This window comes from Salmo trutta, chromosome 15 (assembly GCF_901001165.1).
Source record: "Salmo trutta chromosome 15, fSalTru1.1, whole genome shotgun sequence".
Classification (NCBI taxonomy): Eukaryota; Metazoa; Chordata; class Actinopteri; order Salmoniformes; family Salmonidae; genus Salmo; species Salmo trutta.
In genome coordinates this window covers 37,326,604-37,450,125 of record NC_042971.1, presented here as the reverse complement: position 1 = coordinate 37,450,125, position 123,522 = coordinate 37,326,604, and the positions used below count along the sequence as shown (strand labels likewise).

The 123,522-nt window shown below is 42.2% G+C and overlaps 4 protein-coding genes and 1 pseudogene across 8 annotated transcripts; 4 read left to right on the top strand and 1 right to left on the bottom strand.

The window, feature by feature from the left end:
- Positions 1–4,526: 4,526 nt before the first annotated feature.
- Positions 4,527–21,799, top strand: LOC115148929 (glucose-6-phosphate exchanger SLC37A4). Its single transcript, XM_029691254.1, has 10 exons — positions 4,527–4,593; positions 5,589–6,321; positions 8,249–8,481; positions 15,424–15,661; positions 15,848–16,003; positions 18,132–18,217; positions 18,298–18,411; positions 18,563–18,628; positions 19,585–19,723; positions 19,847–21,799. The coding sequence occupies exons 2-10, from the start codon at positions 6,174–6,176 to the stop codon at positions 20,011–20,013; spliced, it is 1,347 nt and encodes a 448-aa protein (XP_029547114.1). The 5' UTR covers positions 4,527–4,593; positions 5,589–6,173; the 3' UTR covers positions 20,014–21,799.
- A 4,458-nt stretch (positions 21,800–26,257) lies between these two features.
- On the top strand, positions 26,258–28,906 carry LOC115148284 (40S ribosomal protein S25-like; annotated as a pseudogene).
- A 12,559-nt stretch (positions 28,907–41,465) lies between these two features.
- On the top strand, positions 41,466–57,715 carry LOC115148283 (gamma-sarcoglycan). Its single transcript, XM_029690226.1, has 8 exons — positions 41,466–41,507; positions 43,304–43,489; positions 43,913–44,014; positions 51,425–51,515; positions 55,610–55,729; positions 55,926–55,998; positions 57,028–57,151; positions 57,391–57,715. Exons 1-8 carry the CDS (start codon positions 41,466–41,468, stop codon positions 57,562–57,564), a joined length of 912 nt encoding a protein of 303 aa, XP_029546086.1. The 3' UTR covers positions 57,565–57,715.
- A 349-nt stretch (positions 57,716–58,064) lies between these two features.
- On the top strand, positions 58,065–68,772 carry LOC115148928 (tumor necrosis factor receptor superfamily member 19). The gene is made up of 7 exons (XM_029691253.1): positions 58,065–58,530; positions 58,616–58,726; positions 59,209–59,387; positions 59,474–59,559; positions 67,393–67,554; positions 67,733–67,849; positions 68,013–68,772. The coding sequence occupies exons 1-7, from the start codon at positions 58,468–58,470 to the stop codon at positions 68,285–68,287; spliced, it is 993 nt and encodes a 330-aa protein (XP_029547113.1). The 5' UTR covers positions 58,065–58,467; the 3' UTR covers positions 68,288–68,772.
- Positions 68,773–69,208: 436 nt separating this feature from the next.
- On the bottom strand, positions 69,209–83,896 carry mipepb (mitochondrial intermediate peptidase b). 5 transcript variants are annotated; one of them, XM_029691248.1, is made up of 19 exons: positions 83,213–83,896; positions 82,789–82,962; positions 82,589–82,677; positions 82,408–82,494; positions 82,095–82,158; positions 81,728–81,910; positions 81,424–81,580; positions 81,234–81,282; positions 81,045–81,105; positions 80,878–80,930; positions 80,475–80,628; positions 80,217–80,294; positions 79,920–80,124; positions 79,508–79,617; positions 78,948–79,022; positions 78,753–78,869; positions 77,159–77,280; positions 75,105–75,178; positions 69,209–69,564 (listed from the first exon to the last, which is right to left on the bottom strand). In XM_029691248.1, the coding sequence occupies exons 1-19, from the start codon at positions 83,348–83,350 to the stop codon at positions 69,467–69,469; spliced, it is 2,088 nt and encodes a 695-aa protein (XP_029547108.1). In that variant the 5' UTR covers positions 83,351–83,896; the 3' UTR covers positions 69,209–69,466. The 5 variants fall into 5 exon arrangements, with proteins under 5 accessions (XP_029547108.1, XP_029547111.1, XP_029547109.1 ...); XM_029691249.1 differs by lacking the exon at positions 69,209–69,564 and adding an exon at positions 74,806–74,931; XM_029691251.1 differs by lacking the exon at positions 75,105–75,178.
- Between the last annotated feature and the right edge of the window lie 39,626 nt (positions 83,897–123,522).

Here is a 123,522-nt window from a genome sequence, read left to right as displayed (position 1 = left end):
GTATGTGGACACCTGCCCGTCAAACATTTCATTCCAAAATCATGGGCATTAATATGGAGATTGTCCCCCCTTTGCTGCTATAACAGCCTCCACTCTTCTGGGAAGGCATTCCACTAGATGTTGGAACATTGCTGCAGGGACTAGCTTGCATTCAGCCACAAGAGCATTAGTGAGGTCAGACACTGATGTTGGGCGATTAGGCTTGCAGTCAGCATTCCAATTCATCCCAAAGGAGTTCGATGTGGTTTAGGTCAGGGCTCTGTGCATGCCAGTCAAGTTTTTCCACACCGATCTCAATAAACCATTTATGTATGGACCTCGCTTTGTGCACAGGTGCATTGTCATGCTGAAACAGGAAAGGGCCTTCCCCAAACTGTTGCCACAAAGTCGGGAGCACAGAATTGTCTAGTATGTCATTGTATGGTGTAGTGTTAAGATTTCCCATCACTGGAACTAAGGGGCCTAGCCCGAACCATTAAAAACAACCCCAGCCCATTATTCCTTCTCCACCAAACTTTACAGTTGGCACTATGCATTCGGGCAGGTAGTGTTCTCCTGGCATCCGCCAAACTAAGATTCGTCCGTTGGACTGCCAGATGCTGAAGCGTGATTCATCACTCCAGAGAACGTGTTTCGACTGCTCCAGAGTCTAATGGCGACAAGCTTTACACCACTCCAGCCGACGCTTGGCATTGTGCATGGTGATCTCTTAGGCTTATGTGTGGTTGCTCGGCCATGGAAACCCATTTCATGAAGCTCCCGACAAACAGTTCTTGTGCTGACGTTGCTTCCAGAGGCAGTTTGGAACTCGGTAGTGAGTGTCGCAAACGAGGACAGAAGATTGTTACTTGCTTCGAGCACTTGGCACTCCCATTCTGTGAGCTTGTGTGGCCTACCACTTCACGGCTGAGCCGTTGTTGCTCCTAGATGTTTCCACTTCACAATAACAACACTTACAGTTGACCGGGCAGGTCTAGCAGGGCAGAAATGTGACAAACTGACTTGTTGGAAAGGTGGCATCCTATGACGGTGCCACTATGAAAGTCACTGAGCTCTTCAGTAAGGCCCTTCTACTGCCAGTGTTTGTCTATGGAGATTTCATGGCTGTGTGCTCGATTTTATACACCTGGCAATAACTGGTGTGGCTGAAATAGCCAAATCCACTAATTTGAAAGGGAGTCCACATACTTTTGTATATATAGTGCATATATATTTATAGTCCGGACTCCGACATTGCTCGTCCTAATATTTCTATATTTCTTAATTCCATTCTTTTTCTTTTAGATTTCTGTGTATTGTTCTGTATTGTTAGATATTACTGCACTGTTGGAGGTAGGATCACAAGCATTTTGCTACCCCCGTATGCAACCAATAAAATTTGATTTGAAAATAGTTATTGGTTAAGTATCTAACTATCTATTTAGCAGTCTTGTGGTTTGGAGGTAAAAGCTGTTCAGGGTCCTGTTGGTTCCAGACTTGCTGGATTGGTACTGCTTGCCGTGCAGTAACAGAGAGAACCGTCTATAACTTGGATGGCTGGAGTCTTAAGCATCCGACCGCAAGGCGCTACAGCGGATAGTGCCTGCGGACCAGCACATCACTGGGGACGAGCTCCCTGCCATCCAGGACCTCTATACCAGGTGGTGTAAGAGGAAGGCTCTAAACATTTTCTAGCTACAGCTACACAAGTCATAGACTGTTCTCTCTGCTACCGCACACTGCACGGCAAGCGATACCAACAGGACCCTGAACAGCTTCTACCCCCAAGCCATAAGACTGCTAAATAGTTAGTTAAATAGTTAACCAAATAACTACCTGGACTATCTGCCTTGACCCTTTTTGCACTAACTTTGTTTTAACTCATTACTTACGCTGTTGCTACTGTTTATTATCTATCCTGTTGCCTAGTCACTGTATTCCTAGTTATATGTACATATCTAACTCAATTACCTCGTACCCCTGCACATCGACTCTGTACTGGTACCCTGTGTATGTAGCCACGTTATCGTTAGTTATTATAGTTTATTTATTACTACTTTTATTATTACGCGTTATTACTTTTCTATTATTACTCTATTTTCTTTATCTCTGCATTGTTATTTTCTTTCTGTCTGCATTGTTGGGAAGGGCTCGTAAGTAAGCATTTCACTGTTAGTCTACACCTATTGTTTACGAAGCATGTGACAAATCAAATGTTATTTTATCTGATAATGGCTGACCCTGGCCATAACCCCACTCAGAGGGTGTCACCAGTTACAACAGCCACAAAGTCAAAATGGCTATATTGTAAAAATTCATAAAAACTAAAATGAGCTTTTTGGTCTTAAATTGAAGGTTAGGGTTAGGCATACGTTTATCAGTGTGGTTAAGGTTAGGATTAAGATATAGCCATAATTATTACTTTGCGGATGTGGTAACTAGTGACGACCGTGGGATATGCAAAAAACACATTTCCAAATAGGACAAATATAAGCACCCACCAAATTATTAATACTAGATTTATTGTCATGATAGCCATCTGCAGTCGTCAGCAGTGTCTTTAGAAGCAGAGGTAGAGCAGGGCAGCCGTGGGACCAGCCAAAAGACCAACCAGGACAGATACTTTTTTAAGGGGACTTTCTGACCAGCAGCATGCCTTTACAGCCTGACTAGTGATCAAGACAAAGGAGATGATTGTGGACTACAGGAAAAAGAGGGCCGAGAATGCCCCCATTCTCATCGACGGGGCTGCAGTGGAGTAGGTTGAGAGCTTCAAGTTCTTTGGTGTCCACATCACCAACAATCTAACATGGTCCAAGCACAGCAAGACAGGCGTGAAGAGGGCACAACAAAACCTATTCCCCCTTAGGAGACTGAAAAGATTTGGCATGGGTCCTCAGATCCTCAAAATGTTTTACAGCTGCACCATCGAGAGCATCCTGAATGGTTGCATCACTGCCTGGTATGGCAACTGCTCGGCCTCCGACCGCAAGGCACTACAGAGGGTAGTGCGAACGGCCCAGTACGTCACTGGGGCCAAGATTCCTGCCATCCAGGACCTCTATACCAGGCGGTGTCAGAGAAAGGCCCTAAAAATTGTCAAAGACTCCAGCCACCCTAGTCATAGACTGTTCTCTCTGCTACCGCACGGCAAGCGGTACCGGAGCACCAAGTCTAGGTCCAAGAGGCTTCTAAACAGCTTCTACCCCCAAGCCATAAGACTCCTGAACATCTAGTCAAATGGCTGCATTGTTGGTTAGGGGCTCGTATGTAAGCATTTCACTGTAAGGTCTACACCTGTTGTATTTGGCGCATGTGACTAATGCAATTTGATTTGATTTAATTTCTAAAACTGATCCTTAATTATTTTACTCCTAAATTTAACCAAACCCTTAACCCGGGCCTAACCCTTCCCTAACCTAATTTTAACCAGTTTGGAAATTAAATATTGTTTTGCAGTTTGCACGCCAGACACGGTCCCCTTAGTTTTTCCCGATCAGGACAGAGCAGCTATAGGCCTGAGGATAGTGTGAGGAGAGCAGGGCCAGTTAAAGAATAATTGTGTTTTGAAGTGTTTTGATAGAGACACGGTAGAGAGGCCCCTTGGCTCTCTTGCCTTCTGGGTTTCTGATGGGCAAATGAAGAGTTTTGAGATGATCTATAAGAAATGAATAATTTAATGTATGACTTTTTGTTTTCTGATACAATTGAAACTTTCTAAATCAATTCTGGCCTCTTGTCAAATAGTCCTACTACAGTCTCCTTTTAACTTCATTTATCACCTGATTTACAAAAGGCACATCTCAATAGGTGGTCCAGTTATCCTCATGATGACATGGCGTCTCTATTGCTTCTCTATTGTCCCCACAAGCGAGTGTGGAGGCCGATGACATCAGCGGGCACCATCATACCACCTCCTTGAATGGCCTACTCCTTGAACTTTGCAGTTATGTCTAAAAATACACTATTTTGCTCAAAACATGTATTTTTAACCTTAAGTGTGTGTAGGCCTACATTACTGTATTTATTATACATGGGATATTGTTTTTCAACAGGATAAATTCAACATTAGCTGGAGCGCGTCTTTCAAGGTGTTGTCCTTTGACCACTAGATGTCCTCAGTCGTATTTAGATCATGATTCAAACGTATATTGATTGGCTGACATGTACCAACCTTTGTGGGAGTAAAGCATAATGTTAAAAATATGGTTGTTTCATTTTATTATTGAAAGAAAATAGAATACGATAAAATATAATGGAATACTATAGAATATGAATCTTCCAGAATGCCATCATGACATGTTTAATAAACTGTGAAAAAATTGTTTAATAAAATGTGAGCATGCGATTTTTGGTAGTAGCTCTTTTGGATATAATGTAAACCTTTTCTCAGCCCATGCGTGCTGTCAGACAGTGCAGATTCAAAGGATTACATTTTGCAGTCGGTTCGTTCCTTCAACCTTGAACCTACGTATAGCAGAAAACGATGCGGTAGGAACGCCTCCTACCATGAATGTCAGCTCAATTGCCCAATGAGAGCACAGAGCAAGACAGCAGTTCCTGTTTCAGTGGGTATGTTAGCCTCAGCAGCGAGAGGGATCCTGTCGAAACAAGGTACCAAACATGTCCTTAATTGTTATGTAGATAGAATGTAACTATCAAGATGTTGTCCACGGGGGTCATGCAACAGTGTTTCAATGAAGTATAACGTCAGAACTAATGTAGGCCTACATTGAAGTTGGCGTTTGCTAGAGAGAGTGGATGCGTTAATTTCTGTGCTCTCCAGTCACTTTTCCAAGGCTATGATTGAGGATGTGTTGTTTTGGTATTGAGTTATTTTCTATGCTTATTTCCTAACTACTACAATATATCAAACTTGACCCTGGTGTATTAATAACAGAAAAGATAGTTTGCTTCAGTATTTTAGAATCAACTATTCTTTGCACGCAAACTATGCAGAGTAATTATCTTTTCAAATGTTATTTTTCTTTTGACCGCAGGAAGTTGGTGGCACCTTAATTGGGGCCGACAGGCTCATGGTAATGGCTGGAGCAGGTAGTGGAATGGTATCAAATGCATCAAACACATGGTTTCCATGTGTTTGATGCCATTCCATTTGCTCCATTCCAGCCATTATTATGAGCTGTCCTTGCAGCAGCCTCCACTGCCTTTGATAATTTTATGAGTTTTAAAGCATTAAATAGTCTATCATTGGGTCTCAACAGTCTACATGTTGCTCAAAATCTAAGTTAGATTGTAGTGCTGGAGTGATTCAATGAAATGTTTTGGCAATGTGTGGTGGTGGTGGTGGTGGTCAATGTCAAAGTTCAAGAGTTTGTCCGATATGAGATTAAAGCGGCACCCCAGACTTTAAATCACCCAACATTATACAGTAGCCCACTGGGGATTAGCTGACCAGAGAGGATCTTAAAAATGTGCTTTATTTCTGCCATTGTTCCTTTTGTCATAATTGCATTATGAATCATGCATTGGCTGGCCTGATTTTGTATTGTGGAAACAAAAATGTTAATTGTTCATTGATGTATCATAGATTAATCAATTGTTGATTATTGATCTGTGTATTCTGAAGTATTGGTTTGTGTTTCTAGGCATTGTGTGTGAGGGTCCCGTCTTCTGATACTACCTGGACCTCCACAGAGACTGGGCCTGCTGTGGAATTTCCACCCCTCAGAAAGAACGACAGCTGGGACAGAGAACAGACAGCAACATCCACATACAGGAGAAATAATAGCCTGGAAGTTCCTAGAGGCAGACTGGAAGAGAAGGGACAGTCCTAAATGTGTAGTACAGTAGAAGCACCAGCTATGTCAGAGAGTAACAGGGAGATGGCTGCTTTTCTGTAAAGTCCATCCACATCCACCTGGGCAAGATTGAATCAGTGTTATCAACCTAGTGCCACATCTCAATTGTTGCTCTGTGAACATGCGCATGGTATCTCTACCCAAAGGAAAGTTGGCCAGTAACCCCATACACTGGTAACGGCATCACGCAATGTGATTGGTTTTGTTACAAACGCTAAAGAATTTCAGAGCCAGCATTCCCTAAAACAGTGATTTGCATCATTTGGAGAGAGCAAATCTGAAGTATTATTCTTATTTTTTTACCTGGGAAATTAACAATTTACAACCTTTAGATTTTTGCTCCAAGAGATTGGTCTGATTACCTCTGGAATCATGGGGGCCACTGGTTATGGATACTATCGTATCGTTATCTTCTTCTCCATGTTTACTGGCTACTCCCTGTACTACTTCAACAGGAAGACCTTCTCTTTTGTCATGCCCTCTGTGATGGAGGAGATTAAACTGGACAAGGAAGACTTGGGTAAGAGCAGTCTTATGCTATATACAGTTGAAGTTGGAAGTTTACATACACCTTAGTCAAATACATTTAAACTCAGTTTTTCACAATTCCTGACATTTAATCCTAGTAAAATTCCCTGTCTTAGGTGAGTTAGGATCACCACTTTATTTTAAGAATGTGAAATGTCAGAATAATACTAGAGTGATTTATTTCAGCTTTTATTTCTTTCATCACATTCCCAGTGGGTCAGAAGTTTACATACACTCAATTAGTATTTGGTAGCATTGCCTTTAGATTGTTTAACTTGAGTCAAATGTTTCGTGTAGCCTTCCACAAGCTTCCCACAATAAGTTGGGTGAATTATGGCCCATTCCTCCTGACAGAGCTGGTGTAACTGAATCAGGCTTGTAGGCCTCCTTGCTCGCACACGCTTTTTCAGTTCAGCCCACACATTTTCTATAGGATTGAGGTCAGGGCTTTGTGATGGCCACTCCAATACCTTGACTTTGTTGTCCTTAAGCCATTTTGCCACAACTTTGGAAGTATGCTTGGGGTCATTGTCCATTTGGAAGACCCATTTGCGACCAAGCTTTAACTTCCTGACTGATGTCTTGAGATGTTGCTTCAATATATCCACATCATTTTCCTACCTCATGATGCCATCTATTTTGTGAAGTGCACCTGTTCCTCCTGCAGCAATGCACCCCCACTACATGATGCTGCCACCCCCGTGCTTCACGGTTGGGATGGTGTTTTTCGGCTTGCAAGCATCCCCCTTTTTCCTCCAAACATATCGATGGTCATTATGGCCAAACAGTTCTATTTTTGTTCCATCAGACCAGAGAACATTTCTCCAAAAAGTACGATCTTTGTCCCCATGTGCAGTTGCAAACCGTAGTCTGGCTTTCTTATGGTGGTTTTGGAGCAGTGATTTCTTCCTTGCTGAGCGGCCTTTCAGGTTATGTCAATATAGGACTCGTTTTACTGTGAATATAGATACTTTTGTACCTGTTTCCTCCAGCATCTTCACAAGGTCCTTTGCTGCTGTTCTGGGATTGATTTGCACTTTTCGCACCAAAGTACGTTCATCTCTAGGAGACAGAATGTGTCTCCTTCCTGAGTGGTATGACGGCTGCGTGGTCCCATGGTGTTTATACTTGCGTACTATTGTTTGTACAGATGAACGTGGTACCTTCAGGCGTTTGGAAATTGCTCCCAAGGATGAACCAGACTTGTGGAGGTCAACAATTATTTTTCTGAGGTCTTGGCTGATTTATTTAGTTTTTCCCATGATGTCAAGCAAAGAAGCACTGAGTTTGAAGGTAGGCCCTGAAATACATCCACAGGTACAGCTCCAATTGACTCAAATGATGTCAATTAGCCTATCGGAAGCTTCTAAAGCCATTACATAATTTTCTGGAATGTATCAAGCTGTTTAAAGGCACAGTCAACTTAGTGTATGTAAACTTCTGACCCACTGGAATTGTGATACAGTGAATTTAAGTGAAATAATCTGTCTGTAAACAATTGTTGGAAAAATGACTTGTGTCATGCACAAAGTAGATGTCCTAACCGACTTGCCAAAACTATAGTTTGTTAACAAGTAATTTGTGGAGAGGTTGAAAAACGCGTTTTAATGACTCCAACCTAAGTGTATTTAACTTCCGACTTCAACTGTAATTCATCTTTGTTGAGACATGCATCCTATGAAATGCTGTGTGAATTCATTCAATATTATGTGAGAGAATGTGAAGCAGTCACTGTAAGCAACTTTTATTAAGCACACCTCTGTATAGAGATGACATTGTATTTATCTTTAGTCAATTCACTGACCCACATAAGAAAATCATTTTGGGCCTTCTATCTAAGGTTTAGAACCATGTTCAGATCTATATCTCTTGTGATTGATGTCCTGTTAAGAATGTGTTTTCCTCTCCTGTCCTCTTAGGCCTAATCACCAGTAGTCAGACCATGGCCTATGCCATCAGTAAGTTCATCAGTGGTGTATTGTCTGACCAGATCAGCGCTCGCTGGCTCTTCTCCATTGGCCTCTTGGTGGTGGGGGGCATCAACGTGATCTTCTCATGGTCCTCCACTGTGACTGTGTTTTCTGCTCTGTGGTTTGTCAACGGTCTGGGCCAGGGCTTAGGCTGGCCACCATGTGGGAAGGTGCTCCGCAAGGTAAGACTGTTGCTCTTATAGGGAGAGGCTCCTGTAACATAGACTGAGGTGAATTCACAATCATTACATAATGAAAATCATTCAGGAAATCCCTGAAGTAAGGAAACTCTCACACCCAAAGGCTTGCACCATCAGCCGTCTGTGTTTTAACACTTGGCTTTGCAATATGCACACAATTATTTTGGGAAGGTATTTACACCCCACCCAAAAAACAGATCCCTTCGAAAAGAATAGTGACGAGAATGTGCTTCACCCTTTGCCTATAGAGTGTACCTGTCACTCACCTCCCCCAAGTGTGGTCAGGAATTCAAACCCTTGCCATGACATAGCAGTGACCTTATGGGCTAGAGATGGTGATTTCTGTCATGAAATCACAACAGCTTATGTCAACTGTAATCTTGGAACACTGAGTGCTCATGGTGCCATGTCCATGAGTTAGGGGCCACAAGGAAAGGACTATTACATGGAGATAGAGCAATACTGTTCTCAATCAGCATGTACTGCATACTGCAGCCTTCCTATTACATTTCACACTTGTTTTCTGTCATATGCATTTGAATGAACTACAGTGTAAATTATACTGTGGTGTCTATTTGTACAATATCTAAAGTAGATTTTAGTGCTATATGAATTCAACATGTGAGAGAAATAAAAATGATTTACCGCTTATATAAATTGGTGTTTTCCCCCATTCCTTACCCTCAACCATTCATGTCAATCCTTTATTTCCTGATACAATTAAATGCACAATGAGTTAAGACAACAGGAGTCGTAAGAAGCTGCCGTCAATGATCGGGGAATAAATACGCTTTGGCATATGTAAGTGGGATTAAGTTGCAGGGAATAGTATTTATACAGACTCCTGGCCATGGCCTTCACAAACACATTACATACACAGGTATGTCCTAGTGAAAAATAGCTCAAATAAACTGGTAAGGGATGGGTGGGAGGTAACAATGGTTGTGTCTATAAGAACACAAGGAGAGTGTAGCTTTTTTACAAAAACAGGTTTGTTGGTCTTTTGTAGGCTTCAAGTAAGGTGATACAAATGATGATATAGGTGGTTACACTAGGATGATTCAGAAAGAAGATATTGTTAATACAATATGCCATTAACATGGACAATAAACGGCAAACAACATACTTACATCAAACTGAAAGAACTTAAAGCTATACATTAGCATCTATATACAATATTAGCACTCTGGGAAATAAACACAGGCTCAATCAAATTAGCACCCAATGAGGCAGGTAAATATAATCCAGTGAGTTCCTAAAGTATTGGGACAGTGACACTTTTTTTTAGTTTTGGCTCTGTACTCCAGCAATTTGGATTTTAAATGACACAATGACAGAGGTTAAAGTGCAGACCATCAGCTTTAATTTGAGGGTATTTCCATCCAAATCGGGTGAACTGTTTAGAAATTACAGCACTTTTTGTACGTAGTCCACCCATTTTAGAGGGATCCAAAAGTATTGGGACAAATTTACTTATGTGTATTAAAGTAGTCAAAAGTTTAGTATTGGGTCCCATATTCCTAGCACGCAATGATTGATTATATATTGTGACTCTACACACTTTTTGGATGCGTTTGCTGGTTTGGTTGTTTCAGATTATTTTGTGCCCTATAGAAAGTAATGGTAAATAATGTATTGTGTCATTTTAGAATATGGGACCAAACATTTGATGACATTAATTCACCTTTGGGTCCCAAAAAAACGGAGGCAGGACTATGTACAAAAAGTGCTGTATTTTCTAAACGGTTCACCCGAAATGGAGGAAAATACCCTCAAATTAAAGCTGACAGTCTGCACAAAACAGTAAGAGCACGGTCCTAATATTGAGTTGCACCCTCCTTTTGCCCTCAGAACAGCCTCAATTTGTTTGGGCATCAAATCAAAGTTTATTTGTCACGTGCGCCGAATACAACCTTACAGTGAAATGCTTACTTACAGGCTCTCCAATAGTGCAGGGGGAAAAAAAGTGTGTGTGTAGGTAAGTAAAGAAATAAAACAACAGTAAAAAGACATTTGAAAATAAGAGTAGCAAGGCTATATACAGACACCGGTTAGTCAGGCTTATTGAGGTAGTATGTACATGTGGGTATGGTTAAAGTGACTATGCACAGACTCTACAAAGTGTCTTAACTTGGGTCCGAAGTAGGGTGGTCCCATAGTTGGCATGGAGGAATAGATGCCCCCTGAATGCATTTAAAACGTTTTTGAGTGTTTTGTTCCCATTCAATCACCAGGCCGACAAAAGTATGTGGACACTGACAGACTATGTTTTTTTCATACCTCCATAAATCACGCATGCCGGCCCCCATTGACTTGAGTCCATAGTAGGGTGCTCCCATAGCAAGCATGGAGGTCTGTATTCCCACCGAATGCATTTAAAACCTTTTTGAGTGGGTCCGTAGTATGGTGTTCCCATAGTGGGCATGGAGGTCTAGATAACCCCTGAATGCATTTAAAACCTTTTTTGAGTGTTTTGTTCCCATTAAGCGTTCCACAGGGATGCTGGCCCATGTTGACTCCAATGCTTCCCACAGTTGTAACTTGGCTGGATGTCCTTTGGGTGGTGGACCATTTTTGATAGACACAGGAAACTGCTGAATGTGAAAAACCCAGCAGTGTTGCAGTTCTTGACATGCTCAAACTGGTGCGCCTTGCACCTACTACCAAACCCTGTTCAAAGGCACTTACATATTTTATTTATATACAGTACCAGTCAACTGTTTAGACACGCCTACTCATTCAAGGGTTTTTCTCTATTTTTACTGTTTTTTTTTTTTTTTTTACATTGTAGAATAATAGTGAAGACATCAAAACTATGAAATAACACATGGAATCATGTAGTAACCAAAAAATAGTTATTTTATAGTTGAGATTCTTCATAGTAGCCATGATTTGCCTTGATGACAGGTTGCACACTCTTGGCATTCTCTCAACCAGCTTCATGATGTAGTCACCTGGAATGCATTTAAATTAACAGGTGTGCCTTGTTAAAAGTTAATTTTTGGAATTTCTTTCCTTATTAATGCGTTTGAGCCAATCAGTTGTGTTGTGACAAGGTAGGGGTGGTATACAGAAGATAGGCATATTTGGTAAAGACTGGCTCTCATGAGGACCGCCACAGGAAAGGAAGACCCACAGTCACCTCTGCTGCAGAGGATAAGTTCATTAGAGTTACCAGCCTCAGAAATTGCAGCCCAAATAAATGTTTCAGAGTTCAAGTAACATACACATCTCAACATCAACTGTTCAGATGAGACTGCTGCAAAGAAACCACTACTAAAGGACGCCAAGAAATGCGGATCATTAGACTGTTGAAAATCTGTCCTTTAGTCTGATGAGTCCAAATGTTATGTTTTTGGTTCCAACCGGCGTGTCTTTTCCAACAGTCTTGAAGGAGTTCCCACATATGCTGAACACTTGTTGGCTGCTTTTCCTTCACACTACTGTCCAACTCATCCCAAACCATCTCAATTGGGTTTAGGTCGGGTGATTGTGGAGGCCAGGTCATCTGATGCAGCACCATCACTCTCCTTCTTGGTCAAATAGCCCATACACAGCCTGGAGGTGTGTTGGGTCATTGTCCTGTTGAAAAACAAATGATAGTCCCACTAAGTGCAAACCAGATGGGATGGTATATCGCTGCAGAATGCTGTGGTAGCCATGCTGGTTAAGTGTGCCTTGAATTTTAAATAAATCACAGACCGTGTCACCAGCAAAGCACCACTCCACCATAACACCTCCTCCTCCATGCTTTACTGTAGGAAATACACATGCAGAGATCATCCGTTCACCCACACCGCGTCTCACAAAGACACGGCGGTTAGAACCAAAAATCTCAAATTTGGACTCATCAGACCAAAGGACAGATTTCCACCGGTCTAATGTCCATTGCTCTTGTTTCTTGGCTCAAGCAAGTCTCTTCTTCTTATTGGTGTCCTTTAGTTGTGGTTTCTTTGTAGCAATTTGACCATTCACGCAGTCTCGTCTGAACAGTTGATTTTGAGATGTCTGTAACTTGAGCTCTGTAAAGCATTTATTTGGGCTTCAATTTCTGAGGCTCGTACCTCTAATGAACTTATCCTCTGCAGTGGAGGTAACTCTGGGTCTTCCTTTCCTGTGGCGGTCCTCATGAGAGCCAGTTTCATCTTAGTGCTTGATGGTTTTTGCGACTGCACTTGAGGAAACTTTAAAAGTTCTTGAAATGTTCTGCATTGACTGACTTTCATGTCTTAAAGTAATGATGGACTGTCATTTCTCTTTGCTTATTTTAGCTCTCCTTGCCATAATATGGACTTGGTCTTTTACCAAATAGGGCTATCTTCTGTATACCACCCCTACCTTGTCACAGCACAACTGATTGGCTCAAATACATTAAGAAGGAAATAAATTCCACATATTAACTTTTAACAAGGCACACCTGTTAATTTAAATACATTCCAGGTGACTACCTCATGAAGCTGGTTGAGAGAATGCCAAGAGTGTGCAAAGCTGTCATCAAGGCAAAGGGTGGCTATTTGAAGAATCTCAAATATAAAATATATTTTTATTTGTTTAACTTTTTTGGGTTCCTACATGATTACATATGTGTTATTTCATAGTATTGATGTCTTCGCTATTATTGTAAAAATAAAGGAAAACCCTTGAATGACTGGGTGTTCTAAAACTTTTGACTGGTAGTGTGTGTGTAAAAAATATGGTGTGTATGAATAGAAATGTTGTTTACAGTAGTAGTTATATAGAATGAGCCATGACCAGAATACAGTATATACATATAAAGTCGGTAAAACAGTATGTAAACATTATTAATAAGGTGATCAATGACTATGTACATAGGGCAGGAGTGTCTAAGGTGCATGGTAGAGTACCAGGTGGTAGCCGGCTAGTAACAGTGACTAAGGTTCAGGGCAGGGTACTGGGCGGAGACCGGCTAGTGGTGACTGTTTAACATTCTGATGCCCTGGAGATTGAAGCTGTTTTATCATTCTCTCGGTCCCAGCTTTGAGGCACCTTTACTGTCCCCGCCTCCTAAATGATAGCAGGGTGAACAGGCCGTGGCTTGGTTGGCTGAGGTCGTTGATGATCTTCTTGGCCTTCCTGTGACACCAGGTGCTGTAGAGGTCCTGGAGGGCAGGCAGTGTACCCCCGGTGATGAGTTGGGCTGACCGCACCACCTTCTGGAGAGTCCTTCGGTTGCGGACGACGCAATTGCCGTACCAGGCAGTGCTACAGCCCAACAGGATACTCTCAATGGTGTATCTGTAAAAGTTAATGAGGGTCTTAGGGGACAAGCCAAATTTCTTCAGCCTCCTTCACAACACTGTCTGTGTGAAGGGACCATGTCAGGTTGTCAGTGATGTGCAAGCTGAGGAACTTGATGCTTTTGAATATACCCTCTCCACTGCAGCCCCATCGATGTGGATAGGGGCGTGTTCTCTCTGCTGTCGCCTGTAATCCACACTCGGCTCCTTCGTTTTGTTGATATTGAGGGAGAGGTTATTTTTCTGGCACCACTCCACCAGGGCTCTCCCCTCCTCCCTGTAGGCTGCCTCGTCATTGTTGGTAATCAGGCCTACCACTGTTTTCTCAGCAAACGTGATGATTGAGTTGGAGACCATGGGTGAACAGGGAGTACAGCAGAGGACTGCGCACCTACCCCTGTAGGGTCCCGTATTGAGAATCAGCATGGCGGAGTTGTTGTTGCCTACTTGGGGTAGGCCCACTTCAGGAAGTCCAGTACCCAGTTGCACAGGGAGGGTCTCAGACCCAGGGCTCTAAGCTTAGTGATGAGCTTGGAGGCCACTATGGTGTTGAAAGCTGAGCTGTAGTAGATCAAATCAAACTTTATTTGTCGCATGCGCCGAATACAACAAGTGTAGACCTTACAGCGAAACGCTTACTTACAAGCCCTTAACAGGAACAGCATTCTCATTTATCTTGTCCAGCTGGGATAGGGCAGTGTGCAGTGCAATGGCGATTGCGTCGTCCATTCATCTGTTGGGGCGGTATGCGAATTGTAGTGGGTCTAGGGTGTTGGATAAGGTGGAGGTGATATGATCTTTAACTTAGCTTTTTAAAGCACTTCATGATGACAGAAGTGAGTGCTACGGGGCAACCATTATTTAGTTGTTACCTTTGCTTTCTTGGGTACAGGAACATCCTGAAGCAAGTGGGTACAACAGACTGGGATATGGAGATATTGAATATGTCCGTAAACATCCAGTTGGTCTGCACATGCACTGAGGATGCGGATTGGGATGCCTTCTGGGCCGGCAGCCTTGCAAGGGTTAACCCGCTTAAATGACTTACTAACGTCGGCCACAGAGAACGAGAGCACACAGTCCTCGTGGTGGGGCATTTAAAGGGCTAGCCCCACCCCTTTTAGGTGGTGGTGATCTGAATGATTACATTGAATGAGGTGTGTGGTGACCAATAGGTGGCAGGCTCCCCTCCAGTGTAGAAGGGACGTGGGGCGAGTTTGTAAAAATGGAATAAGAACAATGCAGATAGCACCTCAGCCGGACTGTTTGAACAGTGCAGGAGGCAGTGGTGGACTGCTGGTTCTGTGCTTAGAACTCTGGATCAATACGGTATTAAAGCAACCTGCAGGCAGGATTAAGTGGTCAGCCGGCAAATGGATTGTTATGTTACTGTTAATTGATGCGGTCGCCATTTCAGTGGCGTTATGGCTTGAGCTACATTACATCACTTTAGGCAACTCAGCACAACTTCAGAGGTTGTTAACTGATGACACTGGTTACAGTTTTGACAGATAAAATAAGTATCCACACTGATTCAGTGGTCTAAAATTAGTATCAAAGTGAATATGTTTTGACTTGCCTTTCCACGTGTCTAGATGTCAGATCTATTTTACTGTTCTCAGAGTGTTCTCATTCTATAGTTTACATATCTGTTCTCTGTACTCAGTGGTTTGAGCCATCTCAGTTTGGGACATGGTGGGCAGTGCTGTCCTGCAGCATGAACCTGGCCGGTGGATTGGGTCCTCTCCTGGCTATGGTATTGCTTCATTACTACGACTGGAGGACTATCCTGTCCATGTCAGGCATCATCTGTGCATCCTTTTCTGTCATCTGCCTGGTGTTCATAAAGAACGAACCCAAAGACGTGGGCCTGCCCAGCATTGAGGCCGCAGCCAAGAAAGGAGGTGAGGAGAAAAAAAGCCGTTACCGCAGGACAGGGGGACTGTTTTGCATATGTTGATTTTGTGTGTTTTAAGATCCATGTGTACATTTTGATTGGCTATATCCATATGTATTGCTCTGGTTACTCTGTCCAACAGACTTGGAGCATAATCATTAAAAACATGTTTTCTATTTATTTTATCCTGCAGTAGCCAACTGTGACAGTACTCTGAGTGAGTTCCTGCTGTCTCCATACCTGTGGGTGCTGTCCCTAGGCTACCTGGTAGTGTTCGGGGTGAAGACTGCATGCACTGACTGGGGCCAGCTCTATCTCATTCAGGATAAGGGCCAGACTGTCCTCATAGGTAACGCACACACACAATTTACAAGTGTATATCTAGGTATTTGCCTAACATCATGTACCGTACCAGTCAATAGTTTGGACACAACTACTCATTCAAGAATTTTTCTTTATTTTTACTATTTTCTACTTTGTAGAATAATAGTGAAGACCTCAAACTATTAAATAATATATATGGAATCATGTAGTAACCAAAAAAGTGTTAAACAAATCAAATATTTTTGAGACTCTTCAAAATAGCCACCCTTTGCCTTGATGACAGCTTTGCACACTTTTGGCATTCTCTTAACCAGATTCACCTGGAATGCTTTTCCAACAGTCTTGAAGGAGTTCCCACATGTGCTGAGCACTTGTTGGATGCTTTTCCTTCACTCTGCGGACCAACTCATCCCAAACCATCTCATTTGTGTTGAGGTCGGGTGATTGTGGAAGCCAGGTCATCTGATGCAGCACTCCATCACTCTCTTTGGTCAAATAGCCCTTACACAGCCTGGAGGTGTGTTAGGTCATTGTCCTGTTGAAAAACAAATGATAGTCCCACTAAGCACAAACTAGATGGGATGGGGTATCGCTGCGGTGTGCCTTGAATTCAAAATAAATCACTGACCGTTTCACCAGCAAAGCACCCACACACCATCACACCTCCTCCTTCATGCTACTCTGCGTCTCACAAAGACACGGTGGTTGGAACCAAAATCTCAAATTGGACTCATCAGACTAAAGAACAGATTTCCACCAGTCTAATGTCCATTGCTCGTGTTTCTTGGCCCAAGCAAGTCTCTTCTTATTATTGGTGTCCTTTAGTAGTGTTTTCTTTGCAGCAATTCAATGAAGGCCTGATTCACACAGTCTCCTCTGAACAGTTGATGTCCTTGTGAAACATTTATTTTGGCTGCAATTTCTGAGGCTTGTAACTCTAATGAACTTATCCTCTGCAGCAGAGGTAACTCTTCCAGATTGACTGACCTTCATGTCTTAAAGTAGTGATGGACTATTGTTTCTCTTTGTTTATTTGAGCTGTTCTTGCCATAATATGGACTTGGTATTTTACCAAATAGGGCTATCTTCTGTATACAACCCCTACCTTGTCACAACACAACTGATTGGCTCAGACGCATTAAGGAAAGAAATTCCACAAATTAACAAGGCACGCCTGTTAATTGAAATTCATTCCAGGTGACTACCTCATGAATCTGGTTGAGAGAATGCCAAGAGTGTGCAAAGCTGTCATCAAGGCAAAGGGTGGCTACTTTGAAGAATCTCAGATTTGTTAAACAGTTTTTTGGGGTACTACATGATTCAAATCAAAATCAAATCAAATTTATTTATATAGCCCTTCGTACATCAGCTGATATCTCAAAGTGCTGTACAGAAACCCAGCCTAAAACCCCAAACAGCAAGCAATGCATGTGAAAGAAGCACGGTGGCTAGGAAAAACTCCCTAGGAAAAACTCCCTAGAAAGGCCAAAAACCTAGGAAGAAACCTAGAGAGGAACCAGGCTATGAGGGGTGGCCAGTCCTCTTCTGGCTGTGCCGGGTGGATATTATAACAGAACATGGTCAAGATGTTAAAATGTTCATAAATGACCAGCATGGTCAAATAATAATAATCATAGTAGTTGTCGAGGGTGCAACAACCACGTCCGGTGAACAGGTCAGGGTTCCATAGCCGCAGGCAGAACAGTTGAAACTGGAGCAGCAGCACGGCCAGGTGGACTGGGGACAGCAAGGAGTCATCATGCCAGGTAGTCCTGAGGCATGGTCCTAGGGCTCAGGTCCTCCGAGAGAAAGAAAGAAAGAGAGAATTAGAGAGAGCATATTTAAATTCACACAGGACACCGGATAAGACAAGAGAAATACTCCAGATGTAACAGACTGACCCTAGCCCCCCGACACATAAACTACTGCAGCATAAATACTGGAGGCTGAGACAGGAGGGATCAGAAGACACTGTGGCCCCATCCGATGATACCCCCGGACAGGGCCAAACAGGCAGGATTCCATATGTGTTATTTCATAGTTTTGATGTCTTCACTATTATTCTACAATGTAGAAAATAGTAAAAATAAAGAAAAACCCTTGAATGAGTAGGTGTGTCCAAACTTTTGATTGGTACTGTATGTCATCCAAAGGCAGTTCCTACATGAGTGCCTTGGAGGTTGGAGGTCTGGTGGGCAGCCTCGCAGCTGGCTTCCTGTCTGACAGGGCTGTTGCTAGGGTGAGTGACAACACCAATCACACATACAAATAAGTGTTTACATCACTCTGCATTGTTTTTATTGTCTTATTGTCCCACAGCAAGGTTTGGGTACCAATGGTAACCCTCGCCATGTCCTCCTCCTCTCCATGATGGCTGGCATGTTTTTGTCCCTATACCTGTTCCGTGTCACTATCACAGCTGAGGCCCTAAAGGTACATTAAATTCAACATTCCCATTAAAATCTGTCATTTCATGGTGGTGTTTTTGTAAGTTTTCAGTTGTTACATTATTCTTTAAATGAGGAGTATGTAACACTATAATCTGTGCCATTTATCTTTAATCGTCACATCACTGTTCGCACAGGAAGCTCCCGTCTGGGTAGTGGCCCTTCATCCTCTCTCTGTCCTTATCGGCCTGTCAGAGAAAGAGGTAGCCATTATAATTAATTTACTCAAATGTGTTTGTTGCTTACTTTGTTTCTACACTTTATCACATAACGTCCTGAGTCATCGGCAACACTATCTGTTGAAAAATGTACATTGGTTGCGAGAACAGGAATATTTATACTGAACAAAAATATAAACGAAAAATGTAAAGTGTTGGTCCCATTTTTCATGAGCTGAAATAAAAGATCCCTGAAATGTTCCATATGCACAAAATGCTTATTTCTCTTAAATGTTGTGCACAAATTTGTTTACATCCCTGTTAGTGAGCATTTATCCTTTGCCAAGATAATCCATCCACCTGACAGGTGTGGCATATCAAGAAGCTGTTAACATAACTGAACAATCATGCTTTGTCACACAACACAATGCCACAGTTTTGAGGGAGTGTGCAATTGGCATGCTGACAGTTCCACCAGAACTGTTGCCAGAGAATTGAATGTTCATTTCTCTACCATAAGCCACCTCCAACGTTGTTTTAGAAACTTTGGCAGTACATCCAACCGGCCTCACAACTTCAGACCACGTGTAACCACACCAGCCCAGGACCTCCACATCCAGCTTCTTTACCTGCGGGATCGTCTTAAACCAGCCACCCGGACAGCTGATGAAACTGAGGAGTATTTCTGTCTGTAGTAAAGCCCTTATGTGGGGAAAAAACTGATTGGCTGGCCCTGGCTCCCCAGTGGGTGGGCCTGGCTCCCATGGCTGTGCCCCAGCCCAGTCATGTGAAATCCATAGATTAGGGCCTAATGAATTGATTTCAATTGACTGACTTCCTTATATGAACTGTAACTCAGTAAAATCTTTGAAATTGTTGCATGTTGCGTTTTTGTATTTTTGTTCAGTATATATTTATCTGAGTTGTAGACCAATTTGAAATGATGTATATGAAAAAACATTCATTACGTTTTATATTCTGTTTCATATTCACTCATCTAGATCTGGATACTTTCCCTGGGTGCTATGTTCGGATTCTCCTCTTATGGACCAATCGCATTGTTCGGTGTGATAGCCAATGAAAGTGCTCCATCAAACTATTGTGGGTCCTCCCATGCCATCGTAGCTCTCATGGCCAATGGTAAGTCTCCAATATTGGTTCCTTTTGATCTGTATTCTCAAAAAGACACTGCATGCTTCTGGGTATCTGCAATTCTCTGAGACATTCATATCAGTAAGCTAGCTGTGTTTTTATTGGTTGCAGTTGGGGCTTTCTTTGCGGGACTCCCCTTCAGCACCATCGCTAAATACTACAGCTGGGACATGGCCTTCTGGGTAGCTGAAGTGACCATTGCCGTGACGACAGTCATCTTCTTTCTGTTCCGTAACATTCGCACCAAAATGGGCCACATCCCCCAGAAAATTGATTGATTGATCTCTGCATCTCCTGCGCTATGCACAGGTTCCTGCTGTGTGACTAGGTGAATATTCTACAGCAAGGGTTGTTGGACTGGCTGCACATTACATAGCCCCTAAAGTACACTTCCAATCCCTGGAAACACAACACTGTGTCAAAGTGATCTCACCTCGAGACGTTTTAGATGTTAGCAACCATGTTTTCTAAAAGGATACTTTGCTACACTTTAGTTTGCCATTTAATGCACCATCAGAATCAAACTCCTCACAAGCCGTACAGTTCTAAGCACCTATGGAATCTACACCTACGGCATCCACTCACAGTAATGACTTCAAAAGTATAGTGTATATAGTAAGTCCTACATTTCAAATAATCTATTCTCTTACCACTGTTATTTAGTCGGTATAATAACTCATATTATTTGAAGCATGTTGTTGATACACAGTGAATTTGCTGTCCATTGCATAGATTGCCTTCAGTGGATGCCAAATGTCTTGAAGTTACCGAATGCTTCATTGATGAGCCAGCATTAAAACTATGTATGTATAGAAATTTGCACAAAACGGTAATGTTTGACGACCACAGTAGTATTTCCCTTTCACTAATTCTTCTTCATTTATAAAATAATGTTCAGTCAGGAAAATAGATCCTTTACGACAAACACGGCATCTATTGTTGATAACACACTAGCTTTACTAAATGGACTTTAAAGTTTAGAGATCTTAGCTAGTTGTCTATGAAAATATTTAAATGCATCAACCTAAAAGGAATAGTTCAGATGAACATTTTAATGTATCTACGTGCCGTTTGAAGGAAATTGCTAACTTAAGATGATGTAGCTGTGTGAAAAAATGTATAATCTATGGGGGTGAAATATATTTAGGCTAACTATAATTGTTTTCGCTATTGTTGTTTCAAATACTGTTATTATTACACAGAAATTGATTTCCCCTACACATTTTTCTACATATAGTAATTTCAGAATCACCCAAGCTTTGTAGCCTATGCTGTTGCGGATGCAACACTTTCTAGCTGTGGGCATGGTTGTTCATGCAATGTAGATATCACTTAGCCACTTTAGGAGGGAAGAGGCTAGGTATCACATACAACATTCTCATAAAAGGTCTGCGGTGAAGCTGTGGGAGCAAACGAGTTTGGTTCAGAGATCATGTTTGTTTGGAAATGCAAATCTGATTGTACCAGAGCGTTTGATTTATTGAAATATCAGCTGCAATTTAACTTCGGAGTAGCTTTTTCCTTTCTGAGGGCTAACCTGGGACATTTCCGGATTGCCAAAATCTCGATTCCCGAACTATCCCTTTTAATAATGTGAAGTCTTGAAAGGATTAAAGTATGCACACAGTCCAAGTGTTTGTCACAGGATACTATTTTGTCACTACAGGTTTTGTTATTAGACAATGTGGTCACAGAGGCTGGGTTTACACAGGCATACCAATTCTGATCTTTTCCCCAATTATTGGTAGAAGAGCTGATCTGATTTGTGAAAAAATATTAGAATTAGAATTAGATTTCTGAGCCTGGTCCCATACTGTATGAGCTGTGGCCAATTCTTCTATGTTTGCATTTACACAGGCAGCTCAATTCTGATATTTATTTCTTCACTAATTGGTCTCTGAAATAGATCAGATATTTTTTTATACCTGATCTGATTGGTCAAAAGACCAATTAGTGAGGGGGGGGGAATATCCGAAATGGGCTGCTTGTATAAATGCAGCATAATTATTTTTTTTACCAATCGGATCAGCTTTGAAAAAGATCTGTGAATGGTCAAAAAAAACATTAGTGGAAAAAATATCAGAATTGGGCTGCCTGTTTAAATGTAGCCAAAGAGGCCAATCAGACTGGAACACCAGGCTCGCATCATCCTGATATTCTCACAAAAGTATGTAATGCTGCGTTTATACACAGGTAGCCTAATTCTGATCTTTTGCCCAATTATTGGCAAAATAGCTGATCTGATTGGTCAAAATACCAATTAGTGAAATAAAAAATTAGAATTGGGCTGTCTGTGTAAACGCATCCACTGGTTGCGTTCCCCTGCTCAGACGTTGCATGCATCAAGCAATGGTTTCGTGCCACGTCATCGACTGTCATTGACTGACAGATTGCTATAACATATGATGTGGTTAGTTGATACTTAAAATACCTATCCAGGCTCTGTAAGATCTGGCATGCATCAGCAACGCCTGGGCTGAGCAATGCGCCCAATGGTTGCGTTTACACAGGCAGCCTTATTCTGATCTTTTGCCAATAATTGGTCTTTCGGCCAATCAGCTCAGATCTTTATCCAATAATTATAGTAATACTGTGAAATTGTGAAAATGATGATAATGCCATTTTTTTGTGTAAGAGCTGTTTGAAATTTCAGCCTGTTTTGGTGGAATGGAGTTTTGGCCTGCCTGGTGTTATCAGACCAATAAGAAAGAGTTAAAGACATGTTGGCTAATAACCGCTAAATTTTCAGTTTTCCGCTCCCCACTCAGACCACTCCCAGACAGTCTTAGCTAAATTCTTACTTTAGAAATTGCTCTTTGCTAAGAAGCTATTTTTGTTTGTTTTAAATGAAAATGGTAAACAAATAATCACAGAAAGGTACATAATTGATACCCAGAAATTATTTGATATTGGGATAAAAATGGCTGCATTGGAACTTTTCACAAACAGTTTTTAACTGAAAAATATTTATCTCACTATTCTGTGCCATTCAGGCATATTTGTCTAACTGGAATTATTGAAATGTTAAGGAAAACTAATAAAGAGCAATGAATGTATTGTCACACTGTTCTTATTTCACCCTAAAGCCTGTTATGGACAGACCATTAATCATAAAACGTACTGGTATTCTAATCCAATGTGCCTTGTAGGTTACATTTACACAGAAATAGAAGTAACCATATTGGGCACATTTTGCACATATGTTGGTTCTGCACTATGGGACAAAATTAATAAATACAGTGGGGGAAAAAAGTATTTGATCCCCTGCAGATTTTGTATGTTTGCCCACTGACAAAGAAATGATCAGTCTATAATTTTAATGTTAGGTTTATTTGAACAGTGAGAAACAGAATAACAACAAAAATATTGAGAAAAACGCATGTCAAAAATGTTATAAATTGATTTGCATTTTAATGAGGGAAATAAGTATTTGACCCCCTCTCAATCAGAAAGATTTCTGGCTCCCAGGTGTCTTTTATACAGGTAACGAGCTGAGATTAGGAGCACACTCTTAAAGGGAGTGCTCCTAATCTCAGCTTGTTACCTGTATAAAAGACACCTGTCCCCAGAAGCAATCAATCAATCAGATTCCAAACTCTCCACCATGGCCAAGACCAAAGAGCTCTCCAAGGATGTCAGGGACAAGATTGTAGACCTACACAAGGCTGGAATGGGCTACAAGACCATTGCCAAGCAGCTTGGTGAGAAGGTGACAACATTTGGTGCGATTATTCTCAAATGGAAGAAACACAAAAGAACTGTCAATATCCCTCGGCCTGGGGCTCCATGCAAGATCTCACCTCGTGGAGTTGCAATGATCATGAGAACGGTGAGGAATCAGCCCAGAACTACACGGGAGGATCTTGTCAATGATCTCAAGGCAGCTGGGACCATAGTCACCAAGAAAACAATTGGTAACACACTACACCGTGAAGGACTGAAATCCTGCAGCGCCCGCAAGGTCCCCCTGCTCAAGAATACATATACATGCCTGTCTGAAGTTTGCCAATGAACATCTGAAGGATTCAGAGGACAACTGAAAGTGTTGTGGTCAGATGAGACCAAAATGGAGCTCTTTGGCATCAACTCAACTCGCCGTGTTTGGAGGAGGATGAATGCTGCCTATGACCCCCAAGAACACCATCTCCACCGTCAAACATGGAGGTGGAAACATTATGCTTTGGGGGGGTTTTTCTGCTAAGGGGACAGGATAACTTCACCGCATCATTTGATGGGGCCATGTACTGTCAAATCTTGGGTGAGAACCTCCTTCCCTCAGCCAGGGCATTGAAAATGGGTCGTGGATGGGTATTCCAGCATGACAATGACCCAAAACACACGGCCAAGGCAACAAAGGAGTGGCTCAAGAAGAAGCACATTAAGGTCCTGGAGAGGCCTAGCCAGTCTCCAGACCTTAATCCCATAGAAAATCAGTGGGGGGAGCTGAATGTTCGTGTTGCCAAACATCAGCCTCGAAACCTTAATGACTTGGAGAAGATCTGCAAAGAGGAGTGGGACAAAATCCCTACTGAGATGTGTGCAAACCTGGTGGCCAACTACAAGAAACGTCTGACCTCTGTGATTGCCAACAAGGGTTTTGCCACCAAGTACTAAGTCATGTTTTGCTGAGGGGTCAAATACTTATTTCCCTCATTAAAATGCAAATCATTTTATAACATTTTTGACATGCGTTTTTCTGGATTTTTTTGTTGTTATTCTGTCTCTCACTGTTCATATAAACCTACCATTAAAATTATAGACTGATTATTTCTTTGTAAGTGGGCAAACGTACAAAATCAGCAGGGGATCAAATACTTTTTTCCCCCACTGTATATGTATGCAACAATTTCATATTTTTTTCTGAGTTACAGTTCATACAAGGAAATCAGTCAATTTAAATAAATTCATTTTTGCCCTAATCTATAGATTTCACATGACTGGGAAGGGGCGCAGCCATGGGAGCCAGGCCCAGCCAATCAGTTTTTTTCCCATCAAAATGGCTTTATTACAGACATACACTACTGTTCAAAAGTTTGGGGTCACTTAGAAATGCCCTTGTTTTTGAAAGAAAAGCAAAAAAAATTTGTCCATTTTTAAAATAACATCAAATTCATCAGAAATACAGTAGACATTGTTAATGTTGTAAATGACTATTGTAGCTGGAAATGGCAGATTTTCTTTTTTTCATGAAATATCTACATAGGCATACAGAGGCCCGTTATCAGCAACCATAGGCATACAGCAACCAACGTCCCACGTTGTGTTAGCTAATCCAAGTTTATCATTTTAAAAGGCCAATTTGAATATTAGAAAACCCTTTTGCAATTGTTAGCACAGCTGAAAACTGTTTTGCTGATTTAAAGAAGCAATACAACTGGCCTTTTTTAGACTAGTTGAGTATCTGGAGCATCAGTATTTGTGGGTTCGATTACAGGCTCAAAATGGCCAGAAACAAATAACTTTCTTCTGAAACTAGTCAGTCTATTCTTGTTCTGAGAAATGAAGGCTATTCCATGCGAGAAATTGCTAAGAAACTGAAGATCTCATACAACGCTGTGTACTACTCCCTGCACAGAACAGCGCAAACTGTCTCTAACCAGAATAGAAAGAGGAGTGGGAGGCCCCGGTGCACAACTGAGCAAGAGGACAAGTACAGTAGAGTGTCTAGTTTGAGAAACAGACGCCTCACAAGTCCTCAACTGGCAGCTTCATTAAATAGTACCCACAAAACACCTGTCTTTACGTCAACAGTGAAGAGGCAACTTCGGGATGCTGGCCTTCTAGGCAGAGTTCCTCTGTCCAGTGTCTGTGTTCTTTTGCCCATCTTCATCTTTTCTTTTTATTGGCCAGTCTGAGAGATGGTTTTTTCTTTGCAACTCTGCCTAGAAGGCAAGCATCCCGGAGTCACATCTTCACTGTTGACATTGAGACTGGTGTTTTGCGGGTACTATTTAATGAGGCTGCCAGTTGAGGACTTGTGAGGTGTCTGTTGCACCTGTGTAATGATCATGCTATTTAATCAGCTTCTTGATATGCCACACCTGTCAGGTGGATCGATTATATTGGCAAAGGAGAAATGCTCAATAACAGGGATGTAAACAAATTTGTGCACCAAATTTGAGAGAAATAAGCTTTTTGTGGGTATGGAACATTTCTGGGATCTTTTATTTCAGCTCATGAAGCATGTGACCAACACTTTACATGTTGCGTTTATATTTTTGTTCAGTGTATATATATTAGTCCCATAGTGCAAAAACCTTCATAGATGTTGGTCAGTGTATACAACAACAAAAAGTCTCAAAAATGTGATATGGGTGGATATGAAGAAAAAAATCTGAGGTACCAACGAGAAACTCAATGTCCCAGGAACGCAAGCTATTTAGGTTACCTCATGTTCGAGAGGATTATATCGTAATGTATTATGAGTCAATTGTGACCGACTCTCTACAAATAATAATGAGAAGTTATTTATGATGCAAGGTTCTTTGTTGATCAGTCAGTCAGCAGTCACCTGCAAGGTCATAACTAGTTACCACAGCCACAAAGTCATAAACCCCAGCTATTTCTACAATTTATCTTCTTAAAATGTGATTTTAACCTAACCTCAAATTATGACCAAGCAAATTTTTGTTTACATACATTTTTTACAAAATAGCCAATTTTGACTTTGTGGCTGTGCTATCTTATGGAAAGCTGCCAGCAATGTCGTACAAGCCCAATGGCTCTGAGTTTTATTCTGAGGTATGAGAAATGAGCAGGAGGGCATGGGACTAAGGAGTGTGTAGTTTCAGTGGAAAAAGTGGAGTGTTTCAATTGTGGGGGTGGCCATGTTGCTGGGGATCAGAAATGTCCTGAGCGATTGTCACCGGTTCAAGTTTCCAGGGTGATAGTAGTGCAGAATGTGTCATATGCTGAGGCAGTGAGGAAAGTAGAGGATGGAGGGCAAATTGTGAGGGAGCCTGAGAGGATCCATGCGAGTAGTAGGTCAGTACAGAGTGACCCGAACCGTTTGTGCTTTACTAAGGTTGACTTCTTGGCGTTTATTGCTATGGTCATTAATTGTACCGGACAGATGAAAAGATAATCCCAGAAAATGTAATTGGTAGTAGCAGCAGCAGAGAGGTTTTTGGGTGTCAGAGATTTTAGTGCAGAAGAACTTTAGAGGGTTTTGAGAAAAGGGGTTCCAGCCTCCCAGGCCAACAGCCCGAAGTAGGATATGTTAGGGCCAAAGTAGTGGGAGTATTAGTATAGGGTTAAATGGTGGTGCAATTTCCTTTTTCCCCCATTTCCCTTTTTTTGAGAACAAATGTGCAATGCATTTTTCCGAATTGTGAAAGGCAGCAATACGCAACAAAGAAGCGTCTGCTGGAACACCACACGAAGAAGGAGGCGGTGGCTCCGGGTTTCCCGGATGTACAACAAATAGAGAGCAATAGTAATGGTGCCTGGGGTAGGTACTAACTCTGCCATGATTCGTTGACAAGGCCTATGGGAAAATTAAAGGAGTTTTATTAGGGTTTTATTTTTACTTTAGTTATTTTTGGAAATATTTTCTTAACTGTATTTTCTTAAAACTACATTGTTGGTTAAGGACTTGTAAGTAAGCATTTCACGGTCAGGTCTACACCTTTTGTATTCGGCACATGTGACAAATACAATTTGATTGGATTTGATGTAACGTTAACATCATTGGAAATGTAGCTATTGGGAAAGTTTGCTATAATAACTCACCGTTTGGCCTAGTATAATAAGTAGTTAATATCTTCTTTCTCTATCCTGAGTAGAAGTGTTCCAAAGGGAAAGTGAGGGACACGCTCAATAACCTGGTCCTCTTCGGCAAAGCCACCTACGACAAACTGATCAAGGAAGTGCCCAACTACAAACTCATCACCCCAACTATTGTATCTGAAAGGCTAAAGGTCAGAGGCTGTCATCGCCAGGGCAGCCCTCCAGGAACTGCTGTCTAAAGGTATACCTCAAACTGGCTTCAGTCCTATTCTCTACCCTTCTTCCTCCTGAACATCAAATATTTAAAGGAATCGACCAATGTAAGGAATATGGTCAAAAAACCATCCTGCACAAATCTTTAAAGTACTTGAGGGGGAGTGAATGATTGCACATTCTGAGGGAAAGGGTAGAGAATTGGAACATAGCAAATTGCCAAGTTAAGAATGAATTTGGTTAATCAGTATGTAGCTTTGTCAGTATATTGGTTGCATACATGTGACCCATCTATTGGACATGTTCTGTTCCATGAATCTGCAGATTGAAGCCCACTGGAAGTAATTTGTTAATAGCCTCTGTGCTCCCATAAATGTGCTGTGTATTCTTATCGAGTGTATTCTTCCTATCTGCTTTCCACAGGTATGATCAAGCTGGTGTCCAAGCACAGAGCACAGGTGATCTACACAAGGGGCACTGAGGAGGGTGAAGGCGCAGAAAAGGAGGAGGAGAAGGAAGGTAAGGAAAGGAAACAAAGGAGAAGAAATTAGGTGATCCTTTCCATAGCACTGCAGAGATGGTGGTTGGCACTCAGTAGGAACAAACGTGTATTCGTATTGGACATTTAGTAGACTACCTCCTTGGTTACAGAACATTTAGCCAGCTTTGTGTCTATTGCATGTGGCCTCTATAACTTAACGTCACATTTATTTTTATATACAGTGGAGTCCCAAATTATTGACACCCTTTATAAAGAGTTTAAAAAACTAATCTAATTCGCTACAGTGCATGCTAACTCAAATGAGCTGCTAATGTAGCTAGCTTGCAATCTAGCCAACATCACCAGAGACCTAACTTCATATTAGCTAGCTATCTTGATGTATTTATCATTGTAAAAAACAAACTCCAAATGCATTTGTAGGTAGCTAGCTAACAGCCATTGAGGAGGGTGAAAGAATAGCAGCCCCAACTGTCAAAGTGAGAGAGTAGGCTATTCTGCATAGGGCAGGTGCTTTTGTGTAGTTCCAGTCCCTAGAAGTGAGGATGGAGATAATAGTAACATAATATTCAGTGCTGTCTAGTTAGAGTATAATGAAGTCTGTTTCTTGTGATCTGTTCTGAGATACAGAGAGCTGTGAAAGCCTGTCTGCAGATGAAGAGGTCCCAATGAAGCGCAGTGGTCCTCAGTCCTGGTCCTCAGTCCTGGTCCTCAGTCCTGGTCCTCAGTCCTGGTCCTCAGTCCTGGTCCTCAGTCCTGGTCCTCAGTCCTGGTCCTTTTGTTTTTGCCTTAGCACTACACAGCTGGGTCAAATGATCAACTCATCATCAAGCTTCAAGTGGTATTTCATTTGTGATGCTATCCTTGATATGATCCTGCTGTTGTCACATGCCACACATCATGATTTGTTATTATACTTCAGTAATCCACAATGACCTGGTGACTTAAAAGTTTAATAATGACATTATCTTCCATATTCCTACAGATACCTTGCAACTGAAGATTCCTTCAAATTGATTGCCTACAGTTACCGTGTAGGGCACTGCAAGGTTGGGTGATGAGGGCCATCTGGGACTGCCTCCTAGGGAAATTCAGGCATGTGAAGGCTACCTGTGTCCTGCATTACTTAATGAAGATATACACGAGGACCAGGAGGGGATCTGTAGATTGCCGCCGTGTGCCAGAGGAGAGGTCTGCTGCTCTGCAGGATGTTTCCCGTGTGTGGGAGATCTTCACCTCCTACTTCTTCAAAGAGGGTGCTGTTCCCTGGTAACATCATAGACTACACTATACACAACCAAAGGCTCTTTCTTGTAAGAGCCATCCACATTGCAATAAGAGTATTTTTCCATTTACTTAGCTATGTCAACCACAGTTATTGAATTCCCAGTTTCTCTCCCTTTGATTTCTACTTCTCAGGTGAGGATGCTGTTTAGGTAAGGGTGATGTCTGTACAAAAACAAAACGGGCTCTTTTAAGATTTTTTTGGGAACAATTAGACACCCTATAACCCACACCTACACACTGGTGTATCAATCTGATTGATGGATTGTGTTGTGCAGGTTCAGGTGTATTACTGTTGCTCCTTCCACCTTCAAAGAATAGGCAAGACAACCAACCATAGAGAATAGTACTTCATTAGTTCTATAACTACGCTATATTGTTTGTACTTGTGTGTCTGTGCATGTTTATCAGTATAAAGTACTCTGCAGCCACTTAATGTGGACACCAGGTGAGGCCACACACACAGATTCCCTTATTTTCTCAATAACAGTCTCTCTCCTTCACTTCATCCTGCTCCCCCTTCTCCCTAAATCCTCTAGGTTATATCAGCTGTGTCGGTGAACCCCTCCTGCATCTGAACTGGCTACATAGAGGGCACAGCATTATCAGAGGTGAGAGGTCACTTAGTTGGGTCAACAGGAAGTATTATTAAAGAGATGCTTTACATTGAAATACAGAGAGATGTAGTTAGTCCCAGAGTTAATGATCCAAGGTCAGTTTTGTATTTCACATCCTGATTATTATGACGACTAACAGTGTTAGAATAAAAAAAACACTACTTAATCATGCTGTCACTCTCTCCATCTGTCTCGTCTGCAGGTATGTTTTGATGTGAGAGAGGATGCCAACCCCCAGTCCCATCATCGCCACCTCACCCGCTCTTAAGATAAACTTTGGGCCAACTGGGGACCCAAGGCTGGTTAGGAGACACCGCTAGAGACACTATTATGTAGTTGTGATGAACTGAGAGAATTTTAAGTTTAGTAGCACTGTAATTTATTAATCATATGCTGTCTTCCCTGCTCCTCTGTTCTTACCTCTTTCCATTTCTGTCTTTTACACTCTCACACCTCTCTCCCCACCTCCTCTTTCTTCCTATATTTTTATAATGGACACCAGATGTGCATTGTAGTACAGATTGAAATTGTATTTATAATATTACAATAATAATATGTATAATGCATGTATTATGTATTTATAACACTTGGATAATGAACTTCTTTCAATAAAGCGTTTCACGTTCTCTGATTGAAATTAAGTCTCATTTAAATACTACACCTATCCTGTGTCCTCAGATCAATGCAGATGAAGGAAATTAGATATTGAGATTGACTGGTTGTAGAGTATTTACATGATGCACTGGAAGTGTAGTGTACTGTTTTTAAATTGTTTCTGTGTATATGAACTACAAATCAGCCTTTAATAGTAATGCCTGCCTCAGACCACTAGTAGATCAGCTAATGCCCAGTGTACACTAGCATGCGGTGCCGCGCGTTGAAACACAGCTTCCCATTAATTTTCAATGGAAGGAAAGCGGAGAGGGCGGGGGACCGTTTTGCGACGCGTAAGTGGCATGGGAGGCAGTGAAAAAGTTCATTTCCCAACGTCATGCAAATCACCAGTGGCGACCACTGGGCGATGACCAATCATATCAAGTGGTTCCCATGATGAATTTGACGCTATGCGATTACAAGGTAGGATACTTTATTCAGCAAAGATGGCTGACAAAAATACTTGGATGGAAGCAAATGGAAGTAAATATAACATAATGAATCGTGCAAAAAAGTTGTTGAGAAGAATATGTTAATGTTGAGAAAATTATTATGCATATTTTTGGTCATAAAGTAAATTTACAAAAATCACTATTTAGCAAGCTAGCTGACGAGCTAACATTAGCCATCTAGCTTTATGGGTGAGTATGAAATTGTAATTCTGGTTGTTTAATGTTTTAGGGACTCCTGAAACAACCAGCAAACCAGGCTGTTGTCTTATGAAACAGTGGATGTAAAGACTTAAACATGCTAACACTGTCAGTCATCATAATCATCAGGAGGTGAAATACAAAACTGACCTTGGATCATTAACTCTGGGACTATGACATCTCTATCTGTATTTCAATGTAAAGCATGTCTTTGATAATACTTCCTGTTGACCTGACCAAGTGACCTCTCACCTCTGGTCCTGCTGTGCCCTCTATGTAGCCAGTTCAGATGCAGGAGGGGTTCACCGACACAGCTGATATAACCTAGAGGATTTAGGGAAAAGGGGGAGGGATGAAGTGAAGTAGAGAGACTGTTATTGAGAAAATAAGGTAGTTAAAGAGGCCGTGTTCAACAGGTATCTGTGTGTGTGGCCTCACCTGGTGTCCACACTGTGGCTTCAGAGTACTTTATACTGAAAAACATGCACAGACACACGAGGACAAACAATATAGCGTAGGCCCTCTTACCTATTCTTTGGTGGAGAAGGAGCCACAGTTATACACCTGAACCTGCTTACTGCACAACACAATCCATCGATCAGATTGATACATGAGTGTGTAAGTGTGGGTTATAGGGCGTGTATTTGTTGTTTTTCAATATGAGTGACTTAAAATAGCCCATTTTGTTTTTGTACAGACATCGCCCCCTTACCTAAACAGCAACCTTACTTGAAGAGGAAAAAAATCAAAAGGAAAGAAATTGGGAATTGAATAACTGCAGTTGACATAGCTAAGTAAATGGAAGAAACCTGTTATTGCAATGTGGATGGCTCTCAAAAGAGCCTTTGGTTGTGCATAGTGTAGTCTATAGTGTTGCCAGGGAACAGCACCCTCTTCGAAGAAGTAGGAGGTGAAGATCTCCTGCTCACAGATTGCCTCTCTTGCTGGATTGTTGGACCCCATCCTTGAAACATCCTGCAGAGCAGCAGACTTCTCATCTGGCATATGGTGGCGAACTGCAGATCCCCTCCTGGTCCCCATGTCCATTCTCATGAAGTTATGCAGGACACAGGTAGCCTTCACACTCCTGAATTCCCCAGGAGACAGTCCCAGATGGCCCTGGTCGCCCAAACTTGTAACTATAGGCAATCGTTTTGAAGAAATCTCCAATTGCAAGGAGTCTGTAGGAATATGGAAGATAATGTCATTATTAGATGTTTACATCACCATGTCATTGTGGATTACTAAAGTATAATATATCTTATAACAAATCATGATAACATTGGGATAGATGCATGTGCACACACATGCATGTGTAGCATGTGACAACAGCAGGATCATTTCAAGTATAGCATCACAAATGAATACATAAATACCACTTGAAGCTTAATTTTTTATTTCACGTTTATTTAACCAGGTAGGCAAGTTGAGAACAAGTTCTCATTTACAATTGCGACCTGGCCAAGATAAAGCAAAGCAGTTTGACACATACAACAACACAGAGTTACACATGGAGTAAAACAAACATACAGTCAATAATACAGTAGAAAAATAAGTCTATATACAATGTGAGCAAATGAGGTGAGATAAGGGAGGTAAAGGCAAAAAAGGCCATGGTGGCAAAGTAAATACAATATAGCAAGTGAAACACCGGAATGGTAGATTTGTAGTGGAAGAAAGTGCAAAATAGAAATAATGGGGTGCAAAGGAGCAAAATAAATAAATACAGTAGGGGAAGAGGTAATTGTATGGGCTAAGTCCCCAGGACTAGGACTGAGAACCACTGTTCTTTATTGGGACATCTTCATCTGCATACAGGCTTCTGAGGACAGAAAACATCAGAAGAATCAGACTTCATTATACTCAAATTATACAGCACTGAGCATTATGTTACTATGAGCATGCTTACTGGGAGAGGAACTACACAAAAGCACCTGCCCTATGCAGAATAGCCTACTCTCTCACTTCGACAGTTGGGCTGCTTTCCTTTCACCCTCTGCCATGGCTGTTAGCTAGCTACATACAAATGCATTTAGAGTTTGTTTTTTACAATGATAAATACACCAAGATAGCTAGCTAATATGAAGTTAGGTAGCTGGTGATATTTAATTCACTTATCTAGCTAGCTATATCGTATGTAAAAGTTGGCCAGCCCTGTAGCTAGTTTGCTAATAATACAACTTTTTTTTTTACTTGTGGACAATTGGAAACAGGGCAGAAAAGTTTGTCACCAGAGCAGTTTAGAGCATATTACTATTTACCTGTGAATAAATCCATTAAATGGAGAATGGATTAAACTAAATCAAATAAAATGTTATTGGTCACATACACATGGTTAGCAGATGTTAATGCGAGTGTAGCGAAATGCTTGTGCTTCTAGTTCCGGCCATGCAGGAATATCTAACAAGTAATCTAAGAATTTCACAACTACCTTATACACACACAAGTGTAAAGGAATGAATAAGAATATGTACATATAAATATATGGTTGAGCGATGGCCGAACGGGATAGGCAAGATGCAGTAGATGGTATAGAGTACAGTGTATATATATATATATATATGAGATGAGTAATGTAAGGTATGTAAACATTATATAAAGTGGCATTGTTTAAAGTGACTAGTGGTACATTTATTACATCCAGTTTTCAATTATTAAAGTGGCTAGAGATTTGAGTCAGTATGTTGGCAGCAGTCACTCAATGTTAGTGATGGCTGTTTAACAGTCTGTTGGCCTTGAAATAGAAGCTGTTTTTCAGTCTCTCAGGTCCCAGCTTTGATGCACATGTACTGACCTCGCCTTCTGGATGATAGCGGAGTGAACAGGCAGTAGCTCGGGTGGTTGTTGTCCTTGATTATCTTTTTTGCCTTCCTGTGACATCGGGTGGTGTAGGTGTCCTGGAGGGCAGGTAGTTTGCCCCCGGTGATGTGTTGTGCAGACCGCACTACCCTCTGGAGAGCCTTACGGTTGTGGGCGGTGCAGTTGCTGTACCAGGCGGTGATACAGCCCGACAGGATACTCTCGATTGTGCATCTGTAAAAGTTTGTGAGTGTTTTTGGTGACAAGCCAAATATCTTCAGCCTCCTGAGGTTGAAGAGGCGCTGCTGCGCTTTCTTCACCACGCTTCCTGTGTGGGTGGACCATTTCAGTTTGTCCGTGATGTGTACACCGTAGAACTAAAAACTTTCCATCTTCTCCACTACTGTCCTGTCGATGTGGATAGGGGTGCTCCCTCTGCTGTTTCCTGAAGTCCACGATCATCTCCTTTGTTTTGTTGACATTGAGTGTGAGGTTATTTTCCTGACACCACACTCCGAGGGCCCTCACCTCCTCCCTGTAGACCGTCTCGTCGTTGTTGGTAATCAAGCTTACCAATGTAGTGTCGTCTGCAAACTTGATGATTGAGTTGGAGGCGTGCATGGCCACACCGTCATGGGTGAACAGGGAGTACAGGAGAGGGCTGAGAACGCACCCTTGTGGGGCCCCAGTGTTGAGGATCAGCGGGGGGAAGATGTTGTTTTCTACCCTCACCACCTGGGGGCGGCCCGTCAGAAAGTTCAGGACCCAGTTGCACAGGGCGGGGTCGAGACCCAGGGTCTCGAGCTTAATGACGAGTTTGGAGGGTACTATGGTGTTTAATGCTGAGCTGTAATCGATGAACAGCATTCTTACATAGGTATTCCTCATCCAGATGGGTTAGGGCAGTGTGCAGTGTGATTGCGATTGCGTCGTCTGTGGACCTATTGGGGCGGTAAGCAAATTGGAGTGGGTCTAGGGTGTCAGGTAGGGTGGAGGTGATATGATCCTTGACTAGTCTCTCAAAGCACTTACCTTAGCTTTCTTGGGAACAGGAACAATGGTGGCCCTCTTGAAGCATGTGGGAACAGCAGACTGGGATAGGGATTGATTGAATATGTCCGCCAACACACCAGCGAGCTGGTCTGCGCATGCTCTGAGGACACGGCTGGGGATGCCGTCTGGGCCGGCAGCCTTGCGAGGGTTAACACGTTGGCTGTGGTGAAGGAGAGCCCGCAGGTTTTGGTAGTGGGCTGTGTCAGTGGCACTGTATTGTCCTCAAAGCGAGCAAAGAAGTTGTTTAGTTTGTCTGGGAGCAAGACGTCAGTGTCCGTGATTGACTGTAGACCCTGCCACATATGTCTCATGTCTGAGCCATTGAATTGCGACTCTACTTTGTCTCTATACTGACACGTAGCTTATTTGATTGCCTTGCGGAGGGAATAGCTACACTGTTTGTATTCGGTCATGTTTCCGGTCACCTTGCCATGATTAAAAGCAGTGGTTTGCGCTTTCAGTTTTGCACGAATGCTGCCGTCAATTCACGGTTTCTGGTTGGGGAAGGTTTTACTAGTCACCGTGGGTATAACATCACCGATGCACTTGCTAATAAACTCGCTCACTGAATGAGCGTATACATCAATGTTGTTGTCTGAGGCTATCCGGAACATATCCCAGTCCACGTGATCGAAGCATTCTTGAAGCGTGGAATCAGATTGGTCGGACCAGCGTTGAACAGACCTGAGCACGGGCGTTTCCCGTTTTAGTTTCTGTCTATAGGCTGGGATCAACAAAATGGAGTCATGGTCAGATTTGCCAAAAGGAGGGCGAGGGAGGGCTTTGTATGCGTCACGGAAGTTAGAGTAGCAATGATCCAGAATTTTTCCAGCCTGGGTCGCGCATTCGATATGCCGATAAAATTTAGGGAGCCTTGTTTTCAGATTAGCCTTGTTAAAATCCACAGCTACAATAAATGCAGCCTCAGGATATGTGGTTTCCAGTTTACATAGAGTCCAATGAAGTTCTTTCAGGGCCATCGAGGTGTCTGCTTGGGGGCGGGGGATATACACGGCTGTGATTATAATCGAAGAGAATTCTCTTGGTAGATAATGCGGTCAGCATTTGATTGTAAGGAATTCTAGGTCAGGTGAACAAAAGGACTTGAGTTCCTGTATGTTGTTATGATCACACCACGACTCGTTAATCATAAGGCATACATACACCCCCTTCCTTCTTCTTACCAGAGAGATGTTTGTTTCTGTCGGCGCAATGCGTGAAGAAACCAGGTGGCTCTACCGACTCTGATAAGGTATCCCGAGTGAGCCATGTTTCCGTGAAACAGAGAATGTTACAATCTCTGATGTCTCTCTGGAAGGCAACCCTTGCTCGAATTTCGTCTGCCTTGTTGTCAAGAGACTGGACATTGGCGAGTAGTATACTCGGGAGCGGTGAGCAATGTGCCCGTCTACGGAGCCTGACCAGAAGACCCCTCCGTCTGCGGTGCCGTTGTTTTGGGTCACCTACTGGGATCCGATCCATTGTCCTGGGTGGTGGTCCAAACAGAGGATCCGCTTCGGGAAAGTCGTATTCCTGGTCATAATGTTGGTAAGTTGACGTTGCTCTTATATCCAATAGTTCTTCCCGGCTGTATGTAATAAGACTTACGATTACCTGGGGTAACAGTGTAAGAAATAATACATAAAAGAACGAAATACTGCATAGTTTCCTAAGAACACGAAGCTGAGCTGTAATCAACTATTTACCCATTTAATAACCAGACCTTCATACAAACTTGCTAATCTGAATTCTTGACGCACAATGTGCTGCTATATGCTGCCAGCAAAGCCACAAGCGAGCCACTTGTGTGTAGATCACCGTTTGTCCTCCCGCGTCACTTTAACACAGAAAATCTCAGCTAAACATAGAATGAAGATGAATACCTGTGTCTCTGTGACCACCGAAAACATAATAGATTAATATAAATAGCCTAAAAAGCTTGCTGTGTTATAAACAAGCGAAGCAAGGATACTTAAAAAAAGGAAAACACAAGCAAATTTCATGTGCAATCGGTAGACCTACCTAGTAGCCTAAGCTTCTTAGGGATAGGCGTCCCGTCAACGGGCAGTTGTAAATCATGCAGCACCGTGTCACAATCACAGATTTTAGAGAAACAACAAATGTCAGTACATACAGTATAAGTGTCTTATATCGCCTGAAAGCTTCAATTATTGTTAATATAACTGCACTGTCCAATTTACAGTAGCTGTTACTTCGAAAAAATGCCATGCTATTGTTTGAGGAGAGCTCCTAACAACAAAACACTTTTTTCACTGCGATAGGTTTGATAAATTCACCTCTGAAGGTGAAATGTGTACTTACATTCTTAAATCTTGCTCTGATTTATCATCCCAAGGATCCCAGCGATAACATGTGTAGTTTTGTTAGATAAAATCATTTTTCATATCCTAAAAAGGTCCATATAGCATGCGCGATCGATTTTGTATTTCCACTCGTTCAATTTGTAAAGAAAGGAATCTTTAAAAATCTAACCCTAAACGTTGTTTCAACCAGTCAAATTACATCCGTATTTATTCCTCAAAGATCCTAGAACGTAACCAGACTTCACTATATCGTTAGGAGTGTAGTAAAATTGCAAGAATATGAAGAGTTAGGAGTGTAGTAAAATTAGGAGTGTAGTAAAATTGCAAGAATATGGAGAGTTGTAAATTATGAAAACTGGGTGTTTTGCAAATGTTGAACTTACAATACGGCTACTAATACTGGAAAAGCTCAATAAAAGTCCAAGTATACAGATTTGACGATATTCTTGCAGAAAAATGTATCCTTCACGATTTGCCCAAATGTACCTGGGTGACTTCACACTAAATGTCATGTAGCTTGCTCATACTTCAAGTTATCAGTCTGAAACTTCGCACATACACTGCTGCTCTCTTGTGGACATCATCGGAATTACAACCAGAGTGATGGCTAGATTTGGGACCTTTCTGTTGCATTTCAAAGATGGTGGTAAAAGAAAATCCAAAGATGGTGGTAGAAAAAAAAAATATTTGTATTTTCTTCTACCAGATCTATTGTGTTATATTCTCCTACATTCAATTCACATTTCCACAAACTTCAAAGTGTTTCCTTTCAAATGGTATCAAGAATATGCATATCCTTGCTTCAGGGCCCGAGCTACAGGCAGTTAGATTTGGGTATGTCATTTTAGGCGACATCTTAGCCGCTTCAATATTCGTATTTATATATTAGGCCTATAGGCTACTTTTATCTAAAAGTTCACGCAGTTCACTGTAGCTTAACCAATAACCTAAAGGTCAACCTTGGGTCTATGGCAACGTCGCTTAAATTGCTAATGTTGAGCAATTATGAAAACCATTTGTCATCATATCCTACAGTATCTTTAGGTCAAATTTATATTAGTTATAGCGAACGAGCGACTTTGACTTCAGCTTTATTAATTATTGCTCACAGTTTACACAAACTGAAAAAAATCTGAATTTAAATAATCAAACATTGCATTCAAAATAGCACGAGAAAACACTTAGAATAGATAACACAAATACAAACACTTGAATACATGATAGGCTACAGAACATTTCTTCTCTTGGTGTGAAAACTGTATTCTGTAAAAAATAGTTATGGGGCAATATATATATAAAGATGACTTTGAATAGCCATCAATCATTTAAGAGCTACAGTGAGCTCCTTAGCCTATATTCTGATATTGTTATCAGCACCAGACAGTACCTGTCACTACACAGTTAAGTTTCATTTTTTAACGAGTGCACTGCGTGGTGTTTTGGGAAACGGATGTGACATCTTTGGCAGTTATTTTTTAGAATGCATCATTAAAACACTCATAAGCTTAAGTTCCATCGCTATCGGGAAACCGGGCACAGAGCGACTAACAGGAGTGTAAAGTGCCTTGCTCAAGGGCAATTGGCAGATTTTTCACCCAGTTGGCTTGGGGATCCAAACCAATGACCTTTCAGTTACTGGCCCAATGCTCTTAAACCATTAGGATACCTGCCGCCCCTCTTATGCATTCTCATTTCCACGCCAAAACCACCACTGGTGTGTGTGGCCAAAGAGCTCTATTTTCATGTCATCTCACCAAAACACCAGTTCCAATCCAAGTGCCAACAATATTTAGCAATACCATCTGATGGATGACATGAAAATAGAGCTCTTTGGCTACCCATAACAGTGGTGGTTTAAGAGTTGAAATGAGAATGAACGAGCAGAAAACAACCCCATACCTACTGTAAAAATGGTGGTGGATCTTTGATGTTATGGGGCAATGTTTCTTCCACTGGTCCTGGGGCCCTTGTTAAGGTTAAACGGCATCATGAACTTTATCCAGTACCAGGGCATTTTAGCTGAAACCTGGTTGGCTATTTGACCAAGAAGGAGAGTGATGGAGAGCTGCATCAGATGACTTGGCCTCCACAATCACCCAACCTCAACCCAATTGAGATGGTTTGGGATGAGTTGGACCACAGAGTGAAGGAAAAGCATCCAACAAGTGCTCAGCATATGTGGGAACTCCTTCAAGACTGTTGGAAAAACATTCCAGGTAAAGCTGGTTGAGAGAATGCCAAGCGTGTGCAAAGCTGTCATCAAGGCAAAGGGTGGCTACTTTGAAGAATCTCAAATATAAAATATATTTTCATATGTTTAACACTTTTCTGGTTACTACAGGATTCCATGTGTCTTTTTTCATAGTGTTGATGTCTTCACTAGTATTCTAGAATGTAGAAAATAGTCAAAACAAATTAGATTGTGTGTCCAAACGTTTGATTGGTACTGCATATTGTTAATCAAAATCTTTATGAAGGGTGTCAATAATTTCGCACCCCACTGTATATACAATATACAATTAGTGTTTAGGCCACATAGCAATGAAATTCCTCCCTTCACATTACTTATTGTAAAAGTATAGACATTTTGGGGTATTTGTTTCATTAGTCCATGTTGATAGTCCCAAAATGTTTTGCGCGTCAGCAATCAAGTTTTCAAGATATAGAACTTTCAAAATGCAGAAAGTGTCACAAAATGCATTGTACTGGGACACTGTATTTTGAAAGTTCTATATCTTGAAAACTTCATTGCTATATGCAAAACATTTTGGGGTATGTATGAACAGTGGACCTATGAAACAAATACCAAAATATTGTTTTTGAGTAGTATTTTCTTTTAAACCTGATTGAGTTTTTCTGTTTGTCTTTCAGGCACCTCTTGTCATTGGAATTAATTAAGATCTATTTGTGTAGTAAAATAAAACCAACAAAAATAAGTCATGTGCAGTGTGTTCATTACTGGTATTTAAACTGAGCTATCATAGTGCTGCTCATTCAGAGAAAAGTTATAATTTGACAAAAATGAATGTGTGGGTCAATTTACTGTATCAAAATTACATTAGTTGTCATAAACGTAATTGGTGCAATTGAGGGTATTGAATGTGAAATTTGTCACCGTAAGATATGAGGCTGGTAGATTTTTAAACATCCTGAACGAAAACAGATTTGGCTGCCAAATTGGGGTTCAGAAATTGTCAATAAAAATCTATTACCATTTGAAAAAGAGCACTTGTTGCTTAAAACAAATTGGATTCCCTGGCCGAGGATGAACGTTGTTCATTATTGTACCAACAACCACCCAACCACCTGGTACCATGGTGATTTTAATGGTGAAACATTGTAACTTTACCTGTAGGGAGATTCGTCGGTGTAGGTTTAGGACTAAATCAAAACGTTGGTAATGCATGTATTGGTCTTCAAGTGGCTCATTAAAATGTGTGTATACTTAACAAACAGCTGTGCAAATTACTTTCCAAAATGTGATTTAAAGTTCTGAATTAATTATGTGTGCGCACTGGGATGTGTAAACTCCAAATCAACAAACCTGTCCTTGCGTGATGGCGCCCAGGCGCACTGGAGTGGCATGTTTGTAGTGATAACGCCCCCACAGGGAATTAGAATAAGCAGCCCATTATTAACACAACATTGCATAAAGGCATCATGTCACTCATTCTGGAGTGGAGTTCCAGTCCAGAGATGTTGAGTTGACAGGGTCGGGGGTCTTTTTTTATATCCAAATATCTAAAGCTGTGGCACCGTCACACCTTTAAGAATTTGCGACAATCTGAATTTCAGGATTGGCGCTATCGCAACAAGGTAATATTGGTGTAGGTATCAGACAATCACAAATTTTAAACGACTTTCTTTGCCATGAATATCTGGTTTTACGCCTGTAAATCCAACACCAACATGCCGGAGACGAGTTTTCTAGTCGTGCTGTCTGTCAAGTCGGTAAGACATTGGGGTATTTTTGTTTACAATGAGGAGGATTTGAATAGAGCGATGCACTGACCGACAGACAGAATCGCATGCGGAAAGGAAACGTGATGACTCGTGTTCATTCGTACAGTTTAGGATATGTTCGTTCACAGCATCTCTACTTTGAGCGAATATTTAGGTACAATCTTTCTCTAGTGTTAAATTATGAATGACTGAATTATAAAATGATGATATTATGAAACCTGTCCTTGGTGCTGATTGTTTGTCAACAGCACGTTTTAATTAATAATATCAACATTCAATATGCACAATGAATCATATGCAATGATTATTAATATTATTACAAAAATCTATAGGTAATTCTGAAATAATAATATCAGCAACCCTTTAGCAGAATGCTGTACTGAAAACACCTTTATTTTCTAATGAGTCTGAAATACTGTATCTCTTATGTCTCTTTTATCTCATATACCTGACTGGGCTTTTTTTCTACTATTCTGCAAAAAAGTTTTGGACAGAGAATAATTACATGGTTTTTCACCTCCAATGGATACCCATAGGTAGCCCATAACTTAGGCTGAACAAAGAGAATGGAGAAGTGAGGCAGGCAGAGAAATGTGGGTACCTAATGTAGACCATATAATGCAGGAGAGCGAGCCAAAGTCCTCATGAGGAGGGATGCTAAGCATCACTCAGTCAGTGCCGATTCGGAGCGTGATTCATGACATCTTGCTGGTAAATGCCAGGTCCATGGGTCTGAGCTCCATACAAAAGCCCCATTGCCTCTGCAAAGGAGGGAAACTTTCTCTCTGAGACTTTGGTAAGAGATGCTTATTGTCATTGATTTGTCTGTCATTGGTTTAGGAACAAGCTAGTAGTCTGAAGATTCTGCCCTATTGTTTATCATGTTGCGTCTTGTATGTCATATGAATTAAATGTATTTTTAAGTAGCATATTTCAAGATTTCAAGATCAGAACTATTTTTGTCGCTATGGTATAAAAATATGTAATACATTCCCTGAACATGAGTCAGATGATGTAAAAACCAGCAATCTCTTAAAGTTATGTTACGGAAGATTCATTTTTAACCATCCCACCACTTATTCCCATACATTGTTCCCCAGTTTCAGTGGGGGAATACTGAACAGCTCATTAGGATGCTTTGAACAGGAACTTAACTGACATGTAATTACTGGGGAGATTTAGCAGAGGAGTTCCTGTTTTTTCTTTTTAAGGGGTTCTTCAAAACAAGATCTCATTAGTGTTCAGTGCTGTTCACCCTTTTGGAGGCAAAGTTATCATATCCATCTCATCTTGATCCTTTCAGTTATTTAAAGCATGTTATGTATAGATTGAGAAATGTACAGTTCACAAATACATTTAGGATTTTGGGTCTCATATCCACTCTAAAAATAATTTCCTCATACTGAAGAGATGCCATAAATTAAAGGCTTCTAAACATCCAAGATTCAAATTGACTGGACTTCTGCTCAAAAGGATAATTTCACTATCACCACTTTTGAAGCATTCAGTTTTCTGACAAGTTTCTAAACAAGGTACTGTATAATAATTGTTTATCTAAATAAAGTAATGCAACAGCAGATTACATGACTTCAATGCAATGTGGTCACACATATAGCAGCACATTATTGCATCTTTACTTCAAATTTGTATGACTTGTACACATAACATGTTGTATGAACATTTTTCATTGTGATGCTCCATATTTATGCTATGTTCCCCAAGGTTGTAGGTAGCCTATTCTGCATCCGTGCTATAACTGTCCTTCTCAGCTGATGGTTTTGCAGCAATACCCCCCGCCAGCAGAGGGTGCTGAAGGCCCGGACACAGAGGAGCAGAATGATGATCACAGGCTGGGGATCTATGGCTGGAGGAAGCGCTGCCTCTATCTGCTGGTGCTTCTCCTGCTCTCCACCCTGCTGGTCAACATTGCCCTGACCATCTGGATCCTCAGGGTCACCTGTCTCAACACAGTGAGTGCATTTCAACAGTATTTCTCTTCTCGCTTGCTATGAGGTTCCCTCTGACAATTATGAGTAGGTGGCCAGGAGAAGGATGCATGAAATGAAAATTAAATACTTTTGAGATTCACACAGAGTACATGCTTAGTCTAGTTTGCTCCGTTCAGTATTTATCAGTGACAGTTGCTTATTACTAGACATCCTGGATGAGATAGCCTATCTTGAAATAGGTTTATCTATAATAAAACAGGGAAGTCATTTGTACACATTTGTCTAGTTAAAGACCATCGAGGCATGTCGGCAGTCTCACAAAACACTTCAGAGGTACGATAAGATAACTTTAACTCTTCTGGAGGAGAATATCAGCATATTACAAGAGCAAGAATGACCAAACAGAGTTTGTATTGAAAGTTGATTTCCTCCTGACTGTTTCAGGAAGGAATGGGGCAGCTGAGAATTACATCAGATCGGGTGAGGCTTGATGGAGTGTCCGAGTTCCTCTTCTCTCTCTACGCCCAAGAGATACACTCCAAACAGGTCAACTAATTCAAGTTCTTTACATTGAACATTTACATATCCTCCTGTTTCCCTCAATGTTCTGATCACAGCCCTATACTATGTATGTGATTTGAGGAGTTAGCAAGGTAACTTTAGTCAACTCTGTGTTCAACTCAGGATTACCGGTACCATGAAAGTGGCTCACTTTTTACATTTACATTTTAGTCATTTAGCAGACACTCTTATCCAGAGTGACTTACAGTAGTGAATGCATACATTTCATACATTTTTTTTTTCTCTTTTGTACTGGCCCCCCGTGGAAATCGAACCCACAACCCTGGCGTTGCAAACACCATGCTCTACCAACTGATCTACAGGTAACGAATCCTTCAGAACCAACCTGCTCCTGGGCAGGCTAACTAACCTGCTCCTGGGCAGGCTAATTCAGTGCTAACTCCACTTATACTGAATGAAGTGTCTGAGCCTTGAGTTGAGGACCAATGAAATCATATTCCCTCCTTCTTGCAAAGATTGCATTATCATCCCTTTCACCATGGATTAAATATTTTATTCATCAAATGTTTTTGTGTAAAAAGATTGAAATACCTATGTTACTATCACATTTAGTAATGACAGGATGCATTTCAAACTTCATCCACAGTAAAAGTTTTGTATGACTTTTTATACAATTATTTTATTGATAGGAGTGGGGGGAGGTGGTTGTGCATTGATAAGCACACCAAAGACAGCATTAACAATAAATTATACAATAAAGACGGCAGTTCAACAAGCCTGTTTCACACCGTAGCCTGCTTGATTGGCAAGATAACTTTTATAATTTTGATTTCGCCACAAATGAAAATGTGGCACTGACTCGCCCATGGATTGACGTTTCAGCATTGTCTCAGTGAAGAGTTTGGCGTTTGACTAGCTAGTAAAAACCAATTCATGCTTGATCTGTAAATGTGGTCGACGGCGCAATTGCGGAGCCTTCAGAGACATGCAGCGCACACATTTTGTAACAATGCAGAAGACTCTGTATAGCTACGCATTGACATGATTGGTTGACGGTAGGTGGGGCTGAAGGTCCGGTATAAATACAAACTCACATTCTTGACAACATCCTTCACAACAGCTCTGCGAAGAGCAACACATGAATGCCCTGCCTTCTGCAGAGGCCGTATCACCGTAAATGAATGAAGCCTGAGCTGGAATGTGAAGCTAACTGAAGCTGGCTAATTTCAGAAAACCCTGAGTAGATGTAGCTTTAATTGTAGTATAGCCCTCTGATCAGAGTGACACTCAGTCTTGCCAAAAAATTTTCAGGGAAAGTTGCTCGAGGTAGGTCAATGCTAAATGACGTTGTTATGGCTCTGCGCGATGACGTCATTACGTAATAACGTAAACCCGCGACATTATGTAGAATACGCAATAATGCAATAATGTTACTCAAATTGACTGGCCATCTCTGCAAAAAATATGATTTGACATTTGCTAGTTTAGATTTATTGTTTATTATCACATATTTTTATTTGTAAAAGTAATACAAACACAACACATTTTATATGATCAGATATTTTTTTTATTGAACAATTACACATTACACAATATTAAACAATTACATTTAATTTATTTTCTTTTTAACTAGTAAACCTACACATTCTGAACAATTATAAACTCAGCAAAAAAAAGAAACGCCCCTTTTTCAGGACCCTGTCTTTCAAAGATAAATCGTAAACATCCAAATAACTTCACAGATCTTCATTGTTAAGGGTTTAAACACTGTTTCCCATGCTTGTTCAATGAACCATAAACAATTCATGAACATGCACCTGTGGAACGGTCATTAAGACACTAACAGCTTACAGACGGTAGGCAATTAAGGTCACAGTTATGAAAACTTAGGACACTAAAGAGGCCTTTCTACTGACTCTGAAAAACACCAAAAGAAAGATGCCCAGGGTCCCTGCTCATCTGCGTGAACGTGCCTTAGGCATGCTGCAAGGAGGCATGAGGACTGCAGATGTGGCCAGGGCAATAAATTGCAATGTCCATACTGTGAGACGCCTAAGACAATGCTACAGGGAGACAGGACAGACAGTTGATTGTCCTCGCAGTGGCAAACCACGTGTAACAACACCGGTACAACCGAACATCACACCTGCGGGACAGGTATAGGATGGCAACAACAGCTGCCCGAGTTACACCAGGAACTCACAATCCCTCCATCAGTGCTCAGACTGTACGCAATAGGCTGAGTGAGGCTGGACTGAGGGCTTGTAGGCCTGTTGTAAGGCAGGTCCTCACCAGACATCACCGGCAACAACGTCGCCTATGGGCTCAAACCCACTGTCGCTGGACCAGACAGGACTGGCAAAAAGTGCTCTTCACTGACGAGTCACGGTTTTGTCTCACCAGGGGTGATGGACGGATTCGCGTTTATCATCGAAGGAATGAGCGTTACACCGAGGCCTGTACTCTGGAGCGGGTTCGATTTGGAGGTGGAGGGTCCGTCATGGTCTGGGCGGTGTGTCACAGCATCATCGGACTGAGCTTGTTGTCATTGCAGGCAATCTCAACGCTGTGCGTTACAGGAAAGACATCCTCCCTCATGTGGTACCCTTCCTGCAGGCTCATCCTGACATGACCCTCTAGCATGACAATGCCACCAGTTATACTGCTCATTCTGTGTGTGATTTCCTGCAAGACAGGAATATTAGTGTTCTGCCATGGCCAGCGAAGAGCCCGGATCTCAATCCTATTAAGCACGTCTGGGACCTGTTGGATCGGAGGGTGAGGGCTAGGGCCATTCCCCCCAGAAATGTCTGGGAACTTGCAGGTGCCTTGGTGGAAGAGTGGGGTAACATCTCACAGCAAGAACTGGCAAATATGGTGCAGTCCATGAGGAGGAGATGCACTGCAGTACTTAATGCAGCTGGTGGCCACACCAGATACCGACTGTGACTTTAGATTTTTACCCCCCCCTTTGTTCAGGGACACATTATTCAATTTCTGTTAGTCACATGTCTGTGGAACTTGTTCAGTTTATGTCTCAGTTGTTGAATCTTGTTATGTTCCTACAAATATTTACATATGTTAAGTTTTCTGAAAATAAATGTAGTTGACAGTGAAAGGACGTTTCTTTTTTTGCTGAGTTTTGTTTTAAGCAGTGTTTGGTAGTTAGTTAACATGCTACCTAACTGATCAACAATTCTCGGTACACGCTAATAGCAAGGTATATATGCTATCTTATAGAACAAGAAACTTAACTCAAATAATGATGTGTGCGCTAGGCATCTCTCTCCAGCTCTCTCCGGGTTGTTGTGCTGCTTGGCTGGCTAGCTGCTCAATGTGTTCCTCCAGATATTGCCACTGTTCTCCCCTACACTGCAGTGCACACTGCCACTATCAGCTGTGTGTCTCCGCCAGTTCCAGAAAGTCCACTCCTTGCATGCGTACTAAATATCATAAATCATAGATTCAAGGAAATTCTCTTCATCTTCACTGTCCAACTGCATTGTCACGGAGCTGGAACCAGCAGAAGAGGATGGAGTGGCATTAAAGCTGTATGCTGCTGTGGTGCCAAACTGCTGCAGAACATCACTTGGTAGTTTATACTGGTAACAGTTTTCACCAGCCAGCTTCAGTCCATACCGCACCAGGAGTATGGAGTTGAGAGTGTGCAGTGACATTCTATTTCTTAACTTTGACTTGACCACACTCATTTGGCTGAACAGCCGTTCAACCTCCGCATTTGAGTGTGGCAAGGAGAGGGCAGTGAGTGCAGCTTTGCACAGTTCTTCAAATGGATTTGACCCGGAAGAGTCCGTGTAGTTATACACTTCACTCCAAAACTCGACTGTATTTCCATTGGGAAACAATTTTATCAACTGTTTGGGGCTGGTACCGCAGTAGCTCAGCTATTTTAATAATTTCAGTGGTGCCTTTATTGTGCTTTAGCATTTCCTTAACACTGAACAAGGCCATGTTTCGCAAGGCTTCTAGGTTGTCTGGGAGCCTTGCTTGCAGCTCCTTGCTTAAAGCAACAATGTAGTTGATGCACTGTCTCCGAATGACCTTTTCGTCCTCTGGTGCAAGACTGAGTTGGTACACCATGCTCTCGAAAAGGTAGCCAAGATACAGTGATGTACTGAGATGTCCATCAATGGCATCCTTCAGGACATCCATTTTTGCCACAGGGTTGACTACTCTTCTGCAAATTTATGTTAAGAGGTGTACCAGAATGTCCAAAAGCTTGACAGGATCTGTTTGCTCTCCCTCAAATGACTTCACTGCAACTTGTGCGTTGGACAGTATTGATTTCAAGAATGTCAGGTAGACGTAGATGGTCTTGTCCATGTACATGGAGTGGAGCACATCCGCCATGTAGCAACGCTCACTGGCGTTGGTCAACTCAGAGTGGAGTTTCAGTTCTTCCCACTGGCTCAATTTACGAGTTACCGCAGGCTCAATCGATAGCCGACGTGGCACACATTTTGGTGATCTGCAGGGGTTTCTGGCCACAATTAATGGTGGCATATACTGTTTGTACGCCTCACACCTTTTTGGGGAAATCGAAAACCAGTTGTAGGTTTCTTTGATTAAGTATTCAACACTCCTAGGGATGGTTTCTTTGGATGCTGCACTGACAGCCAATTGTACAGAATGGTACACAGCAAATGAGTACCAAATTGGGCAATGCACCTTCTTCCTTTAAAATCTTGTGCACCCCGTTGTGCACCCCAGTCATCATGGACACATTATCTGGTTTCCGAGCTGGTCATGGGTGCACCTCAGCCATGCTCAAGGTCCTAAACGATATCATAACCTCCATCGATAAAAGACAATAATGTACAGCCATCTTCATCGACCTGGCCAAGGCTTTTGACTCTGTCAATCACCGCATTCTTATCGGCAGACTCAACAGCCTTGGTTTCTCAAATGACTGCCTCGACTGGTTCACCAACTACTTCTCAGATAGAGTTCAGTGTGTCAAATAGGAGGGCCTGTTGTCCGGACCTCTGGCAGTCTCTATGGGGGTGCCTCTTTTCTCTGTATACATCAATGATGTTGCTCTTGCTGCTGGTGATTCTCTGATTCACCTCTACGCAGACGACACCATTCTGTATACTTCTGGCACTTCTTTGAACACTATGTTAACAAACCTCCAGACGAGCTTCAATGCCATAAACCACTCCTTCCGTGGCCTCCAACTGCTCTTAAATGCAAGTAAAACTAAATGCATGCTCTTCAACCGATCGCTGCCCGCACCCTCCAATCCGTCTAGCATCACTACTCTGGATGGTTCTGACTTAGAATATGTGAACAACTACAAATACCTAGGTGTCTGGCTAGACTGTAAACTCTCCTTCCAGACTCACATTAAGCATCTCCAATCTAAAATTAAATCTAGAATCAACTTCCTATTTCGCAAACAAAGCACCCTTCACTCATGCTGCCAAACATACCCTTGTAAAACTGACTATCCTACCGATTCTTGACGTCGGCGATGTCATTTACAAAATAACCTCCAACACTCTACTCAGCAAGCTGGATGTAGGCTATCACAGTGCCATCCGTTTTGTCACCAAAGCCCCATATAATACACACCACTGCGACCTGTATGCTCTCGTTGGCTGGCCCTCGCTACATATTCGTCGCCAAACCCACTGGCTCCAGGTCATCTATAAGTCTTTTCTAGGTAAAGCCCCGCCTTATCTCAGCTCACTGGTCACCATAGCTGCACCCACCTGTAGCACGCACTCCAGCAGGTATATTTCACTGGTCACCCCCAAAGCCAACTCCTCCTTTGGCCGCCTTTCCTTCTAGTTCTCTGCTGCCAATGACTGGAACCAATTGCAAAAATCACTGAAGCTGGAGTCTTATATCTTCCTCACTAACTTTAAGCATCAGCTGTCAGAGCAGCTTACTGATCACTGCACCTGTACACAGCCTATCTGTAAATAGCCCACCCAACTACCTCATCCCCATGTTGTCATTTTTTCTCTCCTTTGCACCCCAGTATTTCTACTTGCACATTCATCTTCTGCACATCTATCACTCCAGTGTTAATGCTAAATTGTAATTATTTCACCACTATGGCCTATTTATGGTCTTACCTCCCTTATCTTACTACATTTGCACACACTATATATAGATTTTTCTATTGTGTTATTGACTGCACGTTTGTCTACCCCATGTGTAACTCTGTGTTGTTTGTGTTGCACTGCTTTGCTTTATCTCTGCCAGGTCTCAGTTGTAAATGAGAACTTGTTCTCAACTCGCCTACCTGGTTAAATAAAGGTGAAAAAAAAAGATCAGTGCCAATACCCTGAAGATTCTCTTTTTTAAAGTTACACTTCTCAAAAAACTCAATGACCGCCTTTGCTATTGATCTGGCATTGCCCCCCTCCAATTCAATCAGCCTGAGAAATGTGGACACAACGGTTATTTTTTTAGTACTGAAATACCGAAACACCACACCCAGGTATTTGGAAGCAACTGACATCAGTGGACTCATCCAAAAGGAGACTGAACTTCTCATCCCCCACATCTGATGTTACCCTTTGGAGAAAATAAGGAGCCAATACTCCCCTAATAATTTCTGTGCACTTGGTGCGGTGCATTTGCAAGTTTGTTGCTGGCACGGATTCTGAAAAAGCAGCTTTGCAAGCCATACCTAAATGGTCGCATGCTAGCAGCAAACAATGCTCCGCAATGGCCATTGCCATAGTAGCTTCTGCGCTTTTGCCAGTTATCCACTTTCTTAACGTAATGCAGACTGCGTTGCGGAGTTGTCCGGTTTTGATTTATTTATATGCTTTGCTGTAGCACAATGTTTTTTGATGTCATACATTTTTGCAAGCATATCTGATTTGCAGTATGCACAGTATGCCCGAAAATCATCCCCAATTACTGGCTTCAGCCACCCTTTAAATTCAGGTACAGACTCCCACTCTTTTCTGTACTTCTGGCTGTACAATTTTGATTGAGACATGTTGTTTGATGTTGTAAATTCTGTTCAAGATCAAACATTCGTGACCAACTATATTCATTGGGTTTATCTCGTCGAACGCTGCAGTCATCCAATGATGATTTGCAATTTACTGAAATTGCTGCTGACCTGCTGCTGCCTGTGCACGAGCTGAGCGCCTGCTGCTGACATCACTCACAATGCACTTCTGCAGTCAGGCACCTGTGTTGTGACAGAGAAAATAATTATTTTGTCATTTATAGGGAAAATGCGTGCATTTTAGCGTTTGAGTCACTTTTCAAAAGTTGCTAAAAGTTCCAAAGAAATGTTTAAAAGTAGCTACATTTGTTGCTAGGTGCTGTTTGAAAAAAAAAAGTTGCCAGGGTAGTCTGAAAAGTTGCTAAATCTAGCAACAAAATTGCTAAATTGGCATCACTGGTGACACTACACTCAAACACTGTTCTCTTGCTTCACAGGACACCTCCCTTCTTATCCACTCGGAGTCCCAGAATGTCACGCTCCAAGCCTGCAATGGGAAAGGAGGTGTGTTAGGTAGCCTTAACCTGGGTAAGAGTCCATCTTTGCTAGCTTCATCTTTATTAAGAATGTGATATATATATATATATATATATATATATATATATATATATATATATATATATATATGAGAAATACTTTATATCCCTACATTTGATGGCTAATATAAATAGCCTGTGGGTGTTTACCTAAGTAGATGTCCATGCCCCCGCTGAAATATAATAAGCATAATAAAAATATCCCCCCCAAAATCCGTCCGTTTAAGCTAGAGATATGTTTTTTGCATTGGATGCGTTTCAATCCACCGCATTCACCGATGTCGCACTTCTGCATCTGCGGTGAAAGGTGACAGAGCTAGAGCGGTGTTTGTCAGACCATGAGACATCCCAGAAATCGGTCTTCTCACAAAATAGTCTGTAGCGCCCGAACAGTTTGGCCCACAAACTATTATGACCCCTCTATGGAAAGATGCTGTACGACCCCCACAAGTGTCTTAGGCTGTACCGACTTCAGACGAGTCCCATCTGCCAATTTCTGTCTGTAGCATCCAAACAGTTCGGGGTACACGCTAATGACTCTCACAAACACATACATGTCAGTTGTGTTGCTCTAGGACGCCCACAGGCCCCACAAGACTCGTCTGAAGGTCCACTGTTACCATTTGAAAACATTTATGGAAGTACAGTATATGGAGACTGTTTAGTGCCAAAAATAAGGGGTTAAATACAAGTAAAAAATTAAGGTTCCTGATCATTCTTATACACTACATGACCAAAAGTATGTGGACAGCTGCTCGTTAAATATCTCATTCCAAAATCATGGGCATTAATATGGAGTTGGTCCCCCCTTTGCTGCTAGAACTGCTTCCAATCTTCTGGGAAGGCTTTCCACTAGATGTTGGAACATTGCTGCGGGGACTTGCTTCCATTCAGCCACAAGAGCATTAGTGAGGTCGGGCACTGATGTTTGTCGATTAGGCCTGGCTCGCAGTCAGCATTCCAATTCATTCCAAAGGTATTCGATAGGGTTGAGGTCAGGGCTCTGTGCATGCCAGTCAAGTCCTTCAACACCGATCTTTGTATCGCTTTGTGCATGGGACATTGTTATGCTGAAACAGGAAAGGGCCTTCTCCAAACTGTTGCCACAAAGTTGGAAGCAAAGAATCATCTTGATTGTAATGTATGCTGTAGCGTTAAGATTTCTTTTTGCTGGAACTAAGGGGCCTAGCTCAAACCATGAAAAACAGCCTCAGACCATTATTCATCCTCCACCAAACTTTACAGTTGGCACTATGCAGTCGGGCAGGTAGCCAGACATTGAAGCGTGATTCATCACTCCAGAGAACGCGTTTCCACTGCTCCAGAGTCCAATGGTGGAGCGCTTTACATCACTCCAGCTGATGCTTGGCATTGCGCATGGTGATCTTAGGCTTGTGTGCGGCTGCTCGGCCATGGAAAACCATTTAATGAAGCTCCCGACGAACTGTTCTTGTGCTGGTGTTGCTTCCAGAGGCAGTTTGGAACTGGGTTGTGAGTGTTGCAACTGAGGACAGACCATTTTTACGTGCTTCAGCACTCGGCCGTCTCGTTCTTTGGGTTGTGTGGCACAATCTGTTGGTCCATGTGGTAAATCTTGTATTTAATGTTTTTTTAGGCTAATAGCATTAAGGCCAATTTTTCATGAAAGTGTTTTATTTATATATTTTGGGGGAAACTTCAAGCGGTCTTAATTCTAAATCAAATAGCTAATTATCCTTGGTATCACCTTCTTAAAACAATTCTATATAGTTTAGAAGTACTCGCTCCCACGGCTTAGACTGTTCTGGGTTATATTAGGTATGAAGGTAAGACCCAGATGCAGACAATGTCAAATTAACAATGGTTTAATAATCCAACAGGGGTAGGCAAAAGACAGGTCAAGGCAGGCAGGGGTCAGTAAACCAGAGGTGGGGCAACGGTACCGGATGGCAGGCAGGCTCAGGAAGAGTGGTCAGGCAGGCGGGCTCAGAGTCAGGACAAGCAAGGGTCAAAACCAAGAGGGCGAGACAAAGGGAGACTGGTAAAAGCAGGAGCTGAGACAAACACTGGTTGACTTGACAAACAAGACGAACTGGCAACAGACCAACAGAGAACACAGGTATAAATACACAGGGGAAAATGGGCGACACCTGAAGGGGGGTGGAGACATTCACAAAAACAGGTGAAACAGATAAGGGTGTGACAGGTTATAACATAATGAGGGTGAGAGCGGATTTCAACATTAATTATCTCCCAACTTAATGCATTCATGCTCAATGCTCTTTAAAATGGCGGTGTCCTCTCCATGTACTGCAGTTGAAGTCGCAGGTTTACATACACCTTAGCCAAATACATTTAAACTCAGTTTTTCACAATTCCTGACATTTAATTATAGTAGAAATGCCCTTTCTTAGGTCAGTTAGGATCACCACTTTATTTTAAGAATTTGAAATGTCAGAATAATAGTAGAGAGTGATTTATTTCAGCTTTTATTTCTTTCATCACATTCCCAGTGGGTCAGAAGTTTACATACACTCAATTAGTATTTGGTAGCATTGCCTTTAAGTTGTTTAACTTGGGTCAAACGTTTTGGGTAGCCTTCCACAAGCTTCCCACAACAAGTTGGGTGAATTTTGGCCCATTCCTCCTGACAGAGCTGGTGTAACGGAGTCAGGTTTGTAGGCCTCCTTGCTTGTACACGCTTTTTCAGTTCTGCCCACAAATTTTCTATAGGATTGAGGTCAGGGCTTTGTGACGGCTACTCCAATACCTTGAGTTTGTTGTCCTTAAGCCATTTTGCCACAACTTTGGAAGCTTAGGGTCATTGTCCATTTGGAAGACCCATTTGCGTCCAACCTTTATGCTGCCACCCCCGTGCTTCACAGTTGGAATGGTGTTCTTCGGCTTGCAAGCCTCCCCCTTTTTCCTCCAAACATAACAATGGTCATTATGGCCAAACAGTTCTATTTTAGTTTCATCAGACCAGAGGACATTTCTACAAAAAATATGATCTTTGTCCCCATGTGCAGTTGCAAACCGTAGTCTGGCTTTTTTATGGCGGTTTTGGAGCAGTGGCTTCTTCCTTGCTTAGCGGCCTTTCAGGTTATGTCGATATAGGACTCGTTTTACTGTGGATATAGATATTTTTGTACCCGTTTACTCCAGCATCTTCACAAGGTCCTTTGCTGTTGTTCTGGGATTGATTTGCACTTTTCGCACCAAAGTACTTTCATCTCTAGGAGACAGAATGCGTCTCCTTCCTGAGCGGTATGACGGCTGCGTGGTCCCATGGTGTTTATACTTGCATACTATTGTTTGTACAGATGAACGTGGTACCTTCAGGCGTTTGGAAATTGCTCCCAAGGATGAACCAGACTTGTGGAGGTCTACAATTTTTTTTCTGAGGTCTTGGCTGATTTCTTTTGATTTACTCATGATGTCAAGCAAAGAGGCACTGACTTTGAAGGTAGGCCTTGAAATACATCCACAGGTACACCTCCAATTGACTCAAATGATGTCAATTCGCCTATCAGAAGCTTCTAAAGCCATGACATCATTTTCTGAAATTTTCCAAGCTGTTTAAAGGCACAGTCAACTCAGTGTATGTAAACTTCTGACCCACTGGAATTGTAATACAGTGAATTATAAGTGAAATAATCTGTCTGTAAACAATTGTTGGAAAAATGACTTGTGTCATGCACAAAGTAGATGTCCTAACTGACTTGCCGAAACTATAGTTTGGTAACAAGAAATTTGTGGAGTGGTTGAAAAACAAGTTTTAATGACTCGGTAATGTGTTTCGGTAATGACCCTCATTAGGCAACTCAATGGATCACATTTATGAAGCACCTTTCATTTTAGAATCTAAGCGTTTTTCAATATTGGGGTTAACTCGCATCTCCCACTACCTACTGTATGTGTACATGGAGATAGAAAATAGCTGTTCTGCTAAATCAAACACTCTCCACACACAGTTATTGCTGTGTGGGTAGATGTGTTTGTAACATTTGAACTCAACTCACTGTGTGCATCCATTCACTTAAGTGTTAATTAAATGTCTACTGTGTTTTAATCACTTTGGTAATATAATTTATTACTTGTATTTAGGTCCACAATCCATGGAAAGCGTAGGACAACATTTTGAGGTGATGACAAGCACTGGGAAATTGTTATTTTCTGCTGGTACAGAACAGGTAGTTGTTGGAGCGGATAAGCTAACCATTACAGGTATGTGGGCATTTCACACTATTCAGAGAGACAGTCCAACTTTGTTGAATCATGAAACATCCTTTGCTAGTTTTGTCTGATATACTGTAACTGTCAGGGATATGGTAATACATACAATGTCTGCATACTGATTCACATGATGTTACTATAAGAATAGAATCAAACTGGGCAGCGCTCCTACATTTGTGTTCTACAGGGTCTGATGGTGCTCAGTGTGAACATTCCATAGAGACATCCCTGGTCAGGGCAGAGCATTCCATGGACTTGAGGTAACTTTAAAATGTTGACACCTTATGGCAGTTTTTATCTGATCATTGGGGAGAGAGGCCTTTGCTTTTCTTGTATTGTTAAATTAGAGTTTTGATAATTTTGTCTCCATTTCTTGTGACAGAAATAATCCCACCTTGGGTAAACAATATAACGATTAAACATAATTTGTTGTCTTACAGTCAACGTATGTATCATACAGCAGGGCAACATTTCCCAGACATCTTCTCTCGTCAATATAAATGTCCCATCAACAGCAGTGTCCGCAGTGGTGTAGTGCAGGCTGCAGCACAGATGTAACAGGCACAACAGTCCCCCGCTCTGGGGTTCGGAGCAGCGTGTGTTTCCTGTGCCATTGTTATCTCTCCCTCCATCTTGGTTTCCCCAGTGTGTGGCCCTCAGAATGCACAGCGCTCTGCTCACTCTCTCTCCCTCAGCATACAAAGTGTCCTACCTTAACGAATCCTAATCCTAATGCCACACACTCCATGCACTGCCAGTGGGTGGGAGTAGAGACCTCGTCTTTTGTGTACATGAGTGGGCAGACCTATAAGTTGGGACTTATGTATTCAGGGGCTTTACTGTCAATGTAAAGAGATGCTTTTGTGGAAATATGCAAATCCAATTTACATGTTTAATTAAGATAAGAGGTATTAAGCTAATTTCTGATTTGGATGGATCAAGGGGCCTCATAGCAACAGCTTGGAGATGGTGTGCATAAATATTCATGTCATTGGCTCATATTGCTCGGTGAAAACCCCCATTGAATTTGTCCACAGTTCTTTCAGTCTCTGCCGATTTCCAACAAATGAAATTCAAATATGTTCTGAATTCGAATTGATAACATGACTAAATACATTTGAATGTAGACTGAATAAATGTGCTAAACTGGTAATGTATGGATTTTCTGCCACCTATAGGCTTAATTCAAGTCCAATTCGGCATTCTAAGTGTAAAGTATGCACCACTTGTGTCCATTCTCTTATTATCTAATATCCTTTACCGTATACTCTGTCTTTCTGTGTGGTCAGGCTAGAGGCCCCCACCCGTTCCCTCCACCTGGATGCTCCAAAGGGAGTCCATATCAAAGCAGTGTCCGGCAGCGGCCAGGCCGTGTCCAGCATGGACATCTCTCTACTCTCTATGGACGGAATGGTAAGAAGAGGCACCACTAAATCTAGGATAGCACACATGGCAACACTTTTTACTTCAGTGTCCTGATTACAATACTTAATACACTGTTTACAAATTCATTTGCATTGGAATAAGGACACTGTCATGTTTCCAAATGTATTTCTTATTGTTAGCAAAAACGAAATAACTGTCTTCTTATATTTCATGTGCTCAAACAAATAATGAATATAGCATCATATTATTTTCCTCTCTTTCTGCAGTTGATTCTGGATGCTGAGAGGGTGCAGCTGCCCAGGTTACCTCTGAGTGGAGAGGGAGAGAAAGGGAGTCCTGGGGAGCAGTTGTATGAAGTGTGTGTGTGTCCTGATGGAAGACTGTACCTATCCAAAGCTGGTCACACCTCCACCTGCCATGACAACAGTCACAATTGTTAAAAGACCACACTCTATTATCTTGAGATTTGTATTGACCTGGGATCATCTTTATACATACAGGACATCATCATAGATATGCAGTCAGTCATGTCTTGCCTGAAAGTTATGCAAAGTGCATTTTAGAAAAATATTAAAGTTCAGAAAACATTTATATATTTGAATCGTTTTTTTTCACAGCATTATATCTAAAAGATGTACATGCAAGGTGTTCTACTCTAGTGGCACCAACTGTGTTACCTTTTTTGTCTGAGAATAGTTTCATTAATTATATTTGTGTATATTTTCATCCCGTTCACAGTAAACAGATGTTGGTTATGATATTGTACAACCGGACAACATGTATGATACTATATGATATTGTACGACCGCTATTCCATCCATGACGTAACCTATTGTAGGGTAATATATCATACTAAACGGAGGGAAACAAATGCATTTTCCAAATTCTACCCATTGCCCTGAAGATAGGTTGATATTTTGAACATACAGTGTACATATGTGATTGAAGATTGTTCATCATGTTCAGGGGGAGCTTGATGCGCTAGTATCTGGCAGGCGGCAACATTATTTGTTGAAAAAGTAGCCTACCCAATAGCCGTGTCTGCGAACTACACTTCTGACTGGGTATTTAGGAGTGGGGCGCGGTATTTTCTAGGAACCTGTTACGGAATAAACGCTGTTGCCTGATCTTGCCTATGGTAGCATCATATGTCAGGTCCGCCAGATATCTACTTATATTACTGTACTTAATAGCTTCTTATGTCTTTTAACATTGGACGTACTGTATCAGAAGATGGACCATTTAATCGCATTATTATGAGCGTGGGTGGTATAAAAGTATTAGCTCATTGATTCCCATCCAGGTATTGGCAGACATTTTAAAACTAATACAAAATAGTTGACATGGAGTGGAAGCTAAAGAAGATGCTGTCGCTTTTACTGGAGCTGATTTTTTGGAGCTATATGGTAAGGCATAACGTTTTTCAATTACGCATGGAGTTTTTCATTTGTTGTAGTGTATCTGAAGTCTATGAGTGATGGTCTTGGTCAGGTTCATGGAACTGCAGTGGAGAATAGAGAATGCAGGGAGCAGGAGTACAGGGATGAAGCAGGGGACTGTGTCGCCTGCAGACAGTGTGGATCTGGGCAGGAGTTATCCACGGTGAGTAGTCTATCAAACGTATTCCCTCCTGTCAAAATTATTGATACAACCAGTCTTGCCATTGTAAGAATATAATTAATGTGCCTACCGGAAGTAGACTAGCGGTTAAGAGCTTTGGGCCAGTAAGAAAGGTTCCCCTATAAGATAATAATACAAATCGCTGGTTCGAAACCCAAGACGACTAGGTGAAAAATTTGTCAATCTGACCCTGAGCAAGGCATTTAACCCTATTGCTCCTGTAAGTCGCCTTGGATATGAGCATCTGCTAAATGACTAAAATGTAATGTATTTCCTGTCACTTACTTTGTTGACATATGAAACATTTTACACAAATGTTACTATGCAAGTTGTCTCTTTCTCTCTCAACCACTGTCAGGGACCTCTGCTTGCTGTTTCTTCACAAACTCCTAACCCCCACCACACCTCCTCACCATCAACTGGGTCTCCTGTGTGTGTTTGTGTGTGTGTGTTAAACCCCTCAGGAATGTGGCTTTGGCTATGGGGCGGGTGCTCGTTGTGCACCCTGCAGACCTGGCCGCTACAAAGAGGAAGCAGGAGGGCAGAAATGCAAGCCGTGTCTATCATGTGCCCACAACAGCCGCCTCCATAGAGCCAACTGCACCACCACAGGAAACGCCGTGTGTGGAGACTGTCTGCCCGGGTGAGGACAGCTGCTTTCTCATCCTCCCAATTATCTCCGAAGTGTCTCCATTTTCTACCACATATGCTGTTGTTGTTGTATTACAGGTTCTATGGGAAAACCAAGCTGAGTGGGTTTCAGGACATGGACTGTGTACCCTGTGGAGACCCTCCTCATGCCTATGAGCCTCTCTGTGAGTAGGCCTTTTCATCAATACAAATGATCTATGCACACTCACACACACTACATACTCTCACAGACATGCATATTGACGCCACACTCACACATAGACACATTGTATTTGTCACATACACATGGTTAGCAGATGTTATTGCAAGTGTAGCGAAATGCTTATGCTTCTGGTTCTGACAGTGCAGCAGTATCTAACAGGTAATATCTAACAAATTCCACAACAAAACCTAATATCTAACAAATTCCACAACAAAACCTAATACACACAATCTAGTAAAGGAATGGGATAAGAATATATCAGTATAAAATATATGGATGAGCAGTGACAGAGCGGCTAAGATGCAATAGATAGTGAAGGACACAGTATTTTTTATATACATATGAAATGAGTAATGCAGGATATGTAAACATTCTTGAAGTGGCATTATTAAAGTGATAGTGTTCCATTTAGTAAAGTGTCCAATGATATCAAGTCTGTAGGTAGGCAGCCGCTTCTCTGTGCTAGTGGTGGCTGTTTAACAATCTGATGGCCTTGAGATAGAAGCTGTTTTTCAATATCTGTCCTAGCTTTGATGCACCTGTACTGACCTCACCTTCAGGATGGAAGCGGGGTGAACAGGCAGTGGCTCGGGTGGTTATTGTCCTTGATGATATTTTTTGCTTTCGAGTGACATCGGATGTTGTAGGTGTCCTGGAGGGCAGGTAGTTTGCCCCCTGTGATGCGTTGTGCAGACCGCACTACCCTCTGGAGAGCCTTGCGGTTTTGGGCGGTGCAGTTGCCGTTCCAGGCGGTGATACAGTGCACCTGTAAAAGTTAGTGAGGGTTTTTGGTGACAAGCCACATTTTTTCAGCCTCCTGAGGTTGAAGAGGCGCTGTTGCGCCTTCTTCACCACACTGTCTGTGTGCGTGGACCATTTCAGTTTGTCAGTGATATGTACACCGAGGAACTTAAAACTTTCCACCTTCTCCACTGCTGTCCCGTCGATGTGGATAGAGGGGTGCCCCCTTTGCTGTTTCCTGAAGTCCACGATCATCTCTTTTGTTTTTCTGGCATTGAGTGAGAGGTTATTTTCCTGACACCGAGTGAGAGGTTATTTTCCTGACACCATACTCCGTGGGCCCTCACCTCCTCCCTGTAGACTGTCTCGTCATTGTTGGTAAATAAGCCTACCACTGTTGTGTCATCTGCAAACTCGATTGAGTTGGAGGCGTGCATTGTTGGAGGCGTGCATGGCCACGTAGTGGTGGGTGAACAGGGAGTATAGGAGGGGGCTGAGAACGCACCCTTGTGGGGCCCCAGTGTTGAGGATCAGCGGAGTGGAGATGTTGTTTCCTACCTTCAACACCTGGTGGCGGCCCTTCAGGAAGTCCAGGACCCAGTTGCACATGGCGAGGTCGAGACCCAGGGTCTCAAGCTTAATGATGAGTTTGGAGGGTACCATGGTGTTGAATGCTGAAAGTTTTTCACAATTCCTGACATTTAATCGTTGTAAAAAGTCCCTGTCTTAGGTCAGTTGGATCACCACTTTATTTTAAGAATGTGAAATGTCAGAATAATAGTAGAGAGAATGATTTATTTCAGCTTTTAATTATTTCATCACATTCCCAGTGGGTCAGAAGTTTACATACACTCAATAAGTATTTGGTAGCATTGCCTTTAAATTGTTTAACTTGGGTCAAACGTTTCAGGTAGCCTTCCACAAGCTTCCCACAACAAGTTGGGTGAATTTTGACCCATTCCTCCTGACAGAGCTGGTGTAGCTGAGTCAGGTTTTTAGGCCTTCTTGCTCGCACACGCTTTTTCAGTTCTGCCCACAAATTTTCTATACGATTGAGGTCAGGGCTTTGTGACGGCCACTCCAATACTTTGACTTTGTTGTACTTAAGCCATTTTGCCACAACTTTGGAAGTATGCTTGGGGTATTTGTCCATTTGGAAGACCCATTTGCGACCAAGCTTCAACTTCCTGACTGATGTCTTGAGATGTTGCTTCAATATATTCACATAATTTTCCTTCTTCATAATGCCATCTATTTTGTGAAGTGCACCAGTCCCTCCTGCAGCAAAGCACCCCCACAACATGATGCTGCCACCCCCGTGCTTCACGGTTGGGATAGTGTTCTTCGGCTTGCAAGCCTCCCCCTTTTTCCTCCAAACATAACGGTGGTCATTATGGCCAAACAGTTCTATTTTTGTTTCATCAGACCAGAGGACATTTCTCCAAAAAGTATGATCTTTGTCCCCATGTGCAGTTGCAAACTGTAGTCTGGCTTTTTTATGATGGTTTTGGAGCTGAGCGGCCTTTCAGGTTATGTCGATATAGGACTCGTTTTACTATGGATATAGATACTTTTGTACCCGTTTCCTCCAACATCTTCACAAGGTCCTTTGCTGTTGTTCTGGGATTGATTTGCACTTTTCGCACCAAAGTACCTTCATTTCTAGGAAACAGAACACGCTTCCTTCCTGAGTGGTATGACGGCTGTGTGGTCCCATGGTGTTTATACTTGCATGCTATTGTTTGTACAGATGAACGTGGTACCTTCAGGCGTTTGGAAATTGGAGGTCTACAATTTTTTTGAGGTCTTGGCTGATTTCTTTTGATTTTCCCATGATGTCAAGCAAAGAGGCACTGAGTTTGAAGGTAGGCCTTGAAATACATCCACAGGTACACCTCCAATTGACTCAAATTATGTCAATTAGCCTATCAGAAGACTCAGTTACACCAGCTCTGTCAGGAGGAATGGGCCAAAATTCACCCAAGCTTGTGGAAGGCTACCCGAAATGTTTGACCCAAGTTAACCAATTTAAATGCAATGCTACCAAATACTAATTTGTTGTAAGTAAACTTCTGACCCACTGGGAAGGTGATGAAAGAAATAAAAGCTGAAATAAATCATTCTTTATTATTCTGACATTTCACATTCTTAAAATAAAGTGGTGATCCTAACTGACCTAAGACAGGGATTCTTTTACTAGGATTAAATGTCAGGAATCGTGAAAAACTGAGTTTAAATGTATTTGGCTAAGGTGTATGTAAACTTCCGACTTCAACTGTATGTACGGTCACCGTAGGTATGACGTCATCGATGCACTTATTGATGAAGCCAATGACTGATGTGGTGTACTCCTCAATGCCATCGGAGGGATCCCGGAACATATTCCAGTCTGTGCTAGCAAAACAGTCGTGTAGCTTAGCATCTGCTTCATCTGACCACGTTTTTATTGATCTAGTCACTGGTGCTTCCTGCTTTAATTTTTGCTTGTAAGCAGGAATCAGGAGGATAGAATTATGGTCAGATCTGCCAAATGGAGGGTGTTGGTTCCGTTTTTCTGTGCTCCGTTTTATTTACTGAACAAATATGGAACACTCAATGTGCACTTATAAATAATAACAATTTTTATCAAAATACAGCTGTAGACAGAAGATCAAACATCACACATACAACTTATGTCTCATGAGTTCTGCCCCATAGGAAAAGTCCCAAGTTGCTTTTATCATGCTTGTTGTCAACCCCCTGTGATGTCACTGCATACGTCATTACCTGCTACTCCTCAGACCAAGTCCATGCATACACAGCTATATTAACTTGCAAGAGATACAATAGTTCCAGTGTTTTCTAAGGCCTCAGCAGTAAATCTCCACTCCCCCGAGTTGATTTACAGAGGTATGTCTGACTAGCCTCAGCTCTTCTACTCCCCTGCAGGGCTCTTTGTTTATCTTTGAAATGCTTTCTCACAGACCCCATTTCTTTATGAGGCAGAGACTTAGAAAAGATTGGAACAATTCTAAAACCTTACAATGAATATATATATATATATATTGTTAATCTGTAGTCTAGGACCCTATAAATGTAGAGGAGGGGTCCCATAGCCCCTCCCCTTCTATTAATACAACATAAGAATAATCAATTATTATTATACATCAAACATTTGGTGCAGCCCCTATCATGACCCCATTTGACCCCATCAATGGCGAGGGAGAGCTTTGTATGCGTCTCTGTGGAGTAAAGGTGGTCCGTAGTTTTCCTGCTTTTTTTTCATGCTGATAGAAATTTGGTAAAATGTATTTAAGTTTCCCTGCATTAAAGTCCCCTGCTACTAGGAGCGCCGCCACTGGGTGAGCGTTTTCTTGTTTGCTTATGGCGGAATACAGCTCATTCAATGCTGTCTTAGTGCCAACCTCTGACTGTGGTGGTATGTAAACAGCTACGAAACATAGAGATGAAAACTCTCTAGGTAGGTAGTGTGGTCTACAGTTTATCATGAGATACACTATCTCAGGTGAGCAATAGCTCGAGACTTCCTTGGATATCGTGCACCAGCTGTTATTTACAAAAATACATAGTCCGCCGCCACTTGTCTTACCAGACGCCGCTGTTCTATCCTTCCGGTGCCGCGTATATCCAGCCAGCTGTATGTTGATAGTGTGGTCTTTCAGCCACGTTTCCGTAAAGCATAATATATTACAGTTTTTAATGTCCTGTTGGTAGTCTAATCTTCCGCGTAGGTCATCTAGTTTATTGTCCATAGATTGCACGTTTGCTAGCCGAATGGAAGGAGGTGGGGGTTTATTCGATCGCCCACGAATTCTCAGAAGGCAGCACGCCCTTCGGCCTCTTTTTCTCTACCTCCTCTTCATGCAAGTCACAGGGATCGGGGTCTGTTCCAGAGAAAGCAGTATATAGTTTGCGTCTGCCTCATCAGACTAGTTAAAGGAAAAAAAGGATTCTGCCAGTCCATGGTGAGTAATCGCAGTCCTGCACATTGACTCGGTAGCGTATATACAAGCGTCCTTGTATATAGCCTCGTTATTTTTTTATTATGTTACTATTTCCTTTCATTTCTTCTTATTTACTAATGATTTTTTTCTTACTTTTTAACTGCACTGTTGGGAAAGGGCTCATAAGCATTTCACTGGAAAAGTCTACGGCTGTTATATTCAGTGCATATGACAAATAACATTTTATTTGATTTTGATTTCCCATAGGAAAGATTGTGCTTCAGTCCATGTACTATAAGCACGCTTAATGTTACTGTACCACTTTTAGAATAATTTAAGAAAATATTTCCAGGGAACATGTGAAATGTGCTTTACTGATGTCTGTCTGTTTAACCATCTTTCTGGGATTGTTTGCACACACATATCCACTATGTACCAGCCTCAAATGAAATTCTTGGAAGATCAAATCATGCCCACCACTATTTTGTAGTGGAGTGTGAGCTAGCTGGCTGTTGAACTTCCGTCCCTTTCTGTGTTTAACTTGGCAGTCAAATGGGGTTGAAATAAGAACACATTTCCCAGATGTTACAACCTACTGTTAGATGTTAGGTATGGAAAAATACTCCTGGTATTGAAGCACACTTTGATACCATAAAAGGCATATTCAGATGTAAAATAATCATTTAGATGATTTTGAGATTACAAAAACTTATTTGAAGTCCATCTGAGAACTCTTGTAGTTGAAATGTGAAATTCTTATGAGACAAATAGGTTGTTGTATCCCAGAGTGACAGTGCTCTCCAAGTGTCTTCTCCCCATCTCTCACTACATGCCTCCAGTTGTGATGGAGCAGCATTTCATTCATAGTGACTTTTATAAAACAAAAACAAAGTGTAGACCAGCACAAGTAAGTTGTTGCATATCCTTTCAACTGAAGGATCTTACTGTAGTTTGTGCTTCCAATCACTTTCTTGAGAAAATAGGCTTGAAAAAACTTAATAGGTGCTTGTTTTTGATTTCCTGACACCTTTTAGACATCTCTGTTCTGGTGGTTCAGTTTGATGATGGCCCAGGGATATGTTCGGTTTGGTTATCAAACGAAAGGGTTTTGACACAGAACAGTTATGATTAGATCAGCATGTACATTTTGTTTCAGTGGATTGTCCTCTATCTGATCTGATAAGCAGGAAAGATTTGGGGAGACACAAAAACAACCAGACGCAATGTGCTGCGTCTTTGGATTTGAGAAGCCACTACCAAAGAGGACATATGAGATAGCATTCACTGCCTTACTGAAAAACTAAATATACACATGCTAACACACACAGTAGCCAACAAACATACACTGCACCCACACACAATTACAAATCTGAATTATCCCACACATAAAAATACACTGCTCAAAAAAATAAAGGGAACACTTAAACAACACAATGTAACTCCAAGTCAATCACACTTCTGTGAAATCAAACTGTCCACTTAGGAAGCAACACTGATTGACAATACATTTCACATGCTGTTGTGCAAATGGAATAGACAACAGGTGGAAATTATAGGCAATTAGCAAGACACCCCCAATAAAGGAGTGGTTCTGCAGGTGGTGACCACAGACCACTTCTCAGTTCCTATGCTTCCTGGCTGATGTTTTGGTCACTTTTGAATGCTGGCGGTGCTTTTACTCTAGTGGTAGCATGAGACGGAGTCTACAACCCACACAAGTGGCTCAGGTAGTGCAGCTCATCCAGGATGGCACATCAATGTGAGCTGTGGCAAGAAGGTTTGCTGTGTCTGTCAGCGTAGTGTCCAGAGCATGGAAGCGCTACCAGGAGACAGGCCAGTACATCAGGAGACGTGGAGGAGGCCGTAGGAGGGCAACAACCCAGCAGCAGGACCGCTACCTCCGCCTTTGTGCAAGGAGGAGCAGGAGGAGCACTGCCAGAGCCCTGCAAAATGACCTCCAGCAGGCCACAAATGTGCATGTGTCTGCTCAAACGGTCAGAAACAGACTCCATGAGGGTGGTATGAGGGCCCGACGTCCACAGGTGGGGGTTGTGCTTACAGCCCAACACCGCGCAGGACGTTTGGCATTTGCCAGAGAACACCAAGATTGGCAAATTTGCCACTGGCGCCCTGTGCTCTTCACAGATGAAAGCAGGTTCACACTGAGCACATGTGACAGACGTGACAGAGTCTGGAGATGCCGTGGAGAACGTTCTGCTGCCTGCAACATCCTCCAGCATGACCGGTTTGGCGGTGGGTCAGTCATGGTGTGGGGTGGCATTTCTTTGGGGGGCCGCACAGCCCTCCATGTGCTCGCCAGAGGTAGCCTGACTGCCATACCGAGATGAGATCCTCAGACCCCTTGTGAGACCATATGCTGGTACGGTTGGCCCTGGGTTCCTCCGAATGCAAGACAATGCTAGACCTCATGTGGCTGGAGTGTGTCAGCAGTTCCTGCAAGAGGAAGGCATTGATGCTATGGACTGGCCCGCCCGTTCCCCAGACCTGAATCCAATTGAGCACATCTGGGACATCATGTCTCGCTCCATCCACCAACGCCACGTTGCACCACAGACTGTCCAGGAGTTGGCGGATGCTTTAGTCCAGGTCTGGGAGGAGATCCCTCAGGAGACCATCCGCCACCTCATCAGGAGCATGCCCAGGCGTTGTAGGGAGGTCATACAGGCACGTGGAGGCCACACACACTACTGAGCCTCATTTTGACTTGTTTTAAGGACATTACATCAAAGTTGGATCAGCCTGTAGTGTGGTTTTCCACTTTAATTTTGAGTGTGACTCCAAATCCAGACCTCCATGGGTTGATAAATTGGATTTCCATTGATTATTTTTGTGTGATTTTGTTGTCAGCACATTCAACTATGTAAAGAAAAAAGTATTTAATAAGATTATTTCATTCATTCAGATCTAGGATGTGTTATTTTAGTGTTCCCTTTATTTTTTTGAGCAGTGTACTTTGAGAAAGTGGGTGTCATAACAACTGTTCTATAATTAAATGCATGTTTGTGGGTGTGCTGTATTGCACCTAAGGATAAACAGCTGTAGTGATATTTGTGCACATGCATGTGTGTTTATGCATGTTTACCTTGTAGGCAGTAGCAGGGTGAACCTGGTGCCCCTTTCGTCCGTTGTGGCAAGCCCCAGGGACACTGTCCTGGCTGTAGTCATCTGCATCGCTCTGACTTCTGTCCTACTGGCCCTAATGCTTTTCTGTGCCATCTACTGCAAAAGACAGCTGGAGAAGAAACCTCATGGTAACCCTGCCTGAATCACAGATTCTCACTCTTCCCTCTTGTCCCGACTAAGATTGTAATCATGTCAAACAATGTTTAATTCAGATAATATGCTGTATTTATACCATGTCAAATATTTGATATAAACACTTGTGTTAATGTAAAAAGTAAATAAAACTGTTGTTTTTGCACTAATCAGAGCCATGCCAGGGTGGTAGCTGCTATGATGCAGAGTTCCCCACCTTTGAGAATATTCAGGTCCATCAGCTACATCAGATCACCTCAAACTGCTACCATGGCACGGGCATAACTTGTGGTATGTTGTTCTGTTAGCCTGGGCTTGCAAATAACCTTTTCATGTCATTCTTTACCAATATGCACATGGCGCCAAATCCACATTTGAGAAGAGTGCATAACTTGAATTTCTGCACTTGACATGTCCCATCAACATCTATAAAACGGCATTTTCCTGTCCTAAGGTCCAGTGAAGCTTTTCCCCTATCCGTTCTCTGAGGAACCTTGCAGCATGGAGAACAGCAGTGGCTTCCGTCTCCACTGTTCTCAGAACAGCAATGGAATGGCCACATATCCTACCTGGGAGTCACAGAGAAGACCACTAGAGAACACACTGCCCAGTGAGGTGAACCATGACCTCTACCAAACTGATGTGGAAGTGTCTGATGAGGAATTTTCCTTAGAGGATGATGAAACATTGACAGGAGAGAAGACGTGGACCCATGCTGTATTAAACTAAAGATCTGGGATTCACTAAACTGTAGAGTAGGCCTAAAAGCAGGGACCATTTCTTCATGAGGATAACCTTTGATATGTTGACTGTCATCATAACAGACTTGTGGTTATGTGAAAGACATTGCAACTGCTGACAGAAACGTGACTTGCTGGTTTCAAAGCCATTCAAACCTGTATTTTCTGCTTCTGTTATTTTCCAGAGCTCATCTCATTGCCATTACCAAATATGTGTGTGCCAATGTCTGATATAGTACAAGTTTAAATTTAACCAATTGTCTTGGATTTATTTAAAAAAATAATATGTACAATGTATGTAAATACATTTAAAAATCTTGTAATTTACAGTCACATCCAAAATTATTGGCACCCTTGATAAAGATGAGCAAAAAAAGACTATAAAATAATACAAGTTCTGAGCTATTGTATTTTATAGTAGTACAATTGCTTAGAAAAAGATTGTTTAACAAATAATAAAAAATCTCAAAAAGATGGATGGCACCCGTTTTTCAATACTTTGTTTTCGACATTGTTATGAAGCCGTTACGAGCAGGGTGTCAAGCAAAGTGTTAAACAATATTTTAATGGTGGTCGTTTAGTATGAAGGAAAACCAGAGAATAAAGCAGAGCTCTTCCAGAGGCCAGCACGGACCATATCCCTCGTATTGCTCTAGTGAGTCTGACATTTATCTGCAGCCCTTCAGACATCCACCGTCCCCTTATTCTGTATGTCAGAACAGTGGCAGGCCCACAGCTCTTTCACTTGTTTCAGTAATCAGGCTGCTGACTGTCTATCTCACAAAAATGAGCATTCAAGAGTGATTCATTCAATAGCTGAAACCTGTAGCTAGAGATTTAGAGAGTGATAACCAAGTAAGAGAACACTAGTCGTTCAGATGACGACAAAAAAATTGTAGACAAGACAATATAGGGTTGGCACTGGCAATATGGGGATTTTATAAGGGTTCATAATTCACAATGGGACAAGGATGCATCACAAGTCAAATACAATATTATACACACTTCATATTTTCATTCCCTTATACTCATCAGACCACTGCAGAGTATTATCAATTTTAAAATTCAACATCGCCAAGCGTAGGATGAGGTAAGTGGGGAGGGGCCCTGCCCCTAATTTCCAGTGGTAATTCACAGTAGATAAAAAAACAACAAAAGTACAATCTGCTTATGAGGAATCATCACGGCAGGTTACAGAGTCTGTGTCCAGGTCAGCTACTAGAGCGTCCACTAATTCTTCAATGGTAGGGGAGCTCTGAAGCATGCCTGCAAACCATGGAACAGGCCAGGAGAGAGGGGGACAGATTTAGATAAAGGACTTATAAGGACTTCAATGACAAATTTGAAACTTGTCTGGGGGAAAGAAAATCTTGATATTTTATTTGTAGTGCTCTACCAGGATCCCGTGTGGCTCAGTTGGTAGAGCATGGTGTTTGCAACGCCAGGATTGTGGGTTCGATTCCCACGGGGGACCAGTACGGGGAAAAAACAACAACAAAAAATGTATGAAATGTATGCACTCACTACTGTAAGTCGCTCTGGATAAGAGCGTCTGCTAAATTACTAAAATGTATCTATTGAGCTATTGTTTTAACCTGGATTTGTTGTGTTTGAGTTCATTCATAAGTACAGCAATTAAACTAGATCCAACCAGGTCCATGTCAAATTGGCCTGTAATACACCACTGATTATCTGTGCTGGTTCTGTATTGTAACAACTCAGCTTTGGCTGTACTCATGTTATGTTGACAGCTACTAAGAGGTTAATTACCAGGGATGCATGTCAACTCTCAGAACCTGATGGAGTTAACACAGCAATTGAAATTGAAAGCCATATACACCTCACTTTGGCCCTATGGGAGAGTAATGCCATTGGTTAATGTATTTGATCTTCTTCAAATACCGACAAATCATGAACGTCAGTCCATCTTTCCACTGAGACTATAGGAGCCCCACTGCAACTGTGGCTATGAAAAACAAGTGCCAGTGCCAAAATTCTGAGTGACTCCAGGGAATGTTAATGAGAGTGGGTTTAGCTTTTTGGGTGTGAGTGGATGGAATAACATCTAGTTTCAACATTTGCTAAATGGATGTAAAAATCTATCTGGAGAGTTTCCACAAAGTATCACCATAAATAGGGCTTTGAATTAAGTGTGCAAATTAAAGGAAATATTCACCCATTTTGAACGCTCTCATTTTTGTGCATTTCTGAGCAATGTTCCAAGATAGCGCCGGAGGGGAAGGCTGCCGTCTTATCGGCTCTTAACCAGCCATGCTATTTTGTTCGTTTTTTTGCGTTGTTCGTAACTTGTTTTGTACATAATGTTGCTGCTACCATCTCTTATGACCGAAAAGAGCTTCTGGGCATCAGAACTGCGATTGCTCACCTCAAACTGGACAAAGAGTTCTTCTTCAATGAGTCAGATGGGAGGGATATAATACAGAAACCTGACCAGGCCCAGATCCCCGTTATTCGCTGGAGAAGGAAACTGAGGTTTCGCGGAAAGAGATCAGGGTGCCTTGTAAGGATCAGGCGAGGAGTGGTTAATCTGCCCTTCTCTTCCGTCCTGCTAGCTAACATTCAATCACTGGAAAATAAATGGGACGAACTGAAAGCACGTTTATCCTACCAATGGAACATTAAAAACTGTAATATCTCATGTTTCACTGAGTAGTGGCTGAACGACGACATTAAGAACATATAGCTGGTGGGTTATACACTATCGGCAGGACAGAACAGTACCCTCTGGTAAGACACAGGGTGGGGACCTATGCATTTATGTAAACAACAACTTTTGCACAATATCTAAGGAAGTCTCAAGGTTTTGCTCGCCTGATGTAGAGTATCTCACGATAAGCTGTAGACCACACTATCTACCTAGAGAGTTCTCATCTATATTCTTCGTAGCTGTCTACATACCACCACAAAATGATGCTGTCACTAAAACCTCACTCAATGAGCTGTATACTGCCATAAGCAAACAGGAAAACGCTCATCCAGAGGCGGCACTCCAAGTGGCCGGGGACTTTAATGCAGGGAAACTTAAATCTGTTTTACCAAATTTCTATCAGCATGTTAAACATGCAACCAGAGGGAAAGCACTCTAGACCACCTGTACCCCACACACAGAGACGCGTACAAAGCTCTCCCTCGCCCTCCATTTGGCAAATCTGACCATAATTCTATCCTCCTGATTCCTGCTTACAAGCAAAAACTAAAGCAGGAAGCACCAGTGACTCGGTGTATAAAAAAAGTGGTCAGATGAAGCAGATGCTAAACTACAGGACTGTTTTGCTAGCACAGACTGGAATATGTTCCGGGATTCTTCCGATGGCATTGAGGAATACCCCACATCAGTCACTGGCTTTATAAATAAGTGCATCGAGGACGTCGTCCCCACAGTGACTGTACGTACTTAACCCCAACCAGAAGCCATGTATTACAGGCAACATTCGCACTGAGCTAAAGGGTAGAGCTGCCGCTTTCAAGGAGCGGGTCTCTAACCCAGAAGATTATAAGAATTCCCGCTACGCCCTCCGAAGAACCATCAATCAGGTAAAGCATCAAATGCAGGACTAAGATCGAATCGTACTACACCGGCTCCGACGCTCATCGGATGTGGCAGAGCCTGCAAACCATTACAGACTACAAAGGGAAGCACAGCTGAGAGCTGCCCAGTGACACGCGAATACCAGACAAGCTAAATAACTTCTATGCTCGCTTCGAGGCAAGTAACACTGAAACATGCATGAGAGCATCAGCTGTTCCAGACGATTGTGTGATCACGCTCACAGCAGCAGATGTGAATAACACCTTGAAACAGGCCAACATTTACAAGGCTGCAGGGCCAGACGGATTACCAGAAAGTGTACTCCAAACATGCGCTGACCAACTGGCAAGTGTCTTCACTGACATTTTCAACCTCTCCCTGTCGGAGTCTGTAATACCAACATGTTTCAAGCAGACCACCATAGTCCCTGTGCTCAAAAACACTAAGGTAACCTGCCTAAATGACTACCGACCTGTAGCACTCAAGTCTGTAGCCATGAAATGCTTTGAAAGGCTGGTCATGGCTCACATCAACACCATTATCCCAGAAACCCTAGGCCCACTCCAATTTGCATACAACACCAACAGATCCACAGATGGCGCAATCTCTATTGCACTCCACACTGCCCTTTCCCACCTGGACAAAAGGAAGACCTATCTGAGAATGCTATTCATTGACTACAGCTCAGCGTTTAACACCATAGTGCCCTCAAAGCTCATCAATAAGCTAAGAACCCTGAGACTAAACACCTCCCTCTGGAGACAGAAAAGATTTGGCATGGGTCCTCGGATCCTCAAAAGTTTTACAGCTGCACCATCGAGAGCATCCTGACGGGTTGCATCACTGCCTGGTATGGCAACTGCTCAGTCTCCGAACGCAATGCACTACAGAGGGTAGTGCGTACGGCCCAGTACATCACCGGGGCCAATAGACTGTTCTCTCTGCTACCGCACAGAAAGCGGTACCGGAGCGCCAAGTCTAGGTCCAAGAGGCGCCTAAATAGCTTCTACCCCGAGCCATAAGACTCCTGAACAGCTAATAAAATGTCTACCCAGACTAAATGCATTGCCCCCCCCCCCCCCCCCCGGAACACTGCTGCTACTCTGTTATTATCTATGCATAGTCACTTTAATAATTCTACCTACATGTACATATTACCTCAATTACCTCGACACCGGTGCCCCCTGTATATAGCCCCGCTATTGTTATTTACTGCTGCTCTTTAATCATTTGTTATTCTCTTACGTTTTTTTTTTGTATTTTCTTAAAACTGCATTGTTGGTTAGAGCTTGAAAGTAAGCATTTCACTGCAAGGTCTACACCTGTTGTATTCGGCGTATGTGACAAATAACATTTGATTCAATCAATTCCTGGGGAATGGGTGAATCTTTCCTTTAAACACAAATAAAGCTTCCTGTCTTGAGATTTATGGTGGTTTCAGGATAACCTGGGAGACATCAGAGGGCCATGATACATAGTAGCAGCCCTTACCTGTTTCCAAACCCAGGGAAAAGCAAAGCAACTGCCATCATCACACAGCTATAATTAAGAGTTTGAAGTAGCCAAAGCCTGCGCCTCAGGCATATACACTAGCAAAACAAACTATGCATCAATGGCTTTGTCAAAATGATATAAGTTGATAATATACAGTGCCTTCAGAAAGTATTCTATCCCCTTGACTTATTCCACATTTTGTTGTTACAGCCTGAAACCAAAATGGATGAAATCTTTTTTTTCTCACCCATCGACACACAATACCCCATAATGACAAAGTGAAAACGTGTTTAGAAATGTACAAATTTATTGGAGATGAAATACAGAAATATTTAATTTACGTAAGTATTCACACCTGAGTAAATACTTTATAGAAGCACCCTAAGAGCTATCCACACCTGGATTGTACAACACTTACCAAACATTCTTTAAGCTCTGTCTAATTGGTTGTTGATCATAGCTAGACAAACAGTTTCAGGTCTTGCCATAGTTTTTCCAAGTAGATTTAAGTAAAAACTAACTCAGCTACTCAGGAACATTCGCTGTCTTCTTGGTAATCAACTCGTGTAGATTAGGCCTTGTGTTTTAGGTTATTGTCTTGCTGAAAGGTGAACTTATCTCCCAGTGTCTGGTAGAAAGCAGACTGAACCAGGTTTTCCTCTAGGATTTTGCCTGTGCTTAGCTCCATTCCGTTTCTTTTTTATCCTGAACAACTCCCCAGTCCTTAACGATTACAAGCATACCCATAACATGATGCAGCCACCACTATGCTCAAAAAAATGGGAAGTGGTACTCAGTAATGCGTTGTATTGGATTTTCCCCAAACATAACACTTTGTATTCAGGACAAAAATGTAGTTGCTTTGCCACATTTTCTTGCAGAATTACTTTAGTGCCTTGTTGCAAAACGGATGCATGTTTTGGAATATTTGTATTCTCTTCAAGCGTCCTTCTTTTCACTCTGTCAATTAGGTTAGTATTGTGGAGTAACTACAATGTTCATCCATCCTCAGTTCTCCTGTCACAGCCATTAAACTCTGTAACTGTTTTAAAGTCAACATTGGCATCATGGTGAAATCCCTGAAGAAGTACACCTGTATCTTTGTAGTGACTGGGTGTTTTGATACACCATCCAAAGTGTAATTAATAACTTCACCATGTTCAAAGGAATATTCAATGTCTGCTTTTTTTATTTTTACGCATCAACCAATAGGTGCCCTTCTTCGTGAGGCATTAGAAAAACCCCCTGGTATTTGTGGTCCGTGTTTGAAATTCAGTGTTCGACTGAGGAACCTTACAGATAATTGTATGTGTGGGATACATACATGAGGTAGTCATTCAAAAATCATGTTAAGTACTAGTATTGCATGCAACTTATTATGTGACTTGTTAAGCACATTTCTACTCCTGAACTTATTTATGCTTGCCATAACAAAAGGATTGAATACTTATTGACTCAAGACATTTCAGCTTTTTAATTGATTTATTAACATTTTGAAAAACATAATTCCACTTTGACATTATGGGATAGTGTGTGTTGTTGGCCAGTGACCATTAAAAAAATAACATTTAATCAATTTCAAATTCAGGCTGTAACACAAAAAAAGTGGAAAACGTCAAGGGTTGTGAATACTTTCTGAAGGTACTGTACTATACATACAGGAGTGGTGACCTGGGGAAGGAACTAATAGGAGAAAAAGAGTGCAAGAACCCTAAAGAAAGGGAGGAAGGTAGCGGCCAAGAAAAATATGTGAGCTCCTTACCTTGCACCATAAGCATGGGCTCCTTACTACCTCCATGAGCTAGCATCTCCCTTCTATATCGCTCTCCCATGTCCCTGTGTGGGGACATTAAATGGAGGGGGTGAATAGGCAGAGACAGAGAGGTAGAGAGAGATAGGATTGGGGTTTATGTCAGACAGATAAGGATATGTCTGAATACTGTACTGGCTTGGTTTTCCTGTGGGTTGAGCTGTGCTTTCACTGCCACTGACTGTAGTCTGCCACTCTACAAGCCCCCATCACAGAGACACAAAGAGCAGAGAGAAAAACACAGCTCTGAAAAAAACATTACACCCCAGGCAAAACAATCCTCCATTTCTAAACACAAATCCCCTGATATCACAGTGATATCTGTGATGTGGGTGTTTGGTCATTTTTTTGTCATTCATGTTCAGACTAGTGTGAGTGAATCCAGCTAGTAGAGTTCCCTAAAGTAAAATCTTCGAAAGTCAAGTTATTAACAAACAGATCACCGACCATTTCAAATCCCACCGTACCTTCTCTGCTATGTAATCTGGTTTCCGAGCTGGTCATGTGTGCACCTCAGCCACGCTCAAGGTCCCAAATGATATCATAACCGCCATTGATAAAAGACAATACTGTGCAACCGACTTCATCGACCTGGCCAAGGCTTTCAACTCTGTCAATCACAGCAATCTTATCGGCAGACTCAACAGCCTTGGTTTCTCAAATGACTGCCTCACCTGGTTCCCCAACTACTTCTCAGATAGAGTTCAGTGTGTCAAATCGGAGGGCCTGTTGTCCGGACCTCTGGAAGTCTCTATGGGGGTGCCACAGGGTTCAATTCTCGGGCCGACTCTTTTCTCTGTATACATCAATAATGTCGCTCTTGCTGCTGGTGATTCTCTGATCCACCTCTATGCAGACAACACCATTCTGTATACTTCCGGCCCTTCTTTGGACACTGTGTTAACAAACCTCCAGACGAGCTTCAATGCCATACAACACTCCTTCCGTGGCCTCCAACTGCTCTTAAATGCAAGTAAAACTAAATGCATGCTCTTCAACCAATTGATGCCCGCACCTGCCCGCCCGTCTAGCATCACTACTCTGGACGGTTCTGACTTAGAATATGTGGACAACTACAAATACCTAGGTGTCTGGTTAGACTGTAAACTCTCCTTCCAGACTCACATTAAGCATCTCCAATCCAAAATGAAATCTAGAATTGGCTTCCTATTTCGTAAAACAAAGCCTCTTTCACTCATGCTGCCAAACATACCCTAGTAAAACCGACTATCCTACTGATCCTTGACTTCAGCGATGTCATTTACAAAATAGCCTCCCAACACTCTACTCAGCAAATTGGATGTAGTCTATCACAGTGCCATCCGTTTTGTCACCAAAGCCCCATATACTACCCACCACTGCGACCTGTATGCTCTCGTTGGCTGGCCCTCGCTTCATATTCGTTGCCAAACCCACTGGCTCCAGGTCATCTATAAGTCTTTGCTAAGTAAAGCCCTGCCTTATCTCAGCTCACTGGTCATCATAGCAGCACCCACCCATAGCACACGCTCCAGCAGGTATATTTCACTGGTCATCCCCAAAGCCAACTCCTTTGGCCGCCTTTCCTTCCAGTTCTCTGCTGCCAATTACTGGAATGAATTGTAAAATGAATTGTACCCCAGTATCTCTGCACATACATCTTCTGCACATCTATCACTCCAGTGTTTAATTGATAAAATGTAATTATTTCGCCACCATGGCCTTTTTATTGCCTTACCTCCCTAATCTTACTACATTTGCAAACACTGTATATAGATTTTTCTATTGTGTTATAGACTGCACGTTTGTTTATGCCATGTGTTACTCTGTGTTGTTTGTGTCGCACTGCTTTGCTTTGTCTTGGCCAGGTCGCAGTTGTAAATGAGAACTTGTTCTCAACTGGCCTACCTGGTTAAATAAAGGTGAAATAAAAAAAATTAAATAGAGACTTCACATGGCAGACGAAAGAACTTTTGAGAAAATAAAACATCTGCATTTACAACATGGGTCAGGTGAGTTTCTCTCACCTGTTGAAGGGGTCTTTTTGAAAGCACTGCCTCCACACCATGGAGGCTATGGCGCGCGACATGAGGTATGAGTAGTACTTAGCACCGTACCCAATGAGGTGGCTGAATCTCAGCTGCCAGGCCTAGGGACAAGAATACCAGTTACCCATCTTTATCTAAAAATTGGTCAATTCCAATTCAGTTCTTGAATTCACACATTAAGTAGAGAATTTACGTTGACTTCAATTCGAATTTCAACAATCTTCAAGTTTTGGAATTAATGTTGTTTTTATCTTTGGGAAATGTTCAAATATTGAATTCCAATTAAATTCCAGTGAATGGAATTCATGTAGTTATTATAAAAAATGGCCTGCAGGATTTGTTTTAAATCATTCAACTTGTATTTATATATTTCCAGTATAGCTAGGCTGTCTGAACAGTGAGTGACATGATCAGCCTGAAAGCCTGAGGGAATTGAATTAAATTTGAATTTGTTGAATTGTTGGGGATAATATTGAATTGGGAATTGTATTATTGGAATTTATATAACATTGTAATTGAGAGGAATTGAATTACCTCTTAATTCAAAAAACTGAACTGGAATTGAAATTGAATTAAATGGAATTTACAGGGAGGGTATTTAATTTGAATTGCATTTGTGGAATTAACCCCAGCACTGAAAGACACTTCCATATTTTCGATTGAATATATTTTCTATTCAAGCAACATTGTCAATCTGAAAATATTTAGAAGATGACTAAATTGGCTACAGAACATAAGTGAGACGTGCAGTACCTATCTTCTCTTCGGAATGATGCTGCTTCTGTGTATTCTGTCTCTCTGGCCAGTTGTTTCTAACTCCTACACAGTCTTATTTTAATGATAAGAGCTCGGCTGTCTGTGTGGTGACTTGTTTTAATCCAAATCCAGTGGGAAACCTCCCCTTTGCTTCTCACGGTCAATGACAGATAAGGACCTATCAAAAGACTTGAGTGTCACAGTTCCAAACATGTTCTAAACTAAGACCGGGTTGAAAGTGGCTCCATATGATCACTGCAGTCAACAAATGCAGTTTGGTTTGTATGGCCAGGCACTAACTTAAATTGCACCTGAAATTAAAACACCACATTTTGCAACTGTAAATAAAAAAAGGATCAGAAGCAGTCAGAAGTACAGCATCATTTTTCATTCCGACCTAAATTGGTCTTTTCACACTTGGGAAACAACTTTTATCATACCCCAGGGAAAAATTGAGCTCTGCTATTTGGCAACAAACTAATGTAAAATTACTATAAAAATGGGCTCACGGAGTAGATATTTGTTAGCTGTGGTGGTAAGCCAATTCAGGGAGAAAATCATTATTGTCCACATTTTCCCCACAACTGTAATTACAGTTGAGAAGAAATAGCCTCTGGGTTGTTCTATTCTGTTTTATGTTTCTCTGTGGATATAAATTCTCTCTCACACAGTAAGGGGGGTACAAACCAGATGGTTTATATCCAGTAGAGAGAATAGTCTAATTACTATTTAGCCCCAAAGGATTTGACATTCACAGATCAGTACATCGTCCACAGTTTCAGTACTATGAGACTCACTAAGATATCTAGGCACTTACAGTATTTGGAACGTAAGGTAGTCCATAGAATTTCTCTTGCATCTTTTTTAGAATGTCTGTCGTTGACCGATTTTGTGGCTTGCCATGATACACTTGATCCAAAGCAGCATAAAAAACCTATGAAAAAATAAAACACACCAATCATTTTATTTAATAAGTACTGAAAAAACACACAAACTGCCACTGTGGCTATACCTGAAGCTGAGTGTCGGCAGCCCCACAGATTCTCTTGGATTCACAAAGGCGAGAGACCATGCTCTTGGGCAGGGGCTGAAATAGAACAAAATATTTCTGAGAAAAACAAAACACACCCATCTATCGAGTCTTCTGTATGGTGAACCTCTGCTATCTTCAGTATTTGGCTAAATAAATAGTTTTCTATTAGCTTGACTGTTTGTAGTCTCAAATCAACAGACTTTCAGTCTGATTCAAAATCATGACGAAAGACTTCACACAAAACCAACGTGTGTTCAAGTGCAGCCGAGAGCATTTGGTTCAGAGTTTATGCAGAGCTAGTGATGCGTCTCAGAACTATTATCATACCAAAGGGGCAAAAGAAGGGCTGCCAAAGTCTACATTATTATAACAGACAGTCTGATAGGACAGCTTAGGACACTGCTGTATCTGTGGACCACAGCAGTAGACAAACAGCTCAAGAACTACTGCTACTCCATATAGATGACATTATCTTAAGAATGACTGTGTTGTGTGTGAGGGAAAGTTACAGAGGACAGGTATGAATTTGTGCTGCCCACCTGTCCGGTCTGATAGTGCCGTGCAAACTGATTTACCACCCGATAGTCTGTGGCAAAGAACTCCATGAGGATGGAGGGGACTTCAGCAAAGTCAGTAGAGCATCTAGTTCCTGGAAAAGACCAGTCAGAAGATGAGTCTCTCACAAAAGAGATTGTTTACCAACTGTACTATGTCATAAAATGTTTCACGATAGCATGCCATGTTAGCACTGTATCATAGGTCATACAAATACAAGACTGTAGGCCTATTAATCATATGGTAGTTCCCTAAATGTGTCTGCTAAGCAAATAAATGTGTCCACTAAGCAAATAAATGTATCTGCTAAGCAAATCTGCAACATATGCAATGCAATAATGAGAGACAGGGGAAATCCCTCCTAAAGCAGTGGGCTCTGGCCTGGACTCAGGTTACCTGTGACATGTTGGTAACGCGTGCGTCCCAGCATGGAATGCATGGCGTGGCCCATCTCGTGGAACAGGTTCTCCATCATGCCGGGGTTGAGCAGTGTTGGGGTGCTACGTGTGGGAGGGGGCAGGCTCAGCATCAGCACCACCACAGGATGTTGGTACTTCCCATCCTCCTTAAGACGCCCCCCTTGGATGGTGAAGTGGCAATCCTGAGAGCACAGAGAAAGCCTTGATATGATCAGCATTGGTATCTTACTTTCGCAGGGGCTTTAGGCAGTATTTCTGCAGCAGCTTGTCTTACCTGGTGTGGTTTGTCAGGCCTTCGGAAGAAGTCACAGTAGATGTATCCCAGAAGACCCTCGGTCTCATGGACAACAGCCTGTTAAGAGAACCAACTGACATTTAGGACTGCTTAAAATAAAATCCATCCCCAACAGAAACGATGGGCCTTAAAATGACAAAAAGCCAAGCAGCAACTATTACATTTTCTGCTGGTTCACTCAAAGGAGCCCCCAGAAATTGGTGTTGAGTGTCATACAGACAGAGACTGTTCTCTCACCAGCTTGCGGACTTCTTCACTCCACACCTCTCCTGCCATGGGCTGTTCATTCTGGAAGGAGACTCCCAGCAGCTGGCTGAACAGCATGTTGAGGCCCTCCATGCAGGCCCCTAAGGAGAAGTAAGGACTGTACAGGCTGGGATCGATCTTATACCTGCACACACAAACATACACACAATCGTAAGGCTATGTTATTACAGACCGTTTCCCAAATAATGTTAAGCAATACACAAGCCCCCTCTAGAGGCCTTTTAGTAGAAAATAAAGCTCAGGTACTCCCGTCAACCTTTCAATAGTTTCTTTAGGAGATTCCCAACAATTCCTTGTTGACAAGTTATATTATTTCCACTTAGAATATACACATAGGTTTACAGTACTGTATACCTTTGTATAGGTATCTTACCTCTCTGCCCGCACAGCGCTGCTGAAGTAGGAGTGGTCCCATGGCATGAGTTCCTTAGATAAAAAAAAAACATTGAAACATCAAACAGCAGAAGGATTGTCATGATCTCCTACACATGGATGTCAGAACCATGAGAGCTACTTAAACAGATTTATAAGATGACTCACGGTGCTTCTTGAGTTCATTTTCATCTTCATATCCCTCATCAGGTTAAAATCTTTGGCAGTTCTGGATTGAGGAATAGGGACATTAATGTGTGAGCATGTGCTACACTTACAGTATGTTTGAGATGGGCAAAACATTGATGTGTTGTACAGTGTTCATGCCAGTGTCTGGCTCACTGACTCCTACCATACCTGTCCGAGAGTTTGTCTGTCAGCAATTCAAGGAATTTCATGACAGTCTCTGCAAAACAAAAAATACTAAACACACTGGTCAACACAGCATAGTACACACTTCTCTGTTTGAAAAATCATAAAATCAATTAAATATTTCTTCCAAGCAGCAGAGCACAAAGAAATTAGGTAAACAACCAGAGTACTTTACCTGGAGTCTTGGCCATAGTTCCATTTAAAGCCCTGTGTGCAAAAGATTCATAGCCCACTAATTTGGCTAGCTCATTCCTACAAGTCAACAGATCATCCAGACAAAGCAGCAGACTTGAATTCGGGTAGAGAAAGATTTTATAAGCAGCCTCCCGCACCTAAGAGAAAAGGACAAGCATATAATATCTATAGGCTACTGCACAACAAACCAACATGCCCAATACCATTTCGTACCATGGGATGGTAGCTGGAAGACCACTATTTATGTATAGAGATAAACCTCTGGGTTGCACACACACACACACCAGTTCATCAGGAGAATCTGCATGGAGACCTCCAATCTGGATGGAGTTGCCGTCTATGGAGAAGCAGTGTCGGATGTGTTCTGGTAGGGCCGTCTTCTCTATCCTATTGGGCAGGTGGGTGCCATTTAGAAATTCATTGTTCAGATCCAGCAGGTTGACATTGAGGCTCACCGCCTTCCCTCTCTGGGAAAAAGATTCATACATTGAAACAGAGGTGCTGTTTAGGTTAAGCTCACATTGTGGTTATACTTCCCTGAGGATGTGGCTTAGTAGGCTAATAATCAATGTGTACATGACAATTATTGATTTAAAAATATATTCCATGAAGTGTAAGTGATAGGCCAGTAATGTCATTTATATCACTAACCTTTGATTCATCCAGATGAATGCCACTGATCTCAAAATCAAACATGAACAGTTCTGCTACTCTCCTGCAAAATGTATTGCGAAATATCAGTAAAACAAGATTGCCTGTCTACCCAACCTCCTTGCTCCGGCCAAACTCAACGCCCACGGACATTAGTTTCTTCTCTGCAATGAAACATGTAGCAAACATTGAGCAGCGGAAGAATTCAGTTTGAGTCGTCAGGCAAAAGACGAAATGCACTGCTACTCATCGTACAAACAGGAAGATAAAAAAATGATTGAACTGAAAATAAAGACAAGATAATAGTACATGCCTTGTATCTGGGTCCAAAGAATCCAGAACCTCTTTGTTATCTAGTAGGTTCTTGAGACTCCTACACAGTTCGACATTAGTGTTCAGCCTATCAGGGCAAAAAATAGAAAACATCAAAGAAAGAATGTATTAAAAAAGTGTTTTGCTTGACATCATGTAATACTTTAGAAGAGGGTTCATACCTTTCTACTACTGTGCCAATGTTTATGCATGCCTTCTCAGCAGCATCCCGAAAGGCAGGGTCTGGATGGCCAACTTTGACAAAATCTGCCTGCAAGAAAAGAAATACAACATCAAGAGTGTTTCATATTCAACAGGGAGGGGTTTGGCTTGACAACAACAATGATGCCAATGATCTCTGAGTGTGACTGTGAGCCATTACCAAATCTGCCACTTTGCAAAGGCTGTCAGAAAGTTGATCGAAGGTCTCCACAGTCAGGGCGCCTGGTGGGTTATTGCAGGCTGTTTCTACCAGCTGTTCTGTTTCCCTGAGCGCTCGTTGCTGAGCCACCTCGAAACCAGCCGGAGTACTTAACCCTGGAACCCCGAATAATCCCTGTGCCAATATAGCACGTACAATGCCATGTCAAAAGTCTGTGTGGCCAACTCTTGGTTTTCAAGGTTGATCATTACAACAACCCCAACTGACACATTTATAAAAGAGCAAGTATTTTCTAGTGAATACAATTATGGGTGATTTTGACAATGAGGACATTTAATATAGGTTGGGATTTTATGGAGCTAGTTAACTTCTTCTCTGTTATTATGGCGGTCCGCAAACAAACCGCTAACGTTAGCTGACTTACCACGTTCTTCTGAAACAAATCAACTTTCCTCTGCTGGGCATTGAATGCTGCTCCAACCGGAGACCAAGTAGTGACAAGTCGTGATAGTGTCCTTGAGTTCCTCACAACACTCACAAATAGTTGACACGCCAACATCATAACTTCAACTGATTGTTGTGGAAAGAAAAAGAAAGGTCGGCCAAAGAGGAAATTCTGTGGGGAGTAACTTGGCTCGCGCTAAATGATTATCTCTATGATAAGCAAGCACGTTTCTAGCTTTTGCTTTGCATCCATGCTGATACTTTCATTATACCAAAAACGTATTGGATTTTAAATGAGTCTTTATTTCACTGTCTCTCTATAATTATTCTAGCTAGTAGCCCACCACTGCCATTGAGAATTCAGCTAAAACGAGCACTGCCAAGCATCCATGACGAATGTTTACAATTCTCAAAATGGTTCCGATGTTTCGTGTCTGCACTTTCGCGACTAGACCCTATCAATAGGGCTGGGCGATATATCGAATTAAATCGATTATTTCAAATGTAAGTTTTTGCGCGATATTCCAAATGCATGTATCACATAATCTAGTTTTTTTTTTTTCGTTATGAGCGTTTAGGTCCGCTTGTTCTCATGTTGTCTTTTTGGTCTCGTTCGCTTCTTCTGTGATGTGCGCCTTCTCATTTCTTCTTCGATGAGGTTTAACGGCGGTTGGTATCCAATAATTGTTTCATTACCGCAACCTACTAGACTGGAGTACAACTCCCTTATACTTTGCTTAATTAATTTTTTTTTTTTTTTTACAAATACCCTACCATCTAACACTACACTCACAAAAAAACACCACCCTATTCCACTATTTAAATCTATTTGGTACTACTTCAGGCCAACAACCTGAAAGGATGGGACACCACCACTTAACACACCCTGTAACTTCTGATGTCAAGTCTTGCACATCCAAATACCTCTCTGCAGCTGCCACCACAACCTCAATTTTCTGTGACTTACGTTCCATCCCTGTAGTACAGTTGATAACCATTGCTAAAAATCCAATCTTACTGGAATATATCACTTGTTGGCCTATCCCTCTGTACTGGTACAGATCTACTACTCACACCACTCCTCTCAGGTTACCCCACCTTGACCCATCTTCCTCTACTTTCTTCACAGCCTCAGCATATGACAAGTTCTGCACTACTCTAACCCTGGAAACCCACCTTTCCATTTACACCAGAGATCTGTATATAATAACGAGATGCTCATGTCTCCGCCCTAACAATGGGAGTCGTTGTCCCAAAGACAGGAAGGCAGGCGGCAAGCTTAGGTTCAAAATAAATGCATAGAAACGCATTAAGATTATTTTTGACAGATTTTGGCGAGAGTGAAACCTTGCCAAAGTCTGTCGCTTTGCCTCTTTCACCCAATTCCTCCCCCTACCACTCACAACAACAAAGATGAGAGATTACTTCTCCCTCTCTGACAAACGGTTTCAACTCGCTAATTGCATTTGAGGTTTGGTCCAACAGAATCGGTCATATGTGTAGGGTGCCGTCTTTCAGATGGGACGTTAAACGGGTGTCCTGACTCTCTGAGGTCATTAAAGATCCCATGACACTTATCGTAAGAGTAGGGCTGTTAACCCTGGTGTCCTGGCTAAATTCCCAATCTGGCCCTCATACCATCACGGCCATCTAATCATCCCAAGTTTACAACTGGCTCATTCATCCCCCTCCTCTCCCCTGAAACTATTCCCCAGGTCGTTGCTGTAAATGAGAATGTGTTCTCAGTCAACTTACCTGGTAAAATAATGGTAAAATAAAAATAAATAAATATGGATACTGAAACACATGGATACATAATATACTGAATATTTTGAACCCTACCACACCTACCATGTTTCAACTCCTTTTTTACATTTTTATTATTATTTCATTTATTTATTGCAAAACACCAGTATACATACAATAAGTATACAAATAGACAGTGATAACATATGCTAGGGGGTACAACAAATTACAGATTATACAAAGACCTTAAAAGACACACATGTATTGATTGTTTTAACAGCTTTCTTATTGGAAGAATGTAGAATGGTCTTAATGTACTGCTTGAACTTCTTAAAGAAAACATGGACTAGTGGTTTTTTATTAGTGAATTTACATTTATGAATATGACAGTTTTCCATTAGCACAATTAGATTTAACCTGTTTAGGATAGGGGGCAGTATTTTCACGGCCGGACAAAAACGGTACCCGATTTAATCTGGTTATTACTCCTGCCCAGAAACTAGAATATGCATATACTGTTTGATTTGGATAGAAAACACCCTAAAGTTTCTAAAACTGTTTGAATGGTGTCTGTGAGTATAACAGAACTCATATGGCAGGCCAAAACCTGAGAAGATTGCATTCAGGAAGTGCCCTCTCTGACCATTTCTTGGCCTTCTTTAGCCTCTTTATGGAAAATAGAGGATCTCTGCTGTAACGTGACATTTTCTAAGGCTCCCATAGGCTCTCAGAAGGCGCCAGAACGGGGAATGATGACTCTGCAGTCCCTGGCTGAAAAACAGTAGCGCATTTGGATAGTGGTCGATCTGAGAACAATGAAACGGGAAGAGTCCATTTTACATTTTCAGTCTTTGAACGAAAACAACGTCTCCCGGTCGGAATATTATCGCTATTTTACGAGAAAAATCGCATAAAAATTGATTTTAAACAGCGTTTGACATGCTTCGAAGTACGGTAATGGAATATTTTGAAATTTTTTGTCACGATACGCGCCGGCGCGCCACCCTTCGGATAGTGTCTTGAACGCAAGAACAAAACGCCGCTATTTGGATATAACTATGGATTATTTGGAACAAAAACAACATTGGTGTGGAAGTAGAAGTCCTGGGAGTGCATTCTGACGAAGAACAGCAAAGGTAATCCAATTTTTCTTATTGTAAATCTGAGTTTGGTGAGTGCCAAACTTGGTGGGTGTCAAAATAGCTAGCCTGTGATGGCCGGGCTATCTACTCCGAATATTGCAAAATGTGCTTTCACCGAAAAGCTATTTTAAAATCGGACACCGCGATTGCATAAAGGAGTTCTGTATCTATAATTCTTAAAATAATTGTTATGTTTTTTGTGAACGTTTATCGTGAGTAATTTAGTAAATTCACCGGAAGTGTTCGGTGGGTATGCTAGTTCTGAACGTCACATGCTAATGTAAAAAGCTGGTTTTTGATATAAATATGAACTTGATTGAACAAAACATGCATGTATTGTATAACATAATGTCCTAGGAGTGTCATCTGATGAAGATCAAAGGTTAGTGCTGCATTTAGCTGTGGTTTTGGTTTTTGTGACATTATATGCTAGCTTGAAAAATGGGTGTGTGATTATTTCTGGCTGGGTACTCTCCTGACATAATCTAATGTTTTGCTTTCGTTGTAAAGCCTTTTTGAAATCGGATAATCTGGTTAGATAAAGGAGAGTCTTGTCTTTAAAATGGTGTAAAATAGTCATATGTTTGAAAAATGGAAGTTTTGGGATTTTTGAGGAATTTGTAATTCGCGCCACGCCCTATCATTGGATATTGGAGCGGTGTTCCGCTAGCGGAACATCTAGATGTAAGAGGTTTAAGATGTAAAATAGGTTTTCTTTATCCTTATTATAGTTAAGGAAACCGAGCAGCACATTCTCCCATAATAAACAAAAGTCATCAAGAATATTAACAATTATAAAACTATAAATATCTTGACATCATTTCTTTGCATGTAGACAAAGCCAAAATGAATACAAAACTGTTTCTGGATGCTCAACACAAAATGTACAGTTACTGTTCATGTCTATTTTGGGTTCCTTCAGGGTAATACTTATGGATATTTCTGAAAGAGACCTCTTTGACTTTGTTAACAAGCAGGTATTTGTGTGGTAATAACCAGACTTTTTTCCAACAGATATTATTGACAAATATATTCCAGTAAGTTGTGACAAGGAATTGATACAAATTCCCTTTGAAATAAAGCACATAGAAATCTGTTGTTCTGATGGATCAAGAAGAAAGATATTTTTCCTATTAGAGAGTCAACTGGATTAAGCGAAGGTATCATGAAGGTGAGGTATGGTTACACCTCTAAACAACATGAGAGTTCCAGATGGAATAGCATCAAAGACTATGGCGAACTGTCACGCCCTGACCGGGTGAACTCAGGTGTTTTGGGTCAGGGTGGTTTATGTTGGGTGGTTTTCCTGTGTTTGTTTTCTGTTTTGCGTTGGAGCAATGTGTTGGCTCTATTGGGGAGTATTTCTATGTTGGTTTCTGTCTTCCCAATCAGAGACAGCTGTCGCTAGTTGTCTCTGATTGGGATCTCATTTAAGTTCATTTTCCCCCCACGCTGTTCGTGGGGAATTGTATTTGCATTGCTATTCGTATCCTGTGAAGCTGTTCGTTCATGGTATCGTTTATTGTTTTGCTGGTTCACCGTTCTAATAAAAATGATGATGAACCAAACCTCCGCTGCGCCTTGGTCCCTCTATAACGACGAACGTTACAGAATTCCCCACCGAACCAGGACCAAGCAGCGGGAGGAAAAGGAGCGCGAGAGATGGGCTCGCGAGGGAAAGGAGTTCTGGACCTGGGAGGAGATCATGTCGGGGAAAGGACCCTGGCGGACGGACTCCCAGGTCGAGGAGGAAAAGCCAGCCGGTAGACGGAGTCGCAGGCGGCGGTCGAGGAGGCCCGGAAAACAGCCCCAAGAAAATTTTGGGGGGGGGCTAATGGGGTGGTCCGGTAGGGCAGAGGAAGAGCCCAGACCACTGCTCTCGTGGGGGATGACGGCGGAGGAAGAGACGAGGATGAGGCAGTTGATTGAGGACCTGCAGAGGGAAGATCTGGAGGAGGAGCCCTGGTATGCGGAGTTGCGCGCTGTGTCGCCAGTGCGCCCGCACAGCCCAGTGCGTCCGGTGGACAGACCCAGCACATGCCGTGCTAAGATGGGAATCCAGCCGGGACGAGTGGCTAAACCAGCTCCACGCTACAGGTCACCTATACGTGTTCACAGTCCTGTCTGGCCCGTCCCTGCTCCCCGCACCAAACCCACGGTGCGTGTCCACAGTCCTGTCCGGCCCGTCCCTGCTCCCCGCTCCAGGCCACGGGAAGCGGAGTTGCGCGGTGTGTCGCCAGTGCGCCCGCACAGCCCGGTACGTCCGGTGGACATGCCCAGCACATGCCGTGCTAGGATGGGCATCCAGCCAGGACGAGTGGCTAAACCGGCTCCACGCTTCAGGGCACCAGTACGTGTTCACAGTCCTGTCTGGCCCGTCCCTGCTCCCCGCACCAGGTTAGTGGTGCGTGTTCCCAGTCCTGTCCGGCCCGTTCCTGCTCCCCGCACCAGGTTAGTGGTGCGTGTCCCCAGTCCTGTCCGGCCCGTTCCTGCTCCCCGCACCAGGTTAGTGGTGCGTGTCCCCAGTCCTGTCCGGCCCGTCCCTGCTCCCCGCACCAAGTCAGTGGTGCGTGTCCCCAGTCCTGTCCGGCCCGTCCCTGCTCCCCGCACCAGGTTAGTGGTGCGTGTCCCCAGTCCTGTCCGGCCCGTCCCTGCTCCCCGCACCAGGTTAGTGGTGCGTGTCCCCAGTCCTGTCCGGCCCGTCCCTGCTCCCCGCACCAGGTTAGTGGTGCGTGTCCCCAGTCCTGTCCGGCCCGTCCCTGCTCCCCGCACCAGGTTAGTGGTGCGTGTCCCCAGTCCTGTCCGGCCCGTTCCTGCTCCCCGCACCAAGTCAGAGGTGCGTGTTCCCAGTCCTGTCCGGCCCGTTCCTGCTCCCCGCACCAGGTTAGTGGTGCGTGTCCCCAGTCCTGTCCGGCCCGTCCCTGCTCCCCGCACCAAGTCAGTGGTGCGTGTCCCCAGTCCTGTCCGGCCCGTCCCTGCTGCCCGCACCAAACCAGTGGTGCGTGTTCCCAGTCCGGCACGGCCCGGGTCCGGTCCACCGGTGCCCAATCCTGTTCCGGGCGACGGCTCCGCTCCAGAGCCTGGGCATGCCGCTCCACAGTGGTCCAGTCCGGGCCAGAGGGGTAGGGCTAAGGTGGAGGCGGGGGGGAGAACACGCCCGGGGCCAGAGCCTCCACCGAGGGTGAGGCGCCCACCCGGATTCCCCCCCCTAATAGACTTAAGTTTGGTGCGCCGGGAGTACGCACCGTTGAGGGGGGGGTACTGTCACGCCCTGACCGGGTGAACTCAGGTGTTTTGGGTCAGGGTGGTTTATGTTGGGTGGTTTTCCTGTGTTTGTTTTCTGTTTTGCGTTGGAGCAATGTGTTGGCTCTATTGGGGAGTATTTCTATGTTGGTTTCTGTCTTCCCAATCAGAGACAGCTGTCGCTAGTTGTCTCTGATTGGGATCTCATTTAAGTTCATTTTCCCCCCACGCTGTTCGTGGGGAATTGTATTTGCATTGCTATTCGTAGCCTGTGAAGCTGTTCGTTCATGGTATCGTTTATTGTTTTGCTGGTTCACCGTTCTAATAAAAATGATGATGAACCAAACCTCCGCTGCGCCTTGGTCCCTCTATAACGACGAACGTTACACGAACTCTCTGTAGGGTTAATGTAACGATATTTTCAAAAAATCCTCATAATTGAGTAACAATCCTTCTGCATTAAAAAGTTGACTCACTAGCAGGATATTTTTATTAAACCAGTTTAAAAAAATAAAGACTTTCTATACAAAATGTCCTTATTGTTCCAAATGAAATACCTATGCGTAGAAAAATGATGTTTATATATTAATGACCATGCTAAGAATACTTGTCTATGAAAAGCATTTTGTAGGAATCTTATCAATGTTATAGTTACAGATTTCATAATATGATGTTTACGATTTTTCCAAATTAAGTTGAAAAGCATCTGGTCAACCGCTTTACCTATTCTTTTGTGAAGATGTAGGGACTGGGCCATGTAAGTAAGTCTGGAGATACCTTCAGCTTTAGAAAACAATACTCAACCTTTCAAGGATAAATCCCCCTGCATCCAACAGTTCAACTTCTTTTAGTTTTTTTTCTTCAATAATAGGTATGAAATTAAATGAAATGTTACTTTTTCCTTGACTGGAATATTGCAGATAGAAAGTAGCACCCAATCTTACACAGCAATCCATCCACACTTATTATGGTTTAGGCAAAGACCAGATGCTTTGAAAAAATATTTATCACATCGACTGCTCTAGGAATCTGATCAGCATCTTTCAAAAAGAAGGTGGTGTCATTTGCAAGCTGACTTATGATAATATCTCTGTCAGCAATAGAGATCACTTTTATATCGCTGGATTTAACAAAACTTGTAAGAAGTTAGGTTGCAAGCAGGAAGAGGTAAGGCGAAATTGGGCAACCTTGCCTAACTCCTCTTTTCAAATCAAATCTAGAAGTGCCATGCTTTAATTTAATGGAACTGGTCCCATTCATATGAAGAGTTTTAATAGTACTACAAAATAATTCCCCAAAACCAAATTTCTCAAGGGAGAGAAATAGAAACTGTGTCGAAGGCTTTATAGAAGTCAAAGAAGACAATAAAACTATCTTTGAAGATTAGGTCAGAATAGTCAATAATGTCTAACACCAGTCGAATATTATTAGATATACAGTACCAGTCAAAAGTTTGGACATACCTACTCATTCCAGGGTTTTTCTTTATTTGTACTATTTTCTACATTGTAGAATAATAGCGAAGACATCAAAACTATGAAATAACACATATGGAATCATGTAGTAACCAAACCAGTGTTTGTGTTGTGACAAGGTAAGGGTGGTATACAGAAGATTGCTCTATTTGGTAAAAGACCAAGTCCATATTATGGCAAGAACAGCTCAAATAAGCAAAGAAAAATGACAGTCATCCTTACTTTAAGACAGAAGTTTCAGTCAAATAGGACAACTTCAAGAACTGTGCAGTCGCAAAAACCATCAAGCGTTATGATGACACTGGCACTCACGAGGATCGCCACAAGAAAGGAAGACCCAGAGTTACCTCTGCTGCAGAGGATAAGTTCATTAGAGTTACCGGCCTCAGAAATTGCAGCCCAAATAAATGCTTCACAGTTTAGGTAACAAACACATCTCAACATCAACTGTTCAGAGGAGACTGGGTGAATCAGGCCTTCATGGTCGAATTGCTGCAAAGAAACCACTGCTAAAGAACACCAATAAGAAGAAAATACTTGCTTGGGCTAGGAAACACAAGCAATGGACATTAGACTGGTAGAAATCTGTCCTTTGGTCTGATGAGCCCGAATTTGAGATTTTTGGTTCTAACCAACGTGTCTTTTGTGAGACGCAGAGTAGTTGAACGGATGATCTCTGCATGTGTGGTTCCCACCGTAAGTATGGAGGAGGAGTTGTGATGGTGTAGGTGTGCTCTGTTGGTGTCACGGTCTGTGATTTATTTAGAATTCAAGGCACACTTAACTAGCATGGCTACCACAGCATTCTGCAGCGATACGCCATCCCATCAGGTTTGCGCTTAGTGGGACTATCATTTGTTTTTCAACAGGACAATGACCAAACACACCTCCAGGCTGTATAAGGAGGAGAGTGAGCGATGGAGTGCTGCATCAGATGACCTGGCCTCCACAATCACCCAACCTCAGCCCAATTAAGATGGTTTGGGATGAGTTGGACCGCAGGGTGAAGGAAAAACAGCCAACAAGTGCTCAGCATATGTGGGAACTCCTTCAAGACAGCTGGAAAAGCATTCAAGGTGAAGCTGGTTGAGAGAATGCCAAGAGTGTGCAAAGCTGTCAAGGCAAAGGGTGGCTGCTTTGAAGAATCTCAAATATAAAATATATTTTGATTTGATTAATACTTTTTTGGTTACTACATGATTCCATATGTGTTGTTTCGTAGTTTTGATATCTTCACTATTATTTTACAAAATTAAGAAAAACCCTTGAATGAGTAGGTGTGTCCAAACTTTTGACTACCGTTGAAAAGTTTGGGGTCACTTAGAAATGTCCTTGTTTTTGAAAGAAAATCACATTTGTTATCCATTAAAATAACATCAAATTGATCAGAAATACAGTGTAGACTTTGTTAATGTTGTAAATGACTATTGTAGCTGATTTTTTTATGGAATATCTACGTAGGCGTACAGAGGCCCATTATCAGCAACCATCACTCCTGTGTTGCAATGGCACGTTGTGTTAGCTAATCCAAGTTTATCATTTTAAAAAGCTAATTGGTAATTAGAAAACCCTTTTGAAATTATGTTAGCACAGCTGAAAACTGTTGTTCTGATTAAAGAAGCAATAAAACTGGCCTTCTTTAGACTAGTTGAGTATCTGGAGCATCAGCATTTGTGGGTTCGATTACAGGCTCAAAATGGCCAGAAACAAAGACCTTTCTTCTGAAACTCGTCAGTCTATTCTTGTTCTGAGAAATGAAGGCTATTCCATGTGAGAAATTGCCAAGAAACTGAAGATCTCGTACAACGCTGTGTACTACTCCCTTCAAAGAACAGCACAAACTGTCTCTAACCAGAATAGAAAGAGGAGTGGGAGGCCCCGGTGCACAACAGAGCAAGAGGACAAGTACAGTAGAGTGTCTAGTTTGAGAAACAGACACCTCACAAGTCCTCAACTGGCAGCTTCATTAAATAGTACCCGCAAAACACCAGTCTCAACGTCAACAGTGAAGAGGCAACTATGGGATGCTGGCCTTCTAGGCAGAGTTGCAAAGAAAAAGCCATATCTCAGACTGGCCAATAAAAAGAAAATATTAAGATGGGCAAAAGAACACAGACACTGGACATCTTTCAAAAACAAGGACATTTCTAAGTGACCCCAAACTTCTGAACAGTAGTGTATACATCATTGATTCTTGAAGAATATAACTTTGAAATACCTCATGAGCTTAGTTCAACTGTCACACTCCATGAGAATCCAAAATATAAGCTTGTTTTTCTACAATGTTTGTAAACATTGTAAATGGTAACAAACACTGTATAGCCTCATAACATGGTTAAAACAATAATTTTGATATCATGGATGGTCAGTCCTTGCATCCGTAGCTCTGTCTATTAATCTGTGAGGGGTTACATTTATCCAGGCCCATCCCTCAGCTTTTTACCAAAACAGATTCATGGTGTCCATTTTGTTATTGTTTCATCTGTGGATTTGCCCTTCAAACAGCTGCATATATCAAAGTGTAACCAACAGAAATGTTAACAATCGGCCTATAGCAAATGCAGCATATGACATTCATTTTTCACATGTAAATAACACTATTAGCATTTATTTTTCAACTCAAATCAATGAGCCCAATCAGTCCTCCATGACAACAAAATTATAAACAACAGAGTAGGGCTGGCTAATAAGTCCTTAGTTTTGGGGTTATGCTCAGGTAAAACAATTTGGCTAATCTATACTTCCATATTTCTAAGTCCTATTCTTGAAGATCATCTATTAGAAAGGCTGGAATTCTGATAGACTTTGGTTTTTAATGTAAATATATAATTTAATCACATTATTATATGTAGTAGAAAGCGATGGGTTAGAAGAAGCCTACATAACCTGGATATCATAAGGTGAATGCACCAATTTGTAAGTCGCTCTGGATAAGAGCGTCTGCTAAATGACTAATGTAAAAATAACCAACCCATGAAGTAAAATGTAACATCCATGTATGGCCAGCTATGTAAACTTTAGCATTGATTTGTCTTGGGAATAGATGTCATTCAATTGGTAACATACATGTTTGTTTTCTTCTAATGCCTCTTAAGAGAAAGTAATCTAAAAGTAACTGAATGTAATCAGATTACTTTACTGAGTTTGGGTAATCCAAAAGTTATGTTACTGATTACAATTTTGTTCAGGTAACTAGTAACTGTAAAGTATTACACTTAGAAAGTAACCTACCTAACCATTTGCTACTGGCTATGGTCATGCTAGCTAGTAAGTTAGTCCCTCATGCTAGATAGTAGAAGCTAGCTAGTGGAAGTAAATTAACGTTCCCTCAACCTGCTACAAGATCAAGCGGCCAGGCCAAAGGTAGCTGCTGCAGAAAGTTGTGATTTCTACAGAAATTTATGTAGCTAACTTAGCTAGATCTTCTGTCTGGCTGGTGCTTATTGGCTTAGTAGGCTAAAAATGAACTGCAGTTACTGTAAATGGTTACCTATCTGGCTCTTTGCCTCACTATTTCTTACACATTCAATACAACAATATCCAGTTAAGCTACTGTCAATGCTGATATTGTGTGCGTGTAGGTGTGTGTGTTCAGAATGTGCCCGCAGGAGAAGGACACAGCATGGCATCTGAGCAGATGAATGTGAACATCATCCAGTTACATCAGCCAATACATTAAGTTAAAATCAACTTTTTTATTGGTCATGGGTATAATTCACGAGCCTCCTTTCCTGCTTACCGAAAGGCAGCTGTGGAAAAGGTATAATGGAGAGGATAATACATGAATTGCTACAACAATCAGCCTACTTTTCTGAATGTATACCTATCACCTTTCAGGGGGGCTGATGATCAATGATACAGAGATAGTCTGATATTACTTGATTACTGATTCCCCCCACATTCTCTCTCGCTCTCTTTCTCTCTCATTCACAGGACCATTCACACAGTACAGGTACTCAGCCCTATCCAGAAGCTCTCAAGGTCCTACACTACTTCCTCCTACAACACCCTGATGAGAAGCAAAAAGCCTGGCCCCATGATTGTAAGATTGCATATCTCTCTAACTCTGTTGTACCATACAGTGCTGAGACAATCTGACTCTAGAACAGTATTACACCATTTTTAAATGGAATGTTCAACAATGATTATTGATCTCTCTCTCTTTGCCATCCTCACAGTTCATTCACTCAGATAATACTGTATGTAGGCTGGTTGATGGCACCTACAGGCCTGTTTGAGGGACAACTGGCCAGAACATATCAGAATGCTTGGACCTCAGCTGAGACCCTCCTCTCCTTCCCCATCTTCAAAGGAAAGCCCCCTCTTTACTCTTCCTGTTTGGCATCAAATCAAATTTTATTGGTCACATACAAAAAAATGCTTGTGCTTCTGGTTCCAACAGAGCAGTAATATCTGACAAGAAATCTAACAATTCCACAACAACTACCTAATACACACGAATCTAAAGGGATGGAATAAGAATATGTACATATAAATATATGGATGAGCAATGGCCGAGCGGCATAGGCAAGGTGCAATAGATGGTATAAGGTACAGTATATACATATGAGATGAGTAATGTAAGATAAGTTAACATTAAAGTGGCATTGTTTGTCTGGGTTATGGGTGACAAGCAAAATTTCTTCAGCCTCCTGAGGTTGCAGAGGCGCTGCTGTGCCTTCTTCACCACACTTTCTGTGTGGGTGGACCATTTCAGTTTGTCTGTGATGTGAACGCAGAGGAACTTAAAACCTTCTACATTCTTCACTGCTGTCCCTTCGATGTGGATAGGGGGTGCTCCCTCTGCTGTTTCCTGAAGTCCATCTCCTTTGTTTTGTTGACGTTGAGTGAGAGGTTGTTTTCCTGACACCACACTCTGAGTGCCCTCACCTCCTCTCTGTAGGCTGTCTCGTCGTTGTTGGTGATCAAGCCCACTACTGTTGTGACATCTGCAAACTTGATGATTGAGTTGGAGGCATGCATGGCCACTCAGTCGTAGGTGAACAGGGAGTACAGGAGAGGGCTGGGCACGCACCCTTGTGGGGCCCCAGTGTTGAGGGTCAGCGAAGTGGAGATTGTTGTTTCCTACCTTCACCACCTGGGGGCAGCTCATCAGAAAGTCCAGGACCCAATTGCACAGGGCGGGGTTGAGACCCAGGGCCTCAAGCTTGATGATGAGCTTGGAGGGTACTATGGTGTTGAATGCTGAGCTGTAGTCAATGAACAGCATTCTTTTTCATAGGTATTCTTTTTGTCCAGATGGGATTGGGCAGTGTGCAGTGTGATGGTGATTGCTTCATCTGTGGACCTGTTGGGGCGGTATGCAAACTGAAGTGGAACTCGGGTGGCCGGTAAGGTGGAGGTGATATGATCCTTGACTAGCCTCTTAAAGCACTTCATGGTGACAGAAGTGAGTGCTACGGGGCGGAAGTCATTTAGTTCAGTTATCGTTGCCTTTTTGGGTACATGAACAATGGAAACCATCTTGAAGCATGTGGGGACAACAGACTGGGATAGGGAGCGATTGAATATGTCCGTAAACACACCAGCCAGCTGGTCTAGGCATGCTCTGAAGACACAGCTAGGGTGCCGTCTGGGCCAGCAGCCTTGCGAGGGTTAAACAGCTTGGAAAATTCCCGAAAATGATGTCATGGCTTTAGAAGCTTCTGATAGGCTAATTGACATCATTTGAGTCAATTGGAGGTGTACCTGTGGATGTATTTCAAGGCCTACCTTCAAACTCAGTGCCTCTTTGCTTGACATCATGGGTAAATCAAAAGAAATCAGCCAAGACCTCAGAAATAAATTGTAGAATCCACAAGTTTGATTCATCCTTGGGAGCAATTTCCAAACGCCTGAAAGTACAACGTTCATCTGTACAAACAATAGTATGCAAGTATAAACACCATGAGACCATGCAGCCATCATACCGCCCAGGAAGGAGACGCGTTCTGTCTCCTAGAGATGAACGTACTTTGGTGCGAAAAGAGCAAATCAATCCCAGAACAACAGCAAAGGACCATGTGAAGATGCTGGAGGAAACGGATACACAGATATCTATATTCACAGTAAAAGGAGTCCTATATCGATATAACCTGAAAGGCAGCTCAACAAGGAAGAAGCCACTGGTCCAAAACCGCAATTAAAAAAGCTAGAATACGGTTTGCAATTGCACATGGGGACAAAGATCGTACATTTTGGAGAAATGTCCTCTGGTCTGATGAAACAAAAATAGAACTGTTTGGCCATAATGCCATCATTATGTTTGGAGGAAAAAGGTGGAGGCTTGCAAGCCGAAGAACACCATCCCAACCATGAAGCACGGGGGTGGCAGCATCATGTTGTGGGGGTACTTTGCTGCAGGAGGGACTGGTGAGGAAGGACAATTATGTGGATATATTGAAGCAACATCTCAAGACATCAGTCAGGAAGTTAACTTCTCTAGGGTAGGGGGCAGTATTTTGACATCCGGATGAAAGGCGTGCCCAAATTAAACTGCCTGCTACTCAGGCTCAGAAGGTAGGATATGCATATTATTAGTATTGGATAGGAAAGACTCTGAAGTTTCTAAAACTGTTTGAATGATGTCTGTGAGTATAACAGAACCCATATGGCAGGCAAAAACCTGAGAAAAATCCAACCAGGAAGTGTGGAAATCTGAGGTTTGTAGTTTTTCAAGTGATTCCCTATCCAGTATACAGTGACTTAGGGTTCATTTTGCACTTCCTAAGGCTCCCACTAGATGTCAACAGTCTTTAGAACGTTGTTTCATGCTTCTGCTGTGAATATGGAGCGAACAAGAGGGCCTGGAAGTTGATGAGTTAGAAAATGACATGAGCTCAGAGGCGTGCGCTCACGTGAGAGTTAGCTGTGTTCCTTTTCTTTTCTGAAGACATTGGAATTGTCCGGTTGGAATATTATTGGAGATTTATGTTAAAAACGTCCTAAAGATTGATGCTATACATCGTTTGACATATTTCTACGAACGTAAATCTAGCTTTTTTTTACTTTTCGTAGTGACATTTGCGCACGCTTCCTGCATTTGGAGTAGTGGACTGAACACGCGAACAACAAGGAGGTATTTGGACATAAATGATGGACTTTATCGAACAAAACAAACATTTATTGTGGACCTGGGATTCCTGGGAGTGCATTCTAATGAAGATCATCAAAGGTAAGTGAATATTTATAATATTATTTCTGAGTTTTGTTGACTCCACAAAATGGCGGGTTTGGTTTCGTGTCTGAACGCTGTACTCAGATTATTGCAAAATTTGCTTTCGCCGTAAAGCTTTTTTGAAATCTGACACTGCGGTTGCGTTAAGGAGAAGTGTATCTATAATTCTTTAAATAATTGTTGAATACTTTATCAACGTTTATGATGAGTATTTTTATAAATTGATGTGCTCATTCACCGGAAGTTTTGGGAGGCAAAACATTTCTGAACATTACATGCAAATGTAAAATGGGGTTTTTGGATATAAATATGAACTTATCAAGCAAAACATACATGTATTGTGTAACATGAAGTCCTATGAGTGCCATCTGATGAAGCTCATCAAAGGTTAGTGATTAATTTTAGCTGTATTTCTGGTTTTTATGACGCCTCTCCTTGCTTGGAAAATAGCTGTGTTTTTTCTTGTTTAAGTGCTGTCCTAACATAATCTAATGTTATGCTTTCGCCGTAAGGCCTTTTTGAAATCGGACAATGTGGTTGGATTAACGAGAAGTGTATCTTTAAAATGGGATATAATAGTTGTATGTTTGAGAAATTTGAATTATGAGATTTTTGTTGTTTAGAATTTTCCGCCCTGCTATTTCACTGGCTGTTGAATAGTGTGTTCCACATACCCCAGAGAGGTTAAAGCTTGGTGGCAAATGGGTCTTCCAAATGGACAATGATCCCAGGCATACTTCCAAAGTTGTGGCAAAATGGCTTAAGGACAACAAAGTCAAGGTATTAGAGTGGCCATCACAAAACCCTGACCTCAATCCTATTGAAAATGTGTGTGCAGAACTGAAAAAGTGTGTGCGAGCAAGGAGGCCTATAAACCTGACTCAGTTACACCAGCACTGTCAGAGGAATGGGCCAAAATTCACCCAACTTAATGTGGGAAGCTTGTGGAAGGCTACCCGAAACGTTTGACCCAAGTTAAACAGTTTAAAGACAATGCTACCAAATACACTCAATTAATATGTAAACTTCAGACCTACAGGGAATGTGATGAAAGAAATAAAAGCTGAAATAAATCATTCTCTCTACTATTATTCTGGCATTTCACATTCTTAAAATAAAGTGGTGATCCTAACTGACCTAAAACAGGGAATTCTTTACTAGGATTAAATGTCAGGAATTGTGAAAAACTGAGTTTAAATGTATTTGGCTAAGGTGTATGGAAACTTCTGACTTCAACTGTATACTGAGATCGTGTGACAGATCATGTGACACTTAGATTGCACATAGGTGGACTTTATTTAACTAATTATGTGACTTCTGAAGGTAATTGGTTGCACCAGATCTTATTTAGGGGCTTCATAGCAAAGAGGGTGAATACATATGCACGCACCACTTTTCCAGTTTTTATCTTCTAAATTTCACTTCACCAATTTGGACCTTTTTGTGTATGTCCATTATATGAAATCCAAATAAAAATCAATTTAAATTACAGGTTGTAATGCAACAAAATAGGAAAAAAACGCCAAGGGGGTGAATACTTTTGCAAGGCACTGTATGTGGCAGGGTCTAGGAAATCACGGACTACAAAAATAAAAGCAGTTACGTCACAGACACCGACGTCACGTTTCCAGACAAACTAAACACCTTCTTTGCCCGCTTTGAGCATAATATAGTGCCATGGTCGTGGCTTGCTAACAAGGACTGTGCCCCCCCTCCCCTCCTTCTCCGTGGCCGACATGAGTAAAACATTTAAACATGTTAAAGGCACAGTCAACTTAGTGTATGTCAACTTCTGACCCACTGGAATTGTGATATAGGGAATTATAAGTGAAATAATCTGTCTGTAAACAATTGTTGGAAAAATTACTTGTGTCATGCACAAAGTAGATGTCCTAACCGACTTGCCAAAACTATACTTTGTTAACAAGACATTTGTGGAGTGGTTGAAAAATGAGTTTTCATGACTCCAACCTAAGTGTATGTAAACTTCCGACTTCAACTGTATATACACCTGTTTTGAAAGGCCCCAGAGTCTGCAACACCACTAAACAAGGGGCACCACCAAGCAAGCGGCACTATGAAGACCAAGGAGCTCTCCAAACAGGTCAGGGACAAAGTTGTGGAGAAGTACAGATCAGGGTTGGGTTATAAAAAAACATCTGAAACTTTGAACATCCCACGGAGCACCATTAAATCCATTATTAAAAAATGGGAAGAATATGGCACCACAACAAACCTGCCAAGAGAGGGCCATCCACCAAAACTCACGGACCAGGCAAGGAGGGCATTAATCAGAGAGGCAACAAAGAGACCAAAGATAACACTGAAGGAGCTGCAAAGCTCCACAGCAGAGATGGGAGTATCTGTCCATAGGACCACTTTAAACCATACACTCCACAGAGCTGGCCTTTATGGAAGAGTGGCCAGAAAATAGCCATTGCTTAAAGAAAAAAATAAGCAAACACGTTTGGTGTTCGCCAAAAGGCATGTGGGAGACTCCCCAAACATATGGAAGAAGGTACTCTGGTCAGATGAGACTAAAATTGAGCTTTTTGGCCATCAAGTAAACCCAACACCTCTCATCACCCCGAGAACACCATCCCCACAGTGAAGCATGGTGATGGCAGCATCATGGTGTGGGGATGTTTTTCAACGGCAGGGACTGGGAAACTGGTCAGAATTGAAGGAATGATGGATGGCGCTAAATACAGGGGAAATTCTTGAGGGAAACCTGTTTCAGTCTTTCAGAGATTTGAGACTGGGATGGAGGTTCACCTTCCAGCAGGACAATGACCCTAAGCATACTGCTAAAGCAACACTTGAGTGGTTTAACCCTTTCACGCGTGAGTTCCAAATATCTCTAACGGTCGCCCCAGCGTGAGTTTTTTTATGCACGTGATGTTCGAATGTTCTCTCCATTCCAGGATGTGATTGTTACATAAACAACAACACTGAATGCTCAGAGTGGGAGTGAGAGGTTACCGTGATTGACTGCCTAAACGCGCAATTTGTATCAATAAATCACTATCAGAAAATGTTTTGTGTGGTATTATTGATATATTTACTATTTTATTTACGTTTTTCAATTACCCGTGATAAATCATGCGTTCCGATTTTTGCATAAATTGTAAAGGGCGCATAGTATGTGGGTAAAATAATGTTTTGAAGGTTGTACTGATTATGATGAGCTAAGCTAATTCCAGCTATGTGTATGGAGCCATGTTTGTTGACATACAATGCATTCTGGGTTTCACTTGATCGTCTGTCGGACCAAAGATGCTATAACAAAATGAGGTGAGTAAGGGTTCACTCATTTTTTGAGAACTTCAGGAAGTGAATGTGGGATGTGAATGATGGTAGACCACACCCCTTCAACAACTCATCTTGTCTTCTCTTATTATCTTCGGTGTTTGTGAGGTTTTACTCAATTATTTTGATCAACGGTGAGCTCAACCGTGATGTGATTAATTTTACATAGTAATTGCTATTAGCTAATTCATAGTGTAGTTTATGTCAGCCGAGAGTTAGAAAATATGACCGCTTGTGTTGTGTCAATCTTTCCTCAGCGCTAGGACAAATGTAGCCTACATTTTTCCGGTTAGGATGATTGTGTTATGCTATAGATACTTCTGTGAATATCTGAACATTGCATCCAAAAATAAACTGCTCACATTCTGGACATAACTTTGTAAGGACTGTGTTTGTGTAAATAGTTTCTGATAAAAGTGTGGCCAGCTCAAATGTTGATTGTTGCGTCATTCGAAACCGGCCGTTCTAAATGAGCGTTCTAAATTAGTGTTCTAATCACACGGGGTGTGATCGTACGCTTCAGGGACCACTGTAGAACGATCACACCCCGTGTGATGGTACGTGTGAAAAGGTTAAGGGGAAACATTTAAAAGTCTTGGAATGGCCTAGTCAAAGCCCAGACCTCAATCCAATTGAGAATCTTTTTTTTATCACCTTTATTTAATCAGGTAGGCCAGTTGAGAACAAGTTCTCATTTACAACTGCGACCTGGCCAAGATAAAGCAAAGCAGTGCGACAAAAAACAACACAGTTACACAAAGGATAAACAAAAGTACAGTCAATAACACAATAGAAAAATCTATATACAGTGTGTGCAAATGGAGTAAAGAGGTAAGGCAATAAATAGGCCATAGTAGCGAAGTAATTACAATTTAGAAAATTAACACTGAAGAGATAGATGTGCAGATGATGATGTGCAAGTAGAAATACTGGAGCAAAAAAGTTAATAAAAACAATATGTGGATGAGGTAGTAGTTGGGTGGGCTATTTGCAGATGGGCTATGTACAGCTGCAGCTATTGGTAAGCTGCTCACATAGCTGATGCTTAAAGTTAGTTAGGGAGATATATATCTTCAACTTCAGCTATTTTTGCAATTAGTTTCAGTCATTGGCAGCAGAGAACTGGAAGGAAAGGCCGCCAAAGTGGGTGTTAGCTTTGGGGATGACCAGTGAAATATACCTGCTGGAGCCCGAGCTACAGGTGGGTGTTGTTATGGTGACCAGGGAGCTGAGATAAGGCGGAGCTTTACCTAGCAAAGACTTATAGATGACCTGGAGCCAGTGGGTCTGGCAACGAATATGTAGCGAGGGCCAGCCAACGAGAGCATACAGGTCGCAGTGGTGGGTGGTATATGGGGCTTTGGTTACAAAACGGATGGCACTGTGATAGACTGCATCCAGTTTAGTGAGTAGAGTGTTGGAGGCTATTTTGTAAATGACATCGCCGAAGTCAAGGATCGGTAGGATAATCAGTTTAACGAGGGTATGTTTGTCAGCATGTGTGAAGGAGGCTTTGTTGCGAAATAGGAAGCCGATTCTAGATTTCATTTTGGACTGGAGATGCTTAATGTGAGTCTGGAAGGAGAGTTTGCAGTCTAGCCAGACACCTAGGTATTTGTAGTTGTCCACATATTCTAAGTCAGAACCGTCCAGAGTAGTGATGCTAGTCGGGCGGGCGGGTTCGGGCAGCGATCGGTTGAAGAGCATGCATTTAATTTTACTAGCGTTTAAGAGCAGTTGGAGGCCACGGAAGGAGTGTTGTATGGCATTGAAGCTCTTGTATACAGAATGGTGTCGTCTGCGTAGAGGTGGATCAAGGAATCACCCGCAGCAAGAGCGACATCATTGATATATACAGAGAAAAGAGTTGGCCCGAGAATTGAACCCTGTGGTACCCCCATAGAGACTGCCAGAGTTCCAGACAACAGGCCGACCGATTTGACACACTGAACTCTATCTGAGAAGTAGTTGGTGAACCAGGCGAGGCAGTCATTTGAGAAACCAAGGCTGTTGAGTCTGCCGATAAGAATACGGTGATTGACAGAGTCGAAAGCCTTGACCAGGTCGATGAAGACGGCTGCACAGTCTTTTATCGATGGCAGTTATGATATTGTGTAGGACCTTGAGCGTGGCTGAGGTGCACCCGTGATCAGCTCAGAAACCGGATTGCACAGCGGAGAAGGTATGGTGGGATTCGAAATGGTCAGTAATCTGTTTGTTAACTTGGCTTTCGAAGACTTTAGAAAGGCAGGGCAGGATGGATATAGGTCTGTAACAGTTTGGGTTTAGCGTGTCTCCACCTTTGAAGAGGGGGATGACCGCAGCAGCTGTCCAATCTTTAGGAATCTCGGACGATACGAAAGAGAGGTTGAACATACTAGTAATAGGGGTTGCAACAATGGCGGCGGATAATTTTAGAATGAGAGGGTCCAGATTATCTAGCCCAGCTGATTTGTATTGGTCCAGGTTTTGCAGCTCTTTCAGAACATCTGCTATCTGGATTTGGGTGAAGGAGAAGCTGGGGAGGCTTGGGCAAGTAGCTGTGGGGGGTGTGGAGCTGTTGGTCGGGGTTGGGTTAGCCAGGAGGAAAGCATGGCCAGCCGTAGAGAAATGCTTATTGAAATTCTTGATTATCGTGGATTTATCGGTGGTGACAAGTGTTTCCTAGCCTCAGTGCAGTGGGCAGCTGGGAGGAGGTGCTCTTATTCTCGATGGACTTTATAGTGTGTGGAGGTATGACTTAAAGATTGCTGTACACCAGCGGAACCCATCCAACTTGAAGGAGCTGGAGCAGTTTTGCCTTGAAGAATGGGCAAAAATCCCAGTGTTTAGATGTGCCAAACTTATAGACATACCCCCAAAAACGATGGCTCCACAAAGTATTGACTTTTTTTTGGGGGGGGGGGGGTGAATAGTTAATAGTTATGCACGCTCAAGTTTTCAGTTTTTTTGTCTTATTTCTTGTTTGTTTTACAAAAAAATATATTTTACATCTTCAAAGTGGTAGGCATGTTGTGTAAATCAAATGATACAACTCCCCCCCAAATCAATTTTCATTCCAGGTTGTAAGGCAACAAAATAGTAAAAATGCCAAAGGGGTGAATACTTTCGCAAGCCACTGTACATCTCGTGTCTGAGCAGTTGAATTGCAACTCCACCTTGTCCCTGTACCGGCATTTCCCTTTGTTGATTGCCTTGCGAAGGGAATAACTGCACTGTTTATATTCAGCCATATTTCCAGACCTCTTTCCATGGTTAAATGCGGTGGATCGTGCTTTCAGTTTTGCGCAAATGCCGCCATCCATCCGCGGTTTCTGGTTAGGGTAGGTTTTAATAGTCACAGTGGGTACAACATCCCCAATGCACTTCTTTACAAACTCACTCACCGAGTCAGCATATAGGTTGATGTTGTTCTCTGAGGCTGACCGGAACATATTCCAGTCTGTGTGATCAAAATAATATTGAAGCGTTGCTTCTGATTGGTCATACCAGCTTTGAATGGTTCTCGTCACTGGTACATCCTGTTTAAGTTTCTGCCTATAAGACGGTACAAGAAAGATAGCGTCGTGGTCAGATTTGCCGAAGGGAGGTCGAGGGAGGGCTTTGTATGCATCACGGAAGTTAGAGTAGCTGTGGTCAAGAGTATTACCCTTGCGCTTCGTGCAATCAATATGCTGATAGAATTTAGGCAGCCTTTTTCTCAATTTTACTTTGTTAAAATCCCCAGCTACAATAAATACAGCCTCCTGATATATAGTTTCCAGTTTACATAGAGTCCAGTGAAGTTCCTTGACGGCCGTCTTGGTGTCTGCTTGAGGGGGAATGTACACAGCTGTGTCTATAACTAACATTCAATGAGCTTTCCATTTTCATTGTTTTTTTTGTTGCCTAAAAACCTTCAGGCCTACCAGAACTGCATTTCTGCCCAGCCAGGAAAGAGTGGCCAAAAGGGTGTTTAGCATCACCAGTGTCTCTGCAATTGTGGAGAGTGTATTCTCCGCTGCTGGCCTGCTCTTCATACACCATCGCACAAGCCTGAAGTCACAGACTGGTCAAACTCGTGTTTCTAAAAATGAATTCAAAGTAATTTTTCATATCATTTGTATTTAATTCTAAGTAACAATTACACAGCCTATATGCACAATTTATAGACTATAATGATTTAATACAATTAAATGTTTTTTTAAATGCTGAGCTCTTTATGTTCCTACCAGCCTATTGTGTCACACTCACAAATGTTTCACAATGTATTTCTTTGTAGGCTATAGTCTTGAAATAATTGAAATAATATAGCTTAAATAATATATTTTTGTTCCTTTTTAGGCTCCCTGTCTAGCTCCTGACCTATTTAGAGTGTTTATATGCTGTTTAATATGACATGTAGCCTATTTGAAATTATGTGCGCTTCTTACATTCACCTTTCATGTTCATAGTCAATACTTTTCATTCAAATCCATATGGTTTGGTTTCAATACTTCCAAACCAAATGGTGTGTCCAGAAAGTCACACAAATCAATGGCTGTTGGTTAAATTGTGATTTTAATGAATGGAGCGAATTTGGAGCGGCCGTTTTTTTCCTGTGAGCGTGGACCTGTTTTTAGCTGACGGCCCATGTACACCAGCACAAGATGCTGCTTCCCATTCATTTCAATGGAAGGAGAGTGGTGAGAAGCGAAGAGGGCGGGAGACCTTTGGGTGGTGCGAAGGTGGCGTGGGAGGCGGTGAAAAATATGAACTTTTCCCAACTTTATGCAAATCACCAGCAGCGACTGCTGGGCGATGACCAATCATATCGAGAGATTCCCATGATGAATTTGACACTATGCGACCCAAGGCTGGAGACTTTCTTCAGCAAAGATGGCTGACAAAAATACTAGGATTGAAGCAAATGTAAGTCATTATAATGTCATAACGAATCATCCAAAAAAATGTACAGTTGACAGGAATAGCTAACGTAGAGACAAACAATTCTGCATATTTTTTTGTCATAAAGTTAATTTACGAAAATCGCGATTTAATAAGCTAGCTGACTAACTAAAATTAGCCAGCTAGCTGGCTAGCTTTACGGGTGTTGTGACATGAGTATGACATTGTAATTCTGGTTGTTTAATGTTTTAGGGGCTCCTGAAACAACCAGCAAACCAGGCTGTTGTCTTGTGAAACAGTGGATGTAAAGAATATAGCTAGCTAAAGCATTTACTGCAAATTGAATGTACAATTGTGTAAGCTTGCCTTGCTGATATTTGCCATGCGATGCAGATGAAATAACGTAGCTAGCTAACTATTTTCTTGCTTACTGTGCAGTGGAGGATAAAAATACCTGTTTTCCAAAATACCGTTTGGAAAACATATTAGTTCAGAACCTAGCTATGAAGTTGGGCAATCATAGCCAGTTGTATCAACTTCAAAACAGTCTGAATGACATTAATGATCGCTCAACTACCCTCACATGCTCTGCACTGACCAAAGCACCCACTGATGGGACCCACTGATCCTTATTGTCTTTGTATTGTATTGTATTGTTGTTGTTTTAATGATAATACAAATAAAAATAATAACATTACATAGTTAATCCAGAGATTATTACCTTTGCCTCGATTCAGCAGTCTCGTCCAGATTATCATGGTTATCATGGTTATAATATTATTATAGATTATCTCGCGTCTTGTGACGGCCGGCCGCCCAACAACCTGCCCACTTGACCCTATCCCCTCCTCTCTTCTCCAGACCATTTCCGGAGACCTTCTCCCCTACCTCACCTCGCTCATCAACTCATCCTTGACCGCTGGCTACGTCCCTTCCGTCTTCAAGAGAGCGAGAGTTGCACCCCTTCTGAAAAAACCTACACTCGATCCCTCCGATGTCAACAACTACAGACCAGTATCCCTTCTTTCTTTTCTCTCCAAAACTCTTGAACGTGCCGTCCTTGGCCAGCTCTCCTGCTATCTCTCTCAGAATGACCTTCTTGATCCTAATCAGTCAGGTTTCAAGACTGGGCATTCAACTGAGACTGCTCTTCTCTGTGTCACGGAGGCTCTCCGCACTGCTAAAGCTAACTCTCTCTCCTCTCCTCTCATCCTTCTAGACCTATCTGCTGCCTTTGATACTGTGAACCATCAGATCCTCCTCTCCACCCTCTCCGAGTTGGGCATCTCCGGCGCGGCCCACGCTTGGATTGCGTCCTACCTGACAGGTCGCTCCTACCAGGTGATGTGGCGAGAATCTGTCTCCGCACCACGCGCTCTCACCACTGGTGTCCCCCAGGGCTCTGTTCTAGGCCCTCTCCTATTCTCGCTATACACCAAGTCACTTGGCTCTGTCATATCCTCACATGGTCGTCTCTCCTATCATTGCTATGCAGACGACACACAATTAATCTTCTCCTTTCCCCCTTCTGATAACCAGGCGGCGAATCGCATCTCTGCATGTCTGGCAGACATATCAGTGTGGATGACGGATCACCACCTCAAGCTGAACCTCGGCAATACGGAGCTGCTCTTCCTCCCGGGGAAGGACTGCCCGTTCCATGATCTCGCCATCACGGTTGACAACTCCCTTGTGTCCTCCTCCCAGAGTGCTAAGAACCTTGGCATGATCCTGGACAACACCCTGTCGTTCTCCACTAACATCAAGGCGGTGACCCGATCCTGTATGTTCATGCTCTACAACATTCGCAGAGTACGACCCTGCCTCACGCAGGAAGCGGCGCAGGTCCTAATCCAGGCACTTGTCATCTCCCGTCTGGATTACTGCAACTCGCTGTTGGCTGGGCTCCCTGCCTGTGCCATTAAACCCCTACAACTCATCCAGAACGCCGCAGCCCGTCTGGTGTTCAACCTTTCCAAGTTCTCTCACGTCAACCCGCTCCTCCGCTCTCTCCACTGGCTTCCAGTTGAAGCTCGCATCCGCTACAAGACCATGGTGCTTGCCTACGGAGCTGTGAGGGGAACGGCACCTCCGTACCTTCAGGCTCTGATCAGGCCCTACACCCAAACAAGGGCACTGCGTTCATCCACCTCTGGCCTGCTCGCCTCCCTACCTCTGAGGAAGCACAGTTCCCGCTCAGCCCAGTCAAAACTGTTCACTGCTCTGGCACCCCAATGGTGGAACAAGCTCCCTCACGACGCCAGGACAGCGGAGTCAATCACCACCTTCCGGAGACACCTGAAACCCCACCTCTTTAAGGAATACCTGGGATAGGATAAAGTAATCCTTCTAACCCCCCCCCCCCCTTAAAAGATTTAGATGCACTATTGTAAAGTGGTTGTTCCACTGGATATCATAAGGTGAATGCACCAATTTGTAAGTCGCTCTGGATAAGAGCGTCTGCTAAATGACTTAAATGTAAATGTAAATGTCATGGCCCTGGTGAGTGATGTGAAGCTTGAGAGGCATTTGTAGTTTTGTATGATAGAAAGCAAGTATGAGGGTTTGCGTTCAGGCTAGGATGAAAGGCGGCAGGTGCTTGGGAGAGAAAAAAATATCTGAAGAATTCAAAAAGTACTCACTCTAAACCATGAAAAGGGTTAGCCCAAGGAGGCCGAGATGCAAAAATAATATAAAGTATAAAAAATAAAAAAGGAACGGAGCATATGTTTTGGCCTTATGCCTTCATCACTGCTGTCATGAGGCGAAACATATGCTCTGTTCCTTTTTTATTTTTTCTATAGCATCTTTCACTTTTTTGTATTATTTCGAGCATGGATTAAATTAATTATATAATTTTTGTACCTCAGCCACCTTGGGTTATTCCTTTTCATGGTTTTGAGTGCGAGTACTTTTGAACTCTGTAGTTCTGTATGATAGTCACATTAGCAGCTAATGAGCGTTTAATTTGGGGGGGGGGGGGTAATTACAGGCGATTATATATTGATCAAAGTTATCTTGACCGAGAAAGATTTACACAGTTATCAAAACGTCACGTGGTAAGCCTATACAAAACACAGCCCTTATTTTAAGGGTTTCTACACTGAACAAAAATATAAATGCAACATGAAACAATTTCAAAGATTTTACTGAGTTACAATAAGAAAATCAGTCTATTGAAAAAATATATTAGGCCCTAATGTATGGATTTCACATGACTAGGCAAGGGCGCAGCCCTGGGTGGGCCTGGGAGGACATAGGCCCACCTACTTGGGAGCCAGGCCCAGCCAATCAGAATGAGTTTTCCCCCACAAAAGGGCTTTATTACGGACAGAAATACTCAGTTTCATCAGCTGTCCGGGTGTCTGGATTCAGACGATCCCGCAGGTGAAGAAGCCGGATGTGGAGATCCTGGGCTTGGGTGGTTATACGTGGTGAGGCTGGTTGGACGTACTGCCAAATTATCTAAAACGACGTTGGAGGTGGCTTATGATAGAGAAATGAAAATTAAATTAAACAGCTCTGGTGGACATTCTAGCAGTTAGTATGTCAAGTGTACGCTCCCTCAAAACTTGAGACATCTGTGGCATTGTGTTGTGTGACAAAACTGTACATTTTAGAGTGGCCTTTTATTCTCCCCAGCAGAAGGTGCACCTGTGTAATGATCATGCTGTTTAATCAGCTTCATGATATGCCACATCTGTCAGATGGATGGATTATCTTGGCAAAGGAGAAATGCTCACTAACAGGGATGCAAACAAATTTATGCAAAACATTTGAGGTGAAATATGCTTTTTGTGCATAAGGAACATTTCTGGGATTTTTTTTATTTCAGCTCTTGAAACATGGCAACAACACTATTCGTGTTGCATTTATACACTGCTCAAAAAAATAAAGGGAACACTTAAACAACACAATGTAACTCCAAGTCAATCACACTTCTGTGAAATCAAACTGTCCACTTAGGAAGCAACACTGATTTACAATACATTTCACATGCTGTTGTGCAAATGGAATAGACAACAGGTGGAAATTATAGGCAATTAGCAAGACACCCCCAATAAAGGAGTGGTTCTGCAGGTGGTGACCACAGACCACTTCTCAGTTCCTATGCTTCCTGGCTGATGTTTTGGTCACTTTTGAATGCTGGCGATGCTTTCACTCTAGTGGTAGCATGAGACGGAGTCTACAACCCACACAAGTGGCTCAGGTAGTGCAGCTCATCCAGGATGGCACATCAATGCGAGCTGTGGCAAGAAGGTTTGCTGTGTCTGTCAGCGTAGTGTCCAGAGCATGGAGGCGCTACCAGGAGACAGGCCAGTACATCAGGAGACGTGGAGGAGTCCGTAGGAGGGCAACAACCCAGCAGCAGGACCGCTACCTCCGCCTTTGTGCAAGGAGGAGCAGGAGAAGCACTGCCAGAGCCCTGCAAAATGACCTCCAGCAGGCCACAAATGTGCATGTGTCTGCTCAAACGGTCAGAAACAGACTCCATGAGGGTGGTATGAGGGCCCGACGTCCACAGGTGGGGGTTTGGCATTTGCCAGAGAACACCAAGATTGGCAAATTCGCCACTGTCGCCCTGTGCTCTTCACAGATGAAAGCAGGTTCACACTGAGCACGTGACAGACGTGACAGAGTCTGTCGACGCCGTGGAGAACGTTCTGCTGCCTGCAACATCCTCCAGCATGACCGGTTTGGTGGTGGGTCAGTCATGGTGTGGGGTGGCATTTCTTTGGGGGGCCGCACAGCCCTCCATGTGCTCGCCAGAGGTAGCCTGACTGCCATTAGGTACCGAGATGAGATCCTCAGATCCCTTGTGAGACCATATGCTGGTGCGGTTGGCCCTGGGTTCCTCCTAATGCAAGACAATGCTAGACCTCATGTGGCTGGAGTGTGTCAGCAGTTCCTGCAAGAGGAAGGCATTGATGCTATGGACTGGCCCGCCCATTCCCCAGACCTGAATCCAATTGAGCACATCTGGGACATCATGTCTCGCTCCATCCACCAACGCCACGTTGCACCACAGACTGTCCAGGAGTTGGCGGATGCTTTAGTCCAGGTCTGGGAGGAGATCCCTCAGGAGACCATCCGCCACCTCATCAGGAGCATGCCCAGGCGTTGAAGGGAGGTCATACAGGCACGTGGAGGCCACACACACTACTGAGCCTCATTTTGACTTGTTTTAAGGACATTACATCAAAGTTGGATCAGCCTGTAGTGTGGTTTCCACTTTAATTTTGAGTGTGACTCCAAATCCAGACCTCCATGGGTTGATAAATTGGATTTCCATTGATTATTTTTGTGTGATTTTGTTGTCAGCACATTCAACTATGTAAAGAAAAAAGTATTTAATAAGATGATTTATTTCATTCAGATCTAAGATGTGTTGTTTAAGTGTTCCCTTTATTTTTTTGAGCAGTATATTTCTGTTCAGTATAAAATCCCCTATGGGAAAACATTTCAACCATTTTCCTGTTTGACCGCAAAATTTTATGGGTCTTATGACTCATACTGTGGTACTCTATTGAGTCTTCACATAGGAATGATTGGTGTCACGTGACCGATGGCTTTGTCCATTCATAGATACAGTCATTGGTCTGGTGTGTGTAGAAGGATGTGAGTGCTTGTGAAGAATTAATATTGCCGGATTGGGTGTGAAGCTAGCTAGCTGTGAGTTCTTTGGTTTTGTTTTTGTAGCTAGCTAACGTTTATGGTGAGAACTGAGAAGCTATCTACAACAGCAGATTGTTACGTTCCCCAGTTTCTGTGTTGTGGTTTGTATATTTTCATGTGGGTATTTCAGGAAATGGCTTCCTGAAGTTCTCCAAGCAACTGATTGGTCGGCCCCATTGCTGATTGGAGAGCTGACCCCGCCCCCTCGTCAGGACGCAGCTGTCTCCAATTACCAACCCCACCTTAAGCTATATAAGCCAGTGTTTTGTTGCTCAGAGAGAGAGATGATTGCTGAGAGAGGAGGCTAATGGCTGAGGGTTATAGCATGTTGGCTGTTACTAAGAATTTTGCTTTGTACTGTGTTCGTTTTGCTGAGGGAGCTGATTGGTTGTCTGTGTCAATAGGATGCAGTGTTTTGATTATTGAACATTTGTGTTGTTCTGTTTCATTTGTTCCCAGAGGGGAGGGGAAGGCACCTAGGGAGTGCTTAGGCAAGAGGCCTGCAGGCATACATTACCCGTAGTAGTTTATTATCTATGCACACTAGGAAAGACCTGGATGGACCATCCGCTGTATTTTGGTTAGTGCACCAGGTGGTGCTAGTTAAGTAGTGGGTAGGTAGGTAAGAGAGGGGGCTTTAATATTTACTTTCTTTGCTTTGGTTCCGTGCAGCCCCTTTTCCCCCAAACTTACCGTGCGAAGGAATAAATTCCCTGTAAATGGTATTCTCTGCCTTTTTGTCATCCTTACTCACACCTACAGTCCATACCTCTTTCACACCGCGGAGAGTTGAGTTGTAGCAGGGTGTTGCGTTCCCTCTTACTAGAGGCGTGCGTAACACAGATTAAGACGGGTAAGTAGTATGTTAGGCCAGAACTCAAGATATGACTGTCAACAGTTTTGTCTTTTGACCTGCACATTTCTCCCATAGACATTAAAACCAGTAGATAGCGCTAGCATCATCCACGTATTCATATGGAAAACTCCCGATGGCGCATGAACCCGGAAGAATTTGAAGAGTGCCATATTGCTGAACGGGGCTGAATGACACCAAAAAAATCGCTAAGGATCACGGTGAAAGTGGCCATAACTAGCAAAGGATCATGGTCAATGTTGTCGTTATCATCCTGCCTGAGAGAGTCAACAGGGAGCAGCCTCATAGGCCCATGATTGGTCTGTGTCTGTACGTGGTCCTGTGTGACTACATATGTAGTAGTCAGAATGGATCACTATTTAATTAAATAGCTCGAGTTGTAGCGAACTTTAAATTAATTCACCATGGGCATCGTACTTGATCATAAAGTTTAGAGCCAAAAACGCTGTCTACAATTTTATGTAATTTACATAGGCTTTCTAGGGCAGAACAGGGCTTTTTCCACCGCTAGATTGCTATGCATTAGCCGACCAGCAGAGCTGAGGAGTCCCTAAGTGAATGCCTAGGCTTTACTCAGTGGGTAAACAACAATGTATTGTGGTGCATAGATTCGGATCCTGATCTATCACATTCTCAAGCTCTGCACAGTAATCAGAGCAGGATGGGCTCTGCTCTGAGTGTCAGACTTGTGCTTCTGCGCAGGTTCTGTCCATGGTGCTGAATGTGGTGGGTCCCTCTGTAAAACTATACCCCTCTGTTTACTGGGATCCTACACATAACATCGAGGTATAGAGTGAAATCTTCCCAAAATATGAATCTACGGTCAGTTGCTTTTTAGGTCAGGAAAGGTGAAAGGTCAAATCCATATCTGCTCCTATGGTCAACTGCCTGGAGTATCTACCTCAGCTAGATCAACATGATTGAATGTGCTGGCCTATTTTTCCTTCCTTGCAGCTCTACTTATGTATTTGTTCTGTGTCAGCTCCATCACAGGAGTGTCAAACTCATTCCATGGAGGGCCGGCGAGTGTTTGCTGTTTTTATTTCCATTCAATTTGTGTCCAATCCAATTAAGAAATAAACATGACTTTCTTGCTAATCAGTGACCTTAATTTATCAATTAAATACAAGGGAGGAGTGAAAACCTGCAGACACTCGGCCCTCCATGGAATGAGTTTGACACTTGTCTTGAAAGGGGGACTGAACTTCCTGATTTAGCCTTGTTTTTTCAGCTTGGTCGTTAAGAAATGCAGCAGCCATGACTGAAGCCAAACGAGAGTTGTCTTTGGGGGGTGGTTTAATGTGGGTGTCCACACGGGAACAGGGGTGTCCCTTACAAAAATGAATTTGTTGCGGCAAACTTCCCGCCAACTAAATAGTGTGGGAAATAGTTGGCCCGAGTTTTTCTTTCTGGAAAACAATTCTATCAAGATTGTGTTTGAATCTGTGGCAACATTTATTGCCACCAGTGGAAAACAGTTTAACATAAGCCGTTTCTGATGAACACATAAGTTCCAAGACTAGTAACTGTTGAAATCTGTTGGAAAATGGAAACCAAACTATATACGCTAGCTAATGTTAGGTATCATATTTTTGCATAGTTAATATCATAGGTAGCTAACTATTGACTTGCCTAAACATTTATATTTTTAAGTGAATACGTTGCTGTATTTTAATACCAATATGCATGTCAATATGTTAATGTCACAGTGCAGCAGCATGTTAGCTAGCACAACAGCTAAGGTAGCTAGCAACAATATGAGTTGATTTGACATCAAAGCAAAACTTAACTTTTGCAGATGGGTACTATACCCTTTTCCCTACCCGTGGTGTTGGAAGAGGTTGTATTGGGAGGAGGATGCATCAACACCCTGGAGATATGTTTGTGGTGCACTCACTCATAACACTTTCTTTTAGTAACGAATGAGTGTAATGTCTTCATGATTGATAATGTATGAAAATACATGTTTTATTCTCATAAATGTAGCCCATACATTCATTCTTTGTAACAATTAGATCTTTCATTGCTTTAAACTAGCAAATAGCTCATCTTGATCATGTGTTGTTCCTTCTCTCTTTCTAGAACCAATCAGTTACAAGGCAAAAATACAGATTGAAGCTTTCAATTAAACTGAGTGAGGACAGCGAAATATGTATACATCAGACCAGTCAAGGCTTCTTCCATGCATGGGTTTGAGATGTAAGTTACATGCTAAAAAATGCTGGGTTGTTTGGATGACCCAATTGCTGGGTGGTTTTCTATAAAAACAGCAAGATTGGGTTGCTGGTGCTGGGTTATTAAGGTTGGGTTATGGATATTTGACCCAGCCAGGGGGTTAATTCCCCCGCCACCAGCCCGTGAAGTCCTCCAGAATGTGAGCAAATGGCGAGACATGGCAACTTGCAAGACTTTTAGTGCGACTGAGTGGAAAACGGCTAACGTTATTTCGACAGACTAAGGGTGTTTTGGCTGACAGAAAACCGTGAAAATGGTAAGTAACAAACATTCCGAATTATGAATTTGATGGTCATTCAGGTTAAATATGTTGGTTGTCCTATCATCATTTGGTAGCTAGCTAACGTTAGCTTAAGCGTTAACTAACGACCATAAGCTAGCTAGCCATTTTCTGTACTAATGTTCGCGACACTAGCTTACTGAAGTGTTGTTGCGGAATACAGCACAGCTAAATGTATGTTTTTTTGTCAACGTTTAGTTAGCTAGTTAACTTGGTCAGTGTCTAACGGTAGCTGGCTAAAGTTATCTAACTAGTTAGCTGCAGTACCTTAGCTACCTAAGTTTGACACTTCTTCTGGACTGTCTTAGACACTGTTTCACTCGTTAGCTAACATTAGTTAAGTTACCATATCTAGATTTTACTTCTTAATCAAGGTTAATTTAATCAAGCTATTTGGCAAGTTGATCTCATGCTTGCATGGTGATTGAGTGAGTTACTGTCCTGGTTTTCAATGGTTTCTGACAGTGGCAGCTTTAGTCAGATGTGTGAGGTTGAGGATGGATGCAAATTCTGTAAGCTAGCTGACGTTAGAGTTTACCGTATGTTTGATGTAGTCAACTTAGTATATCTAGCTAACTATGTTTCTAACATTAATTAATTTCTGTAATGAAATAAAGGTCAAGGCCAATGGACAGCTTTGAAAAGGATATGATGAATGAGTGGAACCTGGCCTCTTTGATTCCAAAGTTTGAGGGTAAGTAAAACTAAGAAATTCATTTTTGAGAGTGGGGACAGAACTTTGGGGGGGAAACACTGATTTTCATTGACCCTGTGTTAAACAGAATCTAAGTCTTCCACATAGTACTATTGGTTATCAATGACAATCTTAATAGAAACCTGAAGGACTTAACTTCACCAGAGCATCTTAGAACCATGCAGCATCTTTGGGACTAGATACTGTACATTACATGCACAGCTACCATAGATAGTCTGGCCTTCATTTTACCACACTTGCTTTATTACAGATATTCTGTCACAGTGACCAACCTGACATACAACACACACATCACAGGCTGGGAGCAGCTCATCGGCACTTAGGGGTAAAGTGCCTTGCTCAAGGGCACAACAGCAGTATGTAGTATACAGAGATATTGTAGCTGGTAACCCTCTGACTGCCGGATCACTTGCTGCAGATCTCCCTGCAGGAAGCTAGGGGTTCGAACCGATAACTCGCCAGAATCAACCTGCCTTTCTGGAATCGGCCTGCCTTACAGTTTTTTTTCTCCTCAATTTCATGGTATCCAATTGGTAGTTAGTCCTGTCTCATCGCTGCAACTCTAGTAAGGACTCGGGAGAGGCGAAGGTCGAGAGCCGAGCATCCTCTGAAACACAACCCAGCCAAGCAGCACTGTTTTTTGACACAATGCCTGCTTAACCCATAAGCCAGCTGCACCAATGTGTCGGAGGAAACACCGTACATCTGGCGACCGTGTCAGCGTGCATTGCGCCCGGCACAGGAGTCGCTAGAGCGCGATGGGACAAGAACATCTCTGCCGGCCAAACCCTCATGGGTCTTCCGGTCGCGGCCGGCTGCGACAGAACCTGGACTCGAACCATTTGACCTGGCTTATCAATCCTTCCCCCCTCAAAGTATGTAATTTAGAAATCTTGGTGAAACTATCCCTTAAAGTCTCCCCTCTAGCGGTTAAGCCTAGCGGTTAAGAGTGTTGGGCCAGTAACTGAAATCTGCCATTCTGCCCATGAGCAAGGCAGTTAAACCCAACAACTGCTCCCCAGGAGCCGAAGACGTGGATGTCATTAAGGCAGCCCCATGCACCTCTGATACATAGGACTGTGGACACACCAATCGACACACGAAGCTTGAGTAGTAGCTAGGTCTTGCCAGATGTATGTTGAAATATTTATTGTGTATTTTGAAAACTGATTGGGGCAGCCCAGATGACATCTGGCCGGCAAATCAAGTTGCGGAGTACATGAAGGAGATTGCGATCCAGAGGGCACATTGGACAAGACAGAATGGGGCCAAGACAGTCGAGATAGTCAGAGTATCCGTGTCTGCTGGTTACTCCAGGCATGGTGGATAATTATTTTTATAAAAACATAAGACTTGAATTTGATTCTGTTTGCTAGCCTGGCTGACTCACCACTCAGGGAGAGTTGTAACCACACTGGACTGTAAAGGAGGCTGTTTATTAATGCAATATTCACTCATAAATTGTGCAACAGGGTTTGATTGGTTCTCTCAAATTAGAAAAAAATTGAGTTGAGATTTTTTGGATTTGAAAATCCAACTTTTGTAATAGTGGGCGGCGCTTGGGGTCTGTGTGTGGCAGTGCGTGTGCAGGGGCGATTTTAGCATGTAAATCTTGGCGGGGCAAACTCCCCCCGAAAATGTTAGATGTATGCCAGCAAAGCCACTACACAACACTAAACAATACATTAATTGCACTACAACGGTGCCTACAAACTGTTATGCCTAACATAAAGCTGTCCCAACAACAGAGCTTTCTTTTCAGCACCATGGAGTGAATCCTTACAACCGCTACACCTGGCTATCAGCAGAGCCTTGTCTGGGAGCAAAACAGTTAATTCAGCCTCATTTACTGCCTTTTTAAAAAAACATAGCTGATGTGGCTGACTTGCTTAAACAAATGTGGTTAATACTGACAATTGAGATGTACAAATTATGGCATGAGGAAACAATGAGCGGATAAGAGGCAATCCGTAATTTCGATAAAGACATTAATGAGTGAGCTAGGATGGACGTAGTCAATATAATATTTGTTCAGCACTTTTGAAATGTACAGCGACAGAATTCAGAACATGGGCCGTTCTTACAGTATTCTCCCTGTACACCAAGTCAGAACTGTAGGATAAATAAAGGCAGCATACAGTGCATTTGGAAAGTATTCAGACCCCTTGACTTTATCCACATTTTGTTACATTGAAGACAAATTTTAAAATTGATTAAATTGTTTTTATTCCTCATCAATGTACACACAGTACCCCATAATGACAACGCAAAAACAGGTTTTTAGAATTTTTGCAAATGTATTAAAAATAAAAAAACGGAAATATCATATTTACATAAGTATTCAGACCCTTTTCTCAGTACTTTGTTGAAGCACCTTTTGGCAGCAATTACAGCCTCGAGTCGTCTTGTGTATGATTTGACAAGCTTGGCACACCTGTATTTGAGGAGTTTCTCCCATTTTTCTCTGGGGATCCTCTCAAGCTCTGTCAAGTTGGATGGGGAGCGTCGTTGCACAGCTATTTGCAGGTCTCTCCAGAGATGTTTGATTGGGTTCAAGTCCGGGCTCTGGCTGGGCTACTCAAGGACATTCAAAGACTTGTCCTGAAGCCACCACTGCGTTGTTGGCTGTGTGCTTAGGGTCATTGTCCTGTTGGAAGGTGAACCTTTGCCCCAGTCTGAGGTCGTGAGCACTCTGGAGCAGGTTTTCAACAAGGATCTCTCTGTACTTTGCTCCATTCATCTTTCCCTCGATCCTGACTAGTCTCCCAGTCCCTGCCATTGAAAAACATTCCCACAGCATGATGCTGCCACCACTATGTTTCCCCGTAGGGATGGTGCCAGGTTTCATCCAGACGTGACGCTTGGCATTCAGGCCAAAGAGTTCAATCTTAGTTTTCATTTTTTTAAATTCTGGTTAGGCTATATTGATTTCTGACTCCCTCTTTAGTCATCGCAGTGCTTAAAGCATCAGACAAGCTCAGTAGCATACATATATTTGATTTTATTAAAATATATGGAAAAATATATGTTTAAACATTTCTACCAATCGATTGGTCGAAAGAACAGATGACTCTCGGTCGACCAAGATTTTTGGGGGGGCCAGGGGCAGCCCTATTATCGACGCATTGTGCCGAAAACATCAGAGACATTCTAGACTGAGGTCAGCCACACTAATGATTAACTGCAATGGAAAATGAATTGTCTGCTTTACTACAGATTGCTCAGGACCATTTTAAACCCGGACTGCTCGGAGATACTCTGAAAACTGGTTCGTGGTCTTCAAGGGCAAAAAAACCTTTGCTTCGCCAGCCGAGAGAAGCAGCCCCAAGATCTTCTCTTCGAAGTGCAGGTATAGTTTGAAATGGCCCTGCTGGTGGTGCTTCAGATGCTCACATTTTTAGCCTGAAACAATCAAGTTATTCACAAAACATTCTTCTCTCCAGATACACAAGGTGACATTGTTTTAAGACTTCTGCCAGTGGTCCTCCCAACACCAGTCTACAAGATTGGCAGGAAGACATTCTGACCCAGCTTCGAAGAGACCAAAAAGTCCTTAATTGACTTGCAGCCTGTAAGTTTAAATAGTGGATAGGCATAGGGAGATTGAGTAGATGATAGCATTTGTAAATCTTGAATGAAAGGAACAGCGTTCCAAAATCTGTTATGCATAACTGCACTCTCCAAGACGTTGTGTAAATGAATCTATCAGCCCCAAATGAATGGAAGATGTAGGCATCAAACAATTATTATTTTTATTGATGTGTAAATGGCTATACAGTATAAAAAATAAATTGTGTGTGATGGCCTCCATCCTTTGCACAAGTCCTCATATTCTAAAATGTAATGATTTATATCTAACAGGTTGAGACTAACATGGTTGAGCACATGTGCTAGTCGGAGGTGACCAGACCCTACCCATTTGTATTGGCTCACAGGTGTTTAGTCGTTAGTGGACAGGCATTGGAGCAAGGTACATTGTTTGGGGCACTGGATGTGTGCTTCAAATCCTATTATGTGTTTGATATCAACTTTCCCAGACTGTGTGCCCCAGCATGGTAATTCCTACAGACCACAGCTGCCAGGAACAGAATCCCCCTCAGTAAGACTGTTGCGAGCATGTCTTTTTTCCACTGAACAATAGTGGATAAGTATCTACTCTTGTATATAGTGTGAGAAGTGACAGGAGAAAGCACGTGTTTGTGTTCTTGTGAATTAATAGATTAATGTATATATGAGCCATGAGTGTCTTTCTGATTCAGAGGGTTTGGGTTAAATGCAGAAGACACATTTCAGTTGAACGCATTCAGTTGTGCAACTAACTAGGTATGCCCTTTCCCCTTCATATTCCAATGCTAATATGCTCTTAAGAGCATTATTTATAGCTCTGTTAAATTGACTTTTTGTTTGTTTTAATGCATTTTTCCCTACTGTACGGTATGTGCTTGTTTGCCTTTAGTTCAACTACCGTTGCACAAATCTTCATATATTTGTATGACTAATATATAATGACTTTTTTTTGTTCAAGCTGGGCTGAAGTGCATTCTGGTACTTTCATTCTATCACAACAATGTGTTTAAAATGTACATTTTACATTTTGATTATTATGAAAAGTGCTTTATGAATGAAATACTATTAAGTAATGAGTCACTAGTCCATGTCCTTAGTGGTGACCTTCAAACGTAATATTTTACACTTGTAAAAGTGTTTTGACTCGACTCAAACGTAGACCATTATTGTATGGCAAAACAGCTTAGCTGTGTTCGAATACTTATACTAACCACACCAACCGCACTATTTGTAAAGTAATTTGAGTATGTAGTCTGCTTATAGGTCATAGTATAGATATAGTTAGTATGCCAAATTTTCCCGGATGTCGTATTAAATTTGCCAAAATACGAAGTATACAAGCAGGTGCTTTTTGGGCCCATAATACAGTTCTTCAGAAAATGGGCGTGGTTTTCAGATTTGAAGAAAATGGCAGAAAATAAGCAGCCGAAGTCCAACGAGAGCGGATACAAATTCATTGCTTTAGTAGTTATGACAAATGTTAAGAACATTTTGAGCAATGTAATAAAGTAATGACTTTTCAAATAAGTTACGTTACACGTTATGTTGGGTGACAATTGATTAGCTACGCTATCCTTATGAAACGCATAGCATATCATTACAGCAGTATGTACCGGTATGTTAGCTAACATTAGCTACATCACGTTAGTTTACTACTAATACATCGAACTTGCCAGGCAGTATAACTATATAACTACCTAACATTTATTGACTTGATTATTCACGTCATTCTTAGCTTAGTATAGTCGTTATGCGTTCTCAATGGACATTGTTAATTCTGTCTACTCTGATTTCAGAGCACTCTTGTCTGAGTGTGGCAGAGCGCAGAATAACAGATAAATGTACAAATGCTCAACACCCGTTGAATATGGCCGGTGTCAGTAAACGTCAGCCAAAAAAACGTAATTAAATGGTTGCCAGCAGCACAGTTAATCACCAATTTTCTGGATAACATGAAAACAGCCTAACCAGCTCTGGAAGGGCGAGTAAAATGGTCAGTGGCGTGTGCACATCAGTCCAGTGTTTAATTGCTAAATTGTAATTACTTCGCCACTACGGCCTATTTATTGCCTTACCTCCCTAATCTTACCTCATTTGCACACATATTGTATATAGAATTTTATATTGTGTTGACTGTTCGTTTGTTAATTCCATGGGTAACTCTGTGTTTGTGTTGCACTGCTTTGCTTTATCTTGGCCAGGTCACAGTTGTAAATGAGAACTTGTTCTCAACTGGCCTACTTGGTAAAGGTGAAATAAAAAAGTGTTCTCTCATTTGTGTCTGGGAGTAGCTGGCAAGCTAGCCAACGTTCGCCAGTTAGCTTGGGCGCTTAACTGCCGTTCTGAGCTCAGAACCCTCAGATCAACACCCTACTCTGAACGCTCCGGACACGAAACGCTCTGAATTTACAAACGGACAATCTGACAACGCTCTGGATTTACAAACGCCCAGAGTGCACACTGGCACTCCAGATTGAATTTACGAACACACCCCAAATCGTAAAATGTCTAGCTAGTCATTTGTCATGCTAGCAAGAGCATCAACTTCTGGTAGACAGGTGAAGCGCTAGTACGTTCAACTGAAAGGATAGTTGGTTTACACTATACTAAAATGAACTAATAGTGTAGTATATACTCATTAAGTGTGTAGTATTTAGTATGGGTATTCGAACACAGCTCGCGTGTGTGTTTGCGCTGTCACCTAAAATAGCTGAAGTGTGTCAGTGAATGTGCTAATCTATTGATTAGCTGTGGCACTGTCTGATAGACAGATCTGTGTTAATACTACTTAAGACAGACTGTCACACGCATGCTTTGTTTTTCTCAGATTGCAATCTGTGTGCACATCAAGTTCAGCTGAGGCTTTAGTCTGATTGAACTGTTTGGTTTATGAAATATAATTCAATTTTAACATAGTCCTATCTTATGAAATCGTATTTTATGAAATAACACATATTTAGACAATAGGGCTTTGTTTCAATTTGCTATTTTAAAAAGTATATTCTTCTAAATTGGATGTGATGTTTGTTCTGAAATACAAATTATTTGACATTCAACATTGTATCTTGACTGTCAGAAAAGGAGGGGGTGGGATGGTAGAGAAGGCACAAATATACAGTGCCTTTGGAAAGTATTCAGACCCATTGACTTTTTCGACATTTTGTTACTTTACAGGGTTATTCTAAAATCGATTAAAAAAAAAAAAAAAAAAAAGAATCTTCAGCAATCTACACACAATACCACACAATGAGAAACCGAGAACAGGTATGTAGAAATAAAACACTGAAATACCTTATTTACATAAGTAAATAAGTCAATGTTCCATTACCGTACTTAGAAGCATGTCAAACGCTGTATAAAATCAATTTTTTATGTAAAATTGCGATAATATTCCAACCGGACAATAGTGTATTCATTCAAGGAGGAAAACAAAAAACAGCGTGAACGCGCATATCCAATCTCTTTGTCCCCAGGCAGACCACTCAGAAACTGAGCTACTATACTCTGCCCAGTGACAGAGGAATGCTCAAAACACTTTTTGAAGGCTTTAGACAGCCAATGGAAGCCTTAGAAAGTCTAACGTGACAGCACAGATACTGTAGTTTCGAAAGGGACTAGAAAGAAATACATTTCTCAGATCCTACACTTCCTGGTTTAATTTTTCTCATGTTTTTGCCTGCCATATGAGTTCTGTTATACTCACAGACACCATTCAAACAGTTTTAGAAGCTTCAGTGTTGTCTATCCAAATCTACTAATAATGTGCATATTCTTGTTTCTGGGCAAGAGTAGTAACCAGTTTAAATCGGGTACATTTTTTCATACGGCCGTGAAAATACTGCCCCCTATCCACATCAGGTTAACGAGTCCCAACGAGAAGAATATCCTGCTTTCACTGGAACAGGCCCAGATCCACGTATTTTTGCCTGAAGAAAAGAAGCAGGAAAAGGGGCCGCAGATCGGGCAGCCTTCTGAGAATCCGTAG

Bases quoted from the DNA above. Each gene is read 5' to 3' on its own strand.
- LOC115148929 (XM_029691254.1), top strand. From the start codon at position 6,174: ATGGGGGCCACTGGTTATGGATACTATCGTATCGTTATCTTCTTCTCC. The intron at 6,322-8,248 runs GTAAGAGCAGTC...CTGTCCTCTTAG, and splicing joins ACTGGACAAGGAAGACTTGG to GCCTAATCACCAGTAGTCAG. The intron at 16,004-18,131 runs GTAACGCACACA...TGTCATCCAAAG, and splicing joins GGGCCAGACTGTCCTCATAG to GCAGTTCCTACATGAGTGCC.
- LOC115148283 (XM_029690226.1), top strand. From the start codon at position 41,466: ATGCCGGAGACGAGTTTTCTAGTCGTGCTGTCTGTCAAGTCG. The intron at 55,730-55,925 runs GTATGTGGGCAT...TGTGTTCTACAG, and splicing joins GGATAAGCTAACCATTACAG to GGTCTGATGGTGCTCAGTGT. The intron at 57,152-57,390 runs GTAAGAAGAGGC...CTCTTTCTGCAG, and splicing joins TACTCTCTATGGACGGAATG to TTGATTCTGGATGCTGAGAG.
- LOC115148928 (XM_029691253.1), top strand. From the start codon at position 58,468: ATGGAGTGGAAGCTAAAGAAGATGCTGTCGCTTTTACTGGAGCTGATT. The intron at 58,531-58,615 runs GTAAGGCATAAC...GGTCTTGGTCAG, and splicing joins TGATTTTTTGGAGCTATATG to GTTCATGGAACTGCAGTGGA. The intron at 67,850-68,012 runs GTATGTTGTTCT...TCCTGTCCTAAG, and splicing joins TGGCACGGGCATAACTTGTG to GTCCAGTGAAGCTTTTCCCC.
- mipepb (XM_029691247.1), bottom strand. From the start codon at position 83,350: ATGATGTTGGCGTGTCAACTATTTGTGAGTGTTGTGAGGAACTCAAGG. The intron at 82,678-82,788 runs GTAATGGCTCAC...CTTTTCTTGCAG, and splicing joins TTTGCAAAGTGGCAGATTTG to GCAGATTTTGTCAAAGTTGG. The intron at 80,629-80,877 runs GTAAGATACCTA...TTGTGTGTGCAG, and splicing joins AGCGCTGTGCGGGCAGAGAG to GTATAAGATCGATCCCAGCC.